At 36.9% G+C, this 140936-nt stretch overlaps 1 protein-coding gene across 2 annotated transcripts; it reads left to right on the top strand.

Annotated features, from left to right (window-relative positions):
- The first annotated feature begins 36012 nt into the window (after positions 1-36012).
- ARHGAP25 (Rho GTPase activating protein 25) lies at positions 36013-139975 on the top strand. 2 transcript variants are annotated; one of them, XM_051975451.1, is made up of 11 exons: positions 36013-36662; positions 90235-90434; positions 100270-100357; positions 101993-102109; positions 118861-119068; positions 122825-122957; positions 126776-126849; positions 128543-128664; positions 131059-131255; positions 132352-132872; positions 138529-139975. In XM_051975451.1, exons 1-11 carry the CDS (start codon positions 36602-36604, stop codon positions 138740-138742), a joined length of 1935 nt encoding a protein of 644 aa, XP_051831411.1. In that variant the 5' UTR covers positions 36013-36601; the 3' UTR covers positions 138743-139975. The 2 variants fall into 2 exon arrangements, with proteins under 2 accessions (XP_051831411.1, XP_051831410.1); XM_051975450.1 differs by lacking the exon at positions 36013-36662 and adding an exon at positions 87962-90011.
- Positions 139976-140936: the final 961 nt, after the last annotated feature.

Genomic DNA, 140936 nt, shown 5'->3' with positions numbered 1-140936 from the left:
ACTTCTTTGTGCAGCTGTTATACTCATTCGTGAGATCTTGGTTCATCGACTTCAAAGTTTGGCAATTATATTTTCATTCTCTCTCCTAATGTACATTATTATCCCTTCCTGAGTTGCCAGAGCTGGAAAAAAAAGATCAATTGTTTACCACAGAATGTTTGCAACTTTACAAAATTAGTTAGATTTTGCTATTCTGATATGAGACAGTCTATTAGTCAATCCCTATTGGAAGCCTTTCTAGCTCAGTACATAGCTTGCCAAAGGTCTTGCTCTGCTGATAGAGCCTCGGAGAACTCAGCATCCCTTCTACACTCATCTAAGAACCTTTTCTTCATGTTGTAGTTACAACTAGAGGAGAAGGTCCATTTCTGTGTAGTAAACACTATGTTTTTATGTTAAAGGGACAGAAGAACAATGCCAGAGAATTATGTTCCTCTCTCCACATTGGGGTTCATGAGAAAATAAATGCCCATCCATCTTAACAGTTTTGATAAACTCATATATGGACTCCTGCTGTAAACTCATTTTATTAACATGCATAATATTGTCAAGTCAGAGCCTCTTGATGGGCTGGAATACTTCCATTTTCATTTTTGTCTTTCCCATGCTTAGCCACAAATGTATTGAATAAGATGTGGATTCTGAGATCACCTTAGGATGAGGCAACAGATGTGGTATAAATACACACATAACCAATGTGAGACCATGGAGAAATTTGTCCAATAAAATTGAGCTAATGGGGTATCTCGAAGTTTAGATTGAATTATTTAGCTTGCTGTTTCTCTTCAACTGTGAAATTTTTTAAGGTATATTTGAAATCAAGAGAAATCTGGAGGCAGTGAAGTACAGGAATGAAAAGAATAGACTTCAGGATAGGATGCCCTCCATATCTGGTTGGTGAACTTTAGGAAGTTCACTTCCTCTCTCAGTGCCCCAAACAGCTCTGTAAATTGCAGAGTAAGTATCGATTCTTATTAGTAGAAGAGGGAGTTTTCTTATCCTGGCCAGGCCTGGCCCTACCTGCTGTTATAGCACAAGTGGACATGTGTATGTGTAATCAGCTGGAGAGAAGTCCCAGCCTTGCAGGCAGGAGACCTTTCTCCTTGTCCAGATTCTGATCTAGACGGTGGCCATGGGTAAGTCACTTAACTTGATATGGCTTCTTTTCTAAAATGATGATGCCAATACCTGCCCTATCTATTTTCTAGGTTTTAGTACCTAAAAGATGAAAAAGCAGATTTGAAAACTGTCTACAGGGTTTTATGAAGGAAATAAATCGTCAATTTTGAGTTAAAAGGATTCATTTACTGAAGAACCAAGTGTTGGGACCTACAGAGATCCTTGACTTATTCTCTTAATGACCTAAACCTTGAATCTGGACTATTTTAAAAAGCATTTGCAAAGTGCCTAACAGTGTTACAGATCTGTCCGTGTTTAGATTTGTTGTCATCCTATTCCTTAGCTTGTTCTCAGTATTGGGACCATGATGTTGGTCTGACTTGATGCACATTTCTCCGAGCTGTAAAAGATAAAGGCTTTTCGCAAGATAGAAAGTTTCTCCACCAATTCAGGTCATGCCCCTTCTGCACTTTAACAGACTACTCTTCTTAAACTGTTGTGACCAATTCTTTGTCCTAGTGCCAGGCCTCTGGTGAAAAGCCTTGTGGCAGCTAGACAGAGTGGTCCTCAGACAACAGGCGCCTGATCCATTACTGAGACTGTCCAGTTTGGTTGGACCTGCACTGACTGTGCTAATGTAGTCTCAGCAGTATCCACAGTTGCTTCCACGCTGCAGTGAGGAGGATTAGTGGCCTGAGCTGGCTGTCAGTGTTTGGAAATTGTGCCATTGTTGTGTCATCCACTAGGAACTCTGAGCCTTCAAAGTAACATACGCATCTTGGGGATATTACAAAAAGTCTTTGGGGAAACATGCTATGGCAGTAAAAAGTGGTCTTTATACCACATACCCTGTTAGGGATTCTACATCTCTGCCTCCTCTTAATCCCATCCTCTACCATTTAGAGAGGAGGGCAGAAAAAGGAGATCTTTAACAACTGTTTATGTCATGCTTTAAAGTTAGCAGAGCCCTCCACAGTTATCTCATTTGATCCTCACAACAAGCCTGGGAGGTAGGTGCTGTTATGATTGTCCTTGGATGAGGCAATAGGCTGAGAGAAGTTTATCTAATAACTGTCTGAAGAAGGATTTGAAGGCAGATCTTCCTGACTCAAGAATAAGGTTTTGTCATTGCACTGTTGCTATCTATGTTGGTTAGGGAATTGACCTTGGAAGCTGCTTCTGACCATAGGAAGCCCAGCCACTCTTCTGAAGCTATTGCTGCAATCCCCTCTAGCAATTATGCTTCTCAACACTTGGGTAGAATTATGCACATCTTTGTAGTCATTGCCATTTTTCAGACAACATCCTTCTTGAGACACTGACAAATCTTAAGGGTTATTTTCACGTTTATCACCAGGCATAAAGAATCAAATTTGTTGTATAGATACTTGAAGAAATATTTGACAAAACAATAGGGCAGAATTTCACTGAATTTGTTATCACATGAATTAATATCAGATTAATTAGTGAGAAAAGTCTGGGAAATGTGTTTGAGGTTTGGTGCTTGGATTTCTTTTTGTTTTGGGAAACTTCATGGGGCAAGCAAACCTTTTATACAAGTAAGACACTTGGGTTGTAATCAAATCTTATGATGTAATATCATCAACTCCCAGAAATCTCAAGATTCCCTTGCTAATAGGGAATGGTCTTACAGACACACATGTTCAGCTACAAGATTTGGGACACAGTTGTTTATAGGATTTAGAGTAGGAACAGGTCCTTAGAGATTCTTTAATAATTGCCAGCATTTATATAGTGCTTTAATGTTTGCAAGGCATTTTACAATTATCTCATTTTATGCTCAAAACAATCCTGGGAAGCAGGACTGTTATTATCCTCATGTTATGGATGGGGAAACTGAGGCATACAGAGTTTAAGTAACTTACTCCAGGTCACACAGCTGGTAAGTGTTTGAAACAGGATTTGAACTTGATTCCCAAGAAGTAATAAAGTAAAAAAGCTAGTGCTTTTTATGGACACAATGAATTGAATATAATGTTTTTTAATAGCCCACTCTATCCAACAGTCTCTTTAAGGGTGAAGAGCTAAATCACTGATAACCTCACAGATTCAAAGAAGAGAAGGAATGTGGTTATTTAGTCCAACCTCTTCATTTTGGTAGAAGGGGAAACTGAGGACCTAAGCATGGGAATGGCTTGCACAGTCCAAGGCCTTGGCCAGCTCTGCCTTCTATTCTGGTGGTCTTCTCATTACAGTGCACTGAGCTCTCCAGTGCCAAGTTTGATGCTTTGTGGCCCAGTTGACATGCCAGCTCAGTAAAGTGGAAAGACAGAAAATATCCTTCAGTAATTAATTCTTCCAGGCTATTCTTGGTATAAAGTTTGGACAGAAGCTTACTCATTTTTTCGGTTTCCATCCTCTGATCAGATTTGGGATGGTGCTTTTCTTTATTTTTTCAAAGTAGAAAACAAGCATTTATTTGATCAACTGTCTCAAGAACTGGGTGTCTCCCACTACCAGGGCAGACTGGCACGAATGAGAGGGGAAGTACAGCAAGCTACATTCACAAACATAAATCTAAGAAACACCCTATGGGCTGGACCTCTGCTCTGGTTGGTCAGAGCAGGTGCCCTCACATTCTATCCATGAGCAAGGAAATATCTCTTACCCAATCCTAACACAGGAATCATTAGAATCTTTGGAATGGTGCTTTTCACCTGGTATTCTCAGAACAGGCCTCTGAACTGCACCCCTTGAAAGTCACAAATTTTAGAGCTGCTGCTGAAGAAGAGCATCTTTAAACTGCCCAAGCAAGCTGAAGTATTCAGAAACTCCTTTGGGGATGAGTGGTAATTGGGAATTAGTGTTGATCGACAGGAAGGAATAGAACCAGATTTCATTATTCCTTGGAGAAGTGTAATGATGTTGGCAAATGAGGAGAAAATATGAATGAGGGTCTCTTCATAGAAGTGGTCAGTAAGAATAGGATTTGGGGAGTGAGAGCTCAGTGCCCAGGACTTGTGCCAAGATGGTACAAAATCTTTGTATATCCTATTGGATTAGAAGGAAGATACTTTAAAAGGTTTGTTGTAGAAATATTTTAATGTTAAGACCCCTGATCCAAATGGTTCCAAGCTTTGTGCCTGGGAAGTGTTTCTACAGTGGTTTTGGGGAGATTATATTGAAACTCCTTAGCCTTCATGTTCCCAAGAAGATAATCCAAATGGGAAATACTGTTACTGACAACATCCAGAGTGAGGTTACCTTCCCTGCTCCAAATAAGCTGCACTCTAGTCAGCAGATCATTTGCCTGACTTGATTATTCTTGTTTATTAAGATGGACCTTGGGACTGTTTTGTGCTTTAATTTCTCTCTCTTTCCTTCCCCTCATTCCCTTTCCTTTTTCTTCAGGAAGAGTAGTTCAGGCCAGACTCTTTTTGTTTTTTTTTTGCAGAGAGGGCAAATAATAAATAGCCTGAAACTAGTTTACACTTAGAACGGTTTGTGTTGTGTTTTGTGTCATGGCTCTCAAACACCATATTAAAAAAGAACCAGGTTACTTTGATAAACTTTAATGTAATGCTAATTTGTCACAGCTGTGTGTGGGCAGAAGTAGAACCCAAAGGAGACCAGAATAATGAGGAAGCCAGGCCAACAGGCAGCAGAGTGTGGTAGAAAGAACATGACCTTAGTATTGGAATCCTGGCTCTGATTCTAGGGTGTTCACTCTTTGTTCTAAGGGCCTTCCTGTTGTGGTAGGAAGTTGTCTCAAGGTCTAGGTCAGCAGGTATTTGGAAAGTAGATACCATTTGTTAACTGGAGAATGTAGGGAGCTGTAGCTGAAAATAGGTTCCTGATTATCTGGCCTCACAAAACATTGAGATGAATTGGAATATTTAGATTATCTCTTCCAAGAATCAAGGTCAATACTTAACCTTTGTTTAATGCTGGGTGGAACAGAAATGGACCTAGACTATTTGGAAACATCCTTAAACTGGGCAGACAATCTCTGGTATAACCCACTTCCAAGCCTGGTAACAAGAATGTAGCTACACAAGTGCTGCACAGTGCTGTGGATATCATTAATTATTCTTCCTTCCCTGGAAGAATATGGAAGAAATGAAGGGGGTTTTGCAAAAAGTAGGACCCTGAAATCATGAGTGATCTCAAAGTCATTGAATCTTGGCTATGGGGAATGAAAGGCACTCTGGGGATTCTGGGGTCCATGTCTTAGCTTTTCTGCTCTTTCCTCTCTGACCTCCTTCTCTGGTGGGCAGATCACCTCCCCTATTTGGAGACTGATGTTTCTTTCCCCGTGTGGGGACCGGTCTTTCCCCAGCATAGTGGTGTGAGATTTAATTGAGTAGTCTCCTGAACTACACTTTCTTCTCTGCATGAAAACATTAGGGTTCATCTAGGTTGGCTCCTTGTATAACTGCAGTGGCTCTTGTGTTCCTGTGAAGACCAAATCGTTTTGGAGCCATCTCTTGTAGAAACTGCTGTTCACATGTCTAGCTTGTCATTCCTCCAGACTGATTTGTTTGCTGCCCCAACTTTGTGCACTGTGTGATCAATGTTTAACAATTCCTGTAAAGTCACTTCTAATTTTTTTAAATGAATGTCAGAATGTGATATATTGTATATTTTAAAGTACTTACCATATTTATGTACCTATATGTCACTGTTATATAAATAAATATCTATCTATTAAGTTTTGAGTTCTGTCTTTTTTTGTGATAGGAGTGAAAAGCATAAAGGAACATATGCTAAGCCAGATGCGAAAAATTCTCTTTGGTTATTGATTCTTTTAAGGAATGCCTTGGAAGTGTCATTTTGTGTAAGTTTTTTTCTCAGGGCTTGCCTATCGTAGGCATCTTGCTATCTGTTCTGCTGCCATTCGGGTAACATCCCCTCATGCATTTCCCTTCCCCACTTCCTATTCCACCCCCGAATTTTTTGCTTCTTGAGCTTTGTCTGGAAACAGCAATCAATACAATAAATTGCTGTTGGAAAGGGTGCAGAGGGAAGGAGACATAGCCTGATGTATGAGAAAATCTTGCCTGGAGAATCAAGAGTTGTGGTTCTAATCCCATTTGAAGATGTTAATAACTCAAATTTCTCTAGCACCAGTTTTGAGTTGTTTTTGTTTTAGTCTTGTCCAACTCTTTCTGACCCCATTTGGGATTTTCTTGTCAAAGATAGTGGAGTGGTTTGCTGATTCCTTCTCCAGCTCATTTTACAGATGAGGAATCTTGAGGCAAATCAGGATTAAGTAATTTGCCCTGTCACAAAACTAGTAAATGTCTGAGACTGGATTTGAACTCGGGTCTTTCTGACTCCAGACTTTTATCCACTGAGCCACCTAACTGCTTTCCTGACATATAGTAGGTGCTTTAATAAATATTTATTGATTAATTGGTTGATGTATAGTTAAGCTGGAAATTACAAAGAAGTCTACTAGTTTCTGGAGGGAAAGATTAGGAGGAAAAAGGAGGAAAAGGAAGAAAAGGGAGGAGAAAGGAAGAAAAGGAAAAGGAAGGGAAAAATGGGACTATCAAATGAAATATATTAATATGTAAAGCACTTGTCAATGCCTTATAATGATCGCTAATATTGTTACAGTCTTTGAACTTGTATTTTCCTTGGAAGTTGTCAACAGAGGGAGCCTATTTATTCTTATGATCCTCAAAATATTCTTTCTGGGATTGCCTTTTGAATAGATTCATGAGAAATATAAGAAAACCCATTTCATCATTTAATAATCATACCTCTTTTTTAAAAACCAAAATTGTATTCTCCAACTTGGGCACTTTATTCATAAGATTTTACTCTGAATGACTTGCTAGTTGTTTCCAAAAGTCAGATCTATTTTGAAAAGATAAAGATTTGTCACAATTGAGAATAGTCAAAATAAAATGACACAAAAGTCTTAAAGTCAGTTCCCAAAGAAGAGCTCATTCATAAATGCATAAATAAGCAGGGGCAGCATTGTTGGATTAAGTGTACAGACATCCAAGGGGGGACTACTTTGTTGGAGGGCAACACCCATTTGGGTATCTAAGGTTTAGCATGTTATAATTGTATTGTTCCATAGTCATACTTTGAGTTCACTGTGCTGAATAGAAAAAGGAATTCGAGATGTTCCAAGTTTCGTCCATAGTTGTAACACTTTATAGAGCCCCCATGATGTAATGGAAAATGCATTGGACTTGGAGTCAAGAAAGAACATATTTTCAATCTTATCTCTGACAATTATTAGCTATGTAGCTCCTGGATAAATCATTTCATCTCTGAGCTTCAGTTTTTTCATTTGTAAAATGGAAGTTAACACTTGTGAAAACACTTTGTAAACCTTAAAGTGATATAATAATGTAATAATAATTATTGTTATTGTCATTAGACTACAAGTTCCCATGGGCCAGAAACATGTATTGTCTAAATTGTGTATTCCTTCCAAGCAATGAAGGCATTGTGCACATATAAGTATCAGTTTTTGTTTAATGATTAAATGGCCAGATAGATGGGTGAAAGAGTGATTGGAGGGGGAAGAGGAAGAGCAGAACTCCCAAGTTTACTTCTTATTGTGGACTCTTGCTAAAGTGAACAACTTACATGTTTAAATCCAAGGGAGGTTACTATAGTCCCTGCCCCCCCCTACATGAATCGAGACTGAGACTATGATTTCTGTAGTATAGTGAAATCCCAGGTGAAATCCTTGCCATGATTTTTACCTATATGGGTTAACATTTTCTTTGAAACTTAAAGTATTAGAGGGAGTCTTGCATGGAAGGATGAAGTGATTTGGTGTGTAAGTAATATGTGTCAGAAACAGAATTTGAAATCAGATTCAATAAGATTTGAGATCAGTTTATTAGCCATCATTCCCCCCACTTACCTTCCTACCCCCTCCCATTTTCTGCTCATAAGAAGCAGAAAATTCGAGGTAAGCAGAGACTATTTAGGCCACTGAAAGTATCAGAAGTTATCAGAAGATAATTGGATTATGAAGTTGGTAGCCTGGGTTCTATTCAGTTGAACAGCACTTATTAAGTGCCTCCTTTGTGCCAAGCATTTTACCAAATGCTGGTAATAAAAGAAACAGATAATTAAATCATCTCTGCTTTCCTTGGACTTGACTTTACTATAGATTAGGAAGTGATGACTGACAAAACCCCAGTCTCTCTTATTCACATAGTCTTATTGGACCCTTGATACTTTTTTGACTTGGAATGGATCACTTCCCTGATCTGTACCTTGATTTCTTCACTCATAAAATGGGGATAATAATTCCTGTCTTAACTTTGAATGAATAAAGTGTTTTGACTATTATAAATATCCAAATTAACTATAAAGGACATACAAAGACAAAATTATTTCATCTAGAGAAATGATTGATAAATAGAAGTGCTTATAAAATAATTTTACATATATGTGCTTATTTCTATCTAATGATGATCATTATGATCATTATCTAATGATGATCAAATTTACATGACAACATTGTTGTGTATTTAAAAGGAACAGCAAATTTGAAGTTTCATGTGCAGTCACCTTTTTTTTTATTATACTATATTATGGAAATAGTTTGTTTTATTTCATAAATTAAGAAAATAAAAATAAAAGCACATAGAGAGAAGAATTAAAATAGTCTGTTGTGAGACAGTTAAAAAGAATCCTGTCCTGTCTTCCCAAGGTTATTATTATAATATAAAAGTTGTTTTGATCAGTAAAAAGTTATATACAAATGCCCAGTTGTGTTTATTATTTTATTGAAATGACTAATAAGAGATGTACTTTCTTACTCCACTCCTCCTTGTCTGCTCTCTAAGTCACATATTAAAGCTACAAATACCAACCCTTGGAGAGACCTTTCATATCACAGGCAGAAATCAGCTGCCCATGACACTTCCTGCAAGACTGAGAACCTTATGATAAGTCGCAGGGGAGCAGGCCCATTCCACTGGGCGGGGCCTGGCTTCCTCCCATGGAGGTTCTTGTTTCCACTTGTCCGGCCAGGTTTTCTCTCAGCCAAAGCTTGATTGCCAAGGACCCCCCAGGGAACAGGACTCGATGGCTCCCTCTCCAAAGTGTTGTAAAAACTGTGAGTCTGTCACGGCTCCTTGCTGGTGGGAGGGATGTTAAAATCACACCAACGGTTTGTGGGCAGCAAATCATCATCCCCCCACAGCCTTCCAGCCACAAGCCCAGACAGGAACACTACACTTTCCATTCAGGCACTGGACTATGGTGGAGACTCAGATTAAGGAAGTCTTGACTAGTCTGCATTGATGAATAATATGAATTATAGGATCTTTAAAAATGCTATTTTTACTTTCTGCCCAACTTTGCCCAAAGATGTATAAATAAAACATTATATATATTATGTATCCTCTATATATGTGTTATATATGTGCAAATATGTGTGTGTGTATATGTTCTCTGTTTATATAACCCATAAATGAGTTCTCTGAAGGTAGAGATTCTTTTGTTTTTATGTCCCTAAAACCTGGCACAATGCCTGGGACTGACTGACTTAGGTAAGTGCTTAGTAAATGCTTCTTTATTGGTCTAGGTAGGTGACTTTCTACTAATCATTTTACCTATTGGAGGCCTCCAAGTGATGCACAGTAATAATTATCAAATGGGGACCCCCAACTGCATGGCAGACATTCCCAAAGCAGGGAATCCCAGATTCAAGTTACTCTGTGGCTTAATGTCCACTAAAACCTATCAATGTGTTTACAATTAATAGTTTGCCAGAGAATACAATTAGTTTTTTGGTTTTTTTTAAGGCCATTTAATGAAATATTGCAATAAGAAAAGTAAGAATTACATTTTTTTTTCCTTCTTAAAGCAACTAGGTGGCTCAGTCGGCAGAGCATTGGGCCTGGAGTCAGAAGACCTGAATTCAAATTTTACTTCAAATACTTACTAGCTAGATCTTGGGAAAATCACTTAATCCTCTTTTCTCTTTCCTTTCCTTTTTACTCATCCCAGCCAAGAAGTCAATTTCCCCTCAAGTTTTATCATTTTCCTGACCTTTTCTTTTGTACTTTGCCCTTTCTCCCATCATGTATTATAGTATAATTAAGTCCACAATCAAAATTGCCCTTCTTGCTCCCAACTGAGAATTTGGGACATTATTCAATGTCCCTATGTGGAGATAATGAACTCCTTGACTTCTAGCCATGTGATGATTCATCACCACATGGACTTGATTTTTTGACGGTTGTTGCTGTTGATTAGTTCATTCATTTCTAACTCTTTGTGACTCCTGAATTAATAATATGCCAGTATTATCCATGGAGTTTTCTTGGCATAGATACTGGAGTATTTTGCCATTTCCTTCTTGTGTGGGACAGTTATGACCCCTACCCAAATTAAAATCAGAAACACTCAAGGTAGAAAAGCCAAAAAAGGATATGTTACGATCTTGGGAGAAAGGGCAACTTCCAACAGACGAGGTATCTTTAGTAAAGGAGTGCAAAGCACATATTGCAAAACACAAAATTATATGGACCCTAATGCAGAACCTTGCCTTCCCTGCTTTTTCCTGGCCCTTCTTCCCATGGGCTAAGAGTCTGGACTCTATTCTGATGTGAAAATCTACCCCAAAGACAAAGAATAAATTAACTAATGAAAAGTTGGGGGGGGGGCGTGAAGGAGGAGAGGAGGGGAAGTGGGAATAAGAGGGGAATATAAGTTTAATATAATTGAACACCTTCAGCTTTTAGCTATAGCACAACTTGTTAATGCAAAGTCTCAGGTTACAATTAGGGCACACACTTTTTTTTATTTTTTAGATTCTAAAGACTATTAGGAATGCAAATGAAGTATAATTTAGCTGAGGAAATGTCTGCTAGCTTAGGTTACTCCTAAACAAGTAGGTATCCTTAAACAACCCACCTAATTTCTTTTTTAAAATGATTTTTTAAAAAATTTAAGCCTTTTATTTTCAAAACACAGATAATTTTCATCCTTCATGGTTTCAAAACCTTGTGTTCTAAATTTTTTCCCTCCCTTCCCCCCAGCCTCCCCAGATGGGTAATATATGTTAAACATATGCATTTCTTCTATACATATTAACACGATTAGCATGCTGCTCAAGAAAAATCAGATCAAAAAGGAAAAAATGAGAAAGAAAACAGAGTGAAAATACTATGTTATGATCCACACTCAGTTTCCATAGTCTTCTCTCTGGGTACAGATGGCTCTCTCATTGGAGTTGGAGGCCATATTCTTATAAGAAGTCTTCACTCAGTTCATCCCATACATTCTCCAACTCATTTTACTGATGAGGAAATTTAGGCAAACAGGGGTAAATAAGCCAGTCATAAGCCAATAAGTGATTGAGACCAGATTTAAACTCAGCAAGATAAGTCTTCCTAACTCCAGGCCTGCCACCTAGTTGTCTAGATGTTATAATCCAGTTAAATGATTCAAAATTCATCTGACACAATAATTTAAGATTTACTCCTTTTCAGGCATGCTATTTGCTTATAGATCATCCTTGTATTCGCTCCCTACTTCCCCAATCAGTCATGGGATTTTCCGGGACTAAAAGGAAACAACTCTAAAAAGGAAACAAAAAGATTTTCCTAGGGTTCCCACATAATACTTTAAAAATAGTTCCAATGTTAATTGAATTAGAAACCCCCAAGATAAGAATTTGTGAGGGAAGGAGATATAATTGGTCTTGTTTCTGTGGCTTTCAAGCCAAGATGGGGGTCAAACCCATAAGCCAGGATTAGACCAATTGTTGTGGCTAGGACAGTCAGCCCTAGGGTAGTGAAACTGCATTTTCAGGGGTCACTATTAGTCTCCTCATTGCCAAATATTTCAGTTCTCCTTGCCATAGCACTGGTATTGTTGACCACCTCTCCCTATGAAGACTCCCTCTTCCCTGCTCCCTTTCTTGATCAGCTTCATTTTCCAATCCCTCAAGGTTTTGTCCTTAGGCCTCTTTTCCTTCCCTCATCCACTAGTCTCTCTGATCATCATGGCTTTGCAAGAATCCCCAGGTCTGATCTCTCCTTGAACAGAAGGTTACATCCACAACTGCCTATAAGATACTTCTATTTAACTGTCCCAGCTTTAAAGCTAAAACTCAACATATCAGGAGTTAAATTTATTTTTTCCTCTAAGAATAGACTCCCAGCAAGTATTTCCCATTTCCACCCTTGGACCCTCTGTGGTTCCTCCATCTTTCATAAGCACAGATCTGGTCATAACCTTGTCTGCTCAAAACTGCCTATTGCCTACCAAGTAAACTTACCTTGATATTAGAGGCTCTCACAATCTGGTGTCACACTGCCTTAATAATAGTCTACTACTTCTCCCTGTCAAACTGTTTCAACAAAAGTGGCTTACTATCCCTCCATCCCTCCATCCATCAGTGCCTTGTAATTTCATGCCTTTGTTGACATCATTCCCCAAGTCTACAGTTTCTTCCTTGTTGAATTCCCCTTGCTTTTTTCATTTTATATTTTAATTATCTAGGTATATGTTATAGCTCTATATTAGACTTAAGATCTATAAAGGCAGAGACTGCCTTTTCTATTTTCAGAGGATCCTGGATTTAGATTGGAAGACTTGAGTGATCATCTAATCCATCCCTCTCACTTGACAGATGAGAAAAATGAGAGTGACTAGTCCGAGATCACATGGGTCATAAGTGACCCAGCTGGAAATTCAACCTAGGTTCTCTAACACCAAGTCCATCACCCTTTTCATTATCTCCTTAAACTAAATTTTGTATATTCCCTCATGCTTAGCACAGTGCCTTGTACACAGGGTATGCATAATAAACGTTTATCTTGTATTTAAATTGTACATAGTTATTTGCATGTTGTCTCTAACATTAAACTGTAAGCTCTTTGAGGGCAGGGACTTTTTTTTTGTTTGTTTGTTTTAGTATTCCTAACACTTAGCACAGTACCTAACACATTTGTTGTTCAGCCATGTTTGACTCTTCATGATCTCATTGGAGGTTTTCTTGACAAACTGGAATAGTTTGTCATTTTCTTCAGCTTATTTTACAGATGAGGAAACTGAGGCAAACAGGATTTAAATAACTTGTTCAGGGTCAATAGGTAGTAAGTATTTAAGGGAGGATTTGAATTCAGGTCTTGCTAATTTTAGGCTGAACCCTCTCCGCTACCCCACAGAGTGCTTAATAAATGTTTATTGACTGATTAACTTGGAGGCAGGTAGGAGTTACAGTGCATGGTGCTGGAGCTGAAATCTGGAACTGTGATATTAGCCAGTTTAGTAGCCCAGTCACTTAATCTTTCTTAGCTTTATCTGTAAAAGTTGGGATAATAACAGAACTTACAAAATTGTGAGAATCAAAGTAGATAACATAAATAAAATACCTTGCAAACTAAAAGTGCTTTATAACTACTAGCAATTATTATTATTGACCTGAAAACCCCCAATTAAATAGAAATAGTGCCATGGGGGAAGTGTCATACTGAAACGGTGACTGGGAAGTGAAGGGCAAAAAGACTCAATCCTTAGTTTGAGGGCTTGAGGTGATAATTGAAAAGTCTCCAGGACACTTTCTAGAACCTAGAGGAAGGAGTTCTTCTGGATAGAACCAGGGGGTGCCAGAGAACAATCCAGATATTCCAGATCCCTCATTTCTTTTATGTTTCTATTGTTATTTTCTTAGAACTAGTCCCAGGCCCTGGCCACCAAGTCCTGATATCATTGACATGATCTGATGTATGTTCCTATCTATCGATGGTCTATACAACCCTTGACTACAAATTAACACTCTAAACATTTATAATTATGTTCACAATTGTATGGTTTGTTAAAGCTTATAAAATGTTTTAGTCTTGGCTCTGAGAGGTAGGCAGAATATTATTGGGAAATGTCAGAACTTCAATTGGACCTTAAAATGCAAGTCTCTTTCTGTTGCCATGAGACAACAATCTCTCTAAAAAATAATCTAGGACAGAGTCACTTGTGTCACTATAAGTCTCCAGGGAGTGTAGTGTTCAGGGGGAGTCAATGCTCAAGAAATCCTGTGTCTAGCTTTGCATGAGCCTACAGTCTAAAAATAGCATGACTGAATCAGGAGGGGAATGTGCAAGCCAGGAGTTACCATAAAAGACATGCTTGAGCTCAGATTTTCTGATCAATCTTTACATTGCAATGGTGTTTAGTACTAATGTGGAAGTTGAATTTTCATTACAACAACTCAGTTTCTTGTCCATCTTAATCCTTGATACCTCTACTCTGCAAAGAAACCCTAGAACTGACCTGGCTTGGTTTTTGGTTACTGATAATTTAAATTTCATTTTAGGATTCCATTCCCTTCTCTAAAAGGGAATTGTTTTTCCCTTCCCCTAATGTTTTCCTAACCAATGAAATGAGATAGTTCTTCTTAGAGAGGATACCCCTTGACAATTATGCTAAGAACTCACTTATTTGCCATTATTGTGTAATGGTATTTTCTTTTCATTTCCTGTTTTTCTTTCAAAAATTTATTTTCAACAATCATCAAGATTAACAAACATTTCAAAACACAGAAAAGAACAAGGAAGAGGCATGTACTAGGAACTATATATAAACTTATACCCTGTATAGTAATTTAAAAAGAAATACAGGATGTTCTAAAAGCCTTTTTGCAGTTTTAAACTTTAATGACCTTTGGTGTACAGTTCCAAATTATTTTCCAGAATGGTTGACACAGAACTCCATAATTTTGAACTAGTTTTGCCTTGTTTTTGATAAACTCTGACAATGTATTTTTGCCTTTTGCCATTTTTGCCATTCTATGGTGTGCAGTGGCTCTTAGAGTTAAGTTTTTAAGGTCCTTTTTTCATAGTATTTTAGGGATATTTTTTCCCATATGGTTGTTAATAAGTTATATTTTTTCTCTCGAGATCTACTGATTCTTTTCTTCTGACCTCTTATTTATTGATGAATGGCTCTTTTTTTTCTTATATACTTATATCAATTCTTTATGTAAATGTATATCATATAAAATAGATTTATGGGCCATTTGTAACAGGGAGTTACAGATAGACTTTTTAATACCCTATTCCATTTCTCATATATTCTTGTATTTTTCTAGGGGTTCTTAGTCTTTTTTGTGGGTGTGTAAAAAGAAATTTAAATGTCAACTGGACTGGACCTGTCTCTAACTTGTGGGTGGTTGGAGCTTAATGAAGCAGGCTAGAGACAGATCAAACAGAACCAAACAGAAGTTTAATTTCAAAGTGAGAAATAGCTTTGCAAGCAAAGTCCATCTTCCTTAGAAAGGGGGATCACTTGCTTATGACAGGGATAGAGCTTTGAAACATGAAAGCCATAGAAAGCTGGATCATAATACAGACATTCTTGAGTCTTGTGTTATTAGAGTCATTTAGCCTTGTGATTATCTCCAAGTCATTAGTGTTATTGAGCCTTGTGATCATTTAGGAGGGCACAGAACCAGGGTTAGTGTGGCAGGAACAGCAAGGAACAACTGGTTCAGTTCACTTGATGATGAATTGTGGCTGCAACATGTCAGCTGCAATCTGTTTCTATGTCAGGATCCCCTGAAAAGTAGGAGAGCTCCAACAAATCTAAATAGTTTGATTTATCATTATCAATCAATTATCAATTAATAGTGATTATTATCAATTATCAATTGATATCAATTAATATATCAATTATCAATTATATCAATTAATTAGTATAGTTTTGTTGTATAATTCTTCTTGCAGCTCTCTTTAACTTCTCTAGGAATTTGGATTCTATACCACTTGGTGTATATATGTTTAGTATTGATACTGCTTCATTATCTGTGGTACCCTTTAACAAGATATAGTTCCTTCCTTATCTCTTTTAATTAGATCTATTTTTGCTTTTGCTTGTTCTGAGATCAGGATGGCTATCCCTGCTTTTTTTTTTTAACTTCACCTAAAGCATAATAGATTCTGCTCTAGCCTTTTACCTTTACTCTGCATGTATCACTCTGTTTTAAATGTGTTTCTTGTAAACAACATATTATAGGATTCTATGCCAGATGGACATCAGGTAAAGATGAAGCTTCAGTCACTTCTGTGGCAGTGACAACTGAGTCTACTTATCATTCCTGAGGCAGGATTCATCAGTGTACCAGTCAAAGTCCACTTTCTCTAAGGGAGTTTCCCAAAGGGAAAGATATCGAAATAAATTGTGCAATGGTGTTCTAAAGTGTTGTTATCATCACTTCCCACCTCAGATAGATAGGTGACAAGATTGAGTGTATTTACATGTTTGATGGACAGATTAGTTTTGAATAGCAAAGTCACTTCAAGTTTGGCTAGTGTGCTGGAGGAGTGCTGGGTATAGTGTAAATTAAGACACATTACAATGGCATGGGGAACGTGAACCTTCAAGGAACAGTCGAAACAAATGTCTTCATTGTTATTAGAATAACTGGGCTCACTACTTAGGCAGTCTGGGAGGCCCTTGGCGATGCTGTTCAAAGTCATATATTATCCCATGGGGCAAAAAATGTCCAATTTTTTTGTATGTGTCAGAACACTTAACTACATTCTTTTTCTCAGAGCTGAATAAATCAAATAAGAGAGAATAGTTGGGTAAACCTAAAGCCGGTGGTTGTGGAGGACCAATTTCAGAGAGTCAAAGCCATCCTGAGCACTGGGGAGAAAACCAGGGACCCAGGTAGAGTGTCCCTTAGGAGATCATAAAGGGGGTGGGCAATGCATTATAAATCAGAGATCCAGAGACAGCAATAGCTGCCAAACCAAGGAAGGCATGGGCTGATGCTTAGTATGAAGTATGGGGGATTGAGTGATAGTCATAAGGAGGAATGACTCAAGGTAGAATCCAGAGTCAGAGAGATGTCCTAGAAATTTTACAGAGGAAAGAACAGATTTGAGTTTGTTCCAAGAGGTTTTATGACCCCCTTGCAGCTAAACTATTAAGAAAGTATACAGAGTCCCAAATGGAAACGTCATGGGACAGGGAATAGAGGAAGAGGCCAGTAAGTTACTGAAGGGGAACAAAATCCTTAAAATCTGATGAGGAGAGATCTTAATATCTGTGAAAGATAGGATGGTGATTCAGTGTAGTCCTGGAGGAAGAATGATCTAAATGAAAACAAAAATGATTTGGCTTTCAGGAGCAACAGGGATTGGGGAGCAGGCAGGACTCAGATTAGCCTCCATGAAGAATGCTGCCCAGGGAAGGACAAAGTTACGCAGAGTCTGAGGGTTTGGGGCAACAGGCACTTGGGGCAGTGCAAGAACGGTAAGCTCTCAGAAATCATCATACACAAGTCACTAGCCCCTTCCATCAGACTGCAAATGGGGCATGTTCACCAGGGAAGCACAGGGGGCAATAAGGACCCCCAGACAAACAGGCATTGATAAGGGGCCAAAGCCCAACGGCCTCAGTGCTAAGTAGCTAGCAATGCATCGAAGGCAAGGATGGATCAGTCCAACTGCACAACAATAGGTGGAGCCTTAATGACTGATCTGATACTGGGGGGTGTAGAGGGCTGCAACTCTTTAGAGTCAATGCCCTAAAGTCAGGACTGCCCAGCGCTTGAGGCTAACTACTGATTGGACAATACTCTATAAGCATATGCTTGGAAAATGGTCCTTCCCACTATCCCGTGCTGGCTCAATGATTGATGTACACAGAGGCTTGTGGGAGGGACTAGGGGGTGGAGTAGGAGAGCCAGAGTCACTTTAGCAGTAGATGAGGAAGAAGGCGGTTGTGGAGATTCTACTTCCATCCCCTTCACTTCCATCCTCAGACCAAGAATAAAGACTAAGGACTTTTGCTTATCCTGACTCCGGCTGATTCTGGGGTGTCTGGGGTGCTAGCTCGGTTGTCACATTTGGCTCCCCAGCGTGGGGCCTGAGGACCCCACTTTCTCTGAAGAAGTCTCTGGTGACCAGGAAATAGAGTGAGTATTTAAATAAACAAACAGGGAACTTACTTTGTTAAGGGATAAACTAATAACCTTTTCTAGCTGCAATGGGGCAGATATTAGGAAAAGATTCTCTTCCATCCCTACCCCCACCCCAAGGAGGCACTATAAGTTGATCAAGGGACAAGACTTACTTATAACTTGGTTGCAGATCGCTAGACTCTTGGGTACATTAGAATACATGTCCCCTTGGTTCTTAAAGAAAGAAGAGATAGGGGCAGATAATTGGAATCTAGTAGGATAACAATTATGCAAATACTGCAGTGATAAAGGTCCTCATTCAATTTCCAAGGAGACATTCTGTACATACAACATAATACAATTGGCCTTAAAGAATCCTGAAGTTATAGAAAAAAGAAAAATTCTAAGAGGCCAGATGAGGAAGCCTGAGGAAAATGAGGAGGACAAAGGAGGGATTAAAAGTGATATCACCAGAGGGCATGGGGAGTTAAGTGAGGATGAAGGGCCTGGTGATTCTCACTCTCACAAAGCAGCTTCAACCCAGCCTAAACCGGAACTGGTCCTTGACACGCCCCCATCAACTTCACCTTCCAGGATGGAGGGGGGAGGAATAGAGGGAGGGGCAGTGACACCACCAGCACCTCCCCCCAGCAACCACCCCCTCCTATGACTAGATCGCAAAAGGCAGTACTTAAAGCCACAGAAGAAGGGCAGAATTTAGGTGATTTGAAACTGGAAATGTATCCTGTGATTCAACAGTTTGACTCTTCAGGTCAAGAAAGTAGAAGATACGCTCCTTTTGATATAGAAATCCTCAAATACCTGAAAAAGGCTTGCACTTTATGGGGCTACATCGGCTTATGTTAAGATATTATTACAGAATTTGGCTTTTGAAATCTTGACTCCTAGGGACTGGAAATCTATAGCAAGGACATGTTTAGAATCTGGACAAAACTTCTTGTGGCTTTCTGAATATAGTGAGCTCTGTAGGATACAAGTCCAACAAAACAGTCATAGTGGAGTTAATCCTCCAATCACCTGTGACCAACTAACAGGTATAGGTTCTTATACAGAAATTTCAGTAAAGATTAATTATCCCATAGCAGCATATGAGCAAATTGCTGCTACTGCTATCAAAGCGTGGGCTTCTCTCCACAATAAAAATGACAAGGGTAAGGACATCACAAAAATAACACAAGGGCTGAATGAACCCTTTGCTGACTTTGTGGGACGCTTGCAGACAGCTATCACAAGAACAAATGGGGAAAATGCAGTAACAGACATTTTGATAAGGCAACTTGCTAAGGAAAATGCTAATGAGGTTTGCAGAAGAATTATACTAGGACTGCGCAAGGATGCTCCTTTAGAGGAACTCATAAGACGCTGTGCCACAGTGGGCACAGATGCCTTTTATAGCCAGGCTATGATGCAGACTTCCCAAGATCCCAACATGGGAAGACAGGGTCCCTTCTGGCAAGAGACTTCCAGAGAGACTCGTAAATGCTTTCAGTGTGGAAAAGTAGGGCATCTGAAAGCTCAATGTTGGTATAGAGATAGAATGGGAAAATAGGGTGGGAGAACAAGCCCCAATACCCCATGTCCAAAATGCAACAGAGGCTTCCATTGGGCATCAGAATGTAGACTGATTCGGGAAAATGGGATGAGGGCCCCAGCCCCAGGGCCCAAGGCAAAAAACACTTGGGCCATGATGGCAGCTGATGCTACACCCAGAGAGTGCCTAGAAGTTTAGTACCCAGATGTGGTCAATCAGCCAGGAAGCCATATGATGGGAGAAGGGGATCACACAATCAATCATCCAGGAAGCAACCTGATGGGAGAAAGGGATTACAATTGGGGAGAATAGAGCTGTATGCAGCTGGGACAACTGAGATACCCCCTGGAGAGGTGAAATCTTTTCCTCTCCAGCCTATGGATCCCCTACCTCCAGGCACAGTAGGCTTGACCATTTCACCTCCTTTTTATACGTACAAAAAACAGTGTCCATCCACACACTGATGTGGGAAACTGGGGAATGTGTAGATAATATCCCAGTCACTAATACAGGTAGACAATATGTGACATCACCCAGGAGAAGTAGTAGCATCAGGTTTACTGATACAGACTCCTAATAAGCAATCTAGTGATAGTCACCCAGATTCTGACTCCAAGCAACAAAATCCAGGAGTATACTGGACAGCAGCTGTGACAGCTGACTGTGGTATTCTCTTCTTTAGTATAATGGTTCTCTGTGGCAGCAGGTTTCTTGGAGAGGTTTTCTGGAGGCAGCCTTAGTTTCATTTCAGAGTAATAATCACCCCAAATGCAGCCAGGTGTTAAAAGTTCAGATTTTTTATTGCTTCCTCCAAAATAGCCCGGTTAGTTTTCTTGGTGGCCCATCTCTCTTTTTGGTTCCAAGAGCTCCCTCCGAATGTTGTCTCCAGCCAGCACCAAGGTGAAAGTTGGAATGAATCTGACTCCATCTCCAAGAGTGGGCTTGTGGGCTTCCTCCCAGAGTGCTCCCCTCTCTGTCAATCTTCCCAACTAACTAACTGAAGCTCCAAGAATTTCTTAAATATGATCTCCCAAAGGTTGACTCCTCCTCTGAGAGAGTGGGATTATGGGATCTGAGAGTGGGATTACAGGTTTCTAACTTGTGAATCTCCCAAAAGTGTGAACTCCATTGAGTACTTAAATACATTAGTGAGCTAGAGAATTTGCTAAGTACCATGCTAAATGAGGCAACTGACATAACTTTGTAAGGATTCCAACAGCTGACCGACCTATGCTCACTATCTATATAAATGGCATACCATTAGAAGGATTGATAGACACAGGTGCAGACTGTACAGTCATTAGAGGTGCCAACTGGCCTAGTCCCTGGCCAAAGGTTAAGGCAGACACCTACATGTCTGGCATAGGGTCATCAATAGCAGCTGAAGTTAGTGCTGCCCCTTTGAGATGGACTTTTGAAGGTGAAACAGGAGTTTTAACTCCTTTTATAGTTGAAAAAAATCCCCATCAATCTATGGGGAAGAGACATTTTACAACAATTAGGATTAAAATGAGTACTTTGGTTTTTTAAGCAGGGCTGCTGTTGAAGGCCTGCCTATACTTTCACCTGTTCCTATCCAATAGAAAACTGATACACCAGTGTGGATAGAACAGTGGCCCTTAGGTAGCGATAAAATTCAGGCCTTATTAGGTATAGTACAGGAGCAACTTGACCAAGGACACTTACAACTTCTCTAAGTTCTTGGAATTCCCCAGTATTTGTTGTAAGAAAGAAATCTGGAAAATGGAGGATGCTCATTATTTAAGAAAGGTGAATGAACAGATGGAAACCATGGGTACTCTTTAGCCTGGACTTCCATCTCCTACTCAGTTGCCTAGAGAATGGCCTCTTTGGGTCACAGATATTAAGGATTGTTTCTATTCTATCCCTCTAGATAAGGAGGATATGAAAAGATTTGCCTTTTCAGTGCCCAGCGTTAATTTAGCTGAGCCTTATAAAAGATATGAATGGACAGTTTTGCCACAGGGAATGAAAAACAACCCTGCTATGTGTCAAATGTATGTTGCTGCTGCTCTTACTCCAGTAAGAAAAACATTTCCAAAAGTTATTATTACATTACATGGATGATATATTGGGATGTGCATCTGAGGAACAAATGTTAGAAGCATGTCTACAAAAGACCATAGAAACACTAAGGAACTACAAATTGCACATAGTTCCAGAAAAAAAATTCAAAGACATGCTCCTTTTCAATATTTAGGATATGAAGTATACCCTAAGGTGCTTACAGTACAAAAACTTTCCTTAAGAACAGAGAAGTAAACACCTTAAATGACTTTCAGAAATTGATAGGAGATATCCAATGGATGTGTCCAGTGTTAGGCTTGACTACTTATTAATTGCAACCATTATATGACATTTTAAGGGGAGATGGCGCTTTAAACTCATCACACCAGCTTATGAAAGAAGCTCAAGAGGCTTTGAGAGAAGTTGAACTGGCTTTATCCAATGTGGTTGAGTCACTCAAAAACCCTTGGAAATATCGTTTTTTGCTATACAAGAGAAACCCACAGCAATCCTTCATTAAGGACACAGTGTGATAGAGTGGATGAACCTCCCAGCACAACCAGAACAAAGCCTTACTCCTTACTCAATACTTGTGGCTAGAATTTTATTAAAGGTCATTAAGTGAGCAGTACAATTATCTGGGATAAGACCTGACAAAATATACACCTTTTATACAAATGCACAAATTAATATGTGCTGTGAAAGTGGCAAATTTTATTAGCCATGGCTCCAAATTTTACATACGGGTCTCCATTAAAGATAACCAGGCCACTACATAATTGGTGATGAATTCTTGAAGAGAAGATTTCTAAAGTTCCTCTTAAAGAATCAACTATCTTTACAGATGCATCCAAACATAATATTTGCACTGTATACCCTCGTGACTTAACTATAAAGAGAGTAGTCAGAACTCCTTTTCAGTCCATTCAACAGAATGAATTGTATGCAATCATTCTAGCTCTTATTATCCAGGAGATATAAATATAATATCTGATTCAGCCTATTCAGTAGGTGTGGTACAAAGAATTGCCACAGCTCAAATAAAATTTGTAGCCTCAAATATATATATCAGCTCTTTAAGGAACTTCAAGAGCAAGTGAGAAAGCATCCAGGTAAGATTTATATCTTGCGTGTCCACTCTCATAGTGGACTTCCAGGTCCTATTTTTGATGATTATTCAAAGGCAGATAGCCTTCTAACTATGTTGGCCAATACTCCTTTATTTCAAGAAGCCCAAGAATCTCATTTGAAATATCATCAGGCTGCTCAAGCTTTACGTTTGCAATTTGGAATAACAAGAGAAGAAGCTAGGAGCATAGTAAAAGCCTGTACTGCTTGCCTTCCTTTCCACGCTCCTACACTGCCTCCAGGGAAGAACCCTCGTGGTTTGAGACCCAATGAAATCTGGCAAATGGATGTGACCCATTATAAATCTTTTGGTTGTCTGTCTTTTATCCACGTTGTGGTAGACACCTTTTCAGGATTCACTTTTGCCATACCAGCAGCAAAAGAGACAGCCTGAGTGGTCACTGAATTCCTCACACAAGCATTTGCCATTATGGGTGTGTCACAAGTAAAAAACAGATAATGTTTTAAATAATACAGATAAAAAAACAGATAAACAGATAATGGTCCTGCATATACCTCCAAACATTTTGCACACTTTTGTGCACAGTATAAGATTTTACACACCACTGGCATAACCTTTAATCCTCAAGGACAGGCAATAGTAGAGAGGAGAAACAGAGACATTAAGACGCTGCTCCAAAAACAAAAGAAAGGGGGAGCCACAGGTAACCCTAGAGAACTTCTAAATCTAGCTCTTTATACTATTAACTTCTTGATTTTTGATAAAGATGCACTGGCTCCGGCAGACAGGTTTTATAACCCACCGGAAGGGCAGTGTCCAGTGCGAGCAGCTCCACTATCTTTAATCGCCAGGTGATGTGGAGAGACCCAGAAAGTGGTGAATGGAAGGGACCAGATAGGCTAACTGCTTGGGGGAGAGGGTTTGCTTGTATCTCTACAGGTGGAGAAGGAATCAGATAGGTGCCAACGAGCCATATTCGCCTTGTCCATTGCAGAGAGACGGAGCAGACCCTTGAAATGAAGAAGACCCAAGAAACATCAGGTGTTCTGTTGCTGATTGTGCTCACCACTGAAAGAGCGTGGCAGTTATGGCGTTTGACTCATAGACATTAAAAATTGTTGGACTTCAAAACTCATTGGATTCTCTGAGACATGATAAGATTGTTGTAAGACTTGAAAGCCCTCAGGAATCATTGGATTTTCTGAGAAATGATAAGACTGTTGCAGGACTTCAAAATCTGTTGGAATCATTGGATTCCCTAACATATAAAAAGACTTTTGCAGGACTTTAAAAACTTGGGGGGATCATTGTATTCCCTGATATGTGAAGCAATGGACAATAGATTGGTTTTGGACTATCTCTTGGCTGCTAAAGAAGGTGTATGTGTGACTGCTGTTTACATACTCTCCTTCTAGGACTTCTGGCAATCTTTTACAACACCATGTTGATTTATATTGTTTTATTGGGTGTACAATTCATGTGTGTTGCATCACATCGAGCCTGCACTGACTGTGGGGAGAGTCATCACTAATAGCCTCTGCATTATTGCTATGTGCTTATGTAATACCTCCCATGCTGATGAGTTTGTGCATACCTGTTTCTAATAAGAGCCTTCAGCCCAGGAACCTGCTAACAACCCCCACTTCCCTTTGGTGCTTTTCATCTCTATTCCTGAGAACTCGGGGGGTAGTGGTGGGTATGATCAGCTACTTTTTGGTGCTTTCACCTCCTTTCCTGAGATGTCAGGGAGGGTGTGATCACCTTTGTTCTATAACAAAAGGAAGTGGGAGATGTAGAGGGCTGAAGCTCTTGAATTGATGCACTGAGGTCAGGACAGCCAAGCACTTGAGGTTAATTACCGATTGGACAATACTCTATGGGCATATGCTTGGAAAATGGCCCTTCCCACTATCCTGTGCTGGCTCGATGATTGGTGTATACAGAGGATGGTAGGAGGGACTAGGAAATGGAGTAAGACGAGGTCTTACTTTGGCTAGGGTCACTTTGGCTGTGGACGAGGAAGAAGGCAGTTGTGGAGATCCTACTTCCATCCCCTTCACTTCTCCCCGTAAAGACAAAGAATAAAGACTAAGGACTTTTGCTTATCCTGACTCTGACTGATTCTAAGGTATCCTGGGTGCTAGGGCGATCGTCACAGTGGGGATTGGGTCAAGGGTCAGATGATCAGAAGGGGTTGAAGGAAAAAGATCTAAAAGAATGGAGACAATCTTGCAGGTGCAGGGTACTGGGGACAAAAGGCACAAAGAAGGGGTTCCTTTAGATCCATTGAAAAGATGGCTTGTAATAAATACTATATGGAGCAGATCATTGGTAAAAGGCACAAAGCCCTCCAATAAAAAGGGGTAGAGCCTCTGAGACATGATCTGCAGTGCTCTTATTAGTGATCCCTACAAGTGAGATATACTCGTGACTTGGGGGAAGGCAGAGGGCTCTAAGATGAGGGTATGGCACAGGGTCAAGAAGACCTCCTCCCTCGTGTGAGTAATGATACATCCCCAACAGGAGTCATGGGGATAAAAGGCAGAGTCTGAATATCCCCCACCCCGGTGCCATCCCTCCCCAGAGCCACATCATGCTGGGTAATCAGGGTTGCTGTTGTTATTCTTGTGTATATGGGGGGGGGGGAATGGTCTCCTTTCTAAGATACTTTTCTTTTTTTAATCATCTGACCTAACCTTCATTCTATATTCTGTCATCTAGTGACCAGATTTGTTTGTTTTTAAGAGTAATAACAGATTCCTAGCTTGCATTTCTTGTTAATTTATGAGACCATACTTTCTGTTTCTGCAGAAAAAGAGACTCCTTGCAGTTGCAAGGGAGTTAATTTACAAGGAAAAAAATTCTTTCTTTCTTTCTTTCTTTCTTTCTTTCTTTTTTTTTTTTGCATTTCTAAGTTCTTTCCTATTGATTTTGTTCTCTGGAAAAATGGAAGACAGCCATTGCAGTCTTGAGGAAAAACTCAACGGATGTTGCCAATTAGAAAAAGTCAGCTTAATTTGCTTAGAAATGGGTGAATGAAAATTATTAACCATAGGAAAATATGGTTGAAAATATTGTTTCTGCGGTCATCAAAACCATTTGGTATGGGCTAAGAAATAGAGTAGCTAATCAGTAGAATAGGTTAGGTTCAAGGACAAAATAGTCAATGACTATAGTCAACTAGTGTTTGACAAAACCAAAGACCCCACCTTTTGGGATAAGAATTCACTATTTGACAAAAACTGCTGGGAAAACTGGAAATTAGTATGGCAGAAACATGGTATTGAATCACACCTAACATCCCATACCAAGAAAAGATCAAAATGGGTTTATGATTTAGACATAAAGAATGATGTTATAAGCACATTAGAAGAATATAGGATAGTTTACCTCTCAGATCTGTGGAGAAGGAATGAATTTGTGGCCAAAGAAGAACTGAAGTTCATTATTGAACACAAAATAGAAATTTTGATTATATTAAATTAAAAAGTTTTTGGACAAACAAAACTAATGCAAACAAGATTAGAAGAGAAGCAATAAACTAGGAAAACATTTTTACATTCAAAGGTTCCAATAAAGGCCTTAGTTCCAAAATATTAGAGAATTGACTAAAATTTGTAAGAATTCAAGTCATTTTCCAATTGATAAATGATCAAATGATATGAACAATTTTCAGATGAAGAAATTAAAACCATTTCTAGTCATATGAAAAGGTGCTCTAAATTATTCTTGATCAGAAAAGTGCAAATTAAGACAACTCTGAAATACCACTACACATATTTCAGATTGGTTAAAAGGACAGGAAAAGATAATGATGAATGTTGGAGAGAGATGTGGGAAAACTGGGACACTGATGCATTGTTAATGGAATTGTGAACACATCCAGCCATTCTAAAGAGCAATTTGGAACTATGCTCAAAGTGCTAACAAAATGTGCATATCCTTTGATCAAGCAGTGTCTCTACTAGGCCTCTAAGCCAGTGGGATCTTAAAGGAGGGAAAGGGACCCACATGTGCACAAATGTTTGTGGCAGCCCTGTTTGTAGTGGCCAGAAACTGGAAACTGAGTGGATGCCCATCAATTGGAGAATGACTGAATAAGTTATGGTATATGAATATTATGGAATATTATTGTTCTATAGGAAATGATCAACAGGATGATTTCAGAGAGGCCTGAAGAGACTCACATGAACTGATGCTAAGTGAAGTGAGCAAGACCAGGAGATCATTATATACGGCAACAATAAGATTATACTATGATCAAGTCTGATGGATGTCTCTTTTCAACAATGAGGTGATTCAGGCCAGTGCCAATGGTCTTGTGATGCAGGGAGCCATCTACTCCCAGAGAGAGGACCATGGAAACTGAGTGTGGATAACAACATAGCATTTTCACTCTTTTTGTTGTTTGCTTGAAATTTCTTTTCTTTCTCATTTTTTTCTTTTTGATTTGATTTTTCTTGTGCAACAAGATAATTGTATAAATATGAATACATATATTGGATTTAACATATATTTTTACATGTTTAGCATATATTGGATTACTTGCCATCTAGGGGAGAGGGTCATGGAAAAGGAGGGAAAAATTTGGAACACAAGGTTTTGCAAAGGTGAACGTTGAAAAATTATCCACACATGTTTTGAAAATAAAAAGTTTTAATAAAAAAGAGAAAATGTTGCTTATGTAACTTGTAAATGCCTATATAACAGAGAACTTGTAATTGGTTTTATAAATGATCAGTATGTCCAAATAAGGTGAATACTAAGGGGAGATGTAATTAGGGGTGGAGACTCACATGAGGAAAATTAGGGGCTCCAAATAGACTGTAACCTCTGTGGTACCCAGTTAATGGGAAATCAGGGAAGAGATTTGCTGTTTGGGAATAGGTATAAAATCAGATTTTAGCACTTTTAGAGCATGCCTATTATTTTAGACATCTGTTCTTGCAAGATTGTGAATAAAAATCTTTGCCTGGCTTCATCAGCGAGTCTGCAGAATTCTTGGTAGGATGCTTGTCTCTTACATTAACAAAACAGGATAGAAAAATGAACTTGCCTCACTGCATCATCGTGATGGAGATTGGAGTTAGTATCAAAAGCTTGGGCGAGCCTGTTTTAAAATTGATAGATTCCCCAGATTTCTAATTAATATCAAGGAAATTTGTTAAATCAGTGGGAATATAAGGGATGTGATCTCAAGGAACTTATCACCAGTAACATAGGTGAGGTGGTCCTGACCCTAGCCCCCTGTTTCCCAGTCTATCTTAAGATCCTCTTCCAATTCTTTACAGCCAGTTTTTTGGTACCAGTTTTTGGTACCAGGTCAGTACCCCTGACCAGGGCAACCATAAATTGATACAGAACTGGGTACCTGGGCCTAGATGCATACAGGAGGCAAAGCCTATGGGACACTTTCTGGGGTTGGGATCCTCCTTGGCAATAACCTGGAGGTCCCCTTAGGGCTTGAACCCATAGATTGTGAATAAGTAGATATCATCAGGGGTGTTTCATGGAAAAACTTTGGACTGAAATAGAAGGGGAACATAGAAATTGGGGAGTGAGCAGTCTTTAGGTAAAGGTAGGTATATTTTGGGTGGCTGGGTAGTTTGCAGGCCACTATAGAGAAAATTTTTAAAATATTTGATCTGTTCCTCCACTGACTAATTCAGAGCTGTGCTCTCTCTCATTTGCTTAGGAGGACCATTTGTAAATGCTATCCCATTCAAAAAGCTGAATTGTTTTATTTTTAAGTTCATTCAGGGACTGAACTAGTAGAATTCTCGACTGGATCCCCAGTCTTAGGGCATTCCTATTCCATATCAAAAGTGAATACACTAAGATAAAGACAGTAGCAAGCTTCACTTTACTGACTGGAACAAGCAATTCACAAAGATAATGATATTATTTAAATTACAAACGCAAGCATTCTACAACACAAAGCATGCTAGGTTTCATTTTATGCTTGTATCTTCAGTAACTAGAATAGGGCCTTGCAAATAAAACTACACTTAATAAATGCTTTTTGGATAGAGCAAGGGAGTAAGGCAGACAACATCTCTGGTTAATTAAACCAAATTTCATAAAATGCTTTGAACTATTGGGGTTATTTTTTGTTATAGAATTAATAAATGCCCTTAGCACTTTGTGGAGGTGACCCTGGGTTTCCAAACATTTTGCTAGCAGAGCAAAAACTCTGGGAGGTTCTGTCTTACCAGAAAGTTTTTTTTTTTTTTTTAAAGAAAATAATGTTTTTATTAGGATGAACTGAGTAAGTGTGGTTTTGCTCTTGATGCAATTTAGGAGAGCAATTCTGGCACCAAATGATATGATTTTGAAGAGCAATTCCTAGTTCCAAATGATAAAATTGATGTAGACATGTGAAGAATTCACAGTGGCCATTCTCTTTGACAAAAGGTAGGTTTATTTAGGAGAATGGATTACAAAGTGAAGAAATACAATAAATACCAGTAAAGGTAAAGATGAAAAAGAGTTGGGAGAGCACATAACAAGGAGAGGAGTTTTAATAATTAATGATGGAAAAGACAAGTTCCCTAGTGGAACTCACAGTTAAGGAGAAAGGGAACACCCTGTGAGGTTGGAATATGCCCTTAGCTGTCATGCTCTCTAAAAGAGTTAGCTTTCAGAAGGAGAAAGAAAGAGGCATGGTGGAGAAATGAGAGGAGAAACGCTGAGACATAGAGGGGGATGAGAGCAATGTGGCTGATACACCAAATTAAGTAATCCTAGACACCAGATGCTGGGCTCGGTCATGTAAAGAATTCACAATGGCCATTTTTCTTGGCACAAAGTAGATTTACTTAGGAGAAGAGGTTACAGACAAAATGAAGAGATATAATAGACATCAGGAATGGTAAATATGAAATAAAGAATAAAATGGGAGGGCATATACTTAGCAAGAAAGGGGTTTTAATAATTAATGATGGGAAAGGTAAGTTTCCTCATGGAACCCCAATTAGCCAGGAGAAAGGAAACAGTCCATGAGATTGGGGCATGCCCTTAGCTGGCAGGTTAAATCCTAAAAGGTTCTGAACACCCTATAGTTTGATAGAGTGTCAGCAGATTGACCCAAAGGTGGACAGCACTGATGGCATGGGCCATAGGTTTTACAGGGAAAATTTAACTTTAGGGACATGACTGGAATTTGTGACAAGACATAGCAAGGTGATGCTGCCCACAGCTCCCGAGGATTTAGGATGTGAGGGATTTGACTTGGATTTCTTACAGGATGACCTTCACAGAGAGTGGGAATATGTAGCTTCTCCCTGCCTGCCCCAGGGAACAATTCCATCAATACTACAGTTTCTGCAACTATTCAGGATCTCATCAGGAGAGATACCACTGGGCATGGGGAAGAGGGAAAGGGGAAGACACCATGAGACAGAGTGCCGTGGCGGGATTGATACAAAAGGATTCAGCAAAGATGGTGTGGGCTATAATAAAATGCTTTGAACTACTGGGATTTTTTTGGTTACAGAATTAATAATTATTACCCCCCAAGAATGTCCTTAACAATGTGTGGAAGTGAGCATGGGTTTCCAAAAGTAGAGGAAATTTAATCTCAGGGCTTTGACATAATTCGCATTTCTGATTGGACACAGCAAAATGGAGCTACCCAGGACCTCCAGAGGACTATAAGGTTGAACTGATCTCCATCAGACAGATGGAACTTCATCTTGATCTGTCCCTGACCTCTCCCCAATTCCTCCCTTACTCCCTAGAGTCTGCCTCTGCTCCCCTGAGATTTTAAAAAATTGTGTTCCCTCAAAAGCAAATTGCTCATTCATGTATGACTCTGCCTTGCCTAGTTGTATTTGCTTGAGCCTGTGAAGCTCTTTCATGTAAAATAAAATAGCAAATCTTGGTAATCTGTGACTAATGCCTGTGACATAATTTCTTTATGCTGTGTACCAAATCTCTATTATACTATTTTTATAATATTCTTTTTTGAGGAGAAGAATGTTTTTTTTTTAATTAAAGCTTTTTATTTTCAAAATATTTACATGGATAATTTTCAACATCCATCCTTACAAAACCTTGTGTTCTAATTTTTTTTTACCTTCCTTCCTCCCACGGCTCCCCCAGGTGGCAAGTGATCCAATATATGTTAAACACATGCAATTCTTCTATACATATTTCCACAAATATCATGTTGCCCAAGAAAAATCAGATCAATAAGGAAAAAAAGTGTAAGAAAATAAAATGAAATTAACAATCTTTTACAATTATGCTCTCCCAAATTTCATATTATCACTCCTAGTGCCTTTATTTTCACTTCAGCAGATAATACAGAGCAATTAAATTCATGCAAAAACAGCTTCCAAATTTGTTTTATCCTTTCTCTAGTCCCTCTTTTCATCATTGTCCAAGGAATGTTTCTAATATACTGCTCAGATTTTGTTTCTCTTCTATTCAAAAGCAACTTCAGGCCCAAAGTTGCTGCTATCACATTAAATATAAATCCACCAATTCAAAGGCCTTTCCAACTTGGCCCCTATTTTTTTCCATGTTTCCTCACATTAAGCCCTTTTACATACACTATAGTCCAATTTGTTTATCACTCTCTTCTTGCCCACTATTGTCTTTGTGCCCTTAATCATATTGTCTGCCCTTCCTGAAATGGTCTTTTCTTTAATAATACTTCAATTTGATGAAGTCTCTTCTTCCCCTCAATCCTAAATTCAGGTGCTGCCTCCTCTAAGGACCCATCCCTAAACCTATGGAAATCCTTCTATTCTAAAGTGATTACTTCTACTTCAAATTTATCAAAAAGTTTACCTAAACATGTCTCCTTTATACATATTTCACTCTCACTCTATTTATATTCATGTCTAGCCCCTCTCTATGAGACTGAACTCTTTGAAGGGCAAGATGTGTTGTAACTCTTTTTATATACCCAATATCCAGCACTTTGCATGGAGAAGATGATTAAAAAAGGTTTGCTGAAAGTTGACCAAAAAAATGAAAATCGCAAATGTTTTTTGTAAGTAAATGGGTACATTAATACACTGTTGTTGGATTTGTGAATTAATTTAACCATTGTTAGATTAAATTATCAAACTAAAGTTATTAATCTGTGTACACACTTTGACCTAGTGATACTGCTACTATGTCTGTATCCTAAAGAAATCAATGAAAGAAGAAAAGAACCTATAATTATAAAAATATTTAAAACAGTGCAAGAATTGGAAACTGAAGGAATGCTGATCAATTGGGAAATGGTTGAACAAGTTAAAATATATGAATTTAATGAAATGCTATTGGGTTGTAAAAAATGTAGAGGAAAATGGTTTCAGAGAAATCTGGAAGATATGTGCTTTGATACAAAGTGAAGTATGTAGAACCAGGAAATTAATTTACATAATAACAACTTGCAGTGTATTGTATTGTAAATACAAACAGTTCTTGGGAATTTTGATAGAATAACCAGGAGTCCAACTGACTCATGATGAAATATGATATCTATTTCCAGATAGAGGTGGATCATAGGAACTTGAGATGGAAAGAATTTTTTTTAATAACTTTTTATTGATAGAATGCATGCCAGGGTAATTTTTTACAGCATTATCCCTTGCATTCACTTCTGTTCCGATTTTTCCCCTCCCACCCTCCACCCCTTCCCCCAGATGGCAAGCAGTCCTTTACATGTTGAATGGGTTGCAGTATATCCTAGATACAATATATGTGTGCAGAACCGAACAGTTTCTTGTTGCACAGGGAGAATTGAATTCAGAAGGTATAAATAACCCGGGAAGAAAAACAAAAATACAAGCAGTTTATATTCATTTCCAGTGTTCTTTCTCTGGGTGTAGCTGCTTCTGTCCATCTTTGATCAATTAAGGCTCTCTTTATCGAAGAGGTCCACTTCCATCAGAATACATCCTCAAACAGTATCGTTGTTGAGGTATATAATGATCTCCTGGTTCTGCTCATTTCACTCAGCATCAGTTCATGTAAGTCTTTCCTAGATTCTCTGTATTCATCCTGCTGGTCATTCCTTACAGAACAATAATATTCCATAACATTCATATACCACAATTTACTCAACCATTCTCCAATTGATGGACATCCTTTCATTTTCCAGTTTCTAGCCACTACAAACAGGGCTGCCACAAACATTTTGGCACATACAGGTCCCTTTCCTTTCTTTACTATCTCTTTGGGGTATAAACCCAGTAGAGACTCTGCTGGATCAAAGGGTATGCACAGTTTGATAACTTTTTGAGCATAGTTCCAAATTGCTCTCCAGAATGGCTGGATGTGTTCACAATTACACCAACAATGTATCAGTGTCCCTATTTTCCCACATCCCCTCCAACATTCCCCATTATCTTTCCCTGTCATTCTAGCCAATCTGACAGGTGTGTAGTGGTATCTCAGAGTTGTCTTAATTTGCATTTCTCTGATTAATAATGATTTGGAGCATATTTTCATATGGCTATAAATAGTTTCAATTTCTTCGTCTGAGAATTGTCTGTTTATATCCTTTGACCATTTATCAATTGGAGAATGGTTTGATTTCTTATAGATTAGAGTCAATTCTCTCTATATTTTTGAAATGGGGCCTTTATCAGAACCTTTGATTGTAAAAATGTTTTCCCAGTTTATTGTTTCCCTTCTAATCTTGTTTGCATTTGTTTTGTTTGTACAAAAACTTTTCAATTTGATATAATCAAAATTTTCTATGTTGTGGTCAGTAGTGATCTCTAGTTCTTCTTTGGTCATAAATTCCTCCCTCTTCCACAGGTCTGCGAGGCAAACTATCCTATGCTCTTCCAATTTATTTATCATCTCATTCTTTATGCCTAGGTCATGAACCCATTTTGACCTTATCTTGGTGTACGGTATTAAGTGTGGGTCAATGCCTAGTTTCTGCCATACTGATTTCCAATTTTCCCAGCAATTTTTGTCAAATAATTTGTTCTTATCCCCAAAACTGGGGTCTTTGGGTTTGTCAAACACTATATTATTAAAGTTATTGGCTGTTTTGTCCTTTGAACCTAACCTATTCCATTGATCAACTAGTCTATTTCTTAGCCAATACCAGATGGTTTTAGTAACTGCTGCTTTATAATATAATTTTAGATCTGGTACAGTTAGGCCACCTTCATTTGATTTTTTTTCATTAATTCCCTTGAAATTCTTGACCTTTTGTTTTTCCATATGAACAAGATGGAAAGAATTTTAAAGATTGTCTAATTCAAGTGTTTCTACCCTGGGATTCCTGAGTTTGCTTTATCTTTTTGAAATCTTGATCTCTGTAATTCACATAATTGGTTTCCTTTGAAATCTTAGGTATTTTGTTGCATGTATTTAAAAACAGTATTCTGAGAAGATGTCTATGATCTACCAGGCTACTAAAGGAAACAATCACATAAAAAAATTAAGACCTTCTGATCCAGTCTTTTTTTTTTTTAATTATATTATAGCTTTTTATTTATAAGATATACGCATGGGTATTTTTTCAGCATTGACAATTGCAAAACCTTTTGTTTTTCCATATGAACAAGATGGAAAGAATTTTAAAGATTGTCTAATTCAAGTGTTTCTACCCTGGGATTCCTGAGTTTGCTTTATCTTTTTGAAATCTTGATCTCTGTAATTCACATAATTGGTTTCCTTTGAAATCTTAGGTATTTTGTTGCATGTATTTAAAAACAGTATTCTGAGAAGATGTCCATGATCTACCAGGCTACTAGAGGAAACAATCACATAAAAAGTTTAAGACCTTCTGATCCAGTCTTTTTTTTTTTTTTTCTTTTTTTAGTTATATTATAGCTTTTTATTTATAAGATATATGCATGGGTATTTTTTCAGCATTGACAGTTGCAAAACCTTTTGTTTCAACTTTTCCCTTCCTTCCTCCCACCCTTCCCCCCAGATGGCAAGTTGATCAATACATGTTAAATATGTTGAAGTATAAGTTAAATACAATATAAGTATACATGTTGAAACAAGTTATTTTGCTGTACAAAAAGAATCGGACTTTTAAATAGTGTACAATTCTGTGAAGGAAATCAAAAATGTAGGTGGACAAAAATAGAGGGATTGGGAATTCTATATAGTAGTTCATAGTCATCTCCCAGAGTTCTTTCGCTGGGTGTAGCTGGTTCAGTTCATTACTGCTCCATTGGAACTGATTTGCTTCATCTCATTGTTGAAGAGGGCCAGGTCCATCAGAATTGCTAATCCAGTCTTTTGAGAGTGCCTTGGATAACTAAGAGATGAAAATAAGTCAATAATCAGCTATTCACTGGAAGATGAAATACTGAAGCTGAAGCTTAAATACTTTGATCACATAATGAAAAGACAGGATTTGTTGGAAAAGACTGATTTGGGGGAAGATTAAAGGCAAAAGGAAAAGACAAGAGGATGAGATGAATAGATAGAATCATAGAAACAACAATCATAAATTTGGACAGAATTTGAGAAGCAGTGGAGAACAGAAGGAGTTGCTATGCTTTCATTTACAGAGTCACACATGACTGAACAATAAGAATAACAATGATGGAGTCTAACCCCTCATTTTACAGATAAGGAAACAGACATAGTTAAATGAAGTGACTTGTTGATGTTTACACAGGTAGGGAGGATTAGGATTTGAACTCACCTTCTGTGATGCTAAATTGAGAAGATTCATAATTTGCACTATTTTCATATCTACGAAAACACCACAAAATGTAGTCCAAGCAATCAAAACAAATGGTGCCTTTGGATCGACATTTAAGACAAATTCAGCTGAATTAAGGTAGTAGGGAATAAGAAACCTTGGATTTTAGAGCACAAGGTCCTATGGGGAAGATGCAGGAATCTTAGGGCAGTTTGGGCAAGTCCTGGGGAGTCACTAGGTATGAGAGCATAACTAGTTTGGGTATTGGAAAAACTTCTTTGAGGAAGAAAGCAGCCATCGGGGAAATTTCTATTTAAATTAATTATTCTTGCTGACTAGATGTCCAAGCTCAATTGTTTCTGCCTACAAAAGGAGTTCAATCTTGGTCAATGTTTTCTAGACTACGAGTCCCTGAGCCGAGCCCCATTTGCCTCACCTTAGATACAAGTCTAAAATCCAGTGCTCTTTCCACTTCTCCTTATCTAGAGAAGTTGGCCTGATTTAATAGGCCTCTGCAAGCCACAGGGGTTTGAGAAAACCAGGGTAATAATAGAGAAGTGAAATCCCTGAATTGATTTAGTGACTTGGGCTGCCTTTATAGTTCCTTTGGGAACCTGTAGCTCTGACTAAGGATATCAATACAAGCTTTTCTACTTGATAGCTTTGGGGATTTTTTGTTAAAGGGTGGGAGTAAGAAATAACTTAAGGGTTTTTTTTTTTTAATTAAAACCATAGCATTATGTCTCGAGAGTGGGTGTTTTGCTTTCTCAAGCATATCCAGAAGCCATTTTCTCAAGTAGAAAAAAAAAAGTATTCTCATAATGCATCATCCACCCGGAGTGGCTACCCACTTCCTCAAATGCACGGAAGCAGAGGCTTCAAGAAAAAGAAAAAAAAATAAAGAGAGAGAGAAGCAAGGTCAGACGTTGCTTATCACGGCCTCTCAATGAAGTCTGAGATTCAGCACCAGAGTTTCTTGGCCTCTCAAGGCCTGGGTGGAGCTCTCCGTGGGGCACCTGCCAGGGAGAACTAAAAGGATCCAGCACCTTGGGCAGGGGTTTTTAGAGCCCGGCTGGGGCCTGACCAACTTCCCCCTAAGGCCAGAGCGAAAGAAGGTACTTTTTTGCGAGGTGCTTACCAAATATTTGAAAAGGAGGAAGCTTTCTGGCAAGTCTTCCAGAAGTCCAAGGCTGGTGTCTTTCTTCAAGCAATCTGAAGAGAAGGCAAGGCCCCAGGGAAGCTCGGATAAAAGACTGAAAACGGCAGCAGCCCCTTTCTTAGATCCACCCAACTGCTTCCACCCCAGATCTGGCACCAAAAATGTCTCTGAAGTTACCGAGGAACTGGGAGTTCAATCTGAGAGCAGAGGCTGGAAAAATAGGTATGGTGTCTTGTATGTGCTTCTTACTTATGATTGGCTGCCCAACCATTTGCATGTGGGTCAGCAGAGAGAGAATGAGTGGTTTCCTTAAAAAAAACAAAGTCAGGTTGGGCTTAGGAAGAAATTTGCATTAAATCCAGATATGGGACTGAAGCTTCTTGTCTCTAGTAGACTCCAGTTGAATAAAGAGCAAATAATCTTGATTTCCAACACTAGAGTAAAATAGAATTGGTTCCATCATTCATTCAGTGGATAGCTGGTCAGTGAAGTGCCTCTGTTAGGCAAGGGTTACTGAATAACACACACAGCACGAGACTGCTGAACAACCAAACGCATACTCTAGTCCTTAGGTTCCTTTATCTTTCAAACAAGGGAATTCTTAATCTCTCTCTCTCTCAGCCTGGTGAAGCCTATGGATCCCTTCTCAGAATAGCATGTTCCACTCTACTTAGTATTTTATTTTTTCCAATTACATGTAAAGTTAGTTTTCAACATTCATTTTTTGGTAAGATTTTTGAGTTCTGAAATTATCCCCCTTCCCAAGATGACAAATAATTTGATATAGATTATTCATGTATAATCCTCTTAAATATATTTCCACATTAGTCATATTGTAAAAAAAAAAAAAAAAAGAAAGAAAAAAAAAGAATCCGAACAAAGGGGAAGAAAAAACACGAAAAACAACCCCAAAAAAGTGAAAATAGCATGCTTGGACCTACATTCAGACTCTATAGTTCTTTCTCTGGACATGAGTTTTTTGGAATTGTCTTGGATCACTCTATTGCTCATAAGTGCTACATCTATTACAGTTGCAAGAGTTCTAGTTCTGCCCTCTTTACTCAGCAGCAGTTCATGAGTTTTTCTGAAATCATCATTTCTCATAGCACAATAATATTCCCATTCTCCAATGATGGAAATCTCAATTTCCAGTTCTTTGCCACCACAAAAGGAATTCCTATAAATATATTTGTACATGTCGGTCCTTTCCCCTTTTTGTGATCTTTTTGGGGTACAGACCTCATAGTGGTATTGCTGGAACAAAGGATATGCACAGTTTGATTGTCCTTTGGACATAATTCCAAATTGCTCTCCAGAATGGTTAGATCAATTCATAACTCTACCAATAATGCATGACACATCTTCTCCAACATTTATCATTTTCCTTTTCTTTTATATTAGCCAATCTGGTAGTTGTGAGGTGGTTCTTCAGAATTGTTTTAATTTGTATTTCTCTAATTAATAGTGATGTTGAGCATTTTTCATATGATGATAGGTTTAATTTCATCCAAAAACTGCCTGTTTATATCCTGGGAAATGACTTGTATTCTTATAAATTTGACTCAATTCTCTTTATATATATTTGAGAAATGAGGCCTTTGTTGAGCCAACTTTTTGCTGGCTGTAAAAATTGTCACCCAACCTTTTGTTTTCCTTCTGATTTTGTTTGCATTTGTTTTGTTTGTGTGAAACTTAAAATTTTTTGTAAACAAAATTATCCATTTTGCATTCTATAATGTTCTTTATCTCTTCTTTGATCACAAATTCTTCCCTTATCCAAAGATCTTTGTTCTCTTAAGTTGCCTATGATATCACCCATTTCAATCATCTTGGAATGTCAGATCATCTTGGCTATCAGATGTTGGTCTACGCTTAGTTTCTAGTTTTCCCAGAAGTTTTCGTCAAATAGTGAGTTCTTATCCTAAAAGATAGAACCTTTGAGTTTATTAAACAGTAGATTACTGTAGTCATTTACTACTGGATCTTGAATAATTAATCTGTTCCACCGATCTACCACTCTGTTTCTTAGCCAGTACCTACCTATAAGTTTTGATGATATCTGCTTTATAATATAGTTTTAGATTTGATAAGACTAGGTCACCTTCCTTTGCTTTTTTTTTTTCAATAATTCCCTTGATATTCTTAACCTTTTGTTCTCTAGATGAACTTTGTTATGATTTTTTCCTAGCTCTAGAAAATGATTTCTTTGATAGTTTGATGGGTATGCTACTAAATAAGTAGAGAGTCAATGCAAATTCCTTCCAACTGTCTTAATAGAGATATAGTCCTCAAGTATCATCTTCGTATCTAGGAATGTAAACAATTTAACCTTATTGAATAACATTTTTTCCCCTTTTCTGTTTATGTTTTTATGCTTCTCTTGAGTCTTGTATGGTGAAGATTGAATTTTCTGTTCAGCTCTGTTCAGCTTTTCATGAGGAAAATTTGAACGTCCCCTATTTCATTGAATGTCCATCTTTCCCAGATTATGCTCAATTTTTCTGGGTGGTTGGTTCTTGGTTGTAATATAAGCTCATTTGCCTTTTGGAATGTCATATTCCAAGCCCACTGATCTATTAATATAGAAACTGCTATGTCCTGTGTCCTCCTGACTGTGGCTCCTTGATATTTGAATTGTTTCTTTCTGGTCCTTGCAGCATTTGCTCTTTGATGTGATAATTTAGCTACAATAGTCCTTGGAATTTTCATTTGGTGATCTCTTTCAAAAGGTGATTGGTGCATTTTTTCAATGAATATTTTACTTTCTGGGTCTAGGATATCAGGACAGTTTTGCTTGCTAGTTTCTTAAAAGATGCTGTTCAGGCTCTTTTTAAAAATTATGACTTTCAGATAGTTCAATAATTCTTAAATTATCTCTCCTAGATCTATTTTCTATCAATTTTTTCCTCAATGATGTATTTTAAATTTTCTTGATTAGAAATTTGGAGAGTAGAATCAGTCCTACTAAGCAGTAGTATGGATGGGCTAAGAATCAGAGGAAGATTTGGGGAAGAAAAAAGATTCAAAGATGATCCTAAAGTTTTAAGTCTATGTAGTTAAAAGCCTATTGGTACCATCAATAAAAATAAGAAATAATAATTAAGAGAAAGAGCAAGAGAATTTTGTTTTTCTTGGTGGAGGAAGATGAATTCAATTTTGGACATTTGGGACTTGAGAGGTGTTTGTAGAATATCTGGATGGAATTCTTCATCAGATATTTGAAAATATGTGACTAGAGTTTGAGGAGGACTCTGGTAATAGTGTCATAGATTTGGGAGCTATATAGCTAGTGTAAGTGAAACTATAAAAGTGAAGGAAATCGTCAGTTGATAGGCCTATGGATGGAGTGTTGGAGGACATTTGTGCTGACCAGGAATTAAAAGAATGAAGAGACAGAAAAAGAATAAATAAGGAAGAGTAATTTCTCTTTTATTTACACCTGAATTGTGGTGGTCATTTGTATATTGAACATTTTTGTGAAGGAAACTGAGAAAACATGAATTACTAATGAATCTTTCATAATAGCTCAGTAATTTCATACATGCAGGTAATATCATAAGATGTTAGAATTGGAAAGAATTTTCAAAACCATCTAGTTCATCTCATTGCTTTATTTTATTTAAAGACTTATCTAGGCTACAAGTACAAGGGTTAGGGTTACAGACCTGATATCATTGCTCATAGGCATTGTCCCTTAACAAAAGTGACCTGTTCTGAATCTGGCCTGGACTGATTTGCCCCTCCTTGGGGCCTCATCTCTTCCCCTACCCCACTCCCAGGGGCTCACTATATTGATTCCAAACTTAGACATAAATCAATCTGATCCATACTAGTCCTATCCCCCTCATTTTACAGATGAGGTTCCTGAGGATCAGATAACTGAAATGATTTGCCCATGATTATATAGATATATAAATGGTGGAATCATGACTAAAACCCACACTTTTGAATCCAAGTCCTGGGATTTTTTCATTATGTGCATCAGAGTTACTAAAAGAATCATTTATAATAGAGGGGGCTACAGGGTACCTGGAATCTAGCAAAAAGAAGAGGAAAAAGAGAAAGAAACTGGAAGTATTTTTAAGTTATAGGAAAGAAGTATGGGATTGGGCATGAAATATGACAGAAAAGTTGAAAGGAGAAAAGTATTCCCAAAAAGCAATTATCTGAAAGTATTCTAGCTTATATTCCATCAGAAAATTTCTCCCTCTCTTCAGGTTCTATTCCTTAACCTGCTATGTCTCATATCCTCTTGGTTCCTAGTTTTCTTCTCCATAAATTTCCTCCTCAGAGTATTTGATTTACTGTGTATGATTGCATGTCTTTAAACTGGTTTAAATTCTGGGTCCATGCAAATCATCCTGTGAGCTTAGTAAAAGTATCTTCTTATTAGTATGAAACTGGCTGTTCTCCCAGTGGAAAGCTGACAATAATTGTGTTGAGAAGATATACTTAAACTTGCCTCAGATGTGCTTAAACTGCTTCTCTTCTAATGAAGAACCATAATGATAAGTTATTTAATTTAAAGGGATAAAGCATTCTGGTGGAGGGAAAGAGATAGGCAGGAGAGATTGGAGTGGAGGAGAGGGGAAGCAGATCCATTCACCTCTTATCGTCATATTTTGTCTAAACATGAAGAATATCTAGCTAAACTTTTATTTTACAGATGAAGAAGGAAAAGCTAGAGAAGGGAAGTGAGGAGGGGGAGATGAGTTTGAGTTGGGCCATCCAAGAAGGGTAGGAATTCAATAGGAAAAAAAAGAGAAAGACAGCTTATAAGTAGCAGTGCTGGCATTTGAATATTCTCTGCAGTGGATGTTTTTTCAGGAGTTCTGGGCCCAGGTATAGAAGCCTGGAATTTGAATTCCAGCTGTACTGCTAACCAGCTGTGTGATTTTAGAGAAGTCACTTTCCTTCTCTGGGCCTTATTTTCCTAATCTGTAAAATTAAGGTATTGGACTAAGTGATTTCTAATGCACCCTTTATCAACTGAGATGATAAATTTAGTTTTTTAAATCTTATATAAGCTACTAAGTATAGAGGTGAGAACTAAAATTATATGAGGAACTGTATAAAGAGCACTAGATGTGAAGTCAGGAAATCTGGGAAAGGAAAGTCCTGGTCTGCCATGTAACAGAGGTACTACTTTGTACAAGTCCCTTTAAACACTGTTTAAACCCCATTCTTACCCCGTACCCTCAGGTTGTTTTCCCATATGTAAAATGTTAAGATTCTCCAGGGAGGCAGTGTGGAATTGGATAGAAGCTTGGCCTTGAAGACAAAACCTGAATTGAAGTCCTGTTTGTGATACGTTCTCTGTGACTATGGGTATTATATTTTACTTTTCTGGGACCCAGAAAAGCCTCTAAGTATAAGTTACAGATAAGCAACTGATCTTCATTGGTACAATGAGTTTCCAGGAGTTCCTTCCACTGATGAAATCATAGGTCTGAGTCATCTCCACCTCCATCCCCCAGCTCTACCCTTTCTTCCCCACTCTCTCAGGCTCACTCTCTCCACACCTTCCAGTACATGGCCAGGGAAATTCTTTGTAAACCTTTAAGTGCTATAGAATTGTGTCTTGATTGTTTCTGAATAATGCTTTGATACTTCAAGGAATTAACATTTTTCCATTGCCTTTATTAATCCAGATTACAACCTCTCCATACCTTTGCAGATGTTTGAGGGGTAGGTGGCTAGAGTGGGGGAGCAGGGGAGGAGGCAAAAAGAATTCATCACCTCTGGCTCACTTTGATATCTGCAAAGTTAGCAAAGCTGGCTCCAGGATTATAGACACGCAGCCTGTCACTGTTTGCTGTCACTGTTTGTTCCCCAGACTTGTCTACTTTGAGAGGGCCTATATTATTTTACCTTACACTGTCATAGCCTCCAAGAACCCAGAACCTTAGAATCCATGCTGTGATGAGACACCTCAGGAAGACTTAATTGCAAGAGGATTATTATCATTGAGTCAGCTATGTGATCCAGTGGATAGAGTGCTAGGTCTCGAGTCAGGACTCCTGGATTCAAATCTGGCCTCTGATAACTTCCCAGCTTTGTGATCCAGGCCAAGTCTTTTAACCCTGTTTACATCAATTCCCTTTCTATAAAAGTGGGGAAGGAAATGGAAAACTACTCTAGTATCTTTGCCAGAAAAACTCTAAATGGGATCACAAAAAGTCAGATTAGACTAAACAACGACAAACATTTTTATTTTTATTTTTCTCTTCATAGCTTTTATATTTTGCTATAGAATATTGTAGGGATCTCAGAAGTCACATAGCCCAGTGCTTTCATTTTATAGATGAGAAAACACAAACCTAGGGAGATTAATTTACTTTTCACACGGTTGATAAATATCAGAGGTAAGATTCAAACTTAGAACAACAAAAGATGTTGTCATTAATGTTAGGATAATACTTGTTATGAATGTGCATCCCTCCCTCAGCACAGAAAAGTTTCATGGCATAGTGGATTAGAGAGCATGCCTTAGAACCAGGAAGGCCGGCCTTCCAGTCCCACTTTCGACACCCACTGTTTACAAAGGCGCATCTCTTCGGTGCCTTCGGGTACCTTTTAAAAACTATTAATTGCAGAGGAAATGCTGACCTGCTTTAGTAAAGAGTTTTCTCATCCAGAGATAGACCCAAGAAGGCACAGGTCTGGTTCCTCTCCTTATTCATGCTTCAGGAAATGTTTCAGATAAGCTCACGTATTCCCTTCCAGGAAACTGGTCGTGCAGATAAAACTGAGATGAAGAAAATAAAATTGGTTTTTCCAAAGCCATTCAATAAGGTGGTTACTTTGTAATTGATGAAGATAATGATGGGGAAGAGAGATTTGATCTCATAAGGCATCCATAGTGAAGAATCCTTGGACAAGTAGATCTAGAGAAGTTTCCAAAACCCCTTCCCCACCCCCAATGAATAGCTGCCATGCTGCCATATGCATCTTTTATTTCAGCAACAGGAAATGCTTTCATAATCTATGATAGAGAACTCACCTCAGAGGAGGAGACAGTGAGAAAGAAAATGAGCCCCAGTGCTCTTAAAAAACCAACACCCCATCCCCCCTTTCCCTCCAAAAGCATTTACCGATTGTTTATATAATCAAGGCTGCTTATCATACCTTATAGATATGTCTTGAATTGTGTCTTGATTGTTTCTGAATAATGCTTTGAAACTTCAAGGAATTAACATTTTTCCATTGCCTTTACTAATCCAAATTACAACCTCTCCATACCTTTGTAAATGTTTGTACTTACACACAGCAAACACCTTGTTACTAAAAAAGTGCAGCATGATAAATATGGAAAAATGTAAAGAAGAACTGCAAGTGTTTGACTGGATTACTAGCTGTCTAGACTTAAAAAGTCACTAGACTAAAGTTCTGAAAATCTTCAGAACTTTTCATTTCTTAAGGGTTATTTATTAAAATGTCCCCAGGAGAGAAGTACCACATAAGACTGGCCGGCAGCAAAACTGCCTTGGGAACAAGGCAGTGAGGGAATGGAGCTTTCAGGGATGTAAAACTTAAAGAGATGGGAGAGTACCAGTTTTGTATCTTTTGTTGATGTTGTTCAGTTATTTCAGTCATCTTTGACTTTTTTGTGACCCCATTTAGGGTTTTCTTGGCAAATATACTCGAGTGGTTTGCGACTTCCTTCTCCAGCTTATTTTACAAATGAGGAAACTGAGGCAAATAAGGTTATACAGAGACCTACAGCCGATAAGTATCTAAAGCCTGATTTGAATTTAGAAAGATGAGCCCTCCTGATTCCCGGTGCCTAGGAAGGAGACCAGTTAGTAGTAGTTAGTAGTAGTTAGTACTCTAACCATAGCTGTCCATTGAAGGTGTATTTGGTTGAACTTTACCACTTTATGTGATGGAGTGCCTTTTTTATGCTATCCCCCAGTGTTTTGAGGTAGCTGACACCTGCAGAAGGCTGTGATGGGATTGCTGAGACGGCAACACTGGCAGCTATTAGCTGTGTACCATAGTGCAGAATATGGCCCAAAGCCAAGACTGACCAGGCCTTCAGCCAACTGAGTCTTCAGGATGTGTTTCTGGCTGGGGAAATTTCTGGGCCTAGGCTACATTTGATCACAAGGGAGCTACTGTTTCTTTTCTTTTCTTGCCTTGCCTTTTTTTAAAATATACTTATCGGTCACTATCTTATTGTGTAACTTTGGACAAACCACTTTTACTTTCTTGGTTTTGGCTTTATCTGCAAAATGAATGAAGTGTGAACTAGATGATTTTTTTCTCCTTCTAGCAGTCTGTGATCTCTTTAGGAAATAATCTTTCTTTAAATATACCTGGTGAAGAAATAATGAGAAGGCAAAGAAAAGAGACTTATTTGGAAATAGAATCAAAATGAATAATCTTACTTTTTGATTCCTGTTGTGGCTTGTCCTTCCTTCTCAAAAAGGACCATGACATCAGGGAGGTGATGCAAGTGAATTGGATTTCAATGAGGGAGGGCTGTGCAAGGTGACCTGCCTCACATTCCCCTCCAGAGTCATCTGGGTCTAGTGGCAAGATTTAGATTAGGAGGAGTAGAAATAGTTCTGGATGCAGTGGGAGACCTTGGCCTTTTTATTTTTATTTATATTAAAAAAGTTTTAAAATAATAAATTTTTACTTTCAAAATATATGCAAAGATGGTTTTCAATATTAGCTCTTGCAAAACCTTGTGTACAAATTTTTCTCCCTCCCTTCTCCCTACCCCCATCCTCTAGACAGCTAGTAATCCAGTCAAACATCTACAATTCTTCTTTACATATTTCCACATTTATCATGCTGCACAAGAAATATCAGATCAAAAAGGAAAAACAATGAGAAAGAAAAAAAGCAAGTAAACAATAATAGAAAAGGTAAAAATAGTATATTGTGATCCACATTCAGACTCGACAATCCTCTCTCTGGGTGCAGATGGTTCTCTTCATCACAAGTCTATCAGAATTGCCTTTAATCACCTCGTTATTGAAAGAAGCCACATGACCTTGGCCTTTTTACGGTCAAATCTTTAAGAGATCTCAGTTTGATTGAGACAATGTTGCTCAGTGACTAGGCCAGTTAAGAAATGAGGCAGAAAATGGCTTCTTTCACCTAGTTCAAAAAAAAATCAATCTTGTAGGAACAAACTGTAAGGATTTCTGGCCAAACAAGAAAGTTAATTATATCTAAAACAGAATTTATTATCTTTTCTTTAACCTCTTTCTTTCCTTCCCTCACGCCCTCTAGTCCATCTTGCCTTCCAAATCTTCCTATTGCCCCTAAGAACACCACCGGCCTCCTCAATTCATCCTCCTTATTTCTCAGGATATAAGAAGTACAATAAAAATTTTGTATATTATATTTTTTATATATATTTATATATATAATTTATATATATAATAGCCTTGCATTGTGATATATTAATAGCAATACCAATTATAATGATTACTACTCTTTGTTTGAAATTAATTTTATGTGAACTTGTATCATTTTGAATTGTAATACTATGTAGAGCCCCAGATGTGGAGACAGGAATATCTATGTTCAAATCCTGTTGACACCTATCTGCTTTGTCATATGGACGAGTCACTTGATTTCTTCTAGGCTGGGTTTTCAAATAGTGAGATGACATTGATGAGTACCTCATGATTCAGACCAATTCCAATAGGCTTGTGATGGAGAGAACAATCTGCATCCAGAAAGAGGACTATGGGGACTGAATGTGGATCACAACATAGAATTTTCACCTTTTTATTGTTGTTTGCTGTTGTGAATGTTGAAAACTATTTTTGCATGTATTTAAAAAATAAAAAGCTATTATTAAAAAGATAAAAGTACTTCAATCACAGGATTTTTAATATGTCTAAGCAATAACACATATAAAGGACTTTGCAAACCTTAAAGTACAATTAAACCTGGCCTCTTGTTATCATCTAAATCTTGTATTTTAAAAAATTGGCTTATTTAGGTTTTTTTTCTCTCCACTAGACTATAAGCTCTTTGAGGGCAGGAGCCATATCCTGTGTGTGTGTGTATGTGTGTTTTTGTGTGTGTTTTAGCATCTTTAGTTCCTAGCTAGAGTAAGTAGGTGCTTAATAAAAATATGTTGATCAGTGGGTTGAACAGTGAGTTTCTCTTTAGCCTGGTATGGTTTTAATATTCTGTCTGGTAAGCAAGGAATTATATTCCTCTTTTTTTGATAGATTTTCCCAAAATGAAATGGGGAAAATGGTAGAGGACACATAACTATAAGATACCAGATGAGAAAAGGAAAGAGATGTAGAAGCAGTGTAATACAGTGGGAAGTGTAGGGACTCTGGAGTCTGAGGACATGAGCTTTTTTGTTGCTTATTATCTGTGTAATCTTGGAAGCAAGGCATTTAACTTCTTTGGCTCCCAGGTTCCTCATCCATAAAACAAGAAGGTTGATTAGGTGGCCTCCAAGGCCCTTTTTAGCTCTAGGCAGTTATTTAGGTTTTTTTCCTCTCCCACTAGACTATAAGCTCTTTGAGGGCAGGAGCCATATCCTGTGTGTGTGTGTGTGTGTGTGTGTGTGTGTGTGTGTGTGTTTGTGTGTGTTTTAGCATCTTTAGTTCCTAGCTAGAGTAAGGAGGTGCTTAATAAAAATATGTTGAACTGGCCTTTTTTGTTTATATGTAGCAAAAAAGAATCAGCTCTTTATCTTCTAGCAGGTACTCAGTTGGTAAAAGGAATGAAAGAATATCCAACATTTATTTATATAGTAACTAAAGGTTTGCAATGTGCTTTATTTAAAGAGTATCCCAAAAGTTTTAGAGCAGTTTAATCTATTAAAGCTTAAAATCAGCACAATTATCTTCTATTTACAAAAAGATTAGTCATTAGATGACACTATTTTGTTTTGTTTTATGTCCACTTTATGTTCACTTATGGTGAAGTAATAGAAAAGGGCTGAATGTAAAGACTTTTATAGTACTTAGATGTCTAAAGCTTTAAATGTAATTATTGGAGCTCTTAATGTATGATCTTAATTTGATGACCAATTAGCTGACATGCTATAGGAAGAATTGAGCCATATCCAGATTGAGCACATTATCACTAAAAATGAAGCAGAAATTGCAGCTGAATGAAAGGATTGTCATTGAGATCTCTTTAATAGTTTCATTGAAAGCACAAAAACAAGAAAAATCATTTAATGTGACAATTCTTCACCTCATCTTTCAGAGCTCATAATGAGAGTAACCAAAAAACATAGCTTGAAGATTAATTGTAGCTTATTTGCCAATATCTATTATAAAAGATGAAGAGACAGAGAAATTTTATGAGGAATTTGCCGAAATCTGAAATTATCAACATAGAATTTGATACATGATAATTTCATTGCAGAAGAAGCCATTTGGAACATTTTCATCATGTTGTTGATGATTTGTGTTTCTTCTGAAAACTCTTCACATATTTTTACTCATATATTTGTTAAGGAATATTTTTTATTAGCTTGTATTCCTTCTTGCCCTTAAAAAACAATACAGCATGAATGAATGCATTTCATCTTTTCCCAAGTAACTTTTATCAATAGATGGCCAGTAGTTCCAAAATTATAGCATTTTTGTTTAACCAGAGATTGAGTACCTTTCTCCAGGATTAATTATAAGGCTCTGGATATGGCAATCATAAAATCATAAAACATTAAACTGATATAGTTTTGTGAACAGGAAATAATTGGTTTCAGGCATAGTAGTCATTTCAGAATCAGCTGTATGTGTACAGTCACATCAACAACTGGTTAAAGTAAAGATCAAAGTTAACACCAGGTTGAAAAATACCAGGAAGGAATAAAAATGAATCTAGGTTATGTGTAATTGCAGTTTAAAATTTGACTTACTAAAGTAAATTTGGAAAATAGAAAATGAACAAAAATATAAGCAAACTATGATTATCAAGTATTTTCTGGAGAAATTTAATTCAGTAAAAACAGGCACAATAACTTTTTTTAAATTTTATTTTATTTAATAATAACTTTGTATTGACAGAATCCATGCCAGGGTAATTTTTTACAACATTATCCCTTGCACTCGCTTATGTTTCGTTTTTTCCCCTCCCTCCCTCCACCCCCCCCCAAGATGGCAAGCAGTCCTATATATGTTAAATATGTTGCAGTATATCCTAGATACAATACATATTTGCAGAACCGAACAGTTCTCTTGTTGCACAGGGAGAATTGGAATCAGAAGGTAAAAATAACTCGGGAGGAAAATCAAAAATGCAAATAGTTCACATTCGTTTCCCAGTGTTCCTTCTTTGGGTGTAGCTGTTTCTGTCCATCATTTATCCATTGAAACTCAGTTAGTCCTCTTTGTCATAAAAATCCACTCCCATCAGAATACATCCTCATACAATATCGTTGTCGAAGTGTATAATGATCTCCTGGTTCTGCTCATCTCACTTAGCATCAGTCCATGTAGGTCTCTCCAAGCCTCTCTGTATTCATCCTGCTGGTCATTTCTTACAGAACAATAATATTCCATAACATTCATATACCACAATTTACCCAGCTATTCTCCAATTGATGGGCATCCATTCATTTTCCAGTTTCTAGCCACTACAAACAGGGCTGCTACAAACATTTTGCCACATACAGGTCCCTTTCCCTTCTTTAGTATTTCTTTGGGATATAAGCCCAATAGAAACACTGCTGGATCAAAGGGTATGCACAGTTTGATAACTTTTTGGGCATAATTCCAGATTGCTCTCCAGAATGGTTGGATTCGTTCACAACTCCACCAACAATGCATCAGTGTCCCCGTTTTCCCGCATCCCCTCCAACATTCATCATTATTTTTTCCTGTCATCTTAGCCAATCTGACAGGTGTGTAGAGGCACAATAACTGAACCAGTCATCATATACTTCATCACTAAGTTAAAGCAGAGAAACATGGCAGCCAAGATCGGTCTTGTTTTAGAATAGCATTTTTTTCAAATGTTACTAGGATTCTTTTCATAGGACCCCAAAATAGTTTTTGTTTATGTGGGCTATAACTACCAATATTTGTATACTAAAATTAAAATGTCTGGTTTTATTATGAAATTAGTTTTGATCTTATAGACCCATTTCCCTAAAATACACTGAGAACCACTGAGAACTGAGCAAAAGCTCAGTTACTAATCAATCAATACATTTATTAAGTATCTCCTATGTGCCAGGCACTGTGCTAAACACCGGAGACACAAAATGAGGCAAAAGACATTCCCTTCCCTCAAAGAGCTTACAACTAAATGGAGGAGACAACATGCAATACATGTTACATACATAGCAATCTATATACAGGATAAGTAGGAAATAACTAATAGGGCAAGGTACTATAATTAATTTTTTTACACATAAATATAATTTATTTCAGCTTCTTGTCTATAAAGTTAAAAATAAAAATAGTATCAACCTATTTTTAGTGAATAAACAAACATAGAAAAAAATTCAGAACTCTCTCCCAGATACAATTACCCACTCTGCAAACTTTAATTGAACTGACAGTCTATCTAGCAATTGTAGGATGCTTCTGGCTATGCCATAGTCAATCTGTATCTTATGGAAAACATTAGGATTTAGATGTCAGCTATACTTCTCTTTGTTGCAGAGATATTTTGCATGAGTTTCCCAAGAATTTTTATGAAAACAAAATAAAAACAAACCCAAAATAATAGTATCTGTCTCTTTGTTTCCCATCTCTATTTCCAAAATAGTCACATTTTCAACACAATTCAAGTCTACTGCTTTTTCAACTAGGGGAGCAATTAGATATAAATGACAGCTGTGATGGATTTAGATGGCATCAGTGAGGGGAAGATGACTACGTGTAGTTTGCTGTTGCCAGGTAACACTTTTCTGATCTCAAAGAAAATGTGCCATGTAATTTTACAAAGGGAGTGTGCTATGTTATTTTGTGGATGACAAGTTAATATATTCAGGATATTATTGCTCAGGTGAAGTTCATGTCTTTGAAGACTGGTGTGTACAATGAGCATTTTTCTTTTGAAATGGAGTAATATTCTGCACGGGCTTGTTGTCATATTCTTATGCAATAATTCTTGGCAGTAAACATATTTACATACATAATTTTTACCAGCCAGGAGGAAAGAACCCAACTTTATAATTTGCTTATCAACTTGGTCATATTTCAAAATTCATCTCAAGTTAGAAGCTGGTGTAAAAAAAAAGAGAAAGCTGTATGAATAAGCAATTCATTCTTTCTATTGGTACATCCAATATCAGAGCAAATTATATCATATTTAGAGGAAACACTTAGACTATCAAAGGGTTCAGTGTGAAAAGAAAAAGGTAAAATCCATATTGTACAAAAGGAATCAGAAAACAAAATCACAAAAGGAATCACAGAAGGGTAGGAACATCCTAATGGACCTTAGAACTTATAATGTCAGAGCTAGAAGGGCCATGAAAATGTGAACCTTCAGATTTGGGAGGAACTTTAGAACACAAGATGTCAGAGTTGGGAGGAACCTCTGAAAAATAAACTGTTAAGAATTAGGAGATTCCTTGGAAATAATTTATTAAGTCGTTCATTAAAGATGCTTCTTTTAACTTGACAAAACCCCTCTCTTCAAAAGAGACTTCTGGGGGAGTTGTGAGGATTAGTACATTCCCCATCAGTATCAGGCCAAATAGAAGCTTTGTGTTAGTAGGAGGGGGACTGAAAGTACATTTGACCTCTTTGTACTGTCTTTGCACCCAAGGTAAAATGTAAAACAATGAAACAGCAAGTTTAAAATGAGGTTTTTGGTTTTTGAAACCTATAATGGGGAAGTCCATGAAAACAAATTAAAAACAGATATCTAACCCTGTGCTGCAAGACCATGTGAATGAGCAAGCTTATCTTTTGTTAACATGGGTCAGGCTGGCCCCAGTGATCATTGCTATATCAGAACAATCAAAATGATTCAAATGATTCAAAATGAATCAAAAACTTGATTGTTTCTAATGCTCTAGTCTTGCATTAAGTGGGTTCCAAGAAATGAACTAAGACTACTTAAGCATTTCTGGAGGATCAAGGAGAATAATACCTAGGAATTTTTTTCTCCTTAAATGAATAATATTAGAAGAACCTTAGTTTAAATCATTCACTACTTTACTGTAGTGAATATGTAACTATTTATATGTAACTATTCTAGTTTTGGATTATTTCTAACCAAATGATTTAATCTAAAGCAATTATAATTCAACAATTATTTAACATTATATAATAATAAGATGAAAAACTATAAGCAGACTTGCTTCACAAAATAGTTATTCTCAAAGAAGAAAATGACTTTGGGAAAGGTTTGGCAGGAGAGCCAGTTAAACCATATTATCTTAAGACCGTTTATAGATGAAAGTAGGAAGACAAACAAATGTGGAATGGAAGAAAGCTTTTGTTTTTACATCCTATCAACTGCAATAGGGGAAGCATGGTATTTGGCTTCACATTGTATTGCCTTCACATACAATGATTAGAAGAAAATAACAATGGAATTCAAGAAGATGAAGTTGGAATGAAGATCTGGACTTGGACAAATAACCATGGAAAAATTGCATTCTGATGTTATATGATTTTTTTCTCTTTTTAAAAAATTAATTTTATTTTTTGGTAAAAATTTAAGTTCTAAGTTGACTCCTCTCTTAAAAAGGCCATCATTTTAAAAAGATTTATAAACACATGTAAAAGCAAACTATATGTCCTTCTATTTATTAGTTTTTTCCTTCTGGAGATAGATCACACCTTCCTTCATAGATCCTTTGTAGCTGATTTGAGTATTTATAATTCTCAAAATAATTAGGTCATTCATGATAATTCTTTGAACAATATTGATGTTACTATGTACAGTGGTCTCGTGGTTCTACTCATTACACTTTTCATTATTTCATGTAAATCTTTCTATGTTTTTCTAAAACTAACCAGATCATTATTTCTTATAGCATGGTAGTATTCCATCACACTCATATATCACAACTTGTTTTGTCATTCCCCAGTTGACAGGCATTCCTTCAATTTCTAGGTCCTTTCTAGAACAAAGAGAACTGCTATAAATTTTTTAGAACATATGGCTTATGTTCCTTTTTTATTGATCACTTTGGCAAACATACCTGATATGGTATTGCTGCATCAAAGAGTTTGCACTGTTTTACAACTCTCTGAGTATAATTCCAGATTAGACTCCAAAATGATTGGATCAGTTCACAGTTCCACCAATAGTATATTAGTGTCCATATCCCCTCCAACATTTGTCATTTCCCCCTTCTATCATTTTTGCCAGTCTGATGGGTGTGAGATGATAACTCGAAGTTATTTTAATTTGCATTTTTAAAATTAATAATGATTTAGATTTTTTTTTCATAGGACCATATCTAGTTTTGATTTCTTCACTGAAAAATCATCTATTCACTTCTTTTAACCACTTATCAATTGGGGAATGACATATTCTTATAAATTTGACAGAGTGCTCTATAAAGTTGAGATATAAGACCTTTATCCAAGAGACTATCCATAAATTTTCCTCCCTTTAAATTTTCTTCTAATCTTGATTACATTGGTTCGATTAGTACAAAATCTTTTTAAATTAATGTAATCAAAAAGATCTATTTTCTATCTCACAATGTTTTTTGTCTCTTGTTGATTCATAAATTCTTCTCTTATCTATAAATCTGATAGGTAATATATTCTGTGTTCTAATTTCTTATGATATTTCCTTTCATATCTAGGTTATGTATACATTTTACTTTATCATGGTAAATGCTGTTCGGTACTAAATTTCTACTAGACTGCTTTTCAGGTTTCCTAACAACTTTTCCCAAATAGTATATCTTTATCCCAAAAGCTTAGATCTTTACATTTGCCAAATACAAGATTACTATAATTGTTTATTACTGTATATAGTATATTTACTTTTTCCCACTAATGCATCTTTCTATTTCTTAGCCAGTATTAGACAGTATTGATAATTACTACCTTATAATATAGATTAAGATCTGGTACCACTAAATCTCCTTCTTTTACGTTTTTCATTAATTCCTTTGATATTCTTGATCTTTTGTTCTTCCAAATGAATTTTGTTATTATTTTTTCTAGATCAATAAAACTTGTTTTCATAGTTTAATCGGCATTATATTGAATAAGTACATTAGTCTAGGTAGAATTGTCATTTTTATTTATGTTGGCTTTCTTCACCCATGAATAATTAATATTTCTCCAATTATTTAAATCTGACTTTATTTGTACAAATAGTGTTTATACTTATTTTTATGTAGTTCTTGGGTTTGTTTTTCCCAGGTATTTTATATTGTTTATAATTATCTTAAATAGAATATCTTTTACTATCTTTGTAAAATTTTGTTGGTGAATATAGAAATGCTAATGATATATGTCATTATTTTGTTTCAACTAGATTTTTGGTTGACTTTTTAGGATTTTCCAAGTATATTATCATATCATCTGCAAAAAAAAATAGTTTTATTACCTCATTTCCTATTCTGATTCTTGCCATTTTTTCTTCTCTTATTGATATTACTAGTATTTCTAGTATAATATTGAATAATATTGGTGATAATGGGATCTTTGTTTTGCTCCTGATCTTGTTGGGAAAGCTTCTAGCTTATCCCCATTACAAATAATGCTTGCTGATGGTTTTAGGTAGAAGCTTCTTATCATTTTTAGGAAAAATCTATTTATGCCTATGCTTTCAAGTATTTGGGACATGATTTTAAATGTACTATAGATATTATATCTCAAATCAAGATGCTGATGGAATGAAAAATACCCTAGACAGAATGTGACCAAAGCGGGAGAAAGCAACATTATTGAATAATAATTGATATGCCTGCTTTTTCGGTTTTCCATTCTTCATGAGAATTGTCTATATACAAATTAAGTGTAAAACCATAAAAAACATGAGATGAGAAGAGGTAGACTTTGCAAGTATCTAAAGTTACACTACATCTTCAGAATTAAAGTCCAAAGATGTAAAAAATATAAAATGATATTGTATTTATTATTTGTTTATTTTAAGAAAGCATTTGAATTAATAAAACTCATGTGGATAGAGTATTATATTTGAATCAGCAGAGACCTGGGTAAGACAACAATAAGTATACATTGTTTTAGAAGAAGACTATTAACATCATGGGGTGATGTACTGACTTGCACTTGAATTGGATTTAAGTGATGTAGAGTTACACAAAGTTGTTAGTCTTTCTCTCCCTTCCTATGTCATTGAAATCCATAGACAGGGCAAAAATCAATATGACCAGCAATGGCCAGGCAAATAGTAAATGACCTTGATATCTTTGATGTCTGACTAAGCTCCAAGTATTCCACAGGGCCTGCTTCAGTTGCCTTGATGATCCTTGGAACAAATTGTTTTTATCTGACCATTCTGCCAGGAGAAATCTTCAGATGGTTGGGGTGGATACTTCCTTAACTCGTTAATGGATTTAAGGCCTGCTGGTTACCCTCCAGCTGGTTTAGTTGGTGCCACAGGTGAGAGTTAGTTAGATACCAAAGATGCATGAGCATCCTTGAGACAGGTTTGGCAAGCCCTCACTCTGGAAGTACCAGTCTTCTCCTAATAATCCCTATACCATGGATTAATTAATTGGAGAAATATTAATTACTCATGGGTGAGCAGAACCAATATAATAAAAGATAGTGAAAAAAATGAGAACAGGGATTCCATCTTATTTAAATGTAAAATAAGAGACTAGGTTCTCAGTTGAGAGGAGAAAGAGCCTGGGGAAGTTTGAGGAGGGATGGAAAGGTTTGGAAGAGGGGGATAGTTAATTGAAAAGGGAAGGTATAGTAGGATTGCCTAGTAGCAGAGAGGACCCAGTTAAAACTGGGTAACATAAATAGGATCCAGTCAGAGCAGTTGCATGATATTCTTTACCTTCATTCAGCAGCATATGTATAGGACCAAAAGTTAGGAATGGTGGGATCCAACATTGAGACAACTTGGATGGGTGATATGTATATGTATATATCTAAGAGGGCTAGGGATTGAAAAGAGGAAGATGGGATAGAGTTTACTTGGTTCACCAAGTAGTCAAGATGGAGGGAGGAGGAGAGAATGGCTTGTGCTTGCAAGATAGGAATTAAATAATTTTTACATTCATTTAAATAATTTTTACCTTCTCCCATTCATCTGTGTCAATATCTAGAACAGAGACTTGTACAATATAGATATCTATCTTAAATATTTATCTTTAGACCCATTGTCTCACCAGACTTCCAGCACTGTACTTCAATCTCTCTTTTGGATAACTCTGCCTATTCCAAATGTGCTCCTTCTTTAGGTCTTTATTTCTGTTGATAGCATTACTAATCTTCCAGTCACCCAGGCTCAAAACCTCAGAATCAATTTGATCACTCCCTTTTTTACCATCACCTGTTCCACTTTTCACATTCTATCCATTGCCATGCCTGCCAATTCCGTGGTTCTCCATTGTCTCCTTAATAAACTACAAATCCTTTATTTAAACATTTAAGACCATCCATAATCTGGCTTCAATCTTTTTTTCTGACTTACTTCCTCAACCATCATATGGCATTGCTAGCTACTTATCTGATTTCTCTATAGCAGAAAGGGCTAAGATCTGTGGAATCCCATGCTTAACCTAAAATTATGTTTCTTGAACCCACTGAGCAGAAGTACCGGAAATGTTAAACACAGTATTACTCTCAGCTGACTTCTTATGCTCAATTGCACAATTTTTTTCTTCACTCTAGGGAGGTAATTAGTGTTGATTTATTCAAATGGAGTTAATGCTAAGACTCCATCCTATTGGAAACCCCACCTTCCTCAATCCACTATATTTCACAAAGTTCTAGTTAGTAACAACTGTGGCATAATTGAGCCATTCCTTTAACTTTATACAGTATTCCATGCTTGGCACAGGTACAACTAAGGGGATAAATAATCAATATATATGTGAAGCTGCACCCTAGAACATCTTTAGAAATTAATTATGTAGACTGTTTCAAACCTAGGTATTCTAAGAAATGCATAGTTCAGTTTGATTGGTGTGCCATTATGGCTCCTCCTGCAACTAAACAAAAGAGTATATCAGAAGGAGAAGAGAATGTAGGGAAGAGTTTAAATTCATTTTCCTGCTCATGGAGAGTAGAGTAGATTCCCAGAGTAAAGCCAGATACAACTCTCCCTCAGTTTTCTAGTGAGGGGATTGAGAGATTTCTGTCTCTAATAATTAAGGACTTGATCCCTCATTCCAGTATATTCACACCAGTGTTAACTACCAGTCATTAATGTCTTATTTCCATGTAACCAATCAGCATCAATTAACTTTTAAAAAGAGATACTTACTTTGATGAAATAGATATTACAAAACATTTTCATCCAACATCTAGGGAAGATGCTTTTTCTATATCACCTTAGGCATTGGGGGAAGTAGGTTCAAATTTAAAGCAGTTTACTTTATTTATTTTAGGAATTTTAATTTTTTTCTTAATATTATTTTATTTTTCCAAATATATATAAAAATAATTTTCAACATTCATTTTTGTAAGAACTTTTGGTCCAGAATTTTCTTCCTCCCTTCTTTACCCTCTCCAAGTCAGCAAGCAATCTGATATAAATTAAATATATACAATCCTTTTAAACATATTTCCATAAATTTCAAATTTTGCAAGAAAAACCAGAACAAAAGGAGAAAAAAACAACCAAAAGGTGAAAATACTATTATTTGATCCACATTCAGTCTCTATGTTTTCTCTCTCAATGTGGATGGCATTTTCTATCCCAAATCTATTGGAATTGCCTTGAATCACTACATTGTGGAAAAAAGCCAGTTGATCATCATGTAATCTTCTTGTTACTGTGTTCAGTGTTCTCCTGGTTCTGCTTACTTCACTTATCATCAGTTTGTGTAAATCTTTTTTTAATGGTATGTTATTTTTCCAAATATATGAAAAGATAGTTTTCAACATTTACCTTTGCAAAATCTTGTGTTCTATTTTTTCTCCTCCTCCCTTCTCTCTCTTCAAGAGAACAAGGTGAAAAGTATATAATTTTTCTAAATATATTTCTGTATTGTTCATGCTGTGCAAAAAAGAATCAGAAAAAAAAACAAGCAAATATACAGCAGCAAAAAGGTGAAAATACTGTGCTTGGATCCACATTCAGTCTCCATAGTTCTCCCTGGATGCAGATGGCATTTTCCATTCCAAGTTGATTACAATTGAAGAGTGAAGTCCATCACAGTTGATCATTATATAATCTTGTTATTACTATATTCAGTGTTCTCCTGGTTCTGCTCACTTTACTCAGCATCAGTTCATGTAAGTCTTTTCAGGCATTTCTGAAATCAGCCTACTCATAATTTCTTATAAAGCAGTAATGTTCCAAACATTCATATCCCATAATTTATTCAGTCATTCTCTAGCTGATGGACATTCACTCAGTTTCCAGTTTCTAGCCACTACAAACAGGGCTGCCACAAACATTTTGGCACATGTGGGTCTCTTTCCTTTCTTTTTTGATCTTCTTGGGATACAGACCCAATGATGAGACAAAGCAGTTTGCTTAAGCAAACAGAGCATTTCCTTCATTAAGTTCACTTCCAAATTTGGTGTGAGTGACAGATGAATTGGAATAGGTTCATTTTGCTGCTCGAACTGTCCCGAATCAAAGAGGGTACTTGGTGCTTTGTTTCTCACCATCTGTCTTCTGGTGTCCACCTGATGTGGACTTCAGCTCTGGGGCATCAGACACTTGCCACTATGATCTATTGAAGTCACAAAATCACAACTCCCTTCAATATTCTTTTGTCTAAATCAAGAAACAAACACAAAGAGGCAAAGAATAAAGACTTGCTCATATCCCTAGGTCAGATACTGACCCCAGGTGGAAAGGGCTCGAAACCTCTCTTCACACAGAGACTTACAACATGGTTCTCCGTCACCTAGTCAGGGAGAAAAAGAGGAAGAGGCTTGCTTTGGTTGGTTAGTGCCTTCTGAATGAACTCCCTTTCTGGCTCAGCAGACCGAAGTGCAGACATTTAGGTGACTGGGACCAGTTACAGAATGAGCAGGGGCTAAATGGGGGAACAGGATGCTTCCATTACATGATATTATGCTTTTGTGGAAAGCAGTCTCCCCAGTTGGTCTGGCTGCAGGCAGAGCCCACTGAACCCACTCTGAAGATGGAGCTCTTTTCCTATTACACATGCAATGCCATTCCCTGTGGAGGTTTGACTCACTCCATCTAACAAAGCCAATCATTAGGGGAAAAATCAGTAACTCTAGAGGCAGGAATTAGCTTTTCTTCCTTAGATCATGGTACATCAACTTGGGATCTGGTGCAGCCTGTAATTTCTGTCAGACACTTTCCTGTTCTGTTTCTGGCAGCAAACTCTGACAGCTTCTCCCTGCAGCTAGCTAATTACTCATAGGGCAATGCTGCAAACAAGACCAGACCAGACATGGAGAGAAATTGTTCTGTTTGTCATCTTGCCTGTTCTTCCTTTTCCCATGTCTTAAAGTTTTCTCTGCCTGAGGATAAGGAATCTGGTCCAATAATGACCCAGAATCTGCAGCATAATACCATCCTTCCCCAGGCATGTGCCACATTCTGCCAGGACTCAAGTAGAGCCCAATCCTACTTAATTCTCCTCCAAGTGCTGTGGGAATTTTATTGAAGTCCACTGACCTAAAACTTGACAGCCTGATTCTTGACAGCAAGAAGTCTCTATTTAAGGTAAACTTAGGTTTTGTAAAGAAAAGTAGAATGTCCAGACCTAGGGAATCTTAGTTCTGCTTTATTCTTCCTGATCAGACCACATCTAGAATATAGAACTACATTGTAAGAAGAGTATTGAGAAGCAATACAGAATCCAAAGGATGGCGGCTAGGCTGGTGGAGGGCCTAAACAGGCCCTCCTATCCTAAATAGTGATAGGAGAAGAAATTGAAAGAACTCAGGACCTGTAGCCTGAAGGAGAGAATATTCTGGGACTTGTGCAAGCCGTGTTCAAGAATTTGAAACTGTCATGTAAAAAATTGTTTTTATGTCAGGCCCAAGAGAGCAGAACTGCAAATGTCAGGATGCATTTGAAAAGAATCCAATGTAGGACTGACTTGCGGAAAAAACAAACAAACCAAAATAAACTTTCCAACAATTGTAGCCACTTGGGACAGGCTGCCTTAAGGAGTTGTGGGTTTCCTGTCCCTAGATGTCATCCATCAAAGATTGGGGGACTATTTGTGGGGATAAGTTCTTAGGATTCTCATTCAGGTTTCAATTGTCCTAAATGACTTCTGAGTCTAGTTGGACCAACATGAGGATCCCCCCTACCATTTTTCAGTTCACCTTCAAGTGAATCCATAAGGCCCTCCCAAAAACTCATCCATGGGTTCAGCATTGATTCAGTGTCTAGAAGGTGTTAAAAGAACCTTGTCTAGGCTTGAAGATCTATTTGTTGTTTGTAATAGACTAGATTGAATTCTCAAAGATAAAAATTTATCCCAAAGATAATTCCTGAAGATGGAGTGATGGTTTTGGATTGAGGAAGACCTGGATTCAAACCCATCTTCAGACACTTACAGCTGTGTGATCCTAAGCAAGTGAATTAACCTCATTATCTCAGCTTCCTCCTCTGCAAAATGGAGATGATAACAGTACTTAATCTTACAGGAATGTTATGTGCCTCAAATAAGACATCATTTGTAAAATGTTTTACAAACTTTAAGGTGCTATGTAAAGTCATCACTGTTAACATCATCATCATCATCATCATCATCATCATCATCATCATCATCATCATCATCATCATCATCCCTGATGATGATTTCTAAAATCTTCCAGCAGAGGGCTCTCTTCTATTATCAGTAGTTTTAGCTATTATTGTAATGCTAATAGGAATGAGTGGGAAATGATCCTATAGACCAGTGGTTCTCAAAGTATGGTCTAGAGAATCCTGAGGATCTCTGGAACCCTTTTAGAGGGTCTACAAATTCAAAAATAGTTTTTATTTCCAATATGGTAAATGTCTATAAATATAATCCAGATAAATAAAAACTCTTTGGAGAGATCCTCAATAATTTTAATAGGATAAAGATACTGAAAACAAAAGTTTGAGAACCACTGCTATAGACTTTTCTTGACCACTGGGAGATTCATTAGAATACTGTCACAAATATTAACCAGGGCCAGAAATTCAGCCAGGTCTTCTGACTGTGCAGAAAATAATTCTGGTGATTGGAAGCAGTTAATCTCAGATTGGTTCCAAATGCTACCATCACCAGTCTCCCTTCCACGGTGTCTGCCCACAAGATCAATGACCAACAGCATCACTATGGTGCTACTACTCCCCACCTGGAAGGTTGTAGCACCTTGGGCTTCCTCAACTTTCATCAAGGGCTGTCTCATGAGCAAAATTATGAGGTAGTATCACTTAAATGATAAGGCCAGGTGAGAACCTTTGCATAAGAAAAATGGTGTTCAACTGTGAAGATGAAAGCTGGCCAAAGAAACTCCAAGTCAAGGAAAGTGACTCTTGGATGTGAAGCCAGAACTGTGTTTAAATGCCAAGAATTATTCAACTAATTTTTCTGAATCTCATTTCTTATATAGAATGAAGAATTCAGTCTCAGTGATCTCCAAAGTCTAGTCTCATGAAACTTTGAGGAAGATCCATTGAGTGGGGCAATGGGGGTTGAAGGAAAGTAAGAGAGGACAACAGGTTTTTGATGAAGGGAATTTAGAGACAAAATTAGGGAATATAATCAAGGAAAGAGGGAATCAGTTGCAGTGGGAAATTAAGCTCTCTGCCTTCCAGTGGGGCAAATTCCATGCTCAAAGCCAGGGATCTGAAGACTCTTCTTATGTATGTTTTCTCTCCAGGCCAGTGCCTCTGCTGTGCATTGATACCTGTTCTAGATGTGGAGTTTGGGAACTAGCCCTGAATACCTGAGAAAATACTTGGTCAAAAAGGGATGTGGTCAGTGAGAGAAGGGAGCTGGGTATGACATTGTATCAAGAGTGTTAGATTTGGAATTGAAAGAATTGATACCAATATTGGTTCTTTTGAGCTTGTGATGGGAAAATCACATAATTAAAAGTTACATTAGATATTCTTTAGTATCTTTCAGTCTAAGCTTCCTTTTAGTTCTGAATCCTGTGCTCTCTAATTATTGGTCAAGCTGCCTGCCCTAGGGCCTACAGAGAAACAGAGGGACTCTTAAAGAAGGGAAAAGCTACCAATAATAATAATAATAAATAATAAATAAGAGTAAGCTCTTACCTTAGTCTCTCCCCTACCGATCCCACCCTTTATTATTCCCCCTACTCCTGCCACATACACACACATGAACAGGGTCACCATTTATTCTGACTGGTTGATGTGTTACTTCCTGAGTGCCAAGGCCCTCACTTATTCAGGAAGAGAGGAAGTCCAGGAACATCATCTTGACCCCATAAAAGGCAGTTCCCAGTCTGACATGTCAATAGATTGGCAGCCCCTGCCCATTCATTCTCAAGAATTTCCTGTTACAAATGTGAATAGAGAAGTGACAAGAAAGTGTATGACATGCAAAACATTTCCGTAGCAGGAGTGTTGTGAAAGAAAACATAGATCTTTCACCCTAATAAAAAAACCCTCAAGAAAAATAAAGTTTAAAAAAGGGAAAAAAGGAATTGTATAACACTAGATCTTGTTAGATTTTTTAAAATGAGAGAATTTTAGATGACCTTTAAGACATTTTTATCGTTATCTTTTGTTTCTACAACACCTACATTTCTCAAAGGAGCTCTATTGTTCCCATTACCAGAGAGCTAACCTTTGTAACAAAGAATAAAAACGAGGGGAAAAAAGTTAATTAAAACTAACCAACATATTGAAAAAAATCTATCATATGCAATGCTCTATGCTTTTAGTCGCCCACCTCTGCAAAGAAAAGGAGGAAGTCCTTTATGACATCTTCTAGTGGTTAAGATTTGTCATTATTATTTAAAAACATTAAACTTCAATTATTTTTGTATTGTTTTTCTTTCCATTTTTATTGTTGTAATCATTTTGTATACTAATTTCTTAATACTGATTATGTTACTCTGCTATAAGAAATAGTTTCCCTATTTCTTAGTCTAGTTTGTATAGCAATAATAATAATAATTTTAAAATGGCCAACATTTAAGCAGTACTTCATGTAATTTATAAAGTTCTATGCCATGACATTTAGGTCTCAAAATACTCTTGTAGAGTAGATAGGGTTGGTATTTCTAAATTGTCTTTTGTAGATTAGGAAATTGGAACTCAGAGAAATCCAGTGACCAACTAAGCTAAAGGCTCATTTGTTGTTTTTCTTTAAAATTAGGTCATACCTATAACTGTATTCCCCTCTCCCCACTCCCAATGAACTGGAAGGGATAATAACTTGTGATCACTTACATGTACATAATGTTTTGATTCATGAAGTGCTTATACATAGCTAGATGACCACTAGATGGTGCAGTGATTAGTCTCTGACTTCAAATATCACTTCAAACACTATCAACTGGGCAATTCACTTATCCTCAGTCTCAGTTTTCTCATTTCTCCATCTCTAAAATGGGGATAATAATGGCACCTCCCAGCAATGGCTTTATGAAAGTCAGTTATTATTATTATCATCTCATTTAGCACTCACAACAATCCTTAGAAGCACTTAGTATTAATATTCCTATTTTACAGATGTGAGAATTGAGTCACAGAAGTCTCATATTATAACTAGGAAATGGAGAATTCCAGATTCAAACCCAGGCCTTCTGACTAGGACTCTAGTACTCTTTTCTCCAATAATACTCAAATAGCTCTGTGATCTCCTCAATGTGGATGTTTCCTTTGTCAGGGCACCCTTGTCTGCTTCTCTTGTGTGACTTCCCCTTAGCCGCCTCTAAAGTTCATCACATGAGGCTTACTCCACATCCTGGAGACCTTTTTCACTTTCTCCTGACATTGGGAAGATATCAGTGGAACACTTGACCAAGTCATGTTCTTTTTGACTCATTCGGATATTTCTCTGATGGTATCTTTCACTCCTGTTCTTTTTCTAAGCGCCTCATCAATTATGTGATCAGCCTACTCACACCCACTGTAGGGTATATGTTGCCCTCTGTGTGACAATTCATGTTCAATTCTTTTGAAACTATTGTGTTCCATTACTCATATTCATTAAGCATGCTATAATTTAACTCATTTCTTGGTAGCTCAGTCAGAGATAAAGCCCTGGTTCATATGGATCATTGTTTTCATCCAGTGGGTTAATTCTTATGTCTTGGTGAAGAGGAGAGTTTCCTTTTTGGAAGAGTAATTATTAAAACCTAATTTGGACCCAATTGAGGGTAATCAAACAAAGCATCTCTCCTTTGTGGTAAGTAGATGGCTTTGAGTCACAGTGACCACTGGTGAGTAGTTTCATATTGGAAACATTTCCTCCCACAATCAAATCATTGTGGATAACAATAAATAGCTCACTTAAAAATATTTTTAGGCTTATCAAGTGTTTTCTGCACAAGAACCCTATGAAATAGATAGTACCATCATCCCCATTTTTCAGATGATAAAAATCAAGACCCAGAAAAGCTATAAATGTCTAAGCTAGAGTTCAAGTTTAGGATTTTAACCTTTAAATTCAATGTCACTTCGTTTTGTGTTGAAGAAGGACAAGTTCTCTTGAACTTTTGTTGATCAGTTATTTCAATCATGATCTCATTTAGGGTTCTTATAACAAAGATACTTAGGTGGTTTGCCATTTCCTTCTCCAGCCCATTTAACAGATGAGAAAACAGAGGCAAAGAGAATTGAATGACTTGCCTAGGGTCACACAGCTAGTAGTAATCCTTAGGTTGGATTTGAATTCAAATGAAGATTATCTTCCTGACTTCAGATGTGGTACTCTATCCACTGCGTCACTTATCTGCCCTCTCTTGGACTTAACTTCTCTCAAGTTTCTCTTAACATTTCTTTCTCGCCTCCATCGCTTTTTAGTTCTTCAGAGTTTTCTTTATACATCTAATGCAGATTATGGAACCTTTCTATTGAGGTCTTTTGAATTCTCTCCTCCCATCCCTATTGTTGCCCCAAACATTTAAAGGCCACACAGCAATTTAATTTGGGCTTTATATCTATACATCCATCCATACATATACATATGTGGGATGTATACACATACATTGATTCTTCCATCTTCAAAGTGAAAACAAAAACTGAAATCAAAACTTCATTCAATAAGTACAAATATTAAAAATACATTTCATTTCTGTATTATGAACATTTAAGGAAAACTGGCAAAGTATGAAAAAGACTAAAGGGATGGGGGAGAAGTGGAGGCAGATAAAAGTAGAAAGTAAAAATAACAGTGGGGGAGGGATAAGAAGTATAAACAGGAGAGTGACACAGAAAGAGGAAGAGAGAAGAGGGAGGAGGAAGACTCAGGGAGGAGAAAGAGAAAGAGGAAGAAAGATTCAGATAGAGAACATTAGAGATCATATTCTTTTGTTTCCTTGAATTGTGGGATTCAAAGTATCACCCCTTGTTATTTACTGCTCTTTGATTCTGTAACTCTGTGAGCTGATTATTCATAGGTCATCAAATGATCAAATTTTCAAACCTTCATGTGTAGTATGTAAGACAATTTGTACTAGTTGAAAATTATAGGATGCAGGAGCAGAACCAAAGCAATTATCACTTTGAGGACCAGATGAAGTCAAGCCTTCTCTACTTGTATTCTAAATGCTTCCACTCCTAAAATTTCATTCTAAATCCAGTCCATTTGAGGTAATGTTATGGCTTAGAGGAGAACCACTGGCTCTTGGAGAGTTGTAATTCATGCAGCTACAATAATCAGGGGTCCTCAAACTTTTTAAATAGGGGGTCAGTTCACCATCCCTCAGACTGTTGGAGGGCTGGACTATAGTAAAAACAAAAACTTTGTTTTGTGGGCCCTTAAATAAAGAAACTTCATAGCCCTGGGTGAGGGGGATAAACGTCCTCAGCATGTCCTCTAAAATGTCCTCGGGCCAGGTTTGAGGACCCTGAGCTACATCATGCCCAATAATCTTCTTAAATAGCCCAGGGCACTCATTAAATTTCTTAGGAGTGTGGCTGCTGTCATGGAATTTCAAAAGTTTAAAGGACCTACAAAGATCATTTATTCTAAAATGGACTGAATTGGAATTCACTCCCCAGTGTCCCTGAAAAGGTTTTTTATTTTATTTTCAATAATATTTTATTTTCTAAATACATGTAAAGATAATTTTCAACATTTGTGTTCGTAAGACTTTGTATTGCAAAATTTTCTCCCTCTCTCTGTTACCTCCCTCATCCTCAAGAGATCAAGTAATCTGATGGGTTAAATATGTGCAATTCTTTTCAACACATTTCTATGTTTATCACATAGTGGAAAAAAAAACAGATCAAAATGGAAAAAAACCATGAGAAAGAAAAAACAAACAAATAAACAAACAAATTATTCTTTGATCCATAATCAGTATCCATAGTCCTCTCTCTGGATGCGAATGGCATTTTTCACATGTCTATTGGAATTGCTTTGAATCACCACATTGTTGAAAAGAACCAAGTCTATCATCACATAATCTTATTGTCAATAGTTCTGCTTGCTCTACTCAACATCATTTCACGTAAGTTGAAAATTTTTTTTTCTAGCATACATTTAGGGTCATCTTATGATAGGAAATTCTACTACCTCTAAGGCAGCCAACCCCATTCTTGGATTGAAAAGTTTTTCCTCACATCTAGTTAAAATTTGGTTTTCTGTAATTTCTGTCCATTGCTCCTAGATGCTTTTAGCCCTTCATTGCCTAATAAAGTAAGTCAAATCTTCCTAGAGACATGTCACCCTTCAAACATTTGAAAACAACATTTTTTTTCTTTCTTCCCTTTTCCCTATCTCTCTCTCTCTCTCTCTTTTTGGCTAAATATCTCTACTTCTTTTATCTGATTTTTCTCTGTTGTAGTTTCTGATATTTTCCATTTTAGTCAGCTTATCAATGTCTTTGTGTAGAACATTGTAGACAGATAACAATATTCCAGATTGCTTCTTATCATAAGGATAATAGCAGAATTGTTACCTTTTTTGTTTTGGGTATTGCATTATAACAGTTGTTCGTTTTCAGTACCCTTTGTGACTCCATTTGGGATTTTCTTGCAAAAATACTGGAATGGTTTGTCATTTCTTTCTCTTCATATTACAGATAAGCAAACTGAGGCAAACAGGGTTAAGGGATTTGCCCAGGATCACACAGCAAGAAAATGTCTGAAGCTAGATCTGAACTGAGAAAGATGACTCTTTTTTATCCACTGCATCACCTAAATGCCTATATTTTAATTAATGCCCTCCCACATTTAAGCAAAACTGTTTTTGATTATGGCTGACACATTAAATTTTTAGTCTACTAAAACACAAATCTGTTTCACATGACTCAGGCAAATGATTCTGCAAATATAATCTCTATTTGTACAATTGATTTTTTGGAACCCAATATAGGACTAACATATCATTATAACCCCTTTTTAAATACCAATGAATATAAGTATAAGACTTTACTTGTAGTGGACCCTTAATAAATATGTTATCAGCCTGAATTTTATCTTAGTGGATCCAGATTTTAGGTTGATGAAATTTTCTTAGGCTTTGATACTGTCATCTGGTATATTAATTATATCTCTAAACTTTCTATCATCCTTGTGGTTTTTAAGCACACATGCTATGCCTTTATCCAAGTTATTAATAAAAATTTGGAACAGAGAAGGGAAGGGAAGGGAAGAAACATTATTAAGTACCTTTCATGTGCCAGCCACTTTATAAATAATATCTCATTTGATCCTCACAACAATCCTGGGAGATAGGTGATATTATCTTACCTATTTTACAGTTAAAGAAACTGAGGCAGCAGAGATTGCCCCATGTTTTTCAACTGGAAACCAGAGGAACTTGTTTTTGGTGACTATTGTTTTTGAATGACTGAGGAGAGTTTTTGGCAATAATGATAATATCAGCATTTGTATAATGTATTTAACTTTTGAGGATGTTCTAAATCCATTATCTTTTTTTGATCCTTACTATAGCTTAGTGAAGTAGATGGGGATTGCTGTCCCCATTTTACAAAATGAGAAAAATGTCCATCTAAATCCTAGTGAGTTAGTAACAGAGCAAGACTAAAACACAACTCTTGGCTCTTTTTTACTAAGCCATTATATTGAAAGGACTAAAAGATGTAGCCTGGAAATGTGGATGGAAACCCATGGGATAATGCAAAGAATTGTATGATATGAAGATGAGCAGGGCCATGGGAAAAAGCACCCAAAACTTTGAAGGCAAAGTCATAAGATAAGGCTGAAAGATCAGTTCATCTATACTATGACTGTACAGGTGTGTCACCTGAAGATCTGATGAACATTGTTCTCTATGCTTTTATTCAAGTCATTGATTAGAAAGAAACCTATTGAATAGCAAGCACAGGTTTTTCATGAGCTATTGTGGGAATGGGTCCCTTCTCTTTCTTCTGGTACTTCCATTTAGAACCTGTCTAACACATTTGGGAGATTCAGCATAACCTAGAAGGGAAACAAATTGAGTGGAGAGGAAGGGGTCATCATCCCAAAGGAACTGACCAATTAGAAAGGGAAAAAAAGGAAAATCTGAGAGAGGTCTGGGTCTTATTTTTCATTGCCAGGGTAGAACTTCTGGATTAGTAGTGTTTTTTGTCCCCGCACTAAACCCTCCTGAATCTTGACAGAGTTGAAATTTGGTTGACAGGAAGGAAGACTGATATGATCTGGTTGTTCACTGAGGCTTTTTCTTAGAGACCAAGACAATAGTCTGAGAGGAAAAGAGTCTAAGTGGAGATATCCAAATGAGAGAATAGCCCCCATAAGTGGATCCAAGTTTATATTCCCAGATGACCATTGACCACATGATACACACTTGTGTACACATGGGCCCTCCTATATTCTACTTGTCCTTATGTTTTCCTTGCTGAGTCACCAAACTTAAATCACTATAGGATATGCTATGTCACCCATAATGTTAATTTTTAAGATCAAGAGAAGATGAGAACAGCAAGTCCATGAATGGCAGCAGGACAGTGATGATATGTGGCAAGTGATGAGAAAATTGGCCTCTGCCAACTAATTTCCCCAAACCAGGGTCATTTGGGTCATAAAACTCACAGATTACTAGTTCAAAAAACTATTTACTTCTGAGACTCCAAAGTCATCTCGCTAAGTGGTTCTGAGATGCGCACTTCTTATTCCCTTCCTTTGTTTTATGCAAAGACTGGCTTCTCAGAGTTCCTTAAAAATCCCACCCATTCCTGTAACATTTTATATTTCTTTCATAGTCCATATGGGCTAATATAATGCTAGGAACTTACCAGGGGTTCAGTAAATTCTGACCAGCGACTTGAATCCTCAAGACTTCTTTGGAAAGAGAGCTCTACCATTTATTACTAAATAACACTGAGGCAGCTAGGTAGAGCGGTGGTTAGAGCAGTAGGCCTGGAGTCATGTAGACATGAATTTAAACTTAGACACCAGCTGTGTGACCCTGAACAAACCTGTCTGCCTCAGTTTTCCTTCCCAACTATAAAATGAAGATAAGAACATCTACTTCCAAAGATTGTTGTGAGGGTCAAAAGATAAAATGTTTGTGAAGTGTTTAGGAGTTGTACTGTTCATTTCAGTTGCTTCAGAAAAGACTCAATAACAAAAAATTACTCTGAATTTAGTGAAACTTTTAAATAAATTTTTATTTATGGGTAATAAAATTTTTTTAAAATTTTTTTAAAATTTAAAAAATTTTTAAATTAAAAAAAATTTTAAATAAATTTTTATTACCCATAAAAATCTATATACATTTAAAGAATAGTAATGCATAAATGTGCAAGACATATTAACTGTCTAATCTACAAAAGGCATGTTTGTTCATTTATGGATTCATGGATTTCTTATAATAATCACATATGATTTTCTGCCTTCCTCCCCCAACCTGGAGCAAGACATGGCCCCCAGGTTGGAATTAGCTGTTCCTTATCTATGGTGATTTAACCTCAATTCTTATTCATCTTTTAGCCCTTCCATTTTACATAATTTAGAGCTGAAAATTACTTTAGAGATTATATATCCCACACTCTCTCATTTATTCTTAAAACTGAAGTTTAAGTGTTATGTTCAAGATTAAAGTGTTACTAGGAAGTAGAATCTGAGCTTGAACCCATGTTCTCTGATTAAGAATTACCTCTTGGGTTTTAAAAGCAACAAAAAAGAATATATTGATAAATTGAAAATAGACACAGGACCTTTTCTTTTTTCATAATTATAACTTTTTATTGACAGAACCCATGCCTGGGTAAATTTTTACAACATTATCCCTTGTACTCACTTCTTTTCCAACTTTTCCCCTCCCTTCCTCCACCCCCTCCCCCAGATGGCAAGTAGTCCTATACAACACATACATTTTCAAATCAAGATTAAAAAAGAAGAATTAAAGAAAGGTAATTAATGAACATGAAAGGTGAAAGGTTAATGGGCCAGTGGAAAGTTGTACTTAAAATCAGAGACACTGATTTGGAATACTGGCTTTGCTAATTTTTAGCTGTGAGGCTGTGAGACTCTGAGTCTCAGGTTTGCTATTTTTAAACAGGGAATGATAATATATTTACTGCCTATATCACATGGTTGTTTTTAGGAAAACACATTTCAAAGTTATTTGGATTTAATGGGTAGAGCTAGAAGCAAAGCACAGAAATTGTAAAGAGACAAAATGAGGCTTGGTGTAAAGAAAATTTTAGAACAATTATAGTGATCTGGTAAGTAGAATGGCTATCTTAAGAGGTAGTGCATTTTCTCTTACTGGAAGTGTTCATGCAGAAACTAGATAGCTATTTGTCAAATAGAATATATTGGAAATTCTTTTTCAAGTATAGATTAGATTAGATAGGGACAAAGGTCTTTTTCAACTCTAAAATTCTGCAGCTCTATGAAATTGCACAAAACAGAACAACCTCCCTAAATATATAAATGTAAATTATGAATTATAAATAGTATTATTTATAAATTATAAATGATAATAAACTATAAATTATACATAAATATAAATTATAAATAGGAAAATAAAGCAGATTTGCAAAACAGGAACAGAGGAAGTCAGGAGTTACCCAATTTACACAAGACTATTAATGTTTAATGCCATAGATTATATCTTTTGAGAAATTTGTTTTTTCTTAATAGATTCAATGAAAATATAAAATTTGGGTACTGTACTTTTATATAGACACAGAAATCTATTTGGTCTGGCAAATTAAACTTCATTGAATAGTGCATAGTTTTACTTAGAGTTAGCATATAACAAGCATTTAATAATTGCTTAATGATTAAATGATAGAACCCAAATCCATGCTTTAAAAAAAAGGTACTGTAAAAATAGATTGACATGTTTTTGTTTTTTAATTATAGCTTTTTATTTACAAGATATATGCATGGCTAATTTTTCAGCATTGACAATTGCAAAACCTTTTGTTATAATTTTTCCCCTCCTTCTTTCCACCCCCTCTCCCAGATGGCAGGTTGACCAATACATGTTAAATATGTTAAAGTATAAGTTAAATACAATATATGTATACATATCCATACAGTTATTTTGCTTTACAAAAAGAATCAGACTTTAAAATAGTGTACAATTATCCTGTGAAGGAAATAAAAAATGCAGGTGGACAAAAATAGAGGGATTCTCCCAGAGTTCTTTTGCTGGGTGTAGCTGGTTCAATTCATTACTGCTCTATTGAAATTGATTTGGAGCCTCTCATGGTTGAAGATAGCCAGGTCCATCAGAATTGATCCTTATGTAGTATTGTTGTTGAAGTATATAATGATCTCCTGGTTCTGCTCACTTCACTTACATTAGTTCATTTAAGTCTCTCCAGCCCTTTCTGAAATCATCCTGCTGGTCATTTCTTACAGAACAATAATATTCCATAACATTCATATACGATCATTGTGTTTTAGAGCTTGAAGAAAGCCTGGAGACAATTTAGTGCAATCTTTTTACTTTATAGATATGCAACTAAATTCCAAAGAGTGCCTTAGCCAAATAAAATAGAGTTTGGACTTGAATCTAATTCTCTTGCTTCCTAGATCTGTATTTCTTTTGCTTTGCTCATTCTCAGTGTAGAGTTATAATCAAATCCTATGACTGGGTAGTTTCCATAATGCTGGTTGAAATGAATCTCACAAAGTGCCTTGGCCAAAAAAATAGTGATAGATTTTGTTCTTTCTTTTTGTTCTTTTTTTAAAATAACTTTTTATTGACAGAACCCATGCCAGGGTAATTTTTTAATAGCATTATCCCTTGCACTCACTTCTGTTCTGATTTTTCCTCTCCCTCCCTCCACCCCCTCCCCCAGATAGCAAGCAATCCTTTACATGGTGAATAGGTTACAGTATATCTTAGATACAATATATGTGTGCAGAACCAAACAGTTTTCGTGTTGCACAGGGAGAATTGAATTCAGACGGTAAAAATAACCCGGGAAGAAAAACAAAAATGCAAGCAGTTTATATTCATCTCCCAGTGCTCTTTCTTTGGGTGTAGCTGCTTCTGTCCATCCTTGATCAATTGAAACTGAATTAGCTCTCTTTATTGAAGAAATCCACTTCCTTCAGAATACATCCTCAAACAGTATCGTTGTTGAGGTATATAATGATCTCCTGGTTCTGCTCATTTCACTTAGCATCAGTTCATGTAAGTCTCGCCAGTCCTCTCTGTATTCATCCTGCTGGTCATTCCTTACAGAACAATGATATTCTATAACATTCATATACCACAATTTACTCAACCATTCTCCAATTGATGGGCATCCATTCCTTTTCCAGCTTCTAGCCACTACAAACAGGGCTGCCACAAACATTTTGGCACATACAGGTCCCTTTCCCTTCTTTAGTATCTCTGTGGGGTATAAGCCCAGTAGAAACACTGCTGGATCAAAGGGTATGCACAGTTTTATAACTTTTTGAGCATAGTTCCAATTTGCTCTCCAGAATGGCTGGATGTGTTCACAATTCCACCAACAATGTTAGATTTTGTTCTTGAGTCCAATTTTCTTAGTTCCTAGACCTGTATTTCCTACTCTGGTTTAGGAAAGCCAAGGAAGAGCTGGAGATAAGTCCTATGATTATGAAGTGTCCATGGTGCTGGTTGAACTTTTTTCCCCATTTGGGAAGGACTAGAATGGTAGTTAATATGTGAAATGTTATTGCATACATGTGGAATGCACATAGGTGCTTAGACAAGTGATGTCACTGATATGGGGAATTCCTGATGTAGAAATATCCTCTACTCATGTAGATCAACAATTTGACCAATTCATAGTCTTAGAGAGTTTTCTGGTGGTACCAAAAAATTAAGTGGCTTGCTCATGATCGCTGAAGCAGTATATATTAATATCTAATACTTAGCATTTATAGAGTGCAGAACACTTTATATGGTAAGTCCTTTTATCTTCACGACAGCATTTTGAGATAGAAGCAGTCAAATTATTATTCTCATTTTATGGAAGAGGAAATTGAGACTGAGAGATGTTAAATCACTTATCTGAAATTAGACAGTAAGTATATAAATCAGGATCCGAATTTAGTTTGGAATTATAATATTTAGAGAGCAACAATTGCACAGATCGTATAACAAAAGCTTAAAGGGCTAGAGGTAGGAGAGAATCTTTGAAATGGAAGCAAAATTAAAACTAGAAGCTACAACAAGGTTTAAGTGGGAGTGAGAGGAGGTGAGAAAGTTCTAGGGGGAAGTTCAAGCTGAAATACTTTGATATGTAGGTAGTAATACGGTGTTGAATTTCACCAAGTTATTTTGAGTCGCCACATCTGATCTGTGGAGATGTTTCCGTTTTTATGTCTGGCCATGTGTGACTACCCCCAACCTTTAGTTTCCTCTGAAACCTCTTTAAAGGGAAAATGCCCAATGAGAGCTGATGAGATTATCAAGAGAGAGAGTGTATATATATATATATATATATATATATATATAAGAATAGGAGGCTTTACAGCTATACTGGGTGAAATTGCATAGGATGAAATATAATAGGAATAAATAGAACTTTTTGAGATGGAAACCGCCCCCTCCCCCCGCTCCGCCTTTGATTTTTCAGATAAACTACTATTTAGCTTCTCTATTTTGAATTTGTTATTCCATTTCAATCATCATCTTCAGAATCCCATATCTTACACAACCAGATCTCAGTTATTTCTACATTAGCACAAATGCAAATCACTGCCATCCCTCTTCCAGGGACATTTGCATTTAAACTAGAAGATCAGTCTTTGTATTGGAAACAACACTGGACTTGGAGGTCAGGTTTTACTGATTTTTTTTGGACCTCAAGAAAAAGATTTTATATGTATCATCTCTATTCTGTTTATTTCCAGATTTAGGTGGTGATGAGTATTGCTATTTATGCCTGTATCTAAATCACTGAAACTTAATGATAGCTAGATGGCATAGTACATAGAAAATTAGATTTTGAATAAAGAAGACTTGAGTTCAAAGGCAGCTTCAGAAACTTGCTAAATATGTGACTGAAAAAGTCACTTGATCTCTGTCAGCCTTGTGTTCATCATGTGTCAAATGTGGATACTTGGAGTGGATGCCCATCAGTTGGCGAATGGCTGAATAAATTATGATATATGAATGTTATGGAATATTATTGTTCTATAAGAAATAATCAGGAGGATGATTTTAGAGAAGCCTAGAGAGACCTACATGAATTGATGCTGTTAAATGACCAGAACCAGGATGTACATGTCAATAACAATATTATACAATGATCAATTCTGATGAATGTGGCTCTTTCCAACAATGAGATGATTGAGGCCAGATGCAATGATCTTGTAATGGAGAGAGCCATCTACACCCAGAGAGAGAACTGATGTGGATCACAACACAACATTCTCACTCTTTTTGTTGTTGTTTGCTTGCATTTTGTTTTCTTACTCATTTACTTTCTTTTTTTTTTTGATCTGATTTCTCTTGTGCAGCAAGAGAATTATATAAATATGTTTATACATATTGGATTTAACATATTTTAACATGTTTAACATATATTGAATTACTTGCCATCTAGGGGAGGGGAAGGAGGAGAAAATCTGAAACACAAGGCTATGCAAGGGTCAATGTTGCCAAATTATCCATGCATATATTTTGAAAATAAAAAGCTTTACAAAACAATGTGGATAGTTGTATATCTCTCTCTGGATTGTTGAGGGGATAAAATAAGCTAATGTTTGTAAAGCACTTGACAACACTTAAATGCTACATACATGTTTTATTGTTATTATTAATATATATAGCCCCAATTTCTCCCCTGAACTCAAATTCTGCATTACCAGTTGTTTGTTAATTATTCAAATTATTTTAAACTCAGTATTTCCAAAACACAACTCAATTTCTTCCCTCCTACTCCAACTCATCTATTTTACAAACTTCCCTATTTCTATTAAACACACCATTCCTCATTTCTACCAGGTTCATAACTTTGGCATTATCCTTGACTCCTCACTCTCCATCCTATCTATGCAAGACTGGATCATCACTAATGGTCTTGACTCTTGTCTTGCCACTGAACTCTGACAACTGGAGAAAGAGTGAGACTGATAACTTTGCACAGTGCTGCCTCATTTAAATCCCCAATTTCCTCTCAAGTTAAGGCATCATCCTCATTATGTCTTTGGTCTTCTTTGAGAACAAAAGACAAACAGCGACATTTGCAATCAATTGCCAAATTTTGTCATTTTTACATCCACATCTCTCATTCAATATCTCCCTCTCTACTCACCCAACTTTCATCTTAGTTTAGACCCTAGTTAATTCTCTCTACATTACTTCAGTGGCCTCTTGATGGATTTCCCTGCTTCAAGTCTCTCCTTACTTCCGTCTCTTTTCCACATTGTTGCCAAAGTGGTTTTCCTTAAATGTAGATCTGACCATGTCACTCTTTTATTCAATAAGCTCCAATGTCTATCTATTGTCTCTTTTAATATAAACATATATATATATTTATAAATATAAATTATTTTGTTTAGCTTATAAAACCATTACAACCTTGCTTCAATTTATCTTTCCATTTCACATTGTACATTACTTCAACCAACTTACTCAGCAATCAAGACAAACTCATCTTCCTTCTGCTCCAGTGTTCCTTCTCATGTCTCTATACCTTTGATGTGGTTGTCTCCTATTCCTTGAATAAACTCCCTCCTCCCTTGATAGAATTTCTTTTTCCTTCAAGGCAAAGCTCAAGCACCACCTCTGTAGGAAAGAATCCTCAATTGCTTGTACCTTTCTAAACTTCCTTGTATTTCTCTTCTTTGTATCATAAAAAATTATTCTGAATATATCTAAATATATTCTTGTTGTCTCCCCCACTAGAATATAAGTTCCTTGAGAGTCAGGATTATTTCATTTTGTTTATTTGTATTCTCAGTGCCTAAGGACAGGGCCTAGTACAGTCACTACTTGCAGTTTGACTGATGGATTGTTCTTGATTCTATCATTGTGTATTGCAAATATCATTGACAAAAGGCAAATGTTTAGTCATTTATTTAGTATTTTTTCTATTATAACACTACTCTCCCTACCTTGTCACTATTGACTAGGACACCTATTATTAAAACATAATTAATTTCTAGTGAGTCCTGAAATGTAACTCTCATAGAAAAGAAAATGCTATCATCTGTTTGAGAAAAGACTAATTTTAGGTAAAATACCACAGATGGGAATGACTAGTATTCTATTCTCAGAGCACTTACCTTTGTTATCAGATAGCATGCTCAGGCAGGAGAAAAGAAGAGAGATAATAAATCTCTAAGGGAGCATGGATTTGGGGATGAGAGCATGAAGGTACATTACATAGGAGTAAATATTAGATCTTTAAATAGAAGTCAGAGAAATAGGATGGGTGATGGTTAGTATGTGTGAGATAATTCGTGAGAAGAATAAATCTTAGAAAATCTTTTTATTAATAATCAATATGAGGGAAATTTATTCCATGACCTAAATTCTAGATTTCTATACAGACCTGGATAGGAAAACTACAAAGCCAAACCCCAAGACAAAACATTGGGAAACCTCTAACAGTCATTCTATATTACAAAGTTGAACAATTAGCAAATAAATGAATTTATTCTCTTTCTATATATTATGATGATTCTTCACTTTTAAAAATATTTTGTATTTTTCCAAATTATTTGTTAAAACATTTTTTAACTTTAAAAAATGTTTTGAGTTTTAAATTCTATTTCTTCTTTCCCCACTCCCTGAGATGGTAAGCAATCAGATATAGGTTATATATTTGCAGTCATGTAAAACATTTCCATATTAGTCATTTTGTATAAGAAGACTTGAATATAAGAAAAAATGAAAGAAAGTTGAACAATAGTATGCTTCTCACTGTATTCAAACAACACCAGTTCTTTCTTTAGAGGTGGATAGTATGCTTCTTCTTTAGTCCTTTGGGATTATCTTGGATCATTGCTTCTCTAAGAATAGCCAAGTTATTTATAAGTCTTCATTATATAACATTGCTATTACTGTGTACAATTTTTTCCTGCTTATGCTCACTTCATTTTGAATCATCAATTTATGTAAGTCTTTACAGGTTTTCCTGAAATCATCCTGCTTCTTATTTTTTACAGCACAACAATATTCAATCACAATCATATACTACAGCTTATTGATCCATTCTTCAGGCATTCCCTTCAACTACTACCTCATTGTAAAAGTGACTTTGTAGAGATTTTCAAAGGTTACACCAATAGAGCACCAACTGTTAGAACCAGCAAAATGAAAAAGCTTCAGATCTAGGGATGAACTGGTGCTTGATGTCTAAATTTCAGCCAAAGGATTACTGCCAGTGGATAGGATGGTGGGTGTTGAAATTTTTACTTTTACTTTTATTTATTTTGTCATTAAGAAATACTAAATAGCAAAAGTGGTTGTAACAACATCTCTGTTGTCATAAGTCCTTAAGATATTCAACGGATAGATTGCTATGCTAACCTTGATGCTTTGATTGTGGTTGGTGAAATTTGAAGGTGATCCATAATTCTTCGTATGAAATTGCAAGGGTTATTATAATTAAGGGAAATTCAAACACTTATTCATTTACATATAATTTACTGTTATTTGTAACAGATCATTTCTTTATAGTTTTACAATTGATGAACTATATGAAGAAAGTATAAAGCTTGTCATTGGCCACAGCAAAATAAGGCCTGAAAGACTATCTTTTAATAAATTGTCTCAGTTAATGTTTGGGATAAAATGAGGCCCTCACAAGCCATTGAATAGTTCACAGAAGTTTTCAGTACGTGCTAATGGACTTTTTCCCTTCCTGGACTTGGTCCCCACTGCCTCCCAGATTTTGTTATGAAATTGATTCTGGTTAGCAGGGCAGGTAAGATGTGGGGCCTGTCCTCTAGGTGAGTGGGACTTTTTTATACCTTAGGTGATCAGGGGATGGATCAAAGGAGGCAGAGGTCATTCAGATCCTAAGGAAAGTTTTGTTGATTTTTAGGCAAAATTAATCCTGATGGCTAGGAGGGAAGGAGAAGGCAACCTAACCCATTTTGGGGGAGGATGTTGGAAGGGAAAGTATGGGCCCTATCCACATGTTGTGGGGAAACACAAGTAGATATTAGTCCTATCACAACTTAGTAAAACCTTAGCTAGTCCACTTGTTCAACTTTGGGATTAGAATGCAATAAAACCTCTTGGACTCGAAAATATCCAACAAAATTATTTATTTTACCTTGAAAAGCAGATTCAACATTGATTCGGTTGAGTGCTGTTCCCTTCATTTGATGCATCTTTTACAGAGGCAGCCCCCCAATCAGAGAAGTATATTAATGGTTCAACAGTGGTAATTCTGTCAGACCCGAAGAGCAGGCTTTTGAAATCTAAGCCATCCAGGAAGGGATTTCGGTCTTCCAGAGCAAGCAAATCCTAAGAACAGCCTCCTCATTCCTTTAAGGAGAAATCTCCCAGGCTATACAAAACAGGTGCCACTTCCCACATACACCCCCACCCACACCTACAGACAAACTAGGGGCACTTAGGTGGTCCAGTGGGTAAATGCTGGGCCTATAGTCAAGAAGACTGAGTGTAAAACTGACCATAGTCAGATAGTACTATCTGTAATGTGAAACTGGGCAAGTGATTTAACCTCTGTCTCATTTTATTCACCTGTAAAATGGGATAATATAGTTCATACATCTCAGGGTTATTGTGAGGCTCAAATAAGATAATTATAAAGCATTTAGCACAATGCCTATAGAAATATAAAACAAAACCAACCCCCCCCACTCCAAACAACCCAACATCAAAATCATACAAGATTCCATGAAAAAGATGACACTGGCTATAACTTTGATAATCTTCCCTGACCATTAATATTAAATAAGGTCTAAAAAAGAACAAAAGTTGTGTTTTTTTAAACACTATTTTCATGGCGGATGTCCTGCACAGAAGCCTGATGGAAGAAGGATTTCCTGTAGATGTTGAGGAGATCCTCCAGATGTTTCTGTTGGCAGATGGCATGGTGCTGATTACATCAAGCTCCTGAATGATTGTAGAAACCTATTAAATGACATTCATAATCACTCAAAAGTATATTCCACTTAGGAAGAAAAAACAAATGAAGAGTGAAGAATGCGTATTATAAAAGTACATTATGTAGTTGTCTAGAAAACCCAAGGAACTAGATTTTCAGTGTGTGCATATATATATACATGTATGTACATATACATAAATGCACATACACACATAAACATACGACAGAGAAACATGTGGCCATATTCCCTCCCTACAACACAGGAGTTAAATAGCCAACCTGTAAATATACATAGTATACATACATGTCTGTGTTTATATGCATATGGGAACATATAAATAGACATTCTCCCAATTGTGCCAGATATCTGAGAGCCACAGCACATACTAGCTTCCAAAGCATTAAAACTGAAGGCGATGGAGAAGTACCTGCTGAGCGTGAGTAAGCTGCAACATTAGACCACAAGGAATTTTGCAGAAGTGCAATAAAGGACCAGAGCTTTGTATTCCTAGAGATAAAAGATGGGTCACTTATGGGGTGAGAGTGAGAGATAAGCGACCAACATTTCTCTTTAGATGTCACTAGTGTCGTAAATAGAACTAACTCAAAATCAGTAATACCTGAGTTCAGATATGGCCATAGACACTTACTAGCTATGTGACCCAATTGTACTCTGTTTGCCTTAGCTTCCTTCTCTGTGGAGGAGACATAACAATATTACCTCCTTCCCAAGGTGCTGTGAGGATCAAAGGAGATAAAATTTGTTAGCAAAGTGCCGGCCCGTAGTTATTGCTATCATTAGTTATTGTTATTATTCTCTCCATGCAGTGTGAAGAGGCTTGAACTAGTGACCAAAGGAATGTCCACACCATATTGGGTGGCTCCTTATAGGGGATTTACAGGGAGCCAACCACATAATCAGAAGACACGGATAAGTTGCTCCATGTATTGGAAAATCAGATTTAAAGTTAGTATTCCCACTAAAGAGATCAGAGAGCCACTGAAGCATCATTGACTTAAGAACACAAAATACCTTACCTAACACAAATGATTTGTGTAATAGTAGATTGAATTTGCCATGTTTTTTACTAAAGGGAATTAATCATTATTCAGTCTAAAGCAAATTGCTCCCCACTTGTTATAACATTAATCTGTTAGGACTTTTAACTGAGGGAAATGGGGAGCTCAGTTGTGATTCCCAAACTAGCCAGTTTTTGGTTCTCACAGATAAAATTGATGAATTGTTACATTTCTACTTCATCATGAGGAAGCAAGTCTCTGAGGCAACTTAGAATAGGAAGCTGGGAAACGCTTAACATTCTGCAAGGTCCTTGTTATTACTATCAGCTTCCTGTTGTGTAGAGATAGGCAGAAAGGGCTGGGTTAAATGTTGCAACGGATGTTGACACTTGGGACACACATGCACATGCACCAGAAACACTGAGTTCTATGTTTTGTAGGGAAACTGAGGATTACATTTTGGGAAAACCAGGATTTAAATCTAAACAGGAATGGAGGGCCTTCTGCTCCAGCATTTTCATTTTAGAGATGTATAAATTATGTATTTACTTAGTTCACACAAATAATAGTCAAGATTTGAACTCAGGGCTGTCTCCAAACTTGGCTCTTTCTATTATATTTTTCCATCCTGTATATGGATAGTCTTAAAAGTTTATTAAATTATAGTAGATTATCTGTAAATGGTACTAAAATGTAGTATGTACAGAACCAGTCTCAGACTGATGGAGTCCTGGATTCAGGTTCTTCCTCTGACCAATATTGGCTGTATGAATTTGGGCAGGTCATCTGGATCTGTTAGTGCTCCCAGGTGGCTCTCTAAGATTGTAAGCAAATCAGTTACAAATCTCTGCTGATAGTATCAGTGCTTTTGTATTGGCTATGGGTATCTAGAATGCTCTCTTGCCCCATCTTTGCTTCCTGACATCTTCAAGATAGTTCAAATCCCAAAATTTATAAGAGGTCTTTCCAAATCTTCCTCAACTGCTAGAACTTTTCCTTTAGAGATTACTCTACATATATTTTGTATGTTCCCAGTTTTTTTCTAGATTATCTCTCCCTTATAATGTGATCCAGTTGAAGGCATGAACTACTTTGCTTTTTTGGGGGAAGAGTATTCCCAATGCTTACCAAACTATTCAGAACACTCAATAAATGCTTGTTAACTAATTGACTTGGGATTTCTTTACACTGATGAAACCACCATTTCTATTAAAAAATAGACTGGACCCATAGTCTTTTTTATTTTAATAATATTTTTTCCCCAATTATATGTAAAGTCAATTTTTAGCGTTCATTTAAAAATTGACTTGCAAATTTTCTTTCCTCCCTATGATGATAAGCAATTTGGTATAGATAATATATATTCAATCATATTTCCATATTAGTCATGTTGTGAAAGAAGTAACAGATCAAAAGGGAAAAGATCAGCAAAAAATTAAGTGAAAAATAGAATGTTTTGATCTGCATTCAGAATCCACCAATTTTTTCTCTGTGTATATATATAGCATTTTTCATCATGAATCCTTTGGAATTCAGATTTACAGTCTTGAGGCCACATAAATTTTCTGAAGTTTCTAAAGGGAAAGGGAGAAACACATTGTATTATTACCTTTTTGTGGGTGCAAATTAATAATATGCTAATAGCATTGTTGGTCTCTTCTCTGCATTTGTAGATTCAATTATCCAATTAGAATGTATTAAGGACCTACTATGTGGCAGGTACTGTGTTAGCTTTAGGTGATTCAAATATAACTGATTGAAATAATTCCCCTCACAAGCAACTTCCTTTATAGAGTGATGTCAATGGCTAGGGAAATGGATTGGGATTGGCTCAACTCCTTATACATGTCTTCCCTTTTTAGAGAATTATCCCTGGTGGGATGATAGAAAAAGATGAGCTCTCATAGTTATATCTTGGGCAAGATACATAATTGAAGACTCATAGCATTGACATAATTTTTTCAAAGTCATACGGATAGAAATTGGACCCATGTTTGGTATAGAAAGCTTCCAAGTACGGAAACTACCTCTCCAAATTCAGATGACAGCTTCTCTACTTATAGTCTTATACACTCAAATATTGAGTGATTAGGGGACTAATCTGGCAGGATCACTCAGATAGTTTGTGTCAGAATCAGGACTTGAATCTAGATCTTCCTGGCTTTGAGACCTGTTTTCCATCTATTCCATCTTCAATTTGTCAGGATTCAGACCCAACACTTCAGAGTTCTTTGATCTTATATCAGGACCTTTCCGCTGTATCACTTTCTTTCCCCAGAGGGAATAGCTAAATGTGCATAGTTGATGAAGCCAGTAAGTAGGATTGTTAGCTGGGATAGCCCCCTCTGGCCAACACTAAATAGGTATAAGCCCTCCGTGGTTGCTTTGGGAGGTAGGACATTCCTCTTTTATTCCACTCAGCCAATGTGTGAGATTGTATTTATAGGAAACAAAGCCATCCATTCAAGGATCAGAGGATCACGCGACTTAGATTGTTGACATCCTTTAATAGATCAAGAAACAGACTTGGAGAGGAAAGCGAGCTGATCATAAGGATACAAAGCTAAATAAATTGTAGTTATTTTAAATGGAATTTCTATAGCTATTTTAAAGTACATTGCAAAAGTGAATATTCAGATCCTGTTCTGGAAAAGTCACTTAACCCTGTTTACCTCAGTTTCCTCATCTATAAAATGATCTGGAGAAAGAAATAGCAAACTACTCTAATATCTTTACCAAGAAAATCTGAAATGGGGTCATGAGGAACCTGAGACAACTGGACAAAAATATCTATTTTTTAAAATCTATCTCTCTCTGTCTCTCTATCCCTTTCCTCCCTCTTCCTCTCCCTTTCCGCCCTCTTCCTCTTCCTGTTTATCACTTTCCTTCTCTCTCTCTCTGTCTCTGTCTCTGTCTCTCTCTCCTTTTTCTCCCCTCCTCTCTCTCCTTTTCTTCCTCCTCTCTCTGCTCTCTATTCTTTCTTTCTCTGTGACTCTCTTTCTCTCCCCTCTATTATCTCTCTTTCTCCCTCTGTTTTCTCTTTCTCTGTCTCTCTGTCTGTTTCTCCCTAATGTACAAATAAGTAAGCATAGTTAGTCTTCCTGATTCCCTCAGGCCACATTAGCCTTTTGATGTAGGCTATGTCAATATTAATTAAGAGCTTAGGCTAGATGCTCTGTCAAGCATCATCCGCTTACCAAATATGGTTATTCCTCTTGGTCTAATCACACAGCCACTGTTTGTAGAGTTGAGGTTAAAGTACATCTTGTGTGGTTTTAATTAGCTTATTTGTTTATTTTTTCTAGAGTCTGATGATTGCCAGGTGCATTCTGGGTGGAAAAAATAGCATGCTGTTGTTTGTGCAGGATACTGAGGGAGGAGAGATGGTGATATTGAGAAAGAGGTGTCAATTTTTTTTAGTCTATGACCTAAACAGATGAAGGATGAGGCAACCTTCCTTACAACTCCATCCCATAATAATTGATATCTTTTTCATCTGAGACCACATAAACTTTATTGTCTAAAGCAGGAAATCTTAATCTTTTTTCATGGACAGTCAGTCTGGTAAAGCCAATGGACCCCTTTTCACAATAGTATTTTTAAATGCCTAAAATATTTAGGATTACAAAGGAAACCAACAATATTAATATATACATATATATCCCATCTATATTCATAGACACAGATGATTAAACTCTCTGGAGTCTATGAACCTAAAGTTTAACAACCCTTATTTTAATCACCCTTGGACATGAGACAGCTGGTGGCCCAATGGATAGACCCAATGCTGGACCTAGAAAACCTGAGTTCAAATCCAGCCTCAGACACTTTACTAGCTGTATGAAAATGGGCCAGGTACATAACCTTTTTTTTGCCTTAGTTTCTTCAACCACAAAATGAAGATAATTGTAATATCTTCCTCAAAAGGTTGTTTTGAGAATTAAATGAGATATTTGTTTCAAAATATCACTTAGCAGAGTGTCTAGCTCATAGGAGGTGTAGCAAAAATGCTTATTCTCTTCCCTTATAGCATTCATTGGAATATTAGCATCAGTGGCCTAGAGTTATTTATCTTTTTAAGGACATTTATCCCTAGAAGACAAGCACTTTTTGGCAAAGATTGTGCTTAATGAAAGCTATTCCCCCCATTCATGATAATATATTCTAAAGAAATAATGAAAATCTTCTAAATGGATTTTTTTATTTTTCTAGCTTTATAAATTTTTTTTGGTACTTTGATATGTTAAATATTGTTTTAACATGTATTTAGGGAAAAATAAAATATTATTTAAAAAACAAGGAAAATTCCATTTATCTAAGGGAATGAAAGATGCTTATTGTAGATTGTGATATGCAATTGGGTGGATAGCCCACAGAACTGGTCATCAATACATATATCTTGGGCAGATCCTGTCAATGAACAATGAACTGGGCACAGAACGAAGCAGGAGGCTGGATTGCCTTTAAGATCTGCACATAGCTTTTAATGACCCAAACTCTTTTTGAAAATAAAAAAAAATTATCTTACTATTAAGGTTCTTCCGTTGATGTTGTATCATTCTAAGTCATGGAATGGCATAGCCTCCAAAGACCTGAAGTTGACAATGACCTAAAGGTTAATGGAGTGGAGCATAGTGGGTGTGAGCAAGCTGCAACAGATTACAAATGAGGAATTATATTGGAGAAGTGATGCAAAAGATACCATGAGAGAAACATATGACTGAAAAAGAAGGCAGGGACTAGTCATAGAGGGAGAGGGAGAGATAATTAATGGATAGCCTTTCTGCTCTACTTGTAACATTTTTATAGAATCTTTTGTTTCTCCCCCCACACTAACTGCCAATTAAATATTTACTAGATTTATATTGTTGTTAAACATTTGCCATATGTTTGATTTCTTTTTTTTTTCATATGTTTGATTTCAATGTGTGAATATTAGAAGATGTCAGTCTTAGTTATTTAAAACAGATAATTAATGTGAATTTCTACTTTTTCATGCTATTGAAGGTGAGATTTGATGTGTGATGATGTTGCATCCTCAGCAAGCTGGCTGGACTCCTTCCCAGGTGAATGCTGGGATTTATAGCTCAACTGGAGCTTAGATTTCATCTAATACAACTGCTTCATTTTGCAAATAAGGAAAATGAGAACCAGAGAACTTGTTGCTTTCTAAGATCATATCAGTAATAAACAAAACCTAGTCCCCTTGGTTCCAAATTCTTTCTAGGGATGAGGTAGATTTCTTGCAAGTTGAAGAGGTTTCTAGGTTAGGGGGATTCTGTATGTTTGAGGTACAGTGGATGGAGGGCCAGGTATGGAGTTGGAAAGACCTGAGTTGAAATTCTGCCCTCAGACACTTATATCTGTGTGAATCTGAGCAAGTCACTTAACTCTGCTTGCCTCAGTTTCCTCATCTGTAAAATGATTTGGATAAAGAAACTACAAACCACTTCAGTACCTTGGTCAAAACCCCCAAAGTGGAGTGTATGGGCAGCATGCTTGTTCTCCAGATACTTGGGTACAGAGCTCATCCCCCTACAAATCTTCCCTCCTTTGGGTTAATCATTTCCAGTTCCTTAAAGAGAGACTCAGAAAAGAATAGTTGTGGACTGAATAGTGAATAGAATAGGGGGATGTGAGAGGGGAGAGGAAGAGAAAGAGGGGAAATCCCTCCACTTCTGATTTCTCAAGTGGTGATAGGGAAAGTTAACGAAGGTGGTAGTGACTGGCAGCCTAGCCAAATTAGCTTTCTTTTTGATGGGTCGGGCCCCCATTTTATCATATGCCTAATTAGCAGTTACTGAGTGGTTTCATGGTCTATGACTAGTCCCCCGTCCTCATCTTTAGGATTTGACTCATCTGTCTACACAGAATTTCTTCCTGCAGTTTGCATGTGTTATTGAATTGTACATCTGGGAGGCACCTTGGAAATCATTTAGCCTATCCTCTTAATTTTATAGAAAAGGAAACTGAATCTCAGAGAGGGGAAGTGATTCATCCAGCATTACATAGCTAGAAAGTGGCATATTTGGGAGGTACCAAGTGCTATGGATTTGGATTTGAATTGATCTCTTCTATGAGCTGATGGTGTGACTCTGGCCAGTCAACTTGCCTTTCTGGGTCTCAGTTTCCTCATCTATAAAACAAAAGTGTTGAATGAGATGACTCTGAGCTTCCTTCTAGTTCTAGATCCCGTGGATTGAACCCAGGACTTCCTAGTACAGACAGCCCCCTTTTTCCTAAACTACACCATTATGGCCTCTTCTTTATGATTCTTCCTCTCCTTTGGTCCATAGTGCCCGGCCCACAGTGAACCCGGGAAAAGCCTATTGAGCGCATGAGGGCTTGGGTAAGGGTGTGTTTACCTCTCTACTCTGCATGTTATCGGTCTAATTTAAACTTTACTCCCAAAGGGCAGGAAATATGCCAGGATCTGTACAATGATTGGCACTGGATCAAAGTTTATCACTATGTCTGTTTTTGTTTTCAGGGGAAAAAAAAACTCATTACTAACAATGACATATGTTCCTATGAGCTTGCTCTTATAAGTCAAGGAGGGTGACCTTGAAGCAGAAAATTTGCCAAATGAAACTAAAAGGGAAAAATGAACAAAACAAAGTACATAAATGAAACCCAGAAGCTTATTAGAGTCTAGCCTCTATCATCTTAGTAGTCTAGAGTCATTCATTCCTGAATGAATCCCAGTTTTATGAAGGTCAGGGTTGTTTTCTTGTCCTCAATCATAAGATCATAGGTTGTAGAGTTGAAAGGAACCTTAGCCATCATCTAGTCCAATCTCCCTACTTTACAGATGAGGAAACTGAGGATCAAAGAGGGAAGTGATTCCCTAAACCCTTAGCTAGTCCATGACAAAGCCTGGGACTAGAATTCAGGCCTGTCTAAATTCTCACTCCATTGTCAGTACTGATTACTGACAAAAGCCTGTGAGTTCCCAGTCGCTCTCAGTCACACCATGACCTTGATCTCACCAATTCTTTTATTAAATTTTATTGAAAAGCAATCTTATGAGAGGGCTTAGTAGACTGAGGGCCACCCATGGCAGCTCTGGTTCTGAGCCTCTCCAGTCCATTAGACATATTTCTTTCCCTTTTACATCCTGCCCTAGTAGGGAAGGGGAATTGTTGGGAATCATTTAGAACAATGCATTGTGAAGTCTTCTGCTCAGTATAAAGTGTTCCAACCATTGAAACTATAAGCACAAATATAACACGCATAGTGCTTAGACTCTGAAGACTCAATCCCTATTTTCATAATAATAATAGCTCACACTTAAAGTATTTTTGGGCAAGTAGGTGGCTCAATGGATAGAGCACTGGACCTGATCTGAGTTCAAATTTGGCCTCAAATACTGACTACTATGTGACTTTGGGTAAGTGACTTAACTTTGCTTGCCTCAGTTTCCTCATCTGTAAAATTAGCTGGAGAAGGAAATGTCAAACCACCGCAATGTCTTTGATGAGAGAACCTCAAATGTGGTCATGGAATCTGAAAATACTCAATAGCAAAAACGTGTTTTTTTTTTTTTTTTTTTTGATCCCTTAGTAGGAAGATGGTATCAACACAGATAACTATAATGAATAATGTTATGTTATAAATTCATTAAAGAGGTAAAAAAACAAAGTGCTAAGTGAAGTCCAAAAGGGAAGACTTATTGACCAGGCGCTTAACCAATCTTCATGGAAGAGGGGGAACCTGAGCGATGTCCGGCACATAGTAGGCCCTTAATAAATACTTATTATTATTATTTAAGGATTCTGACAAAGGCCTCATTTCTAAAATATATGAAGAATTGATTAAATTTATAAGAATTCAAATCATTTTCCAATTGACAAATGGTCAAAGGATATGAACAGACAATTTTCAGATGAAAAAATTGAAATAATTTCTAGTCATATGAAAAGGTGCTCTAAATCACTATTGATCAGAGAAATGCAAATTAAGACAACTCTTGAGATACCACTACACACCTTAAATTGGCTAAGATGACAGGAAAAAATAGTGACGAATGTTGGAGATGTGAGAAAACTGGAATACTAATACATTGTTGGTAGAGTTGTGAACGGATCCAACCATTCTGGAGAGCAATTTGGAACTATACCCAAAAAGCTATAAAACTTTGCATATCCTTGGACCCAGCAGTGTTTCTACTGGGCCTGTATCCCAAAGAAATCATAAAGGAGGGAAAGGGACCCCTATGTGCAAAAATGTTTGTGTCAGCCCTCTTTGTAGTTTTCCAGTTTTTCAAGAAACTGGAAATTGAGTGGATGCCCATCAGTTGGAGAATGGCTGAGTAAGGTATGGTATGTGAATGTTATGGAATATTATTATTCTGTGAGAAACGATCAGCAGGATGATTTCAGAGAGGCCTGGAGAGACTTATATGAACTGATGCTAAGTGAAATGAGCAAATCATTGTACACGACAGCAGCAAGACTATACTATGATCAATTCTGATGGATGTGGCTCTCTTCAACAATGAGATGATTGATGCCAGTTCCAATGATCTTGTGATGAAGAGAGCCATCTACACCCAGAGGGAGGACTATGGGAACTGAGTGTAGACCACGACATATAATTCTCACTCTTTTTGTTATGATTTGCTTGAATTTTATTTTGTTTCTCACTTCTTTTCCTTTTTGACCTGATTTTTCTTGTGCAGCAAGATAATTGTATAAATATATATGCCTATATTGGATTTAACATATATTTTTACTATGCTTATTTAACACATATTAGATTGCTTGCCATCTAAGAGAGGGGTGGGGAGAAAGGGGGGAAAAATTGAAACACGAGGTTTTTCAAGGTTAATGTTGAAAAATTGTCCTTGCATATGTTTTGAAAATAAAAACTTCAATAAAAAATTAAAAAAAAAAACAAAATTGAAACAAAACAAAACAAATTTAAAAAAAATTATTGATCAGTTGATTGAAGGAAGGATAGGAATTCCAAAATTGAAGTTAGAAGGAGGCCTTCTTAGGTATAGGGAGCAATATGTAGGATATAGGCGGGGATAGTGAACAGTCTAGTTTGGTTGGAATATGGAGTGTATGGAGGGGAGGAGTATCATGAAATAAGATCGGGGCAGTTAGGGGGCACAGGGGAAAGAAAATTGGCCCTGGAGTCAGGAGGATCTGAGTTCAAGTCCAACCTCAGATAGTTGATATTTACAAGTTATGTGACTCTGAGCCAGTCACTTAACCCTGATTGCCTTGCAAAATAAATACATTAAAAAATGGAAAAAAAAAAAAAAAAAAAGCAAAACCAAACCAAGATTATAAAACAGGGCAGAGAGCAGATTGAAGGCCGAAGTGTTGAAATTTTCGAAGATTTTTGATCTCTGCATGAGCAAGAACACTCCAGCAGGGGTGTGAAAAACAGGTGGGAGGAGGGTGACCTCCTGGAACGCCAAGCCTGTCAGTAGGCAACTGTATAGCCTTCGAGGCGTGCACATGGGTGCCCTCCCCCATCACGGAGGCAGCCCCGGGCCGCGTCCTTGGGGCACTTTCTAGGCCCTTTCAGGAGTCACACAGTTTCCTCGCATTAGCTTTTCTGGGCCGCGGCCAAGCGTTGCCGAATGGGTTCCCATGCTGGGGAAGGGTTCTGGGGTGATGGCAAGGTTAGAGCCCCTTGTTCCTCTGTGGAGCCGCTGGATCTGGACGGATGCCAGGGCCGCTTCCAGCTGCCTCCCCAGCTGCTGCGGGGGGCTCACCCCCAGCCGGCCCTCCCAGCAAAGTTTTAGGTTTTTTTTCTCTTGTCAGATATTCACTCCCACGCAGGAAAAAGGAAGCATCTTTTGTCAAATGCTGTGGCCACTTCCTTTTCAAAAGCCTCCAGCCAGCCTTGCATTCTGCAGACCAACCCGGCTGTGATCGGTACTCTAGGACCCGAGGTGGTTTTTTGTTTTTAAGCTTTAGCCTTGGATCAACTACTTCTTTAACTCCGTGCCTCCCGATCCCCCTCCGCCTCCCCCGGCCCCAGCTAGCCCCCGGCCCGATCCAGCTCGGGGTCCCCGGGAGCCCAGCCAGACCGCCCGGCCTCCCTCCCTCCCTCCCTGCTCCGAGGACTGTTCTTCGTGTCCTTCTCTCAGACCGCCTCTCTGTCGCTCTCTCTAGCTCGGTCAAGGAGTGTAATGACTGGAGAGCATATGGCTTCCTTCCATCAGCCATCACCCCCCAGTGCCCTGGAGCGGCCCCTGAAGATCGGCTGGCTGAAGAAGCAGCGGTCCATAGTGAAGAACTGGCAGCAGAGGTACTTTGTGTTAAAAGGCCAACAGCTGTTCTACTACAAGGAGGAAGAGGATGCTAAGCCTCAGGTAGGATCCTGGGGTTCGCAGGGAGACAAGGGTGGAAGGCTATGTGGGCGCCTCCACTGGTACAGCATGGAGGCTCTCACGCTCAGACCCCAAATCCTGGACGAAATTCACTCCTTCTTCCCATTTCCCAGATTTGTAAACTGAAGTACAAAGAGGGAAAGGGACTTATGCCATGAAGGGAAAGGAAGCATTTTATGAAGCACCTACTATGTGCCGGCACAGGCACACCTTAGTATTTTCTCTCACCTGATCCTCACGAAAACCTTATGAAGTAGAGCCGACTCTTTTATAGTACTTAGCATAGTGCTCGGGACAGAGTGGGTGCTTAATGAATATTTATTGGTTGAGATACCACAAATTAAGTATATGAGGCCACATTTGAACTCAAGACTTCTTTACATTTTTTGCCACTGGCAAGCAAGGAGAAACACCAGGATGAAAGTGTGGGAGCCACAGGTTTGAGGGGCTTAATGAGATGGCGGAAGAGAACTTGGCGGCAGAGGAGTTTGAGCTGGATGGGCCCTTACAGATAGGTTAGTCCATAGATTCTTAATTGGGGGACAGTGAACTTTAAAAAATACATAAAGATGCTTTCCTTTGTAATGTGATTTTATTTTGTGTCTTTAAAACACTTTCTGAGAAAGGATCCATAGTCTCCACCAGAAAGCACACAGAGTCCATAATATAAAAAGGATTAAGTACCCCATTCCAGTTTAATTCCTTTATTTTACAGAGAAGAAAATAGACTCACTGAGGGGGAGGCCTGAAATCACAAGGATAGTAATAGAAATGGGATTAAAACCAAATGTTCATGACTTCAGCCTACTTATCTTTCTTTAACTCCCACATTGCCCACATTGTTAGCTGGTGGATGTGGGTGGGAGAAGTTTAGATTTTTTTAAGGTTTTTAGGTTTTGGTCCTTGATCTTTGACCATACCTACATTTGCTCCATACCTTTTAGCAGCCACTGTATTTCTCACAGGTTCTATTGAACCCCAAAATGTGGGGTCCTATTAATTAGATAGTGATTCTTAGTTTACTGGCTAATGCTGGTCAAGGTGAATCCATGGATGAGGAAGAGAGAACTAAATAGAGCAATCAGACTTGGTAGTTAACAGGAGCCTAGAAAAGCCTAAGAATGGTGAGAAAGAGAGGAAGAAAGACAAAAAAGAAGATAATTTTAGAAAGAGGATAGTTCTCTTAAAACCCAGATAAAGGAACTGAAAGTGCGTCTCTTCATCCACATGCCCAAGCCATTTTGAAGTTGCCTCGTTAAAAAAAATAATGACTTCTGGAGTTGCACGAGCATGGGGGGAAGGGCAAGAGAAATTGAGGCCTCAGTAATGACTTGTGAAAAGACCATGATGTAGATCTGGGCCTAACCATATAACCCAACTCTCCCCACTTGCATGATTTAACTTGCTGTTTGGAGGGTGTGGGATGAAAAAAGTGTTGGACAAGGAGACAGGAGAACTGCATTTGATTCATTTTCTGTAGGCCTCAGTCTCCTCATCTTTATAGTGGGGATAATAATATTCTTATTACCCCCTTTAGAGTTATTGTGCTTTGTAAACCCCAAGGAATTAATAGAAATGGTGGCTGTCCTTTTTATTGCTGGTCTTCCCTGTCTTTGTGAAGAACCTGGATAATGTCTAAGAAAGGGTGCAAGACCATTCCCCAGTTTGGAAGAGAGACACCATTCCCCACTGGGAATATAGAAATCCATATAGAAATCCTTATGGAAATGGGTCTGAGTGGAAGAGGTCAATCCTGATCCTTTTCCCTTTTAGGGGATTTTCTTATAAGAGATAACAAGGAACCTCTTAGCAGAGGACCAGAAATTGACTTGTAAGCAAATATTCCAAGTGGGAAAGGAAATATTATAATAATGAATTAATTAGTTAATTAATTTGAAAAATTTTTATGGTACTATGTTCAAGGTTCTCATTTGTTTAACCCATTAGCTGAAAACATTTTCTAAGGATGTTTGCTTTTTAATAGGATATTCTTGAATTGGATCTTAATGCACAAATCTCCAATCAGAATTTCAGGTAGATTGGGATGCAATGGAGGAGGTAGTTTTGTACAAGATCGGTTACGCTTAGTTCCTCGGGCGGTGTTATATAAGCAGCCCCTAGATCACCTCCATGTCCTTCTGGTTAGTCTATACCATCTGTTTCACCACCTATAATGGGAATAGAAATCACAAAAGTCAGGAGTCAGGCAAACTGATGCTCTAGCTGGAGTAGCATGGGGTTTCCCAAGTGAAAAATCCTCTTTGTCTGTCTGAATTGAATTTCTCAAAAGGAGAGGAGAGGGACTAGGAAACATTGTAGAGGGAATTTCCTGCATGGCTAAGGTTGGAGTAGACAGATGACTTTTCAAGTCCCTTCCAATACTGCGATTCATGATCTTTTGAAAAAGAGAGAGGAGAGAGAGTGAGGGAGAAATGAAGGGAATGAATTGTTAGCTCCATCATCGTGTCTCCTGGATTCTACTCTCAGACCTATGTGAATCTGGGGAACTAACTCACTTTGTTCTTCACCTCCTTGTTTCTCCATTATTAGAAATACAGGTCTAAAGTCACATTTATAAACGCTCAATTGATTAAATAATTCATTCAGAATTTTTGGATTTGCCTTCAGGTAGATCCTAGGAAGATACTTGATAGTGAAACTGAAAAGTCATAGATTTATAGAAAGAAACATTTATAACTAAAAAGGACCTTAGAGATTAAATAATCATTCAAAATCTCTGTTTTGGAGACAATAGATTGAAGACCACGCAATTCTTTACATAAAAATAATCTTTTTCTTAAAGAAAAATATGTGAAACAGGTAACTATTATCTGCATTCTAAGTAGTAGTAATATAATACTACTATAATAAATAATTGTAATATCTTACTAAGGTAGAGATCTGGCCATTTACCCCAACTAACAGCTTCTTCCAAATCTCCTCTTCAAAATAACCAAATAATAATAACAGCTAACATTTGCAAAATGTACTAAGTTGCTTGAAGACTTGTAGGGAGGGGAAACCCTCTTTTTCTGAAGGCAGACCAATCTACTTTTGGATAAGAGTCTTCATGATCAAATGCTGGTCTTACATCTAACCCAAAGTTGCCTCTTGGCAACTTTTCCTTGTTGATACTGGCTTTGCCCTCTGTAGTCAAGCAGAACAGATTCATTTCCTCTTCTACTTCAGAGTCCTTCAAATACCTGGCCACAGACAACACGTGCCTTCTAAGTTTTCTCTTCTCTGGGCTAACCACCTCAATTTTCTTCAAGTTCTCTCCACATGGCACAAACTTGAGGTTCTTTACAATTCCGATTGCTTTCTGGATGTTCACCAGTTTACAGATGGCTTTTCTAAAATACAGCGTAGTCCTAAATAGGGTATTCCAGATAGGTTTTGAGAAGCATAGAGTGGGATTTATTCCTCCCGTTACTGCAGTTCAAGGTTACATAATAGCTATTATACTGTTGACTCATTAACTTGCTATCTACTAAACTCTTTTCCACATCTTGCCATATGCTCCATCTTATTCTTGGAAAGCTGATTTTTTGAATCCAACTATATAACTTTGGAGTGGCCTCTATCAAATTTCCAACACCTCGGTGTGACCTTTCCCATCTTTACAGCTTTGTCCATTACAAATTTGATAATATTAATAATGGTTAGCATTTATATAGTGCTTTAAGACTTTCAAAGAATTCTACATTTAATATTTCATTTGATCTTCACAATAACCATGGAAGTTGATAACAATGATAACATTTCATGTTATTATTCTAATTTATAAATATGGCTGGCACTGTGCTAAATGCCTTGTAAATATTATCTTATTCATCTTCACAGTGCTTCAGGAGATAATAATGATGATGATGATGATGGCTAGCATTTATTTAGTACCAACTATGACAGGCATTTTGCTAATCACTTTACAAGTGTTATCTCATTTGATCCTTAAAACAAGTCTGCAGAGGGAGATACTACTAATATTCCTATTTTATAGTGGAGAAAACAGAGGTAGATAGAGGTTAAGCCACTTGCTCAGAGTCACACAGTTCATAAGTGTTTGAGGCTAGACTTGAACTCTGGGGAAGTTAGGTGACATAGCAGATAGACTGCCAGGCTATTTAAATCCAGCCTTCGACATTTACTAGTTGTGTGACTTTGGGCACGTCACATAACCCTGTTTGCTTTAGTTTCCTATTTGTAAAATGAGCTGGAGAAAGAAATGCAAATTCCTCCAGTATCTTTGTGAGAAAATTCTAAATGGGATCAAGTAGAGACACAATTGAAATGACTGAACAACAACAGCATGAAAACTTGAACTCAAGTCTTGACTTCAAGTCCATTATACAGCTAGCTGCCTCAAAGTTTTGATAAGAATTCCATCTATGCCTTTATTCAAGTCATTGTAAAGATCGCTAAGAGGCAGACAGGATTTGATTTGGAGTTAGGAAGACTGGCCTTCAGATACTCCTTCATATTTTTATTATCTGCATTTTATCAGAAATGAATGATTAGGAAAAAAATTTATTAATTGCTACTATGTGTGCTAAGTACTGGGAATAAGAGAAAAGTGAGAAAGGCCTTTACTTCAAGGAATCCTCCTATGCTAGTTGGAGATAGCATATTCGAAAGGTTTCAGGAGCAGGGATGATAGGAAGAGCTGGTGTTCCTTAGGGTTCAATAGCAGAGCAGATGAGTATATCTGACTACATTATTATAGGATTATATTATGCTTTTGTATCCATCTGTTACCTGCTCTGCCTTCCATCATCTGTACATATATCATTTACAATTTTTAAGTTGATTATCAAGTTCCATGTGTAGCCACACAGCCATTTTAAAACACCTCTATTGCTCCTTACTCATTATATCTATTTTTCTTTGTATATTTATGACTTTATTTTTGAGAGTTTTTCATTTTCCTTCCACTGACTTCTCCTGTGGAATTTTGGCCTGTAGGATTCTACCTATACTTCTCCTGAACTCTTTGAAATCTGTTCCTTTAAAATCTGTGATGCAGGTCAAGCTATGCAAAGTTTTTTTGTTTCTGCCCCCAAATCTTTTGTTCAAAAATTTTCTGTTCCTCTTTATTGCTAATAAAATAGAATATAAATGTCACTCGGAAAATAAGCCCTTTATCATGTGGCTACAACCAACTTTTCTAGACATTTTATATTATTTCCCTTTATCCAGTCTTTGCTTCATCCAAATTGGATTATTCATTCCCCCCAAAATTTGGCATTAGATCTTTCATCTCAGGGCTGCTTACCATGCCTAGAACATACTATTTCTTCTAAGAGTTTCTTTTTTTTATTTGTTTTTTAATTGTTTTATTTTTTCTGGTTATACATGTATGTTAACTTTTTAAATATACATTTCTTATGAATCATGTTGAAAGAGAAAAATCAGAACAAAAGGGAACAGTCATGGGAGAGAAAAAAAAACAAAAAAAGAAGTGAAAATAGCATATGTTGATTTACATTCAATCTTCATAGTTCTTTTTCTGGATGCTGATGGCATTTTCTAGCCAAAGTTTACTGGGATTGTCTTGGACCACTAAACCACTGACAAGAACCAAGTCTTTCATAGTTGAACATCACACAATCTTGCTGTTGTTGTGTGTAATGTATTCCTGGTTCTGCTTGTTCCATTCAGCATCAGTTCATGTAAATCTTTCCAGGCCTTTCTAAAATCAGCTTGTTCATCATTTTTTACAGAACAATAATATTCCATTCCTTCATATACCACAACTTGCTCAGCCATTCCCTAATTGATCTACACATCATCTATCCATCTATTCATTTTCCATTCTTTGCCACTACCAAAAAAAAACTGTCACAAACATTTTGCACATGTGGGTCTTTTTCCCTCGTTTATGATTTCCTTGAGATACACACCCAGGAATGGCCATACTGGTCAAAGTGTATGCACAATTTTATTGCCCTTTGGGCAAAAGAACTCTTAACTTCTTCCAAGGGCCACATATTATAGAATGCTTTCCTGATTTTCTATATTTTTGTTTCCTCGAATTTCATCTTACTATTTACGTGTGTCCATATTGTATTACCCACGAGGGCATAAACTTCTTGAGGGCAAAGATGGTTTTATTTTTGTCTTTGTAATGCCAGAACCTAGCATGGTGCCTTGTATGTGGTGAGTTCTTAAGATATATTGGGTTGTGTTTCTTAAGACAAGAAAACTGATGCTCAGAAATATTAAATGACTTATCCAATGTCATGTAGTTAGTACTGGCAGAGTCCAGAGTCCAGCTCCAGTTCATGTGATTCCAAGTTCAGAATTCTTTGAGCTAAAAGTCTAATGCTCAGAGATGAACTTTAACCATGGACAAGACCCATGGTTAAATAGCTCTTTAACAATGTTGCTTAGAGTTCCTTTCCTAGCATTTAAAAGTTTTTAGGTATAATTTTTTCTCTCTCTATTACTGTCACTATTATTAATGGCCATTAAAAAAGAAAAATAAACATTAATGAATCAGGATTTGGTTACTATTTCTAGTGTAAAGATGAATTATTTGCTTCTTTGATGAATCTGTGATGGTACCTGTGTGGGTACTCTCTACACAGAAACAGATTGTAATCCCACACATGCTTCCTCATCTCATTTGGCTTTTATACATGTCTTTCTATACATTTTTCTTAGGGATTTACCCAACATATTGAAGGACTTCCTCCAGCTCTTTTAATATTTTGAGCAACCCGGTTGTTTGTTGGTTTAAGTAAAAACCCTCTGTTGTAATGATGCTCTTGATTTAATGTACATTCCTCCTGGGAAATGTAGGACAGATGAAGTTGAAACAGACTTTGCAACATCATTTATCCACTGGCATGGATGATCTATTTTAATGAAGGTAGAAAATATTATTTCAAATAAACATTTTCCTTACATTTAAAACTTTGGTAAAGAATCACAAATAGAAGTCTAATAAGAAGTAAAGGTGCAAATTGTTCTTTTGTGGTATAGATAATAGCAGACAAGGAAGCATCATGCAGGAGAATTCTACTTGGGAATCAGACTTGGTTTAAATTTAGTCATTGTTGCCTTTTTCCTTAGGATTATAACATATCCCCTCAGGGTCTCTGTTTTCTCACCTTCAAAATAAGAAGCTTGAGTTCTCTTCTGGCTCTTTAGCTATGATTTTGTGATCTCTAAGGGATTTTCAAGATCCTATGATCCTTAATTGGGGCATTTAGATTTTTTTTTCCATTCAGTGTTTGTAAAATAAGCATAATCATTAATCAGGGCTTAAAGATATGTCTCTTCATCTACTCATCCTTATTTAATATTAAAACTTAATTAATAAATAGTAATTAGTAAATGATTTAGTGTTATTAAAATAATTGTTTTATGACTTCTATGAAAAAAGTTAATTGAGTAAAACACATATGGTCCTAATAATGGTCCTATAGTAACACCAGGGACAGAGACTTTTTTTTTATTATAAGGAAAAGTGACATTGAATTGATTTAAATTAACTTCATGGCCTTTAGTTTCTAAAAAATTGGCCCATATAGTCTCTACAAGTATGTTCATCTTTTTCGAGTTCTGGATTATGTGACACTCTTTGATCTCTTCAAATTTCCTATATTGTCACCCCACCTATTGGCTCATTTCTGGTTATCTTCCCCATTGCTGAAAAACCTTTGGATGTTCCAACTATCCTATCAATCTGTGTTTTTATATCTCTCCCCACTTTAGCAGACAAACTCATAGGAGGAAAAAATCACCCAAACAACAAAATAGTCGATAGTAAGATATTATTTTCTCACCTCCCACTCACTTTTCACCCCCTTATAATCTGACTTTGATAGGATCACTAGACTGAAACGGCTTTCTACTAAGTCACCAATGACGTCTTTATTGCTAAATCCAGTGGTTTTTTTTTTAAACTCTCATCTTTATTGGTTTCTGAGCTTTTGACTGATAATTATCTCATCTCTACCCTGACCTTTCTGCATATTGACATGAACCTGGGTTTTCATGAGACTGCTCTGTTAAGTCCCTGAAGAGAATATTCATTAATGAATCTTTCAATCTCTTTCAATCTCTCCTCTCTCTGATTTTCTCTCTCTCTCTTTCTCTCTGTCTCTCTCTCTCTTTCTTCTTGTCTCTTTGTCCCTTTCTCTCTGTCTCTCTCTCTATGTGTGTCTCTTTCTCTTTGTCTCTCTCTTTCCTTCATATCTCACTTTCTCCTTCTTCTTCTTCTTCTTCTTCTTCTTCTTCTCTTCTTCTTCTTCTTCTTCTTCTTCTTCTTCTTCTTCTTCTTCTTCTTCTTCTTTTTCCTCCTCCTTCTCCTCCTTCTCCTCCTCCTCCTCTCCTTCTCCTCCTTCTCTTCCTCATTCTTTTTTCTTCTCTCTGTCTCTATCTCTTCTCTATCTTTCTGATCTTTATCAGTCTCTTTTGGGAGTTCTGTCTTGGTCCCTCTTCTCTTTTCTTTCTACACTCTTAGTGATCTTATCAGCCATATTGAGTTCCATTATGTAGATGACTTTCAACTCTACATACTCAACAGATATCAGTTCCTTAAACTCTAGTCCTTAATTTCCAAATACCTGCTAGACATCTCTTCTTGAAGATCTCATGAGCATCTCAAGCTCAGTATATCCAAAACAAAAATCACTCCCTTTCTCCATAAACCCACTCTCTTTCCTAATCTCTTTATGCCCTTCCAGTTATCTAGATTTACCATTTTGGTATCATCCTTTTTTCTTCAGCTTTTCTCATTTCCCATTTAAAATTTATTTTCAACTCTTGTCAATTTTTATCTCTACAGCATCTCTTATGTTTGTTCCAATTTCTCTGCTTATATTTTAACCCTCCTACTCCAAGACCCATGACTTCTCATTTAGATTTTTGTAAGAATTTCTTTATTGAACTCTGTGCTTCCAGCTTCTCTCCTTTCCAATCCATCCTCCACACAACTGCTAGTATGTGATTATTAAAGTATAGATCTGACAACTTTGTCTTCTTCTGAAGTAAGTTCCACTGGCTCCCTGTCATCTATAGAATCAAATCTAAGCTTCTTTGGAATTTAAATCCCTTTACAATTTGCCTTCAATATCCTTTTCTAGGGTTAGTATACATTTCAGTCTATTTTCCATTGTATACTCACTCATCACAATTTTCACTTATCATGTTGTATTCAAACACGTTTACTCGTTTTCCCCATGGATGATTCTCTATTTCTCAGCTCCAGGCTTTTGCAAGGAGATTCTCTCCATCTTCACCTCAGTCTCTTATAATTCCTGGTTCATTTCAAAGCTCAATTTAAGTGCCACTTCTTTTATAAGTTTTTCCCTGGATTCCCTTTGATTAGTTTTATATTTATTTTGTTTACATCCTGTTTTTATTTATCTGAGAATATATTTCATCCCCTCTATAAAATATAAGCTTCTTGAGGGAAATTACTTTCTCACTGTTATATTTATAAATCTAACTCCTATACAGTGCTGTAGTATATTGTAAATGCTTAATAATTATGTGTTGCCTGACTTCTAGATCTTAATTCTGGCTCTTGGGTTGCCCTTTCAAGTAGACATATGATAGATGACATAATTTCTGCATTAGAGGCTTTAGGATTTAGACTGTACTGCTCAACTAGCTTGACTTTCTTATTTTATGAGAATAGACTCAGACCCAGAAGTGAGGTGACTCGCTTAAGCTCATAAAGTAAATGACAGAATCAGATTTGAATCCAGTTTCTCTGACTCCAGTTCAATGCCCTTTCCATGCCTTGTCCTGAGGAAAACATTCTGATGTGGAGTCTTTTTAAAAATGCTATTGCTTATATTTTCAGGGCTCTATGTATCTACCAGGAAGTACCATCAGAGAGATTGCTACAAATCCAGAAGAAGCTGGGAAGTTTGTCTTTGAAGTCATCCCAGGTAAGTGGCTGTGCATCAGTAGAATCCTTCCTGAGACTATCAGTAGCTCCCCGCCTTTTATTTCTCTATAATTGAACTGATTATTGTGACAAAGAGTACTTTTTAATAATAATGATGATGATGATAACTCACATTTCATAAAGTTTTATGGTTTAGAAAGCACTTTCTATGGGTAGAGCATTAGTTCTGTAGATAGGAAGAACTGAGTTCAAATCCAGTCTCAACTATATGATCTTGGACAAGTCATTTAACCTGATCACATTAAAAAAAAAACAAACAAAAATATAAAAAAGAAAGTACTTTCTATGCATTAGTTTATTTGAATGTTTAAGAAAAAAACTAAATATAAGCAAAGCAAAGAATGTCCTCTTTTTAGAGTTTAGGAAACTCAGATTTATGGAAGCAAAATTGTGACTTGTTAATATAGCTAAAAAGAATATAGGGGTAAGACTTAAACCCAGGCATCTTGATTCTGAATCTAGTGATTTTTCCCACCAAAACATGCCTTTTCTTCCTCCCCATTACAAGAAGAAAGGAAGGAAAAAGAGACAGATGGAAAGACAGGAAAAAAGAAAGAGAGAAAAAGGAAGGGGGTGGGAGGAAGGAAGAAGAAAAAGGAATGAGAAAAAGAGAAAGAAATAGTGAGGAAGGAAGAATGGAAGGAAAAAAGTAAGGAAGGAAAAAAGAGAAAATGAAAGAGAGTGAGGGGAAAAGAAAGGCAGGAGGAAAAAGAGACAGGACAAAGAAAAAGAGGAAGGAAGAATGGAAGAAAAGAAAGAATGAGAGAATAACAAAGAGAGGATAAAAGAAAAGGAAAGAAGAAGAAAAGAAGGAAGAAAAAAGAGAGGGAAAAAGGAGGAAAGGGAAAAAGGAAGAATGGAAGGAAAAAAAGAAGAGAGAGGGGGAGAAGAAAGAAAGAAGAAAAAAGGAAGGAAGGAAGAAGAAGAAAGTAAGGAACAAGTAGAAGGGAAGAAAAAAGAAAAGGAAGGAAGAAGTAAGAAAGGAAAAAGAAAGAAAAAAGACACTTTTTCCTCTGGAGCCATTTGCCTCCAGTGGCAAGATATAGATATGTATGACTGGAGATAGCCCCAGATGAGGAAGACCTTGTCCTTTTTAAGGTAAGGTCTTTAACAGGTCTTAGTTTGACTGAGGCAACCTCCAATCAGTGATTAAGGCTGGGCATGGAATGAAGAGAAGAATGGCTTCTTTTACCTAATTAAAAAAAATTAAAAAAATACTCTGCTAGGTAGCTGGATGGAGGTGGAGAAAAAAAGGGGTGATTTCTTCTTTCAACCCTATAGATCTCAATGAGAGTAAGGCTTTGGAAAGTGTTCTGTAAGAATGACTTCTTGTTGTTCTTCTTGTTCTTGTTTTTCTTGTTCTTGTTCGTCTTGTTTTTCTTATTCTTATTCTTCTTGTTGTTTTTCTTGTTCTTGTTCTTATTCTTCTTCTTGTTCTTGCTCTTCTTCATTACTTGACTTCACCAAAAATGAATGTGCATATAATTTCTCTGGCTTCTAATGTCACAAGCCCTTTATCCATCAATCAATTAATAAATATTTATTAAATGCCGATTCAATCTTCTTTTTCTTTGCTGATCCTAACCCCTCATGATTTATTTTTTCCTTCCGGCAGCCTCATGGGACCAGAATCGAATGGGACAGGACTCCTATGTCCTCATGGCCAGCTCACAGTCAGAGATGGAGGAGTGGGTGAAATCTATCCGAAGAGTCACTGGATCACCATCAGGAGGTAACTGACCATTGAGCATCACTCTCACTTGGAGGGCACTTGATGAGCACTGTCCATCACCAGAGCACTATGGGGATTTGGAGGGAGGAGAAGCCAGGTCCACACACTTTTGAGAAGCACACAGTAGAGATGAGGGTACAGAATGTGTCTCCAAGACCCAGTGGGAACTTAATCTCTCTGGTGTTTGCTGTGACGAAACTTGCTCCCTTGCTAAAAGATTTACAGTTTGTCAAAATGCTTTTGTTGCAACTTCTTTGGGAAGTAGGAAGTGAAGATGCTTATCTTTATTTTACGCTTAGGGAAACTGAGGCTCAGGGAGGCTGAGACTCAGAATCACCCATAATTGTTTATTATTTGAACCAGTTCTCGTACCTCCAAGCCAAGGCTTTAGTGGAAGGTTCTTTCTGAGTTACTGTTGTCCAATCTGCTCATAAGGATTGGGTAGCCACCTGAATTTTTTGTAAGTTGGCCAGCAAGATCATGATAGTGTGGTATAGACTGTATGCACGTATTCTGAGGGAAGTCTCAGGAAAGGGGTGATTAAGGGAGAAAAACGCATTTTAGGTGGAAGTTCTCAGTGCTATCCTCCTTAGAAGAGGTATTTACTTGTTCTAAGATTCTTTTGCTGATGAGGGGAACAACTAGTTAATTAAAATAATGAAATACATGCTGCACGGGAGGCATGTTAGGTGACTCAGAAGATAGAGCACTAAGCCTGGGGTTCATATCCAGTCTCAGACAATTACTAGCTATGTGACTCCAGGTAAGTCACTTAATCTCTGTTTACTTCAGGTTACTGGAGAAGGAAATGGCAAATCAATCCTGTATCTTTGCCAAGATGGACAGTATTGGCTTCCTATAGTCTACAGGGTCATGAAAAATTGGACATGATTAAGCAACTAAATATAAATTTATATATAAATATAAAGACTAAAGTAAACTATTTTTAACCTCAATGGGAGAGAGTACATGAACATATAAAAGTATATTTGTCATGGGAGGGGATAATAAAGACTTAAACCTGGGAGAAAAGTTGACCTGTCCAAGGAAGTGGGCCATTTTGGTCAGAGGAATAATGGAGCCAAGAAAAGCTAGGGTTAGGCATGAAAATGGTAATTACTTTTTAAAAAAAATTACATGTTTAAAGGTTTTAAAAATATAGAACACTGTCCTCACAACAGCTCTGATCAAGGTAGGCAGATCAAGTATGTAATCATTTCATAGATGAAGAAATTGAGGGTCAATGGAGTGAAATAACTCATCCCACTCTAAGTTGTAATGAGTTCATGAAGAGATATTCTTGGTCTTGCTATTATCCACAAGGGTTCTACTTCCACGTTCATAAAGTCTGATATTCCTTTATCTGATCATAATTTGTTGTCACTTTACCTTTCTCCTTTACTATTTATAACCCTGTCCTTTGTTTTTTCTTATGATCTCTATTCTTTCAACCCCTCAGTTCTTTCCCAGACCATAAACCCAATACACAGGTAACCTCTTCTCCCTTCCCCATTTTTATCCTTTGCTAGATGAATTCAACTCTATCTTTTCTTCAGTCCTTTGCCCCTTTATCTTATCGGTGATGCTGTTTTGCAAAGTCTCAGCCTTAGATTACTACCAATTTCTACTGATTTCACACCTATTCACATATTACTAAACAAAAATTTCCCCAAACTTTGCTAACTGGGTACCTACAAATACATATAGCATAATCTCAAAATAATCTCAACTGGGCTCTTACAGGGGTAAGGCAATATTTTTTACAACTCCTCTAATTGGTTTACTATCTCATGCTCCACAACAGTCTTTCTAAACCCTTTAATTCTTCCTCAAACTTCTCTTGACTTCCTTTTCCCTCATCTTAGCCGAGAATCTTGCCTCATATTTCACTGAAAAAAATTGAGGCAATCGGAGAGTTCACTTTTATTTCCTCTTCATCCTAAGTCATTCAGAAGTTCTTTTACAACTACCACCTTCTTACATAAAGCTAATTAGCTTTTATTAGCTAAGCTAATAGCTAAGGCGATTAGCATTTATATAGTACCTACTATATGTCAGGGTGTTGTTATTGTTATTTAGTAAAATCTTGTTATTGTTATAAGTTATCTTGTTATTTAGATAAATCTTCCTGTTTCCAGGCCTGGCATTCTATCTACCATGCCATCTACTGTGGCTCTTTGTCTTGCCAAGCCAAAGCTATCTATATGCACAAATGACCTATTTCATTTTATCTTCTCTGGCAGATTACTCCTTTATCATCTCTACTCTCTCATTAATATTTGATCTCTCCATCTACTTTTCCTTCTGCCTACAAACACACCTGTGTCTTCCTCATCCCCCAAATTCTTGCTTGATCTATCCATCCCTGCTATTTTCCTTTATCTCTTCTCTCTTTCATGGTTAAACTTGATGGCAAAGCCATATACAATTGGATTTCTCACTTCTTTCTCTCTTATTCTCCTCTTAACTCTGCAGTCTCTACAGTCTGAATTCAGATTTCATCATTCAACTGAAATTGCTCTCTCCAAATGTTTACCCATGATCTCTTAATTGTCTTTTCTAATGACCTTTTCTCAATTCTCCTTCTTGAGCTTATTCTTACCCATCTGACCATTCCTTCTCTGTCTTTGCTATTTCCTCTTACAAACTGAAGTTGCTAATTAAAGTGTTCTCCAAGTTTCTGTCCTTAGCCCTCTTCTCTTTATGTACTTTGCTTAGTGATCTCATCAGCTTCCATGGATTTCATTATCTTCTCCATGCAGATGATGCTAAGATCTAGCAGCCCTAACTTCTCCAGTCTTGCATCTCCTACTACCTGCTAGACATCTTGAACTAGATGAACCACAGACATGTTAGACTCAATATGTCCAAAATTGAGCTCATTATCTCCTCCTCAAAAAATCTCTTCTTTTCCTACTTTTCCTATTACTGTCAAGATCACACTCTCATCTTACCATTTCCTAGGCTCACTACTTAGTGTCATGACTTCATATCTACTCACATATTACTGAATTTATCAATTTATCCATCCTGTTGCCAAGCCTTACTGATACTACCTTTACCATATATCTTGTGTATGTCTAATACTACCACCACTTTAGTTCAGGTTTTTATCACTTCACATCTGGGTGATTATAATATTTGCTGGTTGGTCTTGCTGCCTTGTCTCTCCCTACTCCTCCTTCACTCAGATATCAAATTGAACTTCCTTAACTATTTCTTTTTTTAAATAGCTTTTTATTTACACAATATATGCATGGGTAATTTTTCAGCACTGACCCATGCAAAATCTTCTGTTCCAACTTTTCCCTTCCTTCCTCCCATTCCCTCCTCTAGATGGCAGGTAGACCAATACATGTTAAATATGTTAAAGTATATGTTCCTTAACTATTTCACAGGCAGTACTCTATGACTGGGATTCTCTCCCTCTTTATGTCCACCTTCAGGCCTCTTTGGCTTCCTTCAGGTCTTAGCTAAAATCTTATTCTCTTCAAGAACTCTTTCTCTAGCTCTCCTAAAGGGAGTGCCTTGCCTCTGTGATTATTTTATATTGTATATATCTTGTTTGCATCTTACTGTTTATAAGATATTTCTTCAATAGATTGTATACCCATTGAGGGCAGACCTTATGGATTTGCTTTTCTTTGTATCCTTAGTGCTTAGCTGAAATATAATATTGACTTGACTTGAAATAAAAGAAAAGGAATAGAACATTGCAGTTTCATGGCACTTTAAAGACCATTTACTCCAAGGATCTCTCATTATATAGAATGGGCAGAAGGGAACAGATTGTAACTTTAGTACAGAAATGAACCTCATCTAGTTCATTTTTTTCCTTTTATTGGTGAGGAAATTGAGATTAAGTGACTTCCCCAAGATCACAAATAGATAAAGGTCTCTGAACTCAGGCCCTCTGACTCCAGGGTGATTGTTCTTCCTACTATACTAAACTGCTTCTCTTATAGTTAGTTTTATTCTGTAGCCTTTTATCCAAATGTAGGATATTATTAGAGCAACAAATCCTCAAAGAGGAACACAGACAGTGGAAATAAATCAGTGTTATTTGTTAAAAATATGAAATTGGTAATGGAAAGCAATGTTAAATGGTGTTAAATTCTAATAGAAACGGAAACCATGAAATGGTACCTAAGGATCCCTGAAGTCTACATATTGACTTCGGAAACCATGTATTACTGTTATCTGTGTTTTATCATATTTTATTTTGTTAAATATTTTCCAATTACATTTTAATCTGGCTGAGCTACACTTAGGAGTGTTGTGAGTTTTTGTGTTTGATTCATGTCCTAGACAAACATTTTTATTTTATAGACCAAGAAATAAGCCTAGAGAGATAAAGTGAGTTTCAATGTTGTACAATTGTGACAAACACAGGACAAGTGATAGTTCACTTTTCTAAAGGACTTTAAAAATTACTTGTTAATTGGCTTTTTCCCCTCCCAAAGTAGTTTAAACATTATAGGATAATTCTGTCTTACAAATTAGAAAACTGAAAGAAACTAAGCACTTTACCAATTGAGTCTTGGACCCCAAATAGGAATTCACTTCTCCTGACTTCAAGGCTGCTCTTCCTCAAAAAGAAAATAAAAAACCCCAAACAAAGGAAGTTTCATATGTGGTTTCCTGAGTTTTGTAGTTTTACATTACACAGAATGGTTTGGAGCTGAGCTACAACAAGAGCAAGGTCCACAAAATGATATCCTTGGATCTGTTACTTAAGTTTATGCTCTGGTTGTGGAGCCTACCTTAAGAGACCCCACATTCAGACACCTTACCTTAGCAAGAATAAATTAAGAAGTGAGCTTCTTAAAAGGGTACTTTGTATTCCTCAGAGATTACAAGCTTCTTCATTCAATTTAAAAATGTAATTTCATATGACTTTTCAGGAACATATCTTTTAACAAAAATGAGATATCATTTAGTTATAATATTATAGGACTGAGATGGAAAGGGCCTTCAGGATTATCCAGATGATGAGGGAGCTCCCTTGATCAGCACTTTACACAAATATCATTTTCCATTTTATATAAAATAGACTTGATTCAAAGAACTTACTATCTACATACAACTTTCTGCTTTTTGCTTGGGCCTTGAATGTGTCTTCTACTGGAAGGTATCATCCTTTACTGAGGTCAAATTTCTCTGATCTAGGCTCACCCCAAGGTGAACTGGTCAGTCCTAACTAGTGTGGAATAGACCATTTTAGGAGCTAAAACCATTTTGTGCTGGCATGTAAAAAAGGGAGGCTCCAAACCCTTTTGGCCTGCTCTTTCCCCTTTGTCTGTCATTTTTCTTAAGACTTAACAATTCAGTGGAGCTAAGAGCACGGCTTGGTCTGGGATGGGGGGATCTTCCCAACTAGGAGATAATTATCCCATGTGTGAGACAGAAGCATCTGGGAGCTACCTGTGCTGTTACCCATATGGCTCAACAGGAGAGTTCTTAAGACAACTGTCAAATTCTTGGCACTAGCTTTGGGGAGACAGCAAACAAACAATTGGTGAGAGTTCCTGAGAATAACCCTTCTTGCAAGGATAAATTTTGATTTCTGGTCTTCTAGATGGAGAAGGGGTGTTTCCTGATCAACATGATCTTAAAATCTGGCCTTTTAACTAGAAAAGGGGCTTTTTTTTTTTTGGGACATTGCCATTCTCAGAAGTTGCCTGAAGAGCAATCCCAAGTTCTAAAGGAATTTCCTTACCAATCCAGGAAGAGAGGATTTTCACATTTGGCCCTCACTGCCAGGAGAAACAGTCACATGGTACTAAAGTCATGGTAGGGCAGGAGTAAATGATGTGGACTCTCCCTCCAGCTGCTACTTTGATGGAAATTATCTGTGTTGTGATAAGTGTGATTCCCTTCTTGGGGAGTCCAAGCCCTCAGAGGAGTTATATAAGGCTATAGGGTAAAAGAGGAGCTCTCCAGAAGGTCAGGATGTAGCAAGTTTTTTTCTTGCTAAGGTAAGGTGTCTGAATGTGGGGTCTCTTAAGGTAGCCCCCACAACCAGAGCATAAACTTAAGTAACAGATCCAAGAATATCATTTTGTGGACCTTGCTCTTGTTGTAGCTCAGCTTCAAACCATTCTGTGTAATGTAAAACTCACCATTTCTCTGACTAGGAAGCCGGATTTGGAGACTCATAAACTTAGGACTCCTAGACTCCCAGAGAGGTACCCCTCAGTTCCTTTCTTTGTGGCTGACATGTGGTTGTGAGGTTACATCACTGCTCCCCAACGCTTGGACCATATGATGAGGGTCAGGTAACAATCATTATCTTCTGCCCCATTAATGGGTCCTGGTGTTAGAGAGGAATTTTTCTCCTGGAACCAGGTCTGTGATAATTTCAGACTTCTTCAGAAGAAAGACAAAGGAAATAGACCTCAAAAAGTCTACAGGCTCCCTTTTATAGATTAATTCAAGGTGACCTCTTCCAAAATAATTTTTGGAATAACATTGTCCATCAATTTATCTTGGCACTAGGCCTGAACAGTGAAACTCATCCAATAGGGAGGTGTCAAGGGACTTATCCATACCATCCATAAAGTATCATAAAATTTCCCCCAAAAAACTCATTTTATTGTAAGTTTTCAAGGTGGTGGTAGTGATGGTAGAGGGAAGTGTAGCTTCCTGTATCAAGTCCCTAGAATTATACTAAACACTTTTATTTTATAAAATTAAAGCATTATGCAAAGACAAACTATTATTATTTGAAATCTTTCCAATGTAAGAGAGCCCTTCCAGTACGAGACAGTATGCAACAGTGGAAAGAATTTTGAAGCTGAGGTCAGAGGATCTAAATTCAAATTTTGTTTTTGTTTTTCAATACTTGCATGGATAATGTGCGTTTACATTGGGCAAGTCACTTAATCAGTCCAGGCTTCAATTTCTCATCTGTCAAATAAAGTAGCCAGACTAGATGCTATCTAGTATGTTTTAACTTTAAATCTTTGGTCCTTTAGGTCTTTAAACATTTCACAGATACCAGTGCTGTACTTGGGTAATTCATTTACTATATCTCATTCTTGCTATATTACTGACCCATGTTTTTTTCTGATCATATGTTTCCTAGATCATCCCTCTTATGCCACTTCTTGTTTAGTCAAAAGCCATTTATGCCCATCATGCACCTTTCTTCCTCCTTTGACTCATCAGCAATTTCGATTCTTCAAAGATTTTGATGTTTTCATGACACCAGAACATAGAAAACCTCAACTCAACCATCTCTCTACAGTCCCAACAAACCACCATCATGACTATTGTCTCAGAATCACATGCAATGGATAAACCATTCCATTTTGAGAGAAAGGACTTCTAAATAAAAACCTGTATTCCCACAAAAATGAGTAATCTATAGAGCAATGCTGATCGAATGATTTTTTTTTTCTTGTGGACTAATGCCACAAGAACCCTAATGAAAAGGGTTCTGTACTGACAGATCTAGATTTAAATTCTGTCTTTGACACTTGCTAGTTTTTTTGGTAATGGGCAATTTATTGTAGTAGAGGCAGCTTGGAATATGGCTAGTATTACATTTTGAATAACAAAGACCTGAATTTGAATCACATCTCAAACATTTCCTAGCTGTCTGACTCAGCAATTCTTTGAACTGCTTTCAGCCTTAGTTTCCCCATCTGTAAAATTGTGATAAAAATTACACCTACATTACAAGATTGCCACGAGGATCAAAGAAAAATATCAGTCACTTTCATTGAAAGCCTCAGTTCCTTCAGTTGTAAAATTACACCTGTGGTAGCTCCCTTAGTGTTGTTGTAAAGATTACATGGAACAATGTGCATATAAAGATTTCATGAATCATAAAGCCCTCTAATTATATCAGCTAGATTCTCTTGGTGATTCCATGTTTTTTTCCCCTGGATTTTATTTTATTTTATTTTTTTCCTTTTTTTATTTTAATTTTAATTTTTAAATAACTTTTTATTGACAGAACCATGCCAGGGTAATTTTTTACAACATTATCCCTTGCACTCACTTCTGTTCCGATTTTTCCCCTCCTCCCTCCACCCCGTCCCCCAGATGGCAAGCAGTCCTATACATGTTAAATAGGTTACAGTATATCCTAGATACAATATATGTGTGCAGAACCGAACAGTTCTCTTGTTGCACAGGGAGAATTGGATTCAGAAGGTATAAATAATCCAGGAAGAAAAACAGAAATGCAAGCAGTTTATATTCATTTCCCAGTGTTCTTTCTTTGGGTGCATCTCCTTCTATCCATCCTTGATCAATTGAAACTGAATTAGATCTCTTTATCGAAGAGATCCACTTCCATCAGAATACATCCTTAAACAGTATCGTTGTTGAGGTGTATAATGATCTCCTGGTTCTGCTCATTTCACTTAGGCTCAGTTCATGTAAGTCTCTCCAAGCCTCTCTGTATTCATCCTGCTGGTCATTCCTTACAGAACAATAATAGTCCATAACATTCATATATTGGTGATTCCATGTTAACAGGTTTATTATCAGTATCCTAGGATACTGAAGAAATAGTCACATGTGTTTGTTGAACCATTATCACTAATCTTTAATAAAATGTGGAAAATAGGAGAGGAACCATGGGTTTGGAGAAGGGAAAATGCAATCCAGATTTTCAAAAGAGGGAAGAAAATGATGGCTGCAAAGTATAAACCTTGATTTTGGGGAAACTTTTCAGAGGAGTTATTAGAAGGAGGGTTAGTGTAATGGGAGCCGTGTTCTAACCGTTATTTTGGTATGTGCTGATCCATCTCATAGATCCGAAATCCCCACTGCAGCACACTCCTATTCCAGCACTGGAGTAGATTAAATTTTACTGAGGGATAGTAATTAAATGATTCACAGTTTTATAGCACCTATAAAGCCTCACTACAACTTAGAGGTGTAAGCAGCACAAATAGTATCAAGAACTTTTTGCAGATGAGGAAACTGCCTTTCTCAGAGCAAAGTGCTTGCTGTAGGTACCTAACCCCTAAGTCAGATGTGGATGTAAAATCTCAAAATTTCATCCTTCCTCCTTCTCCCTCGGGATGCCCCCTTGTGGTAGGCAAAAAGTTAAGGGGAGGACAATGTCTCTCATCCTCTGCCCATTGCCCTCGTTCATGATCTTCTTTCTTTCTTTTCCTTGAAATCCATCCACCTGCCTTCCCTCTGATTTTAAAACTCATTTAGAATCATCTGAAGTAAAAGGAGTGGAGATAAGAAGAGCTCTGGGAGTGGAGTGGGTAGAGTGAAGGGCTAGGTAATAAGCTCAGGTTTGGGTTTTTGGTTTTTTTGTTTTGTTTTGTTTTGGGATGACAAATTTAGACAAGATCTAGGAATTTCAAACCATTGAGTAAGTATAGGAAATGTGTCAAATTCTGACCTGGAAGAACTGTAAGGGAAAAATATGTTCTTTAATGCATGAAGATGAGGTAAATGTCCTCCCTGTTAGGAAAGAATGTGTTTTGATTTTTGTTCAGACTTTGGGAAGTCTTTTCCCTAACCCATACTTCCACTGGGTCTCCTTTGAGCACGTTTCTGGGAACTTCCTGGAGGAACTTAGGGAGGTCAGTTGCCTTTTGTGGAAAGTATGCTGGATTTTGAACTAGGGGATGCAAATCTTAATTCTCTACTTAACTTCCTGTGTGTCTTTGAGCACATCATCCAATCTCTGTAAGTCTCATTTTTCTCATAATTAAAATAGGGATAGTAATACCTACACTATCTACATTGAAATATCTGCATCCAGTGTTCCCAGCATAATTTGAATTAAAGAAAGATGTGGTCAGGTAGGCTGAAAATGGCACTCAGTCCAGGAGTGGAATAGATTGTAGAGGGTATTTAATTGGCCCAGTGGACAGAATGCTGGACCTGGGGTCAGGAGTACTTGAGTTCAAAGACAACTTTAGACCCTAGTTGTGTTGAGACAAATCACTGTTTCCTCAGTTGTGAAATGTAGACAATACTAGTATCCACTCTCTAGGATATTATGAAGACAAAAATGAGACAGTATTTATAGAGGACTCTGTGAACCTTAAAGTGCTATTCAAATGCTTGTTCATTAAACTTTTATATTGTTTGGTCTCCTTGATTAATCCCCCTTCACCCTTTATCCTAATCCCAGTCCTAGCTTCTCATTAGTAGAATAAATTTTAGTAGGAAATAATATTGCAAAGGGGAACCTGTAAATCACATATAATCTGCCCCCTCTAAAAGCAAAAGAATATAATTTACAAATTGTATTATATATTAACTAAAATTCACATCCTACTGATAGTACTGAATTAGGGGAAACCACTTTGATGCAACTTGTCAAGGTTCTAGTCCTATGATTTGTAAATTCCTGACAAGTGCTGAACCTCCATATTTCCATACCTGTAGAACTTCAAACAGATGCTGGTAACTTTGAAATGATTTTGAGGTGTTAATGAAGTAACCCCAAGATAGCAGAGATAAGAGTCTGTTTTCCCCCAAAATGTTAGATGAGATCTGGGAAACTAACACTAACTCAAACTCCTGCCTCCTCCACCTCCCCAAGCACTCTTCCATCTCCATAGGGTTCATGTTGCTTACTGCTTCCAACTCTAATCCATAGTTACAGGAATGATATTCTGTGTCTTTCTTTCTCCCCATCCTCTTTCTCACTCTGCCTCCTTTTACCATCCTATTCCCTGGTCCTGAACTATGTCATCTTCCTCTGTCCAACTTTTTCTGACTTGTCTCAATACCTTATTAAATTTGCCTGCCACCCATTTCCTGCTGTCAGTTGTGGCCTTTCTCAGTAAGTACCCAAAGAAGTGGCCATTCCTGCCCCCATTTCATAATTTCATAAGTTAATCGATCAATTAAATCTTATAGGATTGCTGTGGGGAAAATGCTTTGTAAAGTATACCCACTAGAAATTCCAGCCTATCTGTAATTTCTCTGCCCGAATCTTAGAAACTCAGAGATTTGTCTCTGGTCACTTCACAACAAAATATGATGGGATGTCATTTGCCTTTCTGGCCCCAGTGCAACATTTTCTACCCTAGAAGTGTTTTGGTATTATTACCCTCATTTTGCAGATCAAGAAAGTGAGGTAAACAGGGACCAAGTGATATGTCCAAAGTCACACAGGTAATGTCTAAGATTTGAATTCAGGTATTCCTGATTCCAGGGAAAGTAGGTGATTCAATGGATAGACTACCAGGGCAGAAGTCAGGAGTTCAAATCTTGCTTCGGACACTTACCAACTGTATGACCCTGGGAAATCATTGCTCCCTCTGTACCTGAGTTTCTCATCTGTAAAATGTAAAATCAGTATCTTTGCCAAGAAACTCCAAAATGGAGTCTCAGAGAGTTGAACATGAGTGAAACAACTCAGCAACAATGAGAAGTGGAAAAGGTAGATGGTGGAAAAAAAATCTAAGGATGGTTTGGGTTTGACAAAGCATGAGCAGAGATAATGCAAAGAAATAAGAATTTTAAGAGTAGGACAAGGTAGAAATAGCTTACTTGGCTCACTAAGGATTGAGTCTGGAAAGGGAGGAATATGAAATCAAAGTGATGGTCTGAGAAAATACTGAAGGGCACAAGGATTGAAGGTCTTGGTGAAGATGAAGAACAGATTGAGGAGGGAAAGGTTAGTAAGAGATGTTACGATTGGAGGCTATTATCAGATAAAGGAATTGCAGAGTTTTTGATCTTGGAATACAAACCTTAGTGAATGATAACAAGAATGGGTGCATCTGATCATTCCCATGTTTGATGGAATGGAGTGGAGGAGAAGGTCACAAGAACTGAAAATGATAGAGTAGGAGGTTAGGGTATTTGAGAGACAGTTAACGTTGAAACCCCTTGGTATAAAAGCAAAAATTGGAATGAATTCTTGAGTTCTTTATTTTTGTCTTTGTATCCCCAATTCTTAGCATCGTGCCTGGATTAATAAATTATTATTTATATTAATTAATATATTGTATTAATAAATCCTTTTTTCCTGAGTGAATAAATAAATATATAATCAATAGATAGTCCTCAGATCACAAACTATGTTGTGTGGTCATTAAAGTAGCATCTGGGACAAATAATTATGTTATCTCCTAATTCCATATATTTTATGATTTATAAAGAACTCTCTGTACACAATAATCTCTTCAGATTATTTTCCTTTACACAAGAGGAGTCTGAAGCTTAGTTACTTGCCCAAAGCCATAAAAGTTAGTGAGTTTGGAGCCAGGACTCAAAACCAAGACCTCTGATTTCTAATCCAGTAACTTGGCTATAATACTTTTGGGAGTTTTCATCTTGGGAATGCTTTCAGGAGGTGATTGATGGATTCTTTTAAATGTCTATTTATCCTCTGGTTCTAGAATATTGAAACAGTTTTCCATTTTATTTTAAACATTTTTTTCCTTTTTTATTGTTTTCTTTTTTCTGGTTACACATTTACATTAATTTTTAAAATACACATTTCTTTATGAATGCTATAAGAGAAAAATCAGAACAAAAGGGAAAAACCACGAGAGTAATAAAAACAGAATAAAAAGGGAAAAAAGTGAACACAGCATGTGTTGATTTGCATTCAGTCTCCATAGTTTTCTCTCTGTATGCAGATGGCATTTTCTATCCAAAGTTTATTGGAATTGCTTTGAATCATTGAACCTCTGAGAAGAACCAAGTCTTTCATAGTTGACCATCACACAATCTTGCTGTTACTATGTACAATGTATTCCTAGTTGTTTCATTCAGCATCAGTTTGTATAAATCTTTGCTGGTCTTTCTAAAATCAGTTTGTTTGTCATTTTTTTTTATAGAACAATAACATTTCATTACTTCCATATACCATAACTTATTCAGCCATTCCTCAACTCACTTTCCAATTCTTTGCCACTACAAAAAGAGATGCTACAAACAGTTTTGCACATGTGGGTCCTTTTCCCTCCTTTATTATTTTCTTGAGATATAGATGCAGGAGTAGCATTGCTGGATCTAAAGGTATGCACAGTTTTAATGCTCTTTAGGTATAGTTCCAAATTGCTTTCCAAAATGGTTGGATCATTTCATGACTTCACCAACAAGGCATTAGTGTCCTAGTTTTCCCACATCCCATCCAACATTTATTATGATCTTTTCCTGTCATCATCTAATCTGAGAGGTGTGAAGTGATATCTCAGAGTTGATTTAATTTGCATTTCTCTAATCTATATTAATTTAGAGCATATTTTCAAATGATTATAAATGGCTCTAATTTACATCATCTGAAAATTTTCTGTTCATATCCTTTGACCATTTATCAGTTGGGGAATGGCTTGTATTCTTATAAATTTATAAGACAGTTTATTACTTATTAATTATTTATAAATTATTATTTATAAAACAGTTCTTTATATATTTTTGAAATGAGACATTTATCAGAAACACTAGCTGTAAAAAAAAATTTACCCCAGCTTTGTTTCTCCCTTTTAATCTTGTTTGTGTTGTTTTTGTTTATGCAAAATCTTTTTAATTTAAAAATTACATTAATTTAGTGTAATCAAAGTTGTCCATTTTGTATTTTGTAATATTCTCTAGTTCTTTTTTGGTGATAAATTCCTCCCTTCTCCAAAGATCTTACAGATAAATTATCTCTTGCTCTCCTAATATGCTTACAGTATTACCCTTTATGCCCAAATTGTGTATCCATTTTAACTTTATTTGATATGGGATATGAGATGAAGGTCTATGCCGAGTTGCTGACATATTATTTTTCATTTTTCCCAACCATTTTTTGTGAAACAATGAATCTATCTGAGAAGCTGGAGTTTTGGGGTTTATCAAATACTAGATTATTCTCCCACATTGCTTATGGTATCATCCTTTATACCCAAATTGCATACCCATTTTGATTTTATTTTAGTATGGAGTATGAGATGTAGATATGTATCAAATTTCTGACATACAATTTTCCAGTTTTCCCAGCAAATTTTATCAAATAGTGAGTTATTATTCCAGAAACTGGAGTTTAGGAACTTATCAAATACTAGATTACTATAGTCTTCAATTTTTGTGTTGTGTATATCTAACCTATTCCACTAATATACTATTTTATTTCTTAGCCAATACCAAATGGTTTTGATGACTGCTGTTTTAAAATATAGTTTTAGGTTGGGTACTGCTAGATCACTGTCTTTTACATTTGTTTTTCATTAATTCCTTTGATATTATTGAATTTTTTTTCTTCCAGATGAATTTTGTTATTATTTTTTTGAGCTCTATAAAATAATTTTCTTTTGTGTTTGATTGGTATGGCACTGAAAAAATAGACCAATTTAGGTAGAATTACCATTTTTAATATATTAGTTTGGCCTACCAATGAACAATTGATATTTTTATAATTGTTTAGACCAGACTTTATTTGTGTGAGAAGTGTTTTGTAATTATGTTTATACAATTCCTGGGCTTGTCTTGGCAGGTAGACACCCAAATATTTTGTCTACAGTTATTTTAAATGGAATTTCTCTTTCTATCTCTTGTTGCTAGGCTTTGTCAGTAATATATGGAAATTCTATTGATTTATGTGGATATATTTTATATCTTGGAACTTTGCTAAAACTGTTAATTGTTTCAAGTAGGTTTTGGGATGATTCTCTAGGATTCTGTAAGTATATTATCATATTATCTGCAAAGAGTGATAGTTTTATATCATTGCCCATTCTAATTCCTTTAATTTCTTTTTCTTTTTCTATTGCTAAAGTCAACATTTCTAGTATAATAATAATACGTAATAGTGATGATAATAGGCATCCTTGTTTCATCTCAATCATCTGCGTATTACATCCAAATTTTCTCCATTACAAAGAATGCTTGCTGATGGCTTGAAGACTCCCTTTATTCCTATTCTCTGGGTGCTGTATTTTGTCAAAAGCTTTTTCTGCATCTATTGGAATTAGCATATGATTTCTGTTAGTTTTGTTATTGATATGGTTGATAGTGTCCAGCCTCGTTTTTTTGTTTTTGTTTTTTTTTTTTTTGGATCATACCTTTCAGGTAGATCAGTAATTTTTAAATGATCTCACTTGGATCTATTTTCCAAATCAATTGTTTTTACAGTGAGATATTTCACATTATTTTCTATTTTTCATTCTTTTAAAAAATTTTTAAAATCGTCCTGATTTCTCATAAAGGCATTAGCTTCCATTTGCTCATTCCTAATTTTTAAGGAATTATTTTCCTCAGTAAGCTTTTGTACCTCCTTTCCCAATTTTGCTTTTTAAGGCATTCTCCTCCTCCTTAGTTTTTTGTATTTCCTTCTGAATCACTTAAATTTTTCTTCTCAGTTTTTCCTCTACCTCTCTTACTTGATTTCTAAAATTCCTTTTGAGCTCTTTTATGGCACGAGACCAATTTTTATTTTTCTTGGAGATTTTAGATGTAGGAACTTTGGCTTTGTTACCATTTTCTGAGTATATATTTTGATCTTCTTTACAAGAAATGTAGTAACTTTCTGTGGTCAGAATCCTTTTCTGTTGTTTGCTCATTTTCCCTGTCTATTGCTTGGCTTTTATTAAAATAGGGCTTTGTTTTCAGGGTGGAGGGCGTAATGTCCCAAGCTTCAGGAGCTTTTGTGCAGGTGTTTTCAGAGACCCTTCCAGGGACCTGTTCTTTGGGCCAGCACTGCTGTTCAGATCTGAGTATGGGCAAAGCCACAGAATTGTGTAATAGTCTCTGCAATCTCCCTCTGACCAGCTGCCAGGCCCCCCTACCTGTGGGCTTCCTGCAGGTCACCACTGTCCGTGCTGAGGTAACTGCGGCAACCACAGCTCTACTTCCTTCGCTGTTGATTCAGTGACTCCCAAAGCCCAATCTTGGGCTGGGACACCCTTCAAATCCTGGCGTGCCGAGTCTTTCCTGCTGAGTTGTCGGCCCCTGTGGGCTGAGAGAGCTGGCGATCGCTGCCACTGCCACCATTTTGGAGGCCCTTGTGGTCTGTCCTTGGTTTCCTGGGGCCTGTGCTGTGCTGGCCAAGCCTGTGGTGTGATTGAGCTCCAGATCTGCCCTGTTGTCCCTGCTGCCCACCTTCCAAGCTGCCTTTGTAGAAAATTGTTCCACTCTGCCTTTTTGTGTGTTCTGATGCTCTAAAATTTGTTTAGAGTCATAATTAAAGGTATTCAGATGAGTTTGGAGAACTCTGGTGACTCTGCCATCTTGCCTCTGCCCCCCTGATTTTGCAATTATCTGGACCCATGAACTTGTCTTAAACATTTTTTTTGATAACTGTTTCAATATAATTTGTTTCCTTTGTAATAGTATTAGTTTTATTTTATGCATTTAAAAACATCATTCTGAGATAGATCCGTAGGCTTCCCTAAACAGCTAAAGATATTCATGATATTAAAAAGGTTAAGAGCCTATAAAAAGTACCATGAGATGGGGTAAAGAGCAGAGCAAAGAGCATTGGAATTTGAATTAAGGGACTGGGGTTTGCTTGCTTGCTACCTGTAAGTACCAAGATTTGCACAGTGCCTGGCATATTGTAGGTAGTTAATAAATGCTTATTGGTTTTATTGATTGATTTTTGTAGTCTTTAGAAAATTTTGTCCCTTCTTTGGGTCCCAGTTTCCTCAACTATAAAATAGAAATATTGAACTACATCATCTCTGAGTCCCTTCTAGCTTCAGAGTCCATACTGGCATTTGGGAGGGGGGAGGTAAAATTGACATAGCAAGGTGACCAATTTATTGAGAGGAAACCTGGTTTTGGAACGGATGGGGAGGTCCCATTTTTGGCTTTTCTTTCTTTAGTGGTATTTGGTCAGCGACTGGATGAGACTGTGGCATATGAACAAAAATTTGGGAATTACTCAGTGCCCATCCTGGTGGAGAAGTGCATGGAATTCATCAGAGAACATGGCCTGAATGAGGAAGGTATCTTCCGACTGCCTGGACAGGACAACTTGGTAAAAAAGCTGAGGGATGCCTTTGACGCTGGGGAGAGACCTTCTTTTGAACGGTGAGTCTAACCTTTCCTGAATGCTCATTTGTACTTGCATTAGGAGAAGGAGTTGCTGTGTACTACTTGTATTAAGTAATATGAAAGAAGAGTGAAACTATAGGGTGATATCAGATCTTGAAAAACCCCAAATGCCAGATTAGGGAGTTTAAGCCTTCCTTTGTCGGAATGTAAATATCATTTAGTCCAATACTCTTATTTTATGAATAAGGAAATTGAGACAATAAAGAAAGGCAAAGCATGAATTCTTTGGAAGAAGGTTGGTTTTGACTTGGAGAAGAGGGTATATAGGCTTAGGGAAGGCTTCCTGGAGTAGGGGGTATTTCACTTGATCTTTAAAGAGCAAGTAGGAATTCAGCAAGTGATGAAGGAGAGGGAGGAAACTGTAGATATAAATCAGGTAGAACAAAACCATGGAGATAGTCAAACATAGGTGTGTCTTTTCTAGCTCTCTCAGTGTTTTTGTTTCTATTATACAGAAAGCTTAAGTCCTCTGATTTTGATGGGTGTGCAGAGCAATAAGTCACCAGTTTGTCTAGAAAAGCAGACAGTGTTCTTGGGCAGAATCCATCTCCTAGTCCACAGAAGGTTCATCCTTGTGGCTGAAAAGTATTGGTAAAAGATTGGTAATCTTTTGTTGGAAGCAGGAGTTATGTAGGGGAACAGGAAAAAATCCTACAACTCTAGGTTGAATTTGCAAGATTCAGAACTGAAAACAATCTTAGGAATCATATAGATTAGTAATGAATTAAATTGGAAACTCCTCCATTAAATTGTAATCTCCTTGAGAACAGAAATTATCTTTTGCCTTTTTTTTTTGTATCCCTAGAGCTTAGTATAGTGCCTGGCACATAGCAGGCCCTTAATAAATATTTATTGATTGAGATCATTTGACATCTTCATTTAACAGAAAGGACCCAGAGAAAGGAAATGATTTTCCTAAGATCATACAACTATTTCTGGCTAAACTAGAATTCCAACCATAGGTTCTTTTGATCCAAATCCACTACTTTTTCCACTGAACTAGGAAGTAGTTAGATCAATAATTGTCCTAGATCATCATTCTTATGCTAGGATTGGTGCTATAGATTGAGGACTTTGTGGTGATTGTTCTTAGTGGATAGATATATTTAGAGGATACTAGCTCAAATCTTATTTTTAAACCTTGTGATCTTGGATAAGTCACTTAACTTATTTTGAACTCAGGTTCCTCATCTGTAAAACAGGAAGATTGGACTACATGATATGTAGGGTTTATTTCAGCCTATTATCTTATGAAGTGACATATTTAAAGTTAAACAGCAAGTTACTATCAGAACTAGGATTAGAGACAGGACTTAACTCTTGACACCCAGCCTAGGTTCCTTCTTCAAGATAGTCTCACTATCTTTTTAACAATCCTAGAAATAAATCTTCCACTTCTCTAGGATTACATCACTTTTCCAATAAGTAGTCAAGAAGATAAATTGAATGGTTCTTGACCATTTTAATCCATCAGTTAGCCACGTATTTATCATTAAAGACATCGAACAACTTAAAATCTAGTTGTGTGTCTGGTACCATGGGATTATTAAAACAGATGCTAGCTTAGCATGCCCTTGCTGTGAAAGGATGCTATTTTTGCACGAGAAATTTTTTGACAGAAGTTACATGAGACGTTGATAGTGTGATGGGATGGAGACCTATGTTAAAATCCTAGTCTGGACCCTAACCAGCTGTATGACTACACACAAATCACTTTCCTTCACTTGGAACGGCTTTCTCATCCATAAAACCTGCCCCATAGAATAATGTGAGTGAAATGTCATAAACCTACAAATGTGAGTTACTGTTACAAAATAGTATCCTTTGAAGGAGTTGTCCCAACTTCTGTTCTCTAGTTTTAGGTCAGTGTTACAGATGCCCCTTTCCCTCTCCTGCTTAGCCCTTAGATTTGACTACCCTGCCTACTTTATGCTTGATCTGGCATGGATTCTTGTTTATTTTCTCCGATCATGATTCAGAGACCACATCTTCCTTCCTGAGGAGGGTTTTTTTCCCTTTGGGCTCTGTTAACTCACCTCCAATCACTGGCCTGGTGCCCCATCTCCTCCCTTTGGGGAAAAATATTCAAAGCTGGAGAGATGAGATTAACACTCAGGACGGAATTAAAGAATAATGTGGCACCAGATTAAATGGTTCTGGCTTGGTATCTGAAGTTTAGAGAAGGGCTCTCCCTTCTGTAGGAGTATGGCCTGATTTAGTCAGGGAAGGATCCCAGAAGTTCTGGATGTGGCCTTTGAAATCATCTGATGTCTTCATCTTGTAGATGAGAAACCAGAGATATGGAAGAAGTGGGATTTGAGCTGTGCCTTGGAATATAGGCAGTAAAATTTGGATAAGTAAAGGGCATTCCAGTATGAGGGAAACTTAAAAATATCAGTGGAATTCATGCTGTCTTAAATCCTTACCAGATTTTAGCCTTCTGCCTAATTGGACAATGCCTCCTGGATGTTAGAATGAATGGAAAGGCTCATTCTTTGTCCACAAGATCATCTACATATCTGTAGGACCTAATTAAATTAGATGGAACTATGGAGAATCATTAATTTATTCCCCTCATTTTATAAATAAGGACAAAGGCTTAGAGGGGTCTTGAGAAGTAGGTGGATGATTAAGCAGATGAATAGTGAAAAGAGGAGTGGATTTGGAGGAAGAAGCCCTGCATATAAATCCTAGTTCTGACACTGTCTAGCTAGCTGCATGATCCACGGATGAGACATTTGCTTAGGATCAATTTCTTAATCTGTAAAATAAGAATAAATTATATTTCTGCTAGCTACTTCACGGAATTATTGGGAGGAAAGCATTTTGTAAGCACTAAAGTGTCATAGAAATGAGACATTATCGTCTAAAAGCAAATAGAACTTCATGGCAGAACCAAGACAAGGACTTAGATCTGCTGATTCCTAGTTTTGTCCTTTTTCCATATCATATACTTCATATGATTAATGCTAAAATATTGGAGTACCTTCATTTGCAAATGTGAGGGCTTAGTAAGTATGAACTTCATGACCTTTTTGTCACATTGCACAGATAATGGTGTCTTATAAGAGTTCACTAGTGAATGCTGATAACCAAGGGGAACCATATATTTAATTTTTGTTAGTCTTCTATCTTGTGAATGGCAGAAATGGCAGAAAAACATTTGAATGTTTTTTTGGACCATGTAATTACTATATTGATATTTTATTAGACGTCATTGGGACCACCATACATCAATCACCATGTCTTATTCCATGTGAGGTAGATATATACATACATATATGTGTGTGTGTGTGTGTGTGTGTGTGTATATATATATATATATATATATATATATTTTTTTTTTTTTTGCTGAGGCAATTGGGGTTAAGTGACTTGCCCAGGGTCACACAGCTAGAAAGGGTTAAGTATCTGAGATCAGATTTGAACTCAGGGCCTCCTGACTTCAGGGCTGGAGCTTTATCCACTGTGCCACCTAACTGTTTCCAGGTGGATTTTCTTTTAAAACATTCTTACTGTTATAATAGAAATCAAAATAAGGGAGCCAGAGCAGATGGTCTTTATGGTCCCCTTTAGCTGTAACATTGCAGACTCTATTCTAAGGGATCTTCTAGCTTTGACAGTCCCCATGTTCTATAGTCCAGATAGTTCCTTCTATCTCTAGTATTCTATGATGCTGAGATGTGAAATTAAATATTTCCCTTTAAGCCAAGGTTACCGGTTGTCTTGCAGAGATACAGATGTGCATACCGTGGCCTCCTTGTTGAAGCTCTACCTTCGAGAACTCCCTGTCCCTGTGGTGCCCTGGAATCAATATGAGGGATTTCTGCTGTGTGGCAAACTTATGAATGCAGATGAATCAAAGGTATTGTTGTGCCCTGACTCTGGGCTTTTTTGCTCAGAAAGTAATTTCTTTACTGGGAATTATCCTAGGTGACAAATATTGCCAAAATTAATCTATTTAGCACAAAGTGGCAGCTATTTATTACTTGTATGACCATGGGTATTTTACTTTGTTTTTAAAGCCAAAAGATTAGACTCAAAACTCTAAGCCTTCCTGGCTCCAGATTTTATGATCGTATGAAAATCTCTCTCTATATATACACAAACACATCTATACCTGTCTATATGCATATACAGATATGCATACATTTGTAATAATTTTTCTATAGAATTCTAGAAATGAGAATTTTTAAAAAAATGATACAAAGAGAATATTTCCTTCCCTTCAGTAAAAAGTTTTATTGGGACCATTAAACCTAAGGGATGATAAAATCATAGGACTTTAGAGATCATTGAATTCAACCTTTATCATTTTTACAGATGGGGATATTAGGGCTGAGAAGGCTTAAATTTTTTTTCTGAAGGTCACATAATTGATAAATGTCTGAAAGAGAATCTGAACTCAGGTCTTCTTTGCCTCTAAGCTTAGTGGTGATCCCCTGTGAAATTTTTTAAAATAGTATTTTATTTTTTTCCTCAGTTATATATAAAGACATTTTTTACATTCATTTTCACAAAATTTTGAGTTTCAAATTTTCCTCCTTCTCTCTGTCCCCTCCCCTCTTCCTAAAATGGTAAGCAATAGATTATATATGATCCACTATGAATGTGATGCTTATGTGAACTCTAAATTAAATTGGGATGAATTTGTTAAACAGCTTTTTCTCATACAGAGCCCAAACCTGCATCTCTTCTACTTCATTCCTTTGTTTTTTCTCTCTGGGATCCAGTTGGTTGATGAATCTAATTCCTCTTTTACCATCTGAGAGTATTACATCGACTTGAAGATCTTTACCAAGTGTCTCTTGTACTTCTTCATGTTGACATCTTAAGGGCAAGTGCTTCCTCACCTTTTTCTTCTTCACCAGCTCATTCTGATCAGAAGTGCAGCTATGTCCCCTCCCAGAGACCGATCACAGAGTCTATCTTCCCTTCTTTCTCCAGCTCCATCCAAGGGCAAGTTCAGGAACACTCTTCCAACATTGGGGGACCCTGAAGTCGCATTCTCCTCTGCATCACTGCATCACCCCATCCCAATGCTCACCACCAACTATCTTTGTCTTAGATGAAAATAGTTCTCATTTTAATTGTGACTATTGCAACTGTGTGCATTTAATAGGGGTGCTCACGGCCTCTAGCTTAGTCAAAGGAAACATCATTACTCTGGCTTCTTACCATTTGAAGGGGTAGAATGAAGTTAAAGTGGGGAGAACAAGGACCTTTTGTTAAATGGGCAATTTCATTGCAGTGAATAGAACATGGGGCTGAGTCAGGAATCCTGGGACCTAGTACCAATTTTGCTTACTTATTTGCCATCTTGGGTTTAGGTCTCTCAGTTTCCTTAGCTATTAAACAAGGAGTTAAGACTAGATAACTTTTAAAGTCTCTATCTAATCCTTGTATTATAATCCTATAATCCTATGATGTGAAAATTTAAAATTATTGCTCTTTGAGAAGTGAAAGGAACAATTGGAGGTAAGCGATAACAAGCTGTGGTTTTTCACTGGCAAAGGGCTGGGTTTTTTTGATCTTTGATGAATGCTTTTCACTAATTTACCCATGAGCAACAATAAATTCATTGTAGTCAGATTAACAAATTAACCACAGACTTCTATCTCTCTCCTCTCTCCCTCTTCCCCTAGCCTTTTTTAAAAACTAAGTTTACCCAAAGATAGAATAAGCAAAATTTCTCCTTATTATGACATAGTTAATCTATTAGTAGATTTGAAGAGAAGTTGTTGGGTTTTTTCCCCTTTCATTTTGTGGGTCCATTTTGATATCGGTCCCCATGACAAGATCTTTTTAACTACAAGGTAAAGTAGAAGGAACCTGGGTCTTGGATTCTAACCCTCTGCTTTACAATCAAAAAAGAGTTTTCAAGCAAGCTAGATTAAACAGAATGTAGAATTTTAATGGCTGGGTTTTTTTTTTTTGTTTGTTTGTTTTATTTTGTTTTACTGTCTTAGTGAATAATCACAGACTTAGCTAGAAGGGACTGTGGAATTCATCTCCAACCCTACCATTTTATAAATGAAGAAATTTAGGGACAGAAGGGGAGGTCATTTGCTTCAGGCCACTAAGGAAGTAAGGAGCAAAGCTGAAATTCAACTCCCAATTTGATCAGATCCAATGATCTTTTATTTCTATTAATGATGTCACAAAACTCTTGTGAAGAAAATGCTTTTTGGAGCTCCTAGAAATTTCCTAGAAGTACTTTTTATTCATTGAACCATACAAGTTTGTTTTTTATTTCCTACATAAAGCAAAGCTTAAGAAATTAATGAAGAAACAACTTTCATTCATTTTTCCCATCCAGATAATAATAAAACTGTTTTGCATTTTGTTAATTTGCAAATACAGTTACTTGCATTTGGTGACCTAAATTATCTTTTAGGGGCCATTTCTTTCGTATTAGTTCATTTGGAATTAAAAAAAACTTGTGAGTAATATGATTCAGCTATTACCATCCCTTTGAAATACTAGGAAAGAATGCAATTTATCAAAGGTAAGTTATTTGCCTATGACCAAAGTGACTCTTTGTTGTAGCTCTTTGAAGGTTTGAAAAACACTTTCTTCATAGCAGACCTGTGAGGTATGCAGTGCAAAGTTTTGTTTTTCTTTTATAGGGGAAATGAGATGCTGGGGTAACATAGCTGGTGAGTTTCAGAGTAGAAATTCAAACTCAGATCTCTTGGTGTAACAGACTCTCTATTATATGATGTTTATAAGGTTTTTGGCTTGGTGTTGAATTTTTTTTATTAATGTCTTGAAGTACATTAAATTGCAGATGATGCAAAAATAGGAGTGTTATTATGAGTGATTAACTCACACATTGGATGATCAATTGGATTTAATCAACAAATCAGAGATCATAGAATCATAGGATCACAGATTTAAAGGTGGAAAACACCCAAGAGATCATTTAGTCTAACCTCATTTTTCAGATGAAGATGACTTGGCTACTGTTTCAGTGCCAGGATTTTACTCAGTCTAGTCTTCCTGCTTATACCACTCTGCCCACCAGTTCAATTGAATCTGTGTTTATTAGATGTCCACTAAGGAAATGGGAGCTATTGTAATAGGAGCTTTGGGATTTGAGACACACACACACACACACACACACACACACACACACACACACAGTTTCAGTTTTCTCTTTCATAAAATTAGGAAGATAGACTAGAGGAGAGCTTCTTAAACTTTTTCCACTTGTGATCCCTTTTTGCCTGAAAAATTTTTATGTCATTCTGATTATATAGGGATATAAAATAGATATACAAAGCAAACATTTACTAATAATAACTCATAATTTTATGACCCTCCACATTTAGTTATGAGACTCAGTTAGGGGTTGTGAATCACAATTTAAGAAGCTTTGGATGAGATGACCCTCCCATCTAGCTCTATGATCCTCTTAAACTTTCCTCCTAGAATGTTCACTACAATTCTGACAGCTTGTTGTGACCTTATCTTGAAAATTCCTGGAGTAATGATTATTTTTGTTCTCTCCCTTGGGGAATCATTTTAATGTTCATAGTGAATCTCAAGAGTCTTTCCTTGAGTCCATGAAGTATATTAAAATATATTTATGTATATACCTGTGTGTATATCCATTACATATACATAAATAAATACTTATACACGTACATATTTACCATTTTTCATTTTAATTCTGTTTAGGCACACCAGGAGTTGATGAAACAGATTTCCAATCTTCCCAGAGACAATTACAACCTTTTGAGTTACATTTGTAGGTATGTATTCTGTTGATTTGTCTGGGAAATAAGTATTCAAAAATATAACTCTCCTGTTATATTCGTGGTCAATGAGACCAACAGGAAACACTTTTGTTAATAAAAGGGCGGGGCAGCATCAGTTTGAAATGTTTGGGGGCCACAGTCCAGAAAGGATCAGAATTTCTTCTGTTGAACCTCGTCATCTTAAATGAATTCTCTACCAATGGAAGCCTTCTAGCACAGGCTGGATGTTTAGGTGTCAAGGTTGTAATAGAGAAGGATCCAAATGTAAATAGGGATTGAACTAGATGGTTTTTAAGGTTCTTTCCATTCCACGATTCTATGTGGTTTTAGTGAGCTAAAGTCCCTTGTAAACTTTGCCTTAATGCTATTCACAAGGCTTAGATCCAAAGACAGTGCTCTTGGGTTTGAGAGGCAATGTCAGAAACTCAGAAATCTCAGAAACCAAAAGGATCTGCTTCATTTCTATGACAATGGATTCAGAATAGAAGCCCTGAATTCAAATCCCATCCCTGCCACTTACTATCTATATGAGATAGGGTTAGTTACTTCATTCCTTTGACCTCAAATTTTTGGTTTGTGAAATTAGGAAGTTGGACTAGATAACCGTTAATGTCTTTCCATTTCTAGCTCTATGATCCTATGATTCTGACTAATTATTTTGACCTTATTTTAAAATTTCCTGGAGTAAGGATTATTTCACTATTTCCCTTGAAGAATCATTTTAGTGTTCATAGTGAATTTCAAGAGTTCTTGCCTTCAGTCCACAGAGTATGTAAAATATAATACTTAATAATATATTGTTATTCAGTCATTTTCATTTGTTTGACTCTTTGTGATCCCATTCAGAGTTTTCTTGACAAAGATAGAGGAGTGGTTTTCTATTTCCTCCTCTAGCTTATTTGACAGATGACAAAACTGAGGTAAACAAGATTAAGTGAGTTGTCCAGGATCACAGAACTAGTAAGTGTCTGACGTGGGATTTGAACTCAGGAAGATGAATCTTCCTGATTCTAGGTCTAGTTCTCTCTCTATTTCACCACCTAGAATTCCTTAATAATATATTAGTAATTGATATTACTATATTTTTAATCTATGTTATTTAATACATATGGTATTAAATACTTAAATGAATGCTTTATGTACCAAATGCTTCAGATGATCTGAGTCGGATTGATTAAGCATTTTCAAATTGAGGTCTCTAATCTCTGTGATCACACCTTCTTAATTTTCCCTCTTTGTCTCCTCCAACAAAACAAACTTTCATTCATTTTCATTTCTGGATTTGGAAATGTGAGAGCTGCTAAGAAAGGGAAGGGAGATGGAAGGAGGGATGGAGATTATAAAAGGAGATGGAAGATCAGTTAAGATGACTCTTGTTTTTCTTTTTCTCTGTGTTTGAGTGCCATCTCTGTGTAGTTCATGCTGGTACCAATACTCCCAGAAGATTCTGAATTAGGACTAGAGTCTCTTGAACTTTTCATTAGTGAAATTAGAGCTATCAATGATGAGCTCAATCCCTCACATCTGATACTGTCTTGATACTGCCTGACAAAGGACTAGAGGAAGACTGGCTATGTTGCAGAGACTCAGAGGAAATTGGGGATTATTTCCCGGGATTTTGTAGAAAACATGAGGACTTTCGTTTCCAAGGTTATAATTTTCCCCTGCGGAATATATTTTTTGTCAGGTTCCTACATGAAATCCAGTTGAACAGTGCAATTAATAAGATGTGTGTGGACAATCTGGCCACTGTGATTGGTGTGAACCTCATCAGGCCCAAGGTAGAAGACCCTGCTGTGATCATGACAGGTATGAATTAGTTCATAAATTAGAGGACAACTCAGAAGAAAATCCATGTGTATAAACATATAAACAATATCTATCATATATACTGAAACAATATAAAATTAATTTATACATTACACTTGCTTTTTCATACTCAATGAAGATAAAATCATTTATTCCTTGCTAAAATAAGTGACACTTATCTCTACTATGCATTTATTTTGCAAATTCTAGATCCATAATATGTTTGATCCATATACATACATACATATATATACACACACATTCTACATATACATGCATGTATGACATAGATGCAATACTTGATTTCAAATCTTTGCTCATACAACTATGTGCAAATGATCTAATCTCTTTTAGCCTCAGTTTCCTGATCTGTCAGACTAGGAAATTGGACTCTATATTCTTGAGGAAGAATCCTTCCAGTTTTTAATTTATGATCCTATGACATGAAATTCTCAGTTGCTAGTTATCAGAATTGTGCAGATAGAGATAGAATGGTGCAATGGAGAGGGTCAGCCTTGGAGTATGGAAGATTTGGATTCAGGTCCTGTCTTTGACATGTATTAACTGTGTGTACATGGTCAAAATAGACACCTCAGTGCTTCCAGGCAATTCTCTACAGATGACCCTTAGTGAAGGAAGTTAATTTGTACAACCTGTCACATATAATTTAATGCACTTATCAGGTACATGTGTCTATTATGAGTTTGTATCTTATTTCCCATTAGACTAAAATGTCTTGGCGGGCAAAAAACAAGTCTTATCTAAACACAGAGAGCATTTAATAAATATCTGTGGAGCTCAATCCCACTTCAGAGTTCTGTAAGTTATTATCCCATATACTATCTTATTTAAGTTCCTTGAGAACAGGGACTGTTTCATTTTTATCTTTACATTCTAACATTTTCCTAGAAGGCATGTAATAAATGTTTGCTAATTCAACGACTGATCTTTATAACAACATTATGAAGTAGCAAGGTGATTATCTCTTATTTTCCATCTGAGGTAGAAGTGGCTTCCCTATGATAAAGTAGGCAGGGTTAAAAAAAAAATATCCTCTAATAGAACGTATATCTTTGAAGGCAAGATCCACTTCACTTTTGTGTCATTATTCTCAATTCCTGAGTCGAGGCTTATAATAGACACTTAAATAGACCATCTTTATTTATTTGTTTGTTTGTTTATTTATGTATTTGGGCTGAGGCAATTGGGGTTAAGTGACTTGCCCAGAGTCATACAGCCAGGATGTGTTAAGTGTTTGAGGTCAAATTTGAACTCAGGTCCTCCTGACTTCAGGGCGGTTGCTTTTTCCACTGCTCTACCCAGCTGCCCTAAATAGGCTCAGTGTGCTGGTCCAGTCTTTCCCAAAACCCTGTGGGCAATAAAGAAGCTCTGGTAAGGGACAGAAGAGCTCCCAACATGAAAATTGAGAGCTCTTGATCCACAGCAATGTATTTTTCAGTCACGGGAGTCAGGAATCCCAATTGCCCCTAATCCAAAGCCTCAGAAAACTGTTGTGGGCTTCATGGAGTCTGATGAAATATAATATTTTAGTATAGAAATTAGGCTTGTCCAGTTTGGAAGTCATATATGAAGAGTCACAATCGACCAGAGAGCCACAGTTTGTGAAGAGATTATGCAGGCTCCCATTTCTACAGGACTAAGTATTATCCTCACAACTCTGTGAGATATATTCTATAAATATTTTTATCCTGGGTTTGGATGAGAAATTAGGCTCTGACAGATCAAATAATTTGTCTGGGATCACATGGCTAATAAATACAGAGCTAGGATTTGAATTCAGGTTTTCTCATAGCAGATCCAGTGTGCTTCCTTCCTTCTATGACTAAGAGGAACATATCTATTTGGTCCTGAAAGTGAAAAGAAAACAAAACTTTTCATTTAGATTCTTTTTACCCCTCGGGCAATAAGCTTGATTGCTTCTACATTCCTTGAGGCAGCATACCTGCTCGTTTGAATGGGGAGTAGTGCCCTGGAGGCAAATGAGGAGCCAGAGCATCCGGGGGAGGATTGTTACTGGATCTTCCCCTGTTGATTTGTATTATCCTTTTAGGCTTTAGAGACAACTTAATTTTATATAAAATTGGTGAATCTTTGTGATATGGAACTCAGACTCTACTTTATTAGCTTCCTTAATCAGTATTTTCTAATATTGGGTTTTCTTAAAGTTTTTTTTTTAAGTTTTCTTAAACTATTTACATGGGTGGGCGAATGCATATACAGATCAAATTTTTGGATTACAGGAAGATAAAAAAAACACATTAGCAGCATTAGTAGCATTCATTTCAATTCTATGGATTCAGGATGTGTGTGTGAGTGTGTGTGTGTGTGTGTGTCTGGAAATACTTTATTACTTTGTCATCTCTTCTCTTTCAGGGACTCTCCAGATCCAAAGAGTGATGACCATGATGATTCGAGACCATGAAGTGCTCTTCCCCAAATCCAAGGACATCACCCCATCTTCACCTGCCCAGAAACATGACTCTAAGAAGTCTCCAGTCCCTCGGAGCTCAGTTGGCTGGGATGCTGCTGAGGATTCCTCCATATCCCGGACAGAAAGTTTTAGTCAGATGGTAAGGTAATAGTTAAGCCCAGAGCAGAAAGGCTCTTTTAATCCATTTAATGCTTTATTTTAAGCAATCCCAAATAAAAATTCCTTATAACTCATATTTTAAGAAATACATACACTGACCCTCATCACCTCTGACCTAAGTGAAATAGAATCTCCTAAGTTGTCTTTCTGTTACTAGTTTCTGTCTTTTCTAATCTATTTTTTACAAAACTGTTAAAATCATCTTCCTAGTTCATAACTTTGACCAAATCCCTCTTTTCCTCATAAAGCTCCAGACTTCTTATTGAATGAATGGGGATGGATGGAGGATAAAGCATTTATCGAGTGCTTACTATGTGTCAGAGAATGTGCTAAATGATGTAAATTAGCAAAGAACACAGTTTCTCTTTTCAAAGTATCTAAATGTGTAGTGTTCCACCATTAGAATTGGGGAAGGCAATAACTATAAGGGAACTAAAAAGTGGGGAGGGGAAGTACTGAAGAACGGATTCAAAATAGTGGCCAGAAAATGATTTTATAGGTGAAAAACTGAGGCAAACAAGTTAAGTGACTTGCCCAAGGATCACACAGTTAGTGTTTGAGGCTAGATTTGTACTTAGCAAGATGAGTCTTCCTGACTCCAGACCTGGCATTCTATACTTTGTACCACCCAACTGCCCTTTGCAGTTAAATTTTCCAGGAGTCATGGACACGGACACACACACAGATACACACACACACAGACATACAGAGACACACACACATTCACTCCACAAAAAATCCTAGTATCACTCAAAGAAGTACAAAGAAGTATACTATTTATAGAACCACAGAATTATAGCATTGTAGAATATAAAACTGGAAGGGATCTTTCTGAAATCATTTAGTTCATGTCCATCATTTTAAAAATGAAGAAACTGAGGTCCAGAATTGAATGGCTTATCAAAACTAAGGGACAATGACACACAGTCAGAATTGAAGAAAGAAAAGTAGTTATTATTAGTAAGCCTTAAACAATGCACTCAGAGAGGGACATTCATTTTCAAATTTCTGATTTTTATCTTAGCATTTTTGAATTGGATAAAATCCAGTTAATATCCAAGGCTTTATTTTTTCAGACCAGTGACGCCAATAGCAGCAGCTCTACTGGCCTAAAGACAGCAGACGAAACCCTGGAATTTTCAGCCAGCAAAGGAAGTAAAGAACTCTCAGAATCATGGAAGCTGCAGTCTCGAAAAAGGACTCAGACGCTTCCAAACAGGAAATGTTTCTTAACTTCAGCATTGCAATATACCAACAGCAGCAGCAAAGTAGAAATCTTTAACACAGAGTTCTGGTCCCCCTCCCCTGAAGGCAAAACCAGCGGACACAAAAGAACTCTGTCTCAGGACCTGCGGCACTTTTCAGACCTAGAACTGACTTCCCCATGCAATAGCATCACCAGTGGCTCATCACCTGCAGGTGACAAAACCAGCTCACCTGATTTCCAGTCAGCCTCCAAGACCAATTCTCTAGCGAGTTTAAACTCTGAGGAAAAAGAGTCTGCTCAGGCGGACCAGGAATCTCTGCAGAAAGTGATTTTAGAACTGAAAAAGGAAATGGAGGCACAGAGACAGGGTTATGAAGAACGGATCAAAAGGTAAGACACGGGCACAAGGTGGCACTTAGTGTTCACCAGGCTGGCTGTGAATGGACTTTTTAGAAACCCAAAGAGCACTGTCATTATCTAGAAATGATCTTCGGGGCATTTCTAAACCATAACATCAGGGGCTAACTGCAGGAAAAGGTCACTATTATAGAATGGTGGGACAAAATTCTGGGACAGCCCTAACTAGCAAATTTTGCATCTGAGACTAGCTCTGCAAAAGTACCAGCAAATGTGTTTTTTTTTTTTAAGACTAATAATATTGATAGTGGAGAAGTGATCTTGAGATATTCTCTTTCTCCTAAAAACCCTGTCCACTTCCCAACTTTCCTGTTACTGTTGAGATTACCATCATCCTTCCAGTCATCCAGGATCACAACCCCAAGATCATGCTGGATTCCTCTTTTAAGCTCATCCCACGTGTCCATTCTGTTGCCAAATCTTCTAATGTCTACCTTTGGAAAATCTCTACTACATGTTCCCTTTTCTCAGTTTACATAGTCACAATCCTTGTTCAGGCCCTCATCACTATAAGCTATTTTAAGATAAATTTTATTATATTTCTCAATTGCATGTAAAATAAATTTTCAATATTTTTTGTTGAAATTGTGAATTCCAATTCTCTCTCTCTCCCTCTCTTACTCCTTCCCTCCCTTTCTCTCTCAGATTCCTCCCTTTCTGTTCAGATTCTGCTTCTTTAAGAGGTCATTTCCAGTCTATCTATTCTTTCTCCCACCTTCCAATACCTTCTCTCTAAGATTATTTTCCTTTTACATCATATCTATTTTATATTTCTAAATTGTTTTGCATTTTTTTAATAGAATGTAAGTTTCTTAGGGTAGGGATCATATTTTTTGCCTTTGTGTACTAAGAACTTAGAATGGTTCCTGGCACACAATAAGGATTTAATAAATGTTTATTGAGATGAGAAAAAAGAAACTCTTTGGTACTATTTCTGGAAGAATCTGTGTTTGGAGGTAGATATGAAATTAAGAATGAAATGCCAGAGAAAAGGAAGAATATCATTTGGTAGCCTCCTATTTTATTTAACTAATTATTTTTGCTAACTAGATTCTTAGCCAAATAATTCTGATTCTGCTGAAAAAGTATAAGTGAACCCTTTAAATTTCAATGACATGGGAACAAAGTCTTAGTTGTCTCATCCTAATTATGGCTATTTGATTTTAGAGATTCATGTAATCTTTCCATCTACATCCCCTCCTTGACAGCCTTAGTAGGTAGCTTAATAACAGGAAAAACAACCAGCTGATGGCTCAACTAACTGCTGGTGTGGAATCTCTCTGACTTCAGAGAAGCAATCTCTGAGATGACAGTTACAGAATCTATCCTCAGGCCCTTACTCAGAACCTTTCCAGTTTGATAGGTCTTGCCAGAACAGGAAGATTGATATAATCTTCCAGAATCCAGGACCAGTCATATGCTTTAGCGAGACTCCAGAATATGGCTTCAGTGCTGAAGACTATGCTCATGAAAATTAAGTCTTAATATTTCCAAATGAATATAGGAACTCCAAGTAGGTGAATGAATTCTTGTTAAATGCTTAATAAAGTGTTACAAAGTCCTGATCCTTCAGGTACTTCTATTAGTTATGTGAGAAGAATTATTTGTAATTGATATAGCAGTTATGCATGAATTTATAATTATGCATGAACATTATTTATGTGATACAGAGAAGGGGAACTTTAGTCTGTATTAGCACCTGCTTATTGAACAGTGATATTTCCGGATGAAAATCTTATATGCATCTTGAAATAAATATGACTATAACAAAACTCATTATGCTTTTCCTCACCTCCCCTACAACCCTCTATTCCCTTTTCTTCTTGCTATCCTGTAGAACCAAAGCCCATAGAGATAGCAGGATCTAGAGAACATTTTTTTAAGGATGGAGAAGAATTGAGCATGTTTAAAGGCCAGAGTGAAGGAACTAGGAGAAAGGGAGATACAAAAACTAATGTGATGACCTTGTTCTCAAGAATCTTAGTAGAAGAAAACACATGGAAAGAAATAACTATGAAACAATGGAGAATGAGATGAGTACAAAGCAGAGGTCCAGGTCAAGTGCTATGAAAAATATTCCATTTAGAAGTCATTGAGTAGAGAGATTTCAAGTAGAGTAGAAACAAATCAGCTGAGATTGTGGGAATATATATATATATATATATATATATATATGTTCCTTTAAGCAGTTAATCAAAATGATTATTCAATAAGAATTTACTTTGTGCTGAGTATTATGTGTTATTGGATTATTATTTGCTCTTGGTTCCAAAGATAGATAGGACTCAACAAATATCTGTTTACAAGAAGCTTGCTTTCTAGTTGGGGAGACAAAGCACGAACATATGAAAAATAACAGAAGAATACAAGACCTGCAAAAATAGTGTAAAAAGGGCAATTGTTTCATGGACAATTAGGGTTGTGAGTTCACAGGAGGGAGAGACTACTTTTTGTTGGATGATTCTGGAGTCTGCAATCATAAAATATCAGGACATAGAACATTTAATGAGCACTTAGAGCACCTACTATGTGTCTAACATAGGGCTGAGTAAGCACTGAGGATACTAGGAAAGGCAAAAACAGCCCTGGTCCTCAAGGAGCTCACAGTCAAATGGAGAAAGATAGTAAATAATGAGGAAATAAAAGATACAAATAATAGAACAGAAATAATCTCAGAGAAAAAGGAATTAGCAGTTTACTGAAGAAGGTAGAATTTGAGCTGAAGAAAGTTAGGGAAAACACAGTAAAGGTGAAGAAATAGTTTTCCAAGTATGGAGGCATTTTTTTTTTTTTTTTGCCAAGATAAGGAGAAAGGAGGAGGAACATATTCAAGGAAATATAAGTAGGTTAACATAGTTTGATTCTGCAGTTCACAAAAAGCAGTAAGGCATAAGGAGACTGAAAAGGTAGGTAGGGATCAGGTTATTAAGAGCTTTGAATGACAAAAAGAAGAATTTAAATTTTATCCTGGAAAAAATTAGGGGCCACTAGAGAATAAAGGTAATATGGTTAAACTTATGCTTTAGAAAAATCGCTTACGCAGCTGAATTGAGGATGGATTGGAGGAGAAGGAAACTGAGGAAAGGAAATCAGAAAATGTTATCATAATAGTTTAAACAAGAGGTAAAGTCTGAACTAGGGCTGTGGCTGTGTGAGTGAACATATACAAGACATTTTGTGGAGATAGAAATGACAAGATTTGGCAACTGATTGGATATATTGGATGAGTGAGAATGGGAACTCAAGGATAATGTGGAAGTTTGTAGACAAAGGCTATATGTAAATCTGGGAATTCTTTTCATAGAGATAATGGAACTATAAGGAATGATGAGAGCTTCAGGTAAAATAGCATAGGGTAAAAAGAGAGTCCAGGACAGTTTCGGGGACCCTACAATTAGAGGGCATAACAGGGATGAAGAACCAGTAACGAAAAATGAATAGTGACTGCATAAATAGAGAACAGAATCCTGAAAATTTAGGGGGAAAGAGTATCCAGGAAGAAAAGATGATTAATAGTGTTAAATACTAGAGCTAGATCAAGAAGTGTGAGGATTAAGAAAATAGGCATTAGAATTTGGTAATTAAGAAATCATTTGTAAATTTGTTTCAATTGAATTATTAATTTAGAAGCAATTTGCAGAATGTTAGTTGTTTTTAAAAATAATTTGTTTTTATAAGAATTTATTAACTCCCTTCTATTGTGTCCTCCCTCTCTCCTACACCATTGAGCAATTTGCAAAAGAGAAAAATAAGACCTTTGTAACATATTATGTACAGTCCAGAAGAGATATTTCCTGCACTGACCACTTTGAAAACCATATATCTTATTCTTCGTTTTAAGTTCATCATCTATGTGGAAGGAAACAATTGGCATATTTTACCTTTGATCTTTTGGACTCATGGTTTCTTACATTGATCAGAGTTCTTAAGTCTTTCAAAGTTTTATTTCTTTATAATGTTACTTCTTTCTGTTCAATTCATAGAGATCTTCCCAATTTCTTTTGAAATGGTCCATTTTATAATTTCTTATGGCATAGTAACTAACATTCAATTACAATTGTATACCATAATGTGTTTAGCCATTCCTAATAGATATGCACTCTTTAAATTCTAATTTTTACTACTATAAAAAGAACTGTCATAAGTGAATGAATGATATTTCTTTGATATTTAGAATACAGGCCAACTGGGACAGAAAGTAAGCCCAGTTTAGTAACAAATTCCAAGTTGCTTTCCAGAATGATCGGACCAATTCACAACTCCATCAGCAATGTAATAATTCTCCATTTTTCCTGCATTGACTCTGTCTTTGCCAAAGAGATGTGAGATGCAACCTCAGATTTTCTTTAATTATTATTTGGAACTTCCCCCTCATTTTGTTGTTGTTGTTATTGATAACTGATATCTTCCTTTGAAAACTGCTTGTTCATATCTTTTGACCATTTATAGGAGGAATGGCTCTTCTTATAAATTTGAATCAATTCCCTTTCCACATTAGATATGAGACTTTTATCAGAGAAATTTGCAGTGAGGATTTTTTTTTTTCAACTTACCTGTTTCTTTTCTAACGTTAAATCTGTGAATGTTTTTCATGTATGCTGGTTTCTTTCCTTTTTTCTTCTTTTTTTCCCTTTTTTATTACAGCTTTTTATTTTCAAAACACATATATGGATAATTTTTCAACATCGATCCTTATGTTCTGAATTTTTTCCTCCCTTCCTCTCAGCCCCAAATAATCCAATATATGTTAAACATGTTAAAAATATAATTATGTGGATTTAAAAAAAACACAAGATTTTCTTGAAAGATAGACTGACTTTTGCCTTACTTTTTATCCTTAGCCCAGAGCAAAGTACGTGGCACATAATATGTGCTTGATAAATGCTTATTGAGGATCTGATGCAGCACTGAGTGTTGAAGACTTTCTCAAGAAGTTTGGTTAGTTAAGGAAGGAGAGTATAGGGAAATAGCTAGCAGGGATGGTAGGATGAAGTGAGAATTTGTAGTTTGTAGGCATCAGGGAAAAAGCTAGTTAATAGGGAGAGGAGTGAAAATAAGAAAGGATGGGGATAATAGTAAGGGCAATTTGTTAGAAAGGTTGGGAGAGCATTTACATATTTTTACATACATAGATTAAATATAACTAAATTCAAAATAGATACAAAGTAATGAGGAGGGTTAGAACTGAGGGAATCGGCTACAGCTGGAGTATACTTTATTTAGAACATAGAACATCACCTGAAAGGGATCTTAGAATATTAAGCATAAACTCTTAGGGGGGAACGGATCTTAAAGATCACTCCCCCTATCTCAAAACTGAAGAAACTGAGCCGGAAAGAAGGTATTTTTGACCAAGAAGTGGAAGAGTTTGGATTTGACCCCATGCCTCCCTACTGTACTTATCAGGAGGGAGAAGGAAATTTAACTAATCCCTGGATCAGGGGTAGGATTCAGTTGGATGGACAGGAACAAAAATAGATTTGACACAAATAGGATGGTAGTGGAACTGGTGTTGAGGGACTGGGAAGTCACTGATTGAACAAAGAAAAGGACTTCTTGGGTTAGAGTTCAGGAAAAATACAGAGGCAGTGCCTCAGATTTCTGACTTCTTTCTTTCAATCCTCTGCAGCCTCGAGAAGGAGAACTATGACGTTTGGGCCAAAGTAGTGAGACTGAATGAAGAGCTGGAGCAAGAGAAGAAGAAGTTATCTGAGCTGGAAATCAGCTTTCAAAGCATGGAACGTTCACGGCAGGACATGGAGAAGAGGAACAAAGTCCTGGAGGGAGAGCTCAAAGAATGTGCCAAGTTGAAGTTGACAAAGGAGCCCAATTCGAATGCTTGATGTTGGAGATGGCAGAGGGTGTTGATTTAGGACACAGTCTGACTTATGAGCATCTGGGATGTGATGCAGACACAATTACCTCTCTTTCCTGATAGGGGACTTGGAAGCAAAAATGGTCCCTGTGAGAGAAAGGACCATTTGGGAAACAAACAAGCAAAAAATACCCTTTACTTCTGCCAGGAAGTTAATATGGTGGTCTACATAGGATGTGGCACAAGGCTGCCACATGGATCTCCCTACTGGATGAGTTTGGAAAGAGATAAGGCTTTTTCCTCTGTATACCAGGATGAGTGAAGATGACATCAATTCTTCTAATAATGAATGTAAAATGAAAATATCTCTGGAAAGCTACAGTTTGGGTGAATTCAGAAAATCAGCTGGTTCTGGGCCACTGAATTTTGGTTTCCTGATTCTCTGAGTTCTGAATGACAAGGGACATGCAGTGATAGTCAATCAACTCTTGTTTATCTGTAGTATGGTTGGGATGCCTTTTGACATCCAGTTTTGAATTTCCTACCATTACTGCCTTGAAATTGAGGCAATCTGACTCAGTGGGACTCAGGACTTGGATTCAAGTATCAGCTTTGACACATACAGGCTGTGTGATTCTGGGCAAGTCACTTACAACCTGTACTTGCAGAGATGGTGCTGATACACATTGATAAATTCATTTTTCTAATCTAAGTATCCCTGCAGGGGTCGTCAAACGATGGCCATGGGCCAGATGCAGCTGCTGAGGACGATTATCCCTCTCACCCAGGGCTATGCAGTTTCTTTATTTAAAGGCCTACAAAACAAAGTTTTTGTTTTTACTATAGTCTGGCCCTCCAACAGTATGAGGGACAGTGAACTGGCCCCCTATTTAAAAAGTTTGAGGACCCCTGCGGATATCAATGACATCAACGATTCGGTTTCTGTTCTTGATAATGTCTATCAAGATCTTAGACTACTTCCATTCAGTTGTTATGTTCTCAAGAATCAGGAACCATCATAGAAAGGCAAAACTGGGACTTTAGGGTGTGTTTGGTACAATTTATCATTTTACAGAGGGGGAAACTAAGGTCCCTGGAGGGGATATGCTTTCTGATGTGCTAGATGGAGTTAGGGACAGAACTGGACCTAGAACCCAGGTCTCTTAGTTTCCCACTCAATGTTTTTTCTATTGTCCCACACTGCTTCTGTAAGAAAGAACTGCTAGAAGAAAATATAAACTATTTCAAAGCTAAAAAGAAATATCTTTTGCATTATCCATTGCTTTTATTATACAGGGCACTCACTACTCCATAATAGGGACCTGGCTTTGGCTCATTGTAAGAAAAAACTAACAGAGTTCTGTGGAAAAATGTAATATTGTCTTTAAAATGTAATATTCTCTGTTGAGGTTTTCTTAGGGTTCTCTGGGAATAGCCTTTGTTTCAGTTCAGTAATCACCGAGTAGCCAGAGGTTAAAGTCCAAATCCTTTATTATCTCTTTCAAAGTCTTGTCTGTTTTCCTGGGGCTTTGGCTAGCTTTCTTGGAGAACTTCTGTTGTCTTGGTTCCAAGAGCTTGAGTTCCTGCCTCCTTCTCTGGCCTCTGAATTGCTCTGAATTCCAAGGGTTTGTGCTTCAGCCTCCAGCCACCACAAAGGTGGACGATGGAATGAATCTGTCTCAGCCTCCGAGAACTTCTAGTGCGCTTGTCCTTCTGGCCCTGAGAGCTTCTTGCTTATATGCTGTACACTGAGTATACACCAATCATTATATCACTAGGAAACCATTATTTGTTGTAGGATCAACTCAATGCTAAACTAGATTTCACCATTGTCTCTTCAATTCCATTCTCTTCTTCCATTTCAAGTTCTGGCCCATAACATCTCCTTGTAGGATTAAATCTATCATACCTAACCATACTAAATTAGATAACTATTGTCTCTATCAATTCACTGACTTAGTACCTTGTAAGAATCCTTTGTTTCAAGTTCAGAGTTCTGGCCCATAAAAAAAAAAGACAATGTGTTGCTTTGGAAAATAATGAATTCCAGTCACTGGAGGTTTCTAAGTAGAAGCTGGATCACCATTGTCTGGTTTTGTAGAAAGGGATTCCTATTGGATTAATGATCTGAGAGCTGAGACACTCTGCCTCTACAATAGTAATATAAGTAAACCATTATTTATTAAACACTTACTATGTGTCTGGCATTTTGCTGTAAATAT

This window comes from Antechinus flavipes, chromosome 2, assembly GCF_016432865.1.
Source record: "Antechinus flavipes isolate AdamAnt ecotype Samford, QLD, Australia chromosome 2, AdamAnt_v2, whole genome shotgun sequence".
Classification (NCBI taxonomy): domain Eukaryota; kingdom Metazoa; phylum Chordata; class Mammalia; order Dasyuromorphia; family Dasyuridae; genus Antechinus; species Antechinus flavipes.
This window is presented reverse-complemented; position numbering and strand designations above follow the sequence as displayed.

What these genes read in the sequence shown, in the direction of transcription:
- ARHGAP25 (XM_051975450.1), top strand. Translation starts at nt 89,783, where the DNA reads ATGCCAGGGCCGCTTCCAGCTGCCTCCCCAGCTGCTGCGGGGGGCTCA. An exon ending in TGTCTTTGAAGTCATCCCAG is followed by an intron (nt 100,358 to 101,992) that starts GTAAGTGGCTGT and finishes TCCTTCCGGCAG; the next exon opens with CCTCATGGGACCAGAATCGA. An exon ending in GAGAGACCTTCTTTTGAACG is followed by an intron (nt 119,069 to 122,824) that starts GTGAGTCTAACC and finishes GTTGTCTTGCAG; the next exon opens with AGATACAGATGTGCATACCG.